The following is a 144179-nucleotide window of genomic DNA, read 5'->3' on the forward strand; positions in this document are numbered from 1 at the left end:
CTGTTCTTAACCTGAGGTACCACTTTAGCTAATGGGGCCTCCCACTGCCGCCATGCTGCCGCCATGCGATTCCTGTTCTCATCCTGAAGCAAAGTTCTTAACCCGAGGTACTATTTCTGGGTTAGTGGAGTCTGTAACCTGAAGCGTCTGTAACCTGAGGTACCACTGTAAATAACAACAACAACAACAACAACAACAACAACAACAACAACAACAACAACAACAACAACAACTTTTTGAAGCATAGGTTCTAGAAAGACTGGACAAGTTAAAGACCACATAAAGTGAGAGAAGGTAAAGCTCAGAGAAGAAGTGAAACTGAAGCCATGGATTTGTACCTATAGCATCCCTGCTTACAACTGAGGCACTCTCTCATTTTCTGAAGATGTCCTTTATGTTCCCAATATTCACCGCTGTCCTGTCCTCGATCCTTATGTATCCTTTTGCACAAAAATATGTTTGCTGCATACACAATGCACGCTAGCATTTGTGCCCAAACATATCCACAAATGTCAGGGCGGATTCTGAGGAGCAATGGACAGGAGAGGCAGAACAGGGACCGGAGAGCAATCAGGGAGAGCAGGGGCTCAGGGATGCTGAAGAGCCCTGCAACCACCCAAGGGCTCGGGAGTGACTCAGGAAGGGAGGGGGCTTTCACATCAGCACAGACAAGGAGGGAAATGAAACGTAAGGATCAAAAACATCTTGCATGATTCCCCACCTACTTCGTTGGTGTGGGAATTGTAGGAAGCCACTCCCTGAATCTGACTCGATGGGTTCGGGCGCGTAATGCTGAACTGTAGCTGTTCTTGTATATATGTAATAAAGAGTGTAAATATCATGCTGATTGTTCCGGAGTGTTACTGCGAAGGGGAAACATCACCTTTACAAGAAACAAGTTTGTTGTTGTTTTTGTTGTTGTTTTTAAAATAATATTTATTACTTTTCCAACAATTACAAAGAAGAGATAAAATAAAAAAGAAAGAAGAAGAAAAAACAAAAAAACAAAACAATACAATACAATACAAAAACACTACATACCACTGACACATTAAACTGACAAAACAAATCAAAAACAATTTAAAATACATCAAACACATAACAATTTCGATATCTTATCTTTCATTCACTTATTTCCACTACCTCCTCACACCTCACTTTTTGTATTCCGCTTCTATTAATTGTTTCAGCAATTCCTTTCCATCTTCCTCTGTTTTCTATCCTATAAGCATCTTAACACATTCTAACCTTATTCTTCCCTTTAATACTCTATTAATCTATTTACACTTATCCTTATAACATTTCTACTAAAGCCATATAACTTCATTCCAACATTTTTCTAACATTCATAATTTTACAATATTTCTATAGTCTTTAAACTTTTTCCAATCTTCTTCCACCGACTCCTCTCCCCGGTCTCGGACTCTGCCAGTCCTTTCCGCCAATTCCATATAGTCCATCAACCTTCTTCATATTTAAAGAAGAACTTTACTTTATCCTCTACTGATCTTATTTTTATTTTCCTTCTTTTAAAACTGAAAGATAGTCCTTGGGGAAACTTCCACCTGAAAGCAAGAAACAAGTTTGCAACCTGAGGCAGCTAAGGGCACCAAGATGGCCGCCACTGAGCCAAAGAATTTCATGCTAACTCACGCAAAATATTGTGTTAAGAGAAAGGTCCAAGGGCCTGTAAGCAAGGTTTAAATATGAAAATCCTGAAAGTAAAAGAAGCTTGCTTCTGACTTCAAGTGGTCAGCGGTAAAGAATGATACTTTAGAAATCAGGAGATAAGCAGTCAAATAAACTTACGGTAGTTCACAGGTGATGTACAATCTGTCATTTATGACACATTCCCATGCTTTAAACAAGGAGCTTGAAATGAGAATGTGTAGAAGCAGAAGGAGAAATGAATCAGTTTAGGAGGCAATGAATCCAGAATCTAGCCCTGCAGTAGTAAGCAGGCAGTGTGTTCCAATCCAGCCACAAATATTAATACTTCTTAGGTTGTTAAACTGAAAATAAGAAGGCACTTCCCACTGGTAGCTAGAGCACTGTTTAAAAAAAGAAAAGTACAGGCACACAGGAAAGACTTCTCTGATTCATTATAAAAAGTGATCATGTTACAGGCAAGACAATCACAGCATTGAATTTAACATAAAGTTTTCCAGCCTCCTCACCTCTCTGATACATCAAGCATGGAAAATCTCCTTCCAGTAAATGACATACCTGTTCCACATATAAGGGGAAAGTGTTCGTGTGTGTTTTATTCACCCCCAAACCACCTTGTCTTAATCATCGTACTTACTTATACCAAGGTAATAGAGATGTGCCACAAGAGATTTTCATCATGGGCTGTGAAACATAGGAAATTCTACTGCATAAGAACATAGTCAATTAAAAAAGCTTATCCACACTCTGTGTTTCATTTACAAAGTTTATTAAAAAGGGTTTGTTTGTTTGTTTGTTTGTTTGTTTGTTTTTGAATGAATTACTTTAATTTTCACTAGTTTGGAATAGCACACTCTACTTTACCAGCTTACTACCTGTTAAAGGGCGGGTGGCGCTGTGGGTAAAAGCCTCAGCACCTAGGGCTTGCTGATCGAAAGGTCAGCGGTTCGAATCCCCGTGGCGGGGTGCGCTCCCGTTGTTCGGTCCCAGCGCCTGCCAACCTAGCAGTTCGAAAGCACCCCCGGGTGCAAGTAGATAAATAGGGACCGCTTACTAGCGGGAAGGTAAACGGCGTTTCCGTGTGCGGCTCTGGCTCGCCAGAGCAGCAATGTCACGCTGGCCATGTGACCCGGAAGTGTCTCCGGACAGCGCTGGCCCCCGGCCTCTTGAGTGAGATGGGTGCACAACCCTAGAGTCTGTCAAGACTGGCCCGTATGGGCAGGGGTACCTTTACCTTTTACCTGTTAAAAACACATACACTGGGCTTTCTGTAGGGCTGGGCAAATCTTTAGTTCCACTCTGTTTCTCATTTTTTTTCCAATCTTAACATCAGCTTTTCATCATTCTACATCAGTTTATTTGTTTAAGTCCATATGCAAATTCATTAGCATTTTAGCACAAGTGTATCCTGATGTACATACTTTTCTATTTAATTTTGGTTTGCAATTTTGCCTAATACACATGGGAATTTTTTTGCAAAGAGTTTCCCCTGGTATAATGTATTTTTCTTTGTTTTCACAAACAGAGGCATTTCTATGCACCCTTTGCCCTCAAGGGTAAAGCAGAGCTTTCCAAACTGTGTGTTGTGGTGGTGGCTGTTGCAGGGAATCAGCAGGATGCTGAGCAGGACCTGGGGAATCAAAAAAAGGAAAAGAAAGTTGTGTGAGGAGAGGTAGCTGAGGCAGTTCTCAGCGGCAGCTGCCCTTGCCTTGGTTGCCAAGTAGTGCTATGATGTGGCCAAAATTTAAAAAGCTCAGCAACTTTGGTGTCCCGATTTTCACTTTTCAAAATATGGCAACCTTATAGTTAAATGCATGCTATTAAGATAAGTAGGATCTGGAAACATAAACTATGGTGGGGACCCCTGCTGCTGTTCTTTTTTTATGAAAAAAGAACAATAATTGGATTATATTATTTCATTATCTTTTTATTTTATTTTCCCTTTTATTATCTGCCTTGTGGTTCCCATGTTGTAGGGAAAGGAAAGGAAATGAGTTAAAAAGTATATTAATAAAGAAAGAAAAAATAAATGAGCTAAGTAATATTCTGCTCTGCATGCCATCAACCCCAATACAGTGGTACCTCGAGTTACAGACGCTTCAGGTTACAGACTCCGCTAACTCAGAAATAGTACCTTGGCTTCAGGATGAGAACAAAAATCGTGTGGCGGTGGTGCAGCAGCAGCGGGAGGCCCCATTAGCTAAAGTGGTACCTCAGGTTAAGAACAGTTTCAGGTTAAGAACAGACCTGCAGAACGAATTAAGTTCTTAACCCGAGGTACCATTGTACCCGATAAGCTACAGGACAGCAAAAGCACTAGGTTCCATGCTCCAAGGCCAATGAAAAAAGTTTAGGAAGCAGCTGCAAATGGCTCTTCAGGTGGAATCTTGCGAGCATTGCCTACAATTGGAGCTTATCTCGCCCTGATTTTCAGGCTGTGCATCACTACTCAGATCTGGCAAAGAAGCTTTGGTGAGAGTATCTATAGCTACAAACCAAATTGTTTGCAACAGTAGACTAGACCAGCTCAGGTGGGGGGTGGTCCATTTAAAGCAAACAGGGCACTGCCTCACCAACCTCTGCCTGCTCTTAGCAAGCCCCTTCCTGCTTTATTTGCAACTGGTCCATGTTTTGGCATGGCCTGTCAGCTTCCTCCACTTCCATCTCAGTAGGGAGTAGGATAGGAACAGTAATTTTGCTGGTTCTGGCTCCACCTACTCTGTCTTGCCTTCTAACCAAGTGCTCCTAATGGGCACCAGTCAACCATGGTGATAACAAACCTGGGGAACCTGTGGCCCTCCAGATACTGTTGAACTCCCATCAATCCCAGATTGCATGGCAAGTGGTATAAGCTGATGGGAGTTGGAGTCCAGCAGCAACTAGACCAGTGTTCTTCAACCTTGGGCCCCCAGATGGTATTGGATTCCATCTTCCATCATATCACTGGCTAAAATGGCTGGTGTGGATAGGGGTTGTAGGCCACCAACTTGTAGGACCCAAGCCTGCAGATCACAGATTAAGATGGCCACAGGCTGCTCCCCACTGTGAGAGAGGTCCCTATAATGTCTCTCAGGCCAGTCTCACTTATTTGTCTGACACCTGAGCACTTCAGAGATGCTGCTATTCTCCTGGATAGAAACAAAGTTGGACCTCCCCAACTTTGCTTACCTCGCAATCTGAATGAAGCCAGTTATGCCAACATTTTGTGAATAGGACAGCATCATATCTCTCATATGTTGTGAGTATATTAGGAAGAGCTTCTCTGGAGCAGCCAGATTTATTAGTGTATATCTCTATTCCTATAAACAGGCATTGCTTAATGCATCTTTTAAACATAGCAGTTGTTGAACTATCCATTTATCTGCCAACTGTGGAAATCTCAAGGTTAATATTAGGACTATTGTAAAAGACAGAAAGTAGCTACAAGTGCAACTAGCATCTTTCATTATCCTTGTTTGACAAATGCACCATGCGCTCCTTAATGACACCATGATAAATCAATGGCAAGCTTCCTAAAAGTATTTTTAAGGAAATCAGACGTGACAAATGTCACAATTCCACCCTCACCCCCCGAACTGTTAACTCACAGAACAATTTGCTTACTTGCTGCTTTTCTCCAAATGAAATTCTTGCAGATTCCCTTTGATTTACTAGTCTAATTTGCAGCTATAGCAACTGCCACTATCCGCCTTATTTATGCTGCTCTGCATTTGTCACCCAGGAATCTGTAATTGCCAATATTGTGCTTCTTTGCAAGACAAAAGGTTTTTATTTCTCCCGGCGGAAAACTACTGAGCTGTAGTACAGTTGAGCATGTAACATCTTATAGCTCAATCCTATTGCTTTAGGCCAAAATTCACCAGGAAATTCCCTGGCCACGTTTTAAAAAATAACATAAAATAGAGATTGCACAAGATCATTCAGTTCAATGGGGTAGGTTCAAGAGATGTTTGCAGCGGTTCGTGCTCTTGGCTGCAATGCTTTGTGCACTTAGCTGAGCATAAGCCCCAAACAGCAAGATTTACTTCTAAGTAAGTATAAAAAGAATTGTACTGATAGAGAAAAATAAAACCATTCTTGCTCAAAGCAATAGTATGTAATGGAATAGAGGTAGACCAATAAGGCAAGACATAAGAACATAAAAAGGACACAAGGCCAATAGCTTGTCTAGACAAGCATCTTGTTCTCACAGGGTATTACAGGGCTTTTTTCCTGCTGGAACTCATCGGAACTCAGTTCTGGCACCTCTCAGGCGGGCACCACTGTTATTCCAACAGAACAGGGATGCAGGTGGCTCTGTGATCTAAACCACTGAGCCTCTTGGGATTGCCGATCAGAAGGTCAATGGTTCGAATCCCCATGATGGAGTGAGCTCCCGTTGCTCTGTCCCTGCTCCTGCCAACCTAGCAGTTCGAAAGCATGTCAAGTGCAAATAGATAAATAGGTACCGCTCCGGCGGGAAGGTAAACGGTGTTTCTGTGCACTGCTCTGGCTCATCAAAAGCAGCTTAGTCATGCTGGCCACATGACCTGGAAACTGTCTTTGGGCAAACACTGGCTCCCTCAGCCTATAGAGCGAGATGAGCGCCACAACCTCAGATTCATCCACGACTGAACCTAATGGTCAGGGGTACCTTTACCTTTATCAAAGTTCCCAAAGTGGCTGGTCCCACCCCTGGAGGTGGTAAGGTTACCCAGGAGGAGCACCAAGAGACAAGAGGACAGCAGGGGCAAGTTGGAGATGTAAGTGGCTATTAGATTTTGAAAAGTTGGGCTCACTGGATTAAGTTCATTAATTTAGTTGCCTTAATCAAATTTACTAGATTTAATTGGATTTTGAATGTATGTGATGATGATGATGTTCGGTGTTTTATGGTGTTTTTATATTTGCTGGAAGCAAAATAATAAATAAAAATATTTATACCCTGCCCATCTGACTGGGTTGCCCCAGCCACTCTGGATGGCTGTTTCAAATTGTTACCACGTCAAATTTTATTGCATTATCAGCTTCCTTAGTGGGTTGTGCAAACTGCTATTCTGAATAATGCTTTTTATAGTGTAAGGTAGAGGGCACTGGGAATGGGCTTACTGAACTAAAGGGGTGGTGGCCCCAAAAAGTTTGGGAACCACTGGACTAATATTCCCAGCAAAGTACCAAAGCACAGTGGCTAATAACACTTGTCAAATATTCGCCAGACTCAGGTAGACTCTATAGGGAAGCAGGTCGTCACAGCAATAAGAACAGCCTGCCAGCTGCATAATTAGTATTAGCTTTGCCAAAAACCATCCACCTATTATGGATGGGAAATAATAGCTGAAATGCGCCAGATGAGCCAAAAGGATTCAGGAATAACCCATGTGTGATATTTGCGTCTCATTTTCATTATTTGCTCCAGCTGATGAAGGCCTTTGTTACTTTTTTCTATTAAAATCTGAGGGCTGACTGGAAGTCTTTAGCACACACAGGCCATTCCTTCAGAGGCAAGAACAAAGACATTAAATGTGATTTTTTATTTTTGTTTTCACAAAATCGTTTCACTGTTTATTCTATCTCGGTGTTTTCAATGGAGCCACTCAGTCTACTGAAAGAAGGCTGCCAATTTCTTAACCATGAACTGACATTTGAAATGGTTTATTAGACGGGAAGCAGAAAGGGGGGGGGGGCAAAATACTAAAAACATAGCGATTAATTTTCAGTATGTTTTAGTTAGTAGTACACCTCAGAGGATGTGCTAAAATGTTCAGCTCATAAATTTGGGAAAGGTTAATTAATATAAAGTGTCTAGGTTTGTGGACAATATAAACTTCATCAGCTAGCTGCCGGTTAGCTGAAGAAAAGCTTCAGCACTAAGCCAGCACTGTCCCTCGCTTGGTGTAAAGGATACATCTGGGGAGGTGGGGTAGAAATTAAGGCACAAAGCACACCTTTCTTTTTAATTCTGTTGTTTTTAGTTTCCCTTCTCTTCCAATTCCTTCACTTCCTTCCGGTTCCTCCACAGCAGAAATACAGTGCACCCTCTAAGCATGTAGAAAGACTCTCTGAATAGAATTCGGCTTACTTTTTGGTGAGTTCAAGATTGAACTCCTCAGTCTTTCCCCCCTCACAACTGTAAGCAACAGTGACGAGCCTCTAGATCAGGGTTTCTCAAACTTGGGTCTCCAGCTGTTTTTGGACTACAACTCCCATCATTCCTAGCTAGCAAGACCTGTGGTCAGAGATGATGGGAGTTGTAGTCCAAAAACAGCTGGAGACTCAAGTTTTGGGGGAAAATGCTCTAGATCCTGATGGCCAATGTGCTGCTCTCCAAATGTTGTTGGGCAATATCTCTCATCAGCCCTGGCCAATGGTTAGGGTCACCTTGAGGGTCCACCTTGTGCTATCCCTACCCTACTAGATACATGTTGCATTTCCTGGACAGGTTATTTTAGGACATCTAGAGCAGGGATGGGAAACTGGATCTAGCTAGCAGGCTAGATCCATTGGCTGGATCCCACCTGTCAACTACCTCATGTCACAATCATGTCAGGTGAGCCATTTTTTCCGACACAGCTTGAAATCAATCAGGCTGTGTTCACAACCTTCCGTTTTGGCCCAACCCCATGTTGCATCTTGCCTCAGGTCAGTGGTGGCAGGTGTCCACTGGGAAATGGGGGGGGGGGCGGAATGCATGAAGCCCAGCAGTAGGTGGAGTCAGAACCTACAGTGGGCAGAGCCAGCTCTTTATCATTTTGTCCCCATTCTCCTCTGGCGAGTTTTAGAAGAGCAACGCTGAGACTAAAAAGAAGGAAGCAGATAGCCAGAGCCTGTTAGTTTCTGTTTGCCACTGAGCAGTGCTTTGGAGTCACAAGACTCTGTTTATATTCCACACATTCCATACTGTTGGAAGTCTCACGGGAGACGGATGTGACATGACTGGTTTCCTGTTCCTTTGTTCCCTTGTTTTCAGGCCAAACATGCAAAAGGAAGGGAGATAGTAGTAATGGGGGACTTCAATTACCCGGATATTTGTTGGATGTCAAACTCAGCCAAGAGCATAAGGTCAAACAGATTCCTCACTGGCCTTGCAGCCAACTTCATTGTCCAGAAAGTGGGAGAAGCAACAAGAGGAACAGCCATTTTAGATCTGGTCCTAACCAATGCTGATGACCTGGTTAGTGGGGTAGAAGTGGAAGGATCATTAGGCGCGAGTGATCATGCTCTTCTGAAGTTTACTATACAGCAGAAAGGAGCAGCCAAGCATACTAGGACTCAATTTCTTGACTTTAAGAAAGCCGACTTCATAAAACTTAGGGAAGTGCTGGGTGAGATCCCATGGACAGTAATACTAAAAGGAAAGGGAGTTCATGATGGCTGGGAGTTTGTTAAGAGGGAGATAGTAAAAGCACAACTTCAGGCAATACCAATGAGACGGAAACATGGAAGGTGCCTAAAGAAGCCAGGGTGGCTATCTAAAGAACTTCTAACTGAGTTAAGATTAAAAAAGGATGTGTACAAAAAATGGAAAAGGGGGGAAACCACCAAAGAGGAATTCAAACAAATAGCCAGCACATGTAGACACAAAGTCAGAAAAGCTAAGGCACAGAATGAACTCAGGCTTGCTAGAGAGGTTAAAAGCAACAAAAAAGGCTTTTATGGGTATGTTCGTAGCAAAAGGAGGAACAAAGAAACAGTGGGGTCACTCAGAGGAGAAGATGGAGAAATGCAAACAGGGGACACAGAAAGGGCTGAACTCCTCAATGCCTTCTTTGCCTCAGTCTTCTCCGATAAAGAAAACAATGCCCGACCTGAAGAATTTGGAGGAAATGATTCAGCAGAGGAAACACAGCCCAGAATAACTAAGGAGATAGTACAAGAATACTTGGCTAGTTTAGATGTATTCAAGTCTCCAGGGCCAGATGAACTGCATCCAAGAGTATTAAAAGAACTGGCAGATGTGATCTCAGAACCACTGGCAGTCATCTTTGAGAATTCCTGGAGAACAGGCGAAGTCCCGGCAGACTGGAGGAGGGCAAATGTTGTCCCTATTTTCAAAAAGGGGAAAAGAGAGGACCCAAATAATTACCGCCCAGTCAGTCTGACATCAATACCAGGGAAGATTCTGGAGCAGATCATTAAGCAAACAGTCTGTGAGCACCTAGAAAGGAATGCTGTGATCACCAATAGTCAGCATGGATTTCTGAAAAATAAGTCATGTCAGACTAACCTGATCTCGTTTTATGACAGAATTACAAGCCTGGTAGATGAAGGGAACGCAGTGGATGTAGCCTACCTTGATTTCAGCAAGGCATTTGACAAGGTGCCCCATGATATTCTTGTAAAGAAGCTGGTAAAATGCGGTCTTGACTATGCTACCACTCAGTGGATTTGTAACTGGCTGACTGACCGGACCCAAAGGGTGCTCATCAATGGTTCCTCTTCATCCTGGAGAAGAGTGACTAGTGGGGTGCCACAGGGTTCTGTCTTGGGCCCGGTCTTATTCAACATCTTTATCAACGACTTGGATGATGGACTCAAGGGCATCCTGATCAAATTTGCAGATGACACCAAACTGGGAGGGGTGGCTAACACCCCAGAGGACAGGATCACACTTCAAAACGACCTTGACAGATTAGAGAACTGGGCCAAAACAAACAAGATGAATTTTAACAGGGAGAAATGTAAAGTATTGCACTTGGGCAAAAAAAATGAGAGGCACAAATACAAGATGGGTGACACCTGGCTTGAGAGCAGTACATGTGAAAAGGATCTAGGAGTCTTGGTTGACCACAAACTTGACATGAGCCAACAGTGTGACGCGGCAGCTAAAAAAGCCAATGCAATTCTGGGCTGCATCAATAGGAGTATAGCATCTAGATCAAGGGAAGTTATAGTGCCACTGTATTCTGCTCTGGTCAGACCTCACCTGGAGTACTGTGTCCAGTTCTGGGCACCACAGTTCAAGAAGGACACTGACAAACTGGAACGTGTCCAGAGGAGGGCAACCAAAATGGTCAAAGGCCTGGAAACGATGCCTTATGAGGAACGTCTAAGGGAGCTGGGCATGTTTAGCCTGGAGAAGAGGAGGTTAAGGGGTGATATGATAGCCATGTTCAAATATATGAAGGGATGTCACATGGAGGAGGGAGAAAGGTTGTTTTCTGCTGCTCCAGAGAAGCGGACACGGAGCAATGGATCCAAACTACAAGAAAGAAGATTCCACCTAAACATTAGGAAGAACTTCTTGACAGTAAGAGCTGTTCGACAGTGGAATTTGCTGCCAAGGAGTGTGGTGGAGTCTCCTTCTTTGGAGGTCTTTAAGCAGAGGCTTGACAACCATATGTCAGGAGTGCTCTGATGGTGTTTCCTGCTTGGCAGGGGGTTGGACTCGATGGCCCTTGTGGTCTCTTCCAACACTATGATTCTATGATTCTATGATTCTGCTCTCATAGAGAGAGGATGTATTTCTTTCTGTCTGCGTAGCTTAGTAATAAAGCATAGCATGTAGCCATAAATCTCATCACTTTCGTGTGCTGCTTTGATTCTCTGCTGAGTGGGATGTGCCTGGAGCCTTATCAGAGGCTCAGGTCGTTAATTATTATCGGAGGGCGATTCCGAAGGACTCGACTGGAAGATGAGCTTTATCAGCTCAGTCGTAACGGAGATTCTGACAGAGCCAACCTCTGGACTGGTTATAAGTAAGAAGGCAGGTAGGCTTGGATGAATTAAGATGGAGGTTGTTGCGGTGGTGCCCCATTTGTCCCATTGGACCAGATTGCCTCAGGTTAAAGGCAGGTGGGCGTGGCTTGATAGAAACAGACTTGCAGCTCGAACAGGGAGGTCTGGCCTATAGACTGGAGGGTCCTCACTGCTGAGGTCATTCTGCCACTATTCTTGGGCAGTAAGGGGATTGAATGAAGTGAGGTGGCAAGGCTGGCCTTTGCAGAAAACTCAATGGGAAGGCAGGGATTTCTTCATAGCCAGGCACACATTGTACCACAAAGCCAATGTTGTAATGTTCAATACGCCTGCTTTCTAGCAGCAGATCTCATAGGAGGATAATTACAGCAAGACAGTTTGTGACTGCCTAAGCCAATGGCTTCGAGCTGTTTCAAGATTCTTTGCCAAAAGGCATTTTCACACATGAGGCTTAAAGTGGTGGTTGCCTAAACCAGTCGGTAATGCAAATGCTTAATCCTCATGTCTTTAGCTTTTTGTGTTTTTTGAAACCTACCTAAGGTTCGTTCCAAGTCGACACCACCCAAACACTTTCCACTTCTCTCTTCCCCACCCCTTTTCTTTGTCCTGGATCGATGCTTTTTCGAAGCTCACTGTATTTGAGCAAGTTAGAGCCCAAAGATAATATAATGTCATGATCCTGGCTTTGTGTCATATCCAAATGTTTCTGAAAGAGATCAAAGAAGAGTGAAGCAACTCAGCTCATTTGATCTACAGGTGATGGTGCTCTTAGAAATTAGAGAGTTACTTATCTCCTTGGCTTGGGAGTCGTATAACTCCATACCCTCCAACATTTCTTCAGTGAAAATAGGGATGTCTGGATAAGGGGAAACAAGGAAACCATGGAGTGGGGAATGGGAAGCTTACATTTGTTAAAAATATTGGAGGAAAACAAATATGTAATTAACTTTTGAAAATTAAAGTAAAACTGGGAAAGGAAAGGAAAGGAAAGGAAAGGAAAGGCAAGGCAAGGCAAGGCAAGGCAAGGCAAGGCAAGGCAAGGCAAGGCAAGGCAAGGCAAAGCAAAGCAAAGCAAAGCAAAGCAAAGCAAAGCAGAACATTCTGGAATCAAATCAGAAACTGGGGCTGCTTCTGTAAATCTAGGACTGTTCTTGGAAAATAGGGACACCTAGAATCATAGAGTTGGAAGAGACCACAAGGGCCATCGAGTCCAACCCCCTGCCAAGCAGGAAACACCATCAGAGCACTCCTGACATATGGTTGTCAACCCTCTGCTTAAAGACCTCCAAAGAAGGAGACTCCACCACACTCCTTGGCAGCAAATTCCACTGTTGAACAGCTCTTACTGTCAGGAAGTTCTTCGTAATGTTTAGGTGGAATCTTCTTTCTTGTAGTTTGGATCCATTGCTCCGTGTCCGCTTCTCTGGAGCAGCAGAAAACAACCTTTCTCCCTCCTCTATGTGACCTCCTTTTATATATTTGAACATGGCTATCATATCACCCCTTAACCTCCTCTTCTCCAGGCTAAACATGCCCAGCTCCCTTAGCCGTTCCTCATAAGGCATCGTTTCCAGGCCTTTGACCATTTTGGTTGCCCTCCTCTGGACACGTTCCAGTTTGTCAGTGTTCTTCTTGAACTGTGGTGCCCAGAACTGGACACAGTACTCCAGGTGAGGTCTGACCAGAGCAGATTACAGTGGCACTATTACTTCCCTTGATCTATTACTTCCCAGTGGCACTATTACTTCCCTGTAGGGTCTGCCTCTGGTGGGGAGGGAGTTCCACAACTTAGGGGCTACCACAGAGAATGTCCTTGAGGAGGGCATGGCCCATGTGCAGTTTGGGATGTGCCCTGGGGAGCGGGCATTGACTATTGAGAATCTTGGGAGGCCATATAGGGAGGCCCAGAAAGCTGCATTCATCCCTTGAGCCTGCGGCTACCCTCCCTTGGCACAAACCCTATAGCTGCCATTGGCAAGGACACAGCGAATGCTGGTTTTGTCAAAGGATCTATATTTCTTCTTTGCTAATCATTCAGCACTGGCCCTGGAGGCACCCAGCTCCTGGCACACTTGATCTTTTACAAGGGGAGGGGGGAATTATTTTGATTCATCTCCAGGTGCTGAACAAGGTGTTTGAGTTGGTTTGCTTCATTGTCAGGCCTTCGTTTTAAAACTTCAGGTGTTTCCAGGTGAATGTAGAGGCAAACCAACCAAAGGCTGGAAAAAAGAGGCCTGGCCGGGGGGGGGGAGTGTCAATCAAATATATAAAATATTATGATGAGCTTAGCAGCCTTCTGAAGCTGAAGGCAATGAAATTTCACCACCAGAAAAATTGCATATATCTCGATTAAAAAAATAAAATGGCTTGCAAATGGATGTGAATAAAATTATTGATTTGCTTATTAATTTAGTAATAGTTTTGCATTTGTGCCCTGCTTTTGCCTTTACAGTGCTACCTCGGGTTAAGAACTTAATTCATTCTGGAGGACCGTTCTTAATCTGAAACCGTTCTTAACCTGAGGTACCACTTTAGCTAATGGGGCCTCCCGCTGCAATTTCTGTTCTCATCCTGAGGTAAAGTAGTTAACCCAAGGTACTATTTCCAGGTTAGCGGAGTCTGTAACCCAAAATGTAAGTAACCCAAGGTGTTTGTAACCCGAGGTTCCACTGTACTTCATCCTGCAAATGTGCTCCTCTTTCCATGTCCACTATTTCTTCAATTCTTTCATTTCTCTTCTGGCTGTGCTCGTAACTATTTCCAGTAGACTCTTGAACTAATGTTCTCTTCTTCTTCTGTCCCCTCAGAATCGCACTAATGCAAAAAACCTGCACATACAAACCAGTGGTGTAGCGCAGGTTGTTGGTGCCCGGGGCATACGTGTGTGCACTGCTCCAGCCTGAGTCTTTACCACCGACCAAGTCACAGCGGTCTGAGCCGGTGATGAGTGAGGCAAAGCAAGGGAAGGGAGAAAGAGGCTCAAAGCTGTCCCACGGGGAAACGTGGTGTGTGTGTCTTGTGTTTTCTCAATCTTCTTCAAACCTAATTAAAAGATGTTTGCTAATCCCCATTTAACTATGAGCAACGTTACCCCTCAACAACCCCAAAAAGTGCTTTCAGGCAGTCGCCCCCTTTTAGGATATATAAAATTATAAAGCAGGGTGGGCTGAACGCTGCAGCCGATTTTAGACAGGTTGCTGATGCAGTCTGCCATTTGTACAAAGAGGGAATATGCAATAGGGGTGTGCTTTTGTCTGGTAATGAGTTGGACAATGAAACAATTGGGAACCATTCATTTCATTTATTGCTAGTAAAGAATTGAATGTAAGACTTTCAATATTCCATTCATTAGGAAACAAATGCCATATATTCATTTGGAACTTATTTGGAGTCACTTTAATTTTAATTTTCTTCTAGTCGCTGGAATAGCTCACAGGAGAGACGGGGTGGTGGTGGAGTGGAGGGAGATCTTTAAACTGGGATGGCATAATTTGTGACCCAGTTGCTGGACAATAACTCTCCCCTTTCCCACTGGGAATGATGGAGAGAGTATGATCTAGCCCAGGGGTGTCTTGCCCATAGCGGCAAGTGGCGCGGGGCGCCAGGGTGCCAAGTTCTGGAGGGCACCAGGGAAGAGGCCTCTCAGCATCAGCTCACTGCCCTCGCCCGCCTCTGCCATGCCACGCCAAAGCAGTGCCGCACCCAGAACCTCCTCCTCTTCCCTGCCGGAGGAGCCGCCCTCCAGCTGCTGCCTGCCTCCTCCAGCCCCACAAAGCTGCCGGCAGCGCCGTAAAAAGGTCAGCAACTCTGGGAGATTGGGGGGGGGCGCTGGATTTGCACCATGGCCCTGGATATACTTAAGACAGCCCTGATCCAGCCCATTCTCCTTGACCTCTCAATAGTTTTCAGTACTGTTGGCCACGATATCCTACTGGAGTGGTTCAAGGAGAATGGGTTGTAGGCACTGTACTTCAGTGATTGAGGGACACAGGTGACACTGTGGTCTAAACCACAGAGACTAGGGCTTGACGATCGGAAGGTCAGCAGTTCGAATCCCCGTGACAGGGTGAGCTCCCATTGTTCGGTCCCAGCTCCTGCCAACCTAGCAGTTCGAATAGGTACTGCTCTGGTGGGAAGGTAAATGGCATTTACGTGCGCTGCTCTGGTTAGCCAGAAGTGGCCTAGTCATGCTGGCCACATGACCTGGAAGCTGTCTGCAAACAAACGCTGGCTCCCTCGGCCAATAAAGCGAGATGAGCACGCAACCCCAGAGTTGTCTGTGACTGGATCTAACAGTCAGGGGTACCTTTACCTTTTACCTTTACCTTTTACTTCAGTGATTCTTCTCCTGCCTCCAGGGCCATTGTTTGGCACCATAGAAGTTTTTTGGTGTCTCACAGGATCCCACTTTCAGAGCTTCCATCTCAATCTGGAAACATCTGGAGAGAAGCTGGTGTGTGGAACGATCTGGGGTGGGGTGGGGCTTGCATGTATGCCTCCACCCTGCTTCTAGTCCACATGCATTCAGGCAAACATTGGGTTTGTGAGTAACTTCAGAATAAATAGGATTAGGATTAGAGGCGCAATTCACAAAGACCTGGCTCTGAAAACAACGGCCACTGCCACTCATTTTCACAAGATTTGAACATTCAAAGACCCTCCCATGCATCCAACCCGTCCCCCCCCAAAAAAGCTTGTCGTCCTACCCTTTTCACACTGGAATAATAAAACATTTCAGTAGCCTTTTTTTTTCCAATGTAAGATTTCCAAACGCTGACTTTCCCTTCCAATCCAAGAAGAAAATGTGTGAGGCTAAAGGGTCAGACTTCCTCAGAGGACTGGAAATCCATTTCTTTGGCAGTCCTGCAAATGCTACAACCCTGTTTTCAAAAGGCTGCTTCTTCCCTTTTAGGTTAGTATTGGATTCCCCCCTTCTTTCTATTTTCTTTCTGTGCTTGCACACTCTGTTCTGTTTTTCATACTGCTAGAACCACTCGTCACTTCTCTGCACGATCTGTCTATTGGTCGTTAAGGGTAGGGCATCAATCAATCTTGAGGTCACTTCAAAAAACAACAACACACCACCCCAGCAGTCCTGTGTGGAGTTTGTATTTAATAAATCATTCACCGCATTTTTCACTCTATAAGACGCACCAGACCACAAGACGCACCTGGTTTTTGGAGGAGGAAAACAAGAAAAAAAAATATTCTGAATCTCAAAAGCCAGAACAGCAAGGGCGATCGCTGCGCAGTGAAAGCAGCAATCCCTCTTGCTGTTCTGGCTTCTGTGATAGCTGCACAGCCTGCATTCGCTCCATAAGACGCACACACATTTCCCCTTACTTTTTAGGAGGGAAAATTGTGTCTTATAGACAAAAAATACGGTAGCTGTGCCCTCAGCCATAGAGGTTCTATAGTTGGTTTACAAGCATTAAAAAAATAGTATAAAATAATCACAACATTTTTTTAATGGCTGTGTTAAAATAATTACAAATGTCTAAGGTCTCCTGCTTCTGAAAAGATGATGATGCAGATGTCATGTTCTTCTCCTGTTGAGGATATTTCAACATTTAGATGCTGCAACTAAAAAGGTGGTCTCTGGTTGATACCCAACTCACTTCCAATGGCAGAAGAGCCCCAGAAGATGCAGGGATGAGAAACTGTGGCCCTTCATCTGTTGTTAGATTCCAACCCCTATCAGCCCAACCTAGCAAGGTCAATGGCCAAAAATGATGCTCATCCAGCAGTGGTCCCCATAGTGAATGGACAAATCCACTAGTTCTGCACTTCTGCTGTAGATGCTGCAACTTTCTGGTGAGGAAGGAAGTAGCCTGGGCTCCATTTTAGGTGGAGTTCATCAGGACAAACAGAGGGAAAGTTCCCTTGAGGAGCCACTTCTCATGTAAATGTTTTGGGAGGAGAGCTAGCATTCTTCAGAGAGGGGTGTGGGTGTGGGTGTGGGTGTGTGGGTGTGGGTGTGGAAGAGAGAGAGAGAGAGAGAGAGAGAGAGAGAGAGAGAGAGAGAGAGAGAGAACTAAGCAAGCCCCCTGCCCGCAATTTCCTGGTACAGTGGGATAAAAAGTTGCATGAAAAATGCCCTTTTTATTGCATAAAGGAGCTCTGAGAATGCAACCGTAATTGCATGGTGAGTTCCCACCACCCCCTCGGAAATAACGACACATGACACCATCATTTTAGGTTAATGGGCGAAAACTAGCCACAACTTTATTGGTTACAGGAATTGAGAGGTATTGGCTTAGGCATTGGTCCTATCAACTAATTGGCTTCAGCATGATTGCTTGAAGACCGGGAAGGGTTAACCACCAGTAGGGGGAGTCCTGCTGATGCACATCAACTAGGAGCTTCCCCGGGGTCACTGCTCGGGGGCATGCCTTAGGCCCAAACCTCCATAGGCTTCAGACAGGGCAACGGCCCCCAGAATCCTTTACTGGACTACCCTTCCACATGGGGGAAGGTGATGGTGCTTCCTCCCCCCTTTCATCTGCATAACAATACCCCTTACCATTGCCTAACCGCCACTCAAGCAAGAGCTCGCCGCCAATATCCTTAGACCTGCAACCAATCCCTAATCCCTGAAGATATGTCATCCAACCAAACATCATTTCCAGCATCCGAAAGATGCACGCCATCATCCCGGTAGAGGGCCTCCTTGCTGAACTGGTCAATGACCCCCCCTCCGAGCCGCCACTCTACGCGCCACGGCACGTTCCAGAATCTTTCTGGCTCTATTCATTGCGATCGGGCACTGACAGTCCCTCCAAACCCCCCTCTCCAGCAGCGAAGACCACAGAATGGTAAGGCTGGGATAAGAGGCGATCAATTCATCAAAGTCCCCATAAATGCTCCGTAATTGTCTGCCTTAAAAAAAAAAACCTTATTCAAACATGGCTGCAGTATTTGTATTTGGAAGGAGAGGGAGAAAGAGAGAGAGAGAGAGTTCTCATTTTTATATTGCAATATATTTACAAGAAAGAGGACGCAGGTGGCTCTGTGGTTTAAACCACTGTGCCGCTTGGACTTGCCAATCGGAAGATCGGCGGTTCGAATCCCCGTGACGGGGTGAGCTCCTGTTGTTTGGTCCCAGCTCCTGCCAACCTAGCAGTTTGAAAGCACGCAGTGCAAGTAGATAAATATGTATCACTGCGTCAGGAAGCAAAATGGCGTTTCTGTGCGCTGCTCTGGTTTCTCCAGAAGCGGCTTAGTCATGCTGGCCACATGACCCAGAAAAACTGTCTGTGGACAAATGCCAGCTCTCTCGGCCTGTGAAGCGAGATGAATGCCGCAACCCCAGAGTCGTTCACAGCTGGACTTAACTGTCAGGGATCCCTTTACCTTTACTATATTTACAAGAGACTTGGTGGGGGAGTATTTAATTTTTAACAATAGAAGTGAAAGGAATGGTTCTGCTTTCCCCCTTAGTTATGACAATTGATTTGTATCAGTATCTGCAGCTCAGTAGAAACATTGAACCCTTTTTACTAAGCATGCAGGCCATTACACCTGCATAGCTGGGTAGCTGCTTAATGTGTAACAAATGGAAACCCTCAGTGGAAGTGAATGAAAGCAGGGCTTGGACTATCTACCCATTACATTAAACAAAACACTGTTGAGAGAATTACTGTAATGTAATGGAACCTAAATAAAGCTACTGACATAATTCAGCCACACTTTTCTCTTCCAGATTAAAAATAAACTAAAAAATAAACAACCCCTGTCCACACCTCGTATAAATGTCATTTAATTCTCACGAGGGGCACACGATGACATTGTTATTGTTTCTTTACTCTCAACAATATGCCTGGTGCTCGCATCACTCAACTGGAGACATGGGCTCAGGAGTGCTGTTCTTTCCATGGGTGCAGCGTTCTCTGAAATTAACACCTTGCACTTGTCACATCAGGTTGGTAATCTGTTATTCTGGTGTCGCCTGTATAGGCACCGTTAATCACTCCCCTCCCCCTTCTTGGCCTCCATTCTATTCGTGAGAGTGACACCAAGGGAAAAGTAAGTTGTTATGGCATGACAATTCTGGGCAAAGATAAGTTATAGTGCCGTAAACAGAGCCGAGAAACGAGATTATGTTCCACACAGTGATGGATATTCTGCTCCATGTTTCACGCAGCAGGAATATCTGAAGTGCAACAAGGGTGGATGGAAAAGGCCTTTCTGTTTTGCTGACTTTAAATAAGTCAGCTATAAAACGTTTTCAGTGTTCTTGCTGTAGTGTTTAATTGCGTGTTGAGGTCCCCCAAAACACCCTTCCCCAATAACTCACACATCACACATGAATTTTTGTTTAAGGTTTTTGGCATAATTTTGGCCACAACTTTATTAACATACAAATTATGAGTGGTTGCTTAGGCATTGGTTAAGACTATCTGTCCCCCCCCGCCTGGGGACAGCACTGACTCCCGGATTCCAGCGGAAGCCAGTGTGGAGGAACAAGATCAGGGATAACTGGAGCTGCGGCACAGACCCTCAGCTTCTCCCCGCATGCTCCTAGGGGCTTACACGGCCCAAACCCGATTCCAGGGGTTTGAACGAAAGGGTGGTAAGCCCCTGAATTCCTTTAACGGAATTCCCGTGTAGCAGCAGCATTGGAGGGGCAGGCACAGCCAATCCATACCCCTCCACCAACCAATTTAAACCAATGCCTAACCGCCAACCTTACAAGTTGTGACGATTTGCTATGCAGTAGGCAAAACCCAAAAGGCACGCACTAATCAGCCAATCGGGAAAATTCCTACCAGGCCCCCGCATCAATGCGAGCGACCCCTAGACAGGCAATAGCAAGGTCAAAGCGAAAGCCCAGACAAGGGAGGGCGGGCGGGTGATCCGATGTCCGCAGCGAAAGAGAAAGTGGCTAGCTGCGGACCCTGCTTAAATACCTTCTGATCCCACCCCTAAATTGGCAACATCAAATTTGCCCCAGCAACAGCATTCATCCACAGGCCCATTAATACCAACCTGCCTGTTTACCACAGGGTGTTTTGGCTGTCCCCATCCGCAACACGTGCTCTCTTTTATTGAGAACACGCTTTGCTCTCTCTTTGTTCCATTTAGGGCTTTAGAAAAAGGGATCCCCGTCTTCCTGTTTTGGGACAAGTCCAATTTGAATGGGAGACTGATGTCAAGAATTCCTCTGTGAAGCTGTATTCCACAGAGAAAATGAACGTTTTGCTGAAGCCATTAACATAGCCCAATAATCACAGTACTTCAGTTGAAATACTTTATGCATTTTCATCCTTTCCATGGCTGATATTCAACTAAGTTTTACTCAGCTGCTAAAATTAATGGTCCTAATTTATGGTATCTTCACATTAGAAGATTGGAACTCTGTGATGTCATTTCCTCCCACTGTGTTTCTAAGCTGCTTTCTTCTGTCGCAGTTCACACCAGATCGGGGACAGGGATATCTTCACCCAGTGATTTCTTTCCCCACATCAAGCTCCAGTTCAGTGAAGATTTCATCTGTGCATGTGCCAACATCTGCACGTGCGTAAAATCTTCCCAAACAGTTCACACCAAGATGGAAATGTGGCTTCCATATTGGAACGGAACGGAAGCTGCTTTGAGGGGGGAAAGCACATCATACAGGTGCATTTCTCTAAAAGCTACGGGATACAAACAGATTGCAACTACAGTGGTACCTCAGGTTAAGTACTTAATTCATTCTGGAGGTCCGTTCTTAACCTGAAACTGTTCTTAACCTGAAGCCCCACTTTAGCTAATGAGGCCTCCTGCTGCTGCCCTGCCGCCGGAGCACAATTTCTGTTCTCACCCTGAAGCAAAGTTCTTAACCCGAGGTACTATTTCTGGGTTAACAGAGTCTGTAACCTGAAGCGTATGTAACCTGAAGCATATGTAACCCGAGGTACCACTGTAACATTGTTTGAACCCAGCTTAAAATACTGTGGTGGCAGTACACTGGAGCCACAGTATGCAGTAATGTGAACAACACCCTTAGTTATGTTCATTAATTTCAGTAGGTCTACTGTTTGTAAAACTTATTGGAATACCACTCCATGCTTTTGCATAGATCTCATTAATTTCAAGGAGAGCTGCCCTGTGGATTGTACCCCTACTTTTGCGATCATGTTATTGCACATAGCTAGCTAATATTAAGAGGGAATGGGCTGGTTCTTGTTCAACTATCCTGCTGCTTCTAGACAATTTCATTCAACTGCAGCTGTGTGCTAGTAACTCAGATAACCAAGATGATTCTCTGCCACCTTTGTCAAAGCAGCTGCCACCCATCTTGCCCCTTCATGTGGCACAATGAAAACGCGTGTAAATTTACCCAGCTGGGGGGGGGGGGGTAAATGTGATTAAAAATCCTCTCAGAGACTTCAACCTCTTGAGGCAATTTGACTGCCCTTGAACAAACTGTCAGTAAGTTCTCGCTCAGAGATTACATTACACAGATAAATTACTTCACAACACATGCATCCTAGATTTTTTTTGTGTGTGCTTGAAATAGCTTGAAAAAGGGGGCAGGAAATCAATCCTTTTCTATCTGGTTTTTTGCAAATAGGACTGGCCCACCTGAGCTCTGGAGCTGTTGTGAAAGAAGGGAGAGGAAGTGGGGGAATCAGATAACGCTCAGGCCTGCAAGTGGTGTCATTTAATTACTATTGATAGGAAAGAAAGGAGAACACATTGCTGTGTCACACAATCAGATTTATTCCCTCTCTGAACTGTTCTGTGGGCACCTCCCCATCCATTGGTCATGTGGAAACTGCATCCATCTGTTGGTCGTGTGCCTGAATGTTGAAGAACAACTTCCAGAGAGTGGAAATCGGACAAAATTGGATTTGGTTCACATTGAAAGGCAAGCCTTCCTAATTCCCACTTCCCAAAACCGAAAAGCAGTGAAAACAGCGCTTTGAAATTTGCAGCCTAGTAATGTGTACAAAAATGCACACACTATGGTGACATGTACAGTGGTGCCTCGCAAGACGAAAAGAATCCGTTCCGCGCGTCTCTTCGTCTAGCGGTTTTTTCGTCTTGCGAAGCAACCCCATTAGCGGATTAGCGGATTAGCGTTATTAGCGGCTATTAAAGGCTTAAGGGATTAGCAGGTTAGCTGCTAAAAGGCTATTAGCAGCTTAGTGCCTTAGAAAAAGGGGGTGGGGAGCGGAAAAAAATCGCAGGAACTCGCAAGACATTTTCGTCTTGCGAAGCAAGCCCATAGCAAATTCGTTTTGCGAAGCACCTCCAAAACGGAAAACCCTTTCGTCTAGTGGGTTTTCCGTCTTGCGAGGCATTCCTCTTGTGGGGCACCACTGTACATATAAATTCACATATTAGTGAAAATAACATACAAAATGCATTATATGAGGGAAAATTGATTTGCAAAAATATATATTAGGGGAAATTGCACATAGAATTTTGCATTAAAATGCTGGTGAATTTCTATTTTAAAAAACAAAACAAAAAATGGAAACTGATATGGAGATGTGGAGAAATGAAGATGGGGAAAATGAGAAACAGAGAGAAACTGAAATTGACATATCCAATTGTCCCTCCTAAAGGGTAGTCTATGGCAGCAAGACTTTGTAGCACCATACAGAGTAACAGTGGAATGCTAAAATCTCAACTCAGAAGTCCAGTGGTACCTTGGCTTTCAAACAGAATACTTTCCTGGAATCCGTTCGACTCCCGGAACCTTTCAAAAACCAAAGGGCGGCTTCCAATTGGCTGCAGGAGTGTCCTGGACATCAGAAGCTGCGGAAGCCACGCCAGGCGTTTGGCTTCTGAAAATTGTTTGAAAACTGGAACATTCACTTTCGGGTTTCGATCGTTCAGGAGCTGACTTGTTCGGGAGCCAAGGCGTTCAGCTTCCAAGGTACGACTGTAAATCCCATTGGGTTCAGTGAGCTTTACTCCCAGCCAGCTGAGTGAGTATAAGAAGGCAACCTTAAACAACTGAAGCATAGAGTCCACCTCTCATTGGTAACTGACAGTATAATATTTACTGGCCCTAAAGGTTGTTCAGAAATCATTGCTGATATGAATAACATGAGCATTTGGCACTCATACAATAAGTTCCATACATAGATTTTTCAGAGTGTTTTATGAGTTCCTTTAATTAATTCAGTGCTCCCAGCAAATAAAATGTATAGAACGAACAAATCCTGGAAAGCCATCAAAGCCAACAGAGCCAGGATTCTTTAGAATTAATTGGAACCTGTTGAAATTTGCAATTAACCAGAAGGACTTGTAACAAAATGTTGCAGTATATTCTCATCCCTTGATAGTTCTTTCCAGGGTCCCAGTCATCTAGTCATGCCCATCTGCATGATACTCCATTTTGTTCACCCCAGTTTTCCATTTTTTTTCTTTTCCCAATCTCTCTCTCTCTCTCTCTCTCTGTGTGTGTGTGTGTGTGTGTTCAGCAAACTTTGTGTTGTCCTGAGAACATACCCTCCAGCATTTCTCCAAATGAAAATAGGGGTGTCCTACAATCATTCCATATCTTAGTTTGGATTTGAGAACCTCAAGCCAAATTCTCATGAATTTTCAACTCTGCAACTGACTGTCATTTGCGGTACTAAAATCATGTTAAGGTCAAATATAGTATGTCCAAAACACTAAAACGCTCCTCAGACCAACCATCTGCTCTTGTCTTTAATGTTCAGTCTTTTTTTCATTCATCCATACTTTTGAAATATACATTCCCAATCTGACCATGCAAAAACAAAGGGTTAGTTGTGCTCCAAGAGTCCTGAAGTGACCCTCATTCTGATGGGACTTTCCACGCAACTGGTTGAAGTGAGAACCAATTCCATGGATTTCCTACAGGAAATGCCACAGTACTTTGAGACTCAACTTACTCGGTTCAGGGTTCTCAAAAGAAAGAAATGGAGCAGATAAGATTTCAAACTTTGGAGCTCAAATCCAAACCACTTTGGTCTGGAACTTGAGACCAGAAATAACTCAAGGGGGATTTCTTGAAAGATTTCCAGGACTTTCTGGGGTTTGGCTTGTCCAGTAAATACTCCAGGAATAGCCTTTTGGAGGGATATTTTTCAGCAATGTTTGACTTCCTGTAGCATGCTGAACCAGGATATTCAATTTATTTTCTCTCCCTTTCTTTTCTTTTTCAAAGAAAGAACTTCCCATACTTATTTTAGAATTCTAGAAGGTTCATGCGCAGTTCAGCTAGAGGTTAGGCCACAGATTCCTCTTTGGTCAAAGGAACTGGTCTGCTTGTATGTGCTGCGTGACCTGAAAGCAATTGAGAACATTGCTGAATAGTAATATTTCCAAGATTCGAGACAGGAACAGAAGAATGAGAAGGCAGCTCGGTGCACTTTTTGAATACTTTAAATATTTGGATCCACCACACAGAGTCATTGAGGGGGAGGAACCACATATCCATTTATAGAGCTGTAAAATACAGCTATATAAATAACCAGTTCATATAAACAACAACAGCATGAATTTCCTGCCCCTTAACTGTAATGATGACTCAGTCTCTAAAGCTTGTGTTATTCTGATGCAATGGGACAACTCCCACATAGTTGTAGTCCTACACCTCAGGACTGATATCTGTAGGATCATCAAGGAACTTCTGCAGAAGCTTGAAGTGAAGCCCAGAACACCAATAAAGAGGACAGAAGCAGGGAATAACCAGAAGCATCCAAAATCTGAAACAGGACTACACAGCTTTGTGGCCCACTCAGGAAACTTCCTGGATCTCATGTGCACAAAGAAATTCCCAGGCTCAAAAGCTGGGCTCTCCAGGAAGGGTTAAGAATGTCCTTTGTCTGAAGGGTGTGATGGCCTGGGATTCAGACTCGGAGGCTGAACCTGAGGAATCCCAGCCTGCACAGGAGTCCCCATCTCCAGAACCAGCTGAGCAGGGCTAGGGCTTGAACCTGAAGGGTCCTCACCTGTGCTGGATCCTCAGGTGCAGGCACCAGCTGAGTCTGCTCTGGCTCCTGAGGTGATGGAGGACCCATTGCCTGCACCCTGTCAGGGGAAGCTGAGGTTGCCTCTGGGTCCAGTAACCCTCCAGCCTCTCCTGAGCTGCAGAGGCTCAGGGCAGAGAGGCAGAGGGAACTAAGTTCTCGCAGGAGGAGTGCTCACCTCTAGGCCAGGAGGGGCGAGTCACCTGTGGACCGGGGCCGCCCTATGCCTTGGGGCAGATAAAAGCCAGCCAGCCCAGTCCCAGGTTGTGGAAGCAACATTGTTGGTAGCCTGTTCCTGCCTGCATCCTGTCCTGCTCTTCTGCCAGAGTTCCTGACCTCACCCGACTCCCTGCCTTGGAGCCTGCTTCAGCTTTGACGGACAGCCTCCATACCGCACCCTTGACCTCGGACTGGACTCAGACCTCGCCACACGGTTAACCCTTGGGACCAGCACACAGTATCAACAATACTGAGCTGAATGGACCAATGTTCTGACTCAGAATAGAGCAGCTCTGTATTGAGCTCTGTTTCCATCACTGTCACCTTTCAGGAAAATACCTTTAGGCAGCTCCCGACTTGGCTTGTTGCTTCTTCACCTGGGTTAAGCTTGTCCTCAAAGTTTGAGCAGGCCCTAGCAAAATACCTTCTGGTGGACCTAGTGATTGAGCAGAAGCATCACTGTGATCTGCTGTGGGCTGCTCAGATTATCCACAAGGCTCCTGGCTTAGTGTTGCTACCAGGGCATTCTGGGAAATTTAACTTGCAGCCCCCTTTTGGAGGTTCTGTAGATGACTGAAATGGTGGGCAACTCACAGACTGAACTGTTTGGTGTAGATCAGAGATTGCCAATGTGTTACCCTCCAGATGTTGTGGACTCCCATCGTTTCTGACCGTTAGTTAGGATGGCTGGGGCTGATGGGTGTTGTAATCAAAAATATATGAAGGGCTATATTTGTAGCACAAGGACCAACCCCTGCCCAAAGCTGATAGTTTGCATGATTTCATCCATTTACATTCAAAGAGCACCATCTTCTGCCTCTTGGAAATGCCCGTTCTCACAGAGACTTTTATTTGCACCTTGAACAACTCTTTTCTCCCATAGACTGCTTCCTTCCTCCTTTTTTTAGTTTTGTACTAGAGAAGTGAAGTGGAAGCAGAAAAATTATTGCAGGTTGACATGCCTTTAGAACAGGAGGTCACCCTGCTTTTGAATATGTTCCACTGAAACCAACAGGTCTGCCTCTTGAAGGACATATATTTAAAATACCCCTAAGCAGGAAAAGCCACACACATGCATGTGAGGGCAGACTTTTTTCTTTTTCTTTTTTTCTTTTTTTAAAGCAACCCTTACCACATGAATTCTACAGCTGAGGTACAACCGAGTATTAGTCACAGGCTGACGCAATGTGTGGCATTACACACACACACACAATCACATATGTACAACCTTGGGGGTCACTGATAGTAACCATTCTAATTTCCAGGCCAGGAACAAGAGTGAGAGAGGATGGGCTGCGCAGGGTCTTCAGAATCAGAGCTGCTCTTTCTTGAAGTGAGCGAAGGATAATATTGGCACCAGGTTTCCTTTGACTTGAAGCTAATTAACACACCCACGGCCACACACAAAGCAAGCCTGGCAGCGGATGAGCTCATAAACCACACTCTGTAATCGACGTTGCTGGCAGCGCTTTGCTCTCGGGTTATGTTTGCAAACGGTTCTCTTGCTGACTCGGCTGAATCTTTCTGTGGCTGCCTTGGATAACATAGCGGGCCTAAACTGCTTTTATTAGCTATAGCTGCCAAAGGTCTATTCTAAGGCTTCATACAAAGTGCATGTATGTGTATGTATATATATATGTGTGTGTGTGTGTGTGTGTGTGCATATTTATTGTGTGTTTGTAATTAATTTGTGCATCACCTTCTGCATTAGTCTTAAGGCGATTCCACAAAACAACGGAGTCTAATTCTTAATACTATTTTAATTCTCTTTGTATTTAATTGCATTTTAATGATATCTTTTCTATGTTTTTAGCTTGCTCTGTTTTATATGTGCATACTGCCTTGCGTCCAGACTGGGGGAAAGGTGGGAAAGAAGAAGAAGAGGAAGAAGAGGAAGAAGAGGAAGAGGAAGAAGAGGAAGAAGAGGAAGAAGAAGAAGAAGAAGATCCTCCACCATAGGACAAGGAAAAATAAGTTTAAATACAATACAAAATGACCTTTCCAGCCCACTGGAAAATCATATTTATGTGCTTCTTGAGGGGATAAAGACATTGCATTAGAAAATAGGCATGCTTTTTTGAAGATAGAGGAATAATCCAGATGTTGCTAAACCACAACTCCCATCAGCCCCATGCAAGTCTGGTGGGAATTGTAGTTCAGTGGCCAGAGGTGCTCCACACCCAATCTGTGAGATGATGAAGGAAGCAACTTTCAGGAGGCAATTGGTGGCCTTAGAAATGTCAGTGCTATGGCACCAAAGTATGATTCCCCTCTGCCCCCAAAGCAAACTGAACAGGGATGTTCTCCAGGATCACAGCAGGGAAGGAAGGAGTAAGCCCGCGACCCATCCCTGCTGTTTATCAGTTTCCCCTCCGTGGATGCAGCTTACATTTAAAATAAACACACACCCTGAGCTTTAAATGCAAACCCCCCCACACATTTAGCACCACATCTTTCCCCTAAAATATGTTTTTAGAAGTCCATTTGCTTTTAATGCGGCGGCGGGAGGGAGCGGGGGGAGAGAGAAGCTTTCAGTTTTGCAGCCTTAGAAAGTAGATGAGGTGGAAAGATGAAATATTTGCTGCAGTAGCAACTTAGACTGGAGAAGGATTAAATCCAAGGTAAACCCTTTATCTAAACAGAACTGGTGTTTGATGCCATCTCCAGCAGTAGCTGGCCTAATCTGACATTGTGTGTGTGTGTGTGTGTGTGTGTGTGTGTGTGTTTCCTGAACTGTTTCCCTCACTATCAGCTTTTGCCTCCAGAAGATTTAGTCAGTGGGTAAGTTTGGCTTTTCCAATTGCCTTTAATGACATTTATCTTTATTTATACCCAAGAACAATCAATGGCCTCCATCCCCTCTGATTTTTTGTTACAGTTTTGGAGCACTTATTATATGAGCAGTTAATGACACTTTGAAAAAGCCCCACCTGGGCCATCAGTTCATACCAATGGTATTGCCCTAATAACAAAATATCAGCAGTGTCTGTCTAGATGCCAGGGCTAAATAGATGGCAGGCTGACTGGAGAGATAACAGGTTCAATGCTGAGGGAAGAGAGGCTTTGGAGATGACAACATAATTTGAAAAAAGTAAAACCCGTAATCCAGGATTTCTGCCCATTATTTTTCTTTCCCCTCCCAGAATGCAAGGACATTCAGCTGTCTCTCCCCTAGCTAACTTTGAAACACAGGATGACAAATAAGAATGGTGGCTGCAGAGATTTAGATCCATCTCCTTACCATGTCATAAGGACACCAATCTCAAAATATAAGGGTGTCTTCTCTACTGATCAATCTTTCCCCACCACATAGTGAGAATATGAACGTATGCCTTTACAGACATGTGTGTGAGCATGTCCAGGTCTGAGAAACACTAGCCAAAATATTGCTGTGACTTTGCATACAAAAGCATGGAAGTGATTGGATCCATGATTAAACTCTGTCATTCCTTCTTTTTTGTTCTTCTCTTTATCTTTGTTGTGTTGTGCCTCAGGTTCTTTTTATTTATTTTTAATTGTTTTTATTAGATTGGTCCAAGGTCTCATACACACCTTGTGTGTTGCTGTGGCAGTAGCTGCAAACATTGTTTCCCACGGAAAGGTCAGCACAAAGTGATACGCAAGTGAGCAGACCTGATGAATCTCTCGTATCATCGAACTGCAAATGAGAATTACAAATGGGGAAGTGGATGTAATATAAAGCTAGCTGGCCAACCTGAGCTTTGTAATCACATATGGTTCCAACATGTTGCTCTGCAAAAGACATTTTTAAAATATAACTCACGGAGGAAATGTAATTTCCAAAGCAGAGTCCATTTTATCTACAAATCAGTGTGGCGTCTCTCATGGAGGTACAGTGGTACCTCGGGTTACATACGCTTCAGGTTACATACGCTTCAGGTTACAGACTCTGCTAACCCAGAAATAGTACCTTGGGTTAAGGACTTTACCTCAGGATGAGAACAGAAATTGCGCGCTGGGGGCAGTGGGAGGCCCCATTATCTAAAGTGGTGCTTCAGGTTAAGAACAGTTTCAGGTTAAGAACGAACCTCTGGAATGAATGAAGTACTTAACCCGAGGTACCACTGTACTTAAGTGCTGGTTGACTTGAAAACATTCAGATTATGTATCACAATTTGGACCAGGGAAACAATATTAAAACCCATTTCTATTGTTCCAGCCCCCTTCAACGTTCATGAAAAAATGAGAACTAAGCTCCATTAAGTTCCAGATGAAGATAGCATGCAAAAATAAGAGACTCGGGGCCAATGCAAGACCTTTCACAGTCACTGCCTTCACCCTGCTCGTAGCCCCCTCTCCAGTGACTTCCTCCCACCTCCTTTTCCAGTCACTATCTGCAGGTGTCCTCTGGTACCTTCCATTCAGCAATGGAAGCAGAGGATGTTTTGACTAAGGGCTCATCCACACTTACATATTGCCCCACGCTTTCCAGGCACAGGTCTGTGCTTTAAAGCTCAACGCCCAAACCCCGGATCTTTCCCCGTGAAACTCCACTCTTTAAAGCTGCAGTGCAACAAATGCCCATTCAGGTTTTTTGCAGATTGCAAAATTCAGCAGTAAAGAGGGGTTCAGTTCAGACTGAAACCAGGGACAATGTGCCTAATGGCTAAACTCTCAATGCCCATATGCACATAGGTCAACCTACTGGATCCTTAAGGAAGACATCAAGACCTATTCCTTTGCAGGGCTCCCCACCACATTCCTTCTTCCTGCCCATGCCTCTCTGTGCTTCTCTGTGGCTCCAAAGCACAGGCCACATGCTTCTCAGATTCCATGCAGTCCCTGCCTGCTCCTCTCCTCTGGCCACCCTGGTCTATTTTTCTGCAAGCATTCAGGCTACTCGTTTTAGTTCGCGCTCTCGACCACACATCTAGGAGGACGCCAGTTCAGTGCACTAACTGCTCCTCGACCTGCTGGACTCCACTCTTCCTACAGTGCGCGTAGAAATGCTAACTATGAAAAACAAGAGTTGCCTTCAGAGTGACATCACCCCTGGAAATCTAAGCCTAGCAGGACGCACCATCTGCGATTATGGGTTGCCCAGGCTTCATGTGTATAATTATGTAACCCCGGGGTTTTCCACTGATTTGTTTTAGAATGAAAAATCAATTTTGTCACTTTTGTACCTCTAGCCAGTGTATAATTATGGGGCGGGGGAGAGATAGTAGTGGAATCCACAAGCCCTTCTCCTGACTTCCCTTATTACGTTTCTAAAAAGCCAGCAACAAAGGGGAGGGCAACCCCCTCTGCCCCCACCTGTAATTTGAGCACTGCCACCAAGCAACTTTCTCTTTAATCCAAAAATGTTGCATTAAAATAGGAAATCAAAGCACGCAGCCATCACTAGAAACAAATGCATGAATCTGATGGAATTGTCTTAGTTGTCATGTTCCTATACTACTGTTTTATTTTATTTTTGCTATAACTGCACATATAAATAACTAAGGGCAGTGCTTTTTTCTGGGGGGTACGCAGGGGTACGCATGCCCCTAAACATTTTGTGAATCTAATGGGAAAAGAAACTAATATATATATATATATATATATAATTCTTTAGTTTCTTCTTTAGCACAGTGAATCGTCAGTTCCATTGCTTCCCGCAATGGCGGCCTTATTTCCTGTCACAGTGTTTACTGAGACTCAGATGGAAGCGAGCGTTTAATGTGTCAGCTATGTAATATGAGGTAATGCATGTTCTTTGCACTTTTGTCCATTTACTGTATTTATTTTCCTCGATTTGAACTATAATCTTCAGTCAAAAAGAGAGTACCCCTAAACATTTTTTAAGAAAAAAAAGCACTGACTAAGGGTATGCCACAAAATTATTGCATTAATTTAGCTCTCTGCCTATAAGCTGCTGCTCATTACAAACTTATGGTATACCAAGGAGAAGGGGGATTATTTGAAAGCTACCTTCTCTCATCCTGCAGGCACATAGCATGGTTAAAAATCTAGAAGATTTATGGTCACAAAGAGACAATTGCTAGCTCAGAATGTATAATCTGGATGCCCTGTGGTATGCTTAGGGCCCATGCTTAATTTGTCGCAAGTTTATTGTAAGTAGCTTTTCCGCTACCCTGCCCAATTTATCACATCCAACTATGCAGTCAGATAATGGGGAAGGGAAAAGGAGAGAAGGGAGAACATAAAGGAGTTGCAGCCCAATGGTAGTTTGCTATAGCTATGACAGTATTTGACAGCAAGGCCAATTATGTGCATTTGGTCAATTGAAAACACTGGGGGAAATGTGAAAGATAATAGCAGATTTTAGTATTGTGCTAGACTCACACACACACCCCTTGCTCCACACACACTTTGTTAATTATGTACAAAATTAAAAATGGAAGACACTGTCAGAAAACAGAGAAAATACAAAAGATGACAGGATGGTGTGTTCTGAAAAATGAAACTACCTCTAACGACAAAGGATATAAAAATTTAAATAAAATACTATCTTATGGAATATGGTTGTGTCAGCATGAAATATTTTATAACCAAAGAGAGAGGGGGAAATTGCCACATAAGCCAAAAGGGAGGATATATATTTCAGCATTCAAGTCTCTTCATAAGTGATATGAAGTTGTACAAAAAGCTCTGTTAGCGACACGTGTTGACGACTTCCTCTTGGTTCCCATCATGCCCTGCTTTGCTGCCATGATGGGGTGAGAAAAATCACATGTGGGCTGGGATGGGTACAGTGGGATATTCTGCTGAGGCACTAGGTAATATTGCTTGAAACTAGTTTCGGCATTTGAAATCAGATCTAGGGGCTGCACTTCAATTCACATCAAGATATTGTTTCTAACAGCTTTGTGATGGTGTCAGAACTGCTTGAACCAATGTATCAGTTATTCCTGGTTGCTACTCAGCCTAGTCCGTCTGCTCGTGCAATAGGACCTTCCTTCCTTCCTTCCTTCCTTCCTTCCTTTTCCTCCCCACCTGCTGCAAGCCTCATGTCCCAATCTGCCCCAGAGGGTTATGGGAGCAGAAATTCATTCCATTTATGATGAACATGATTGGATGACACTGTCCTCATTTCCTTGAGAGGCATAATTAACTAACAGCTTTGTGACTGCTGTGTGTCAGAATTGCTTGAAGCAATGTATCAGTTGTTCCTGGTTGCTGATATCTAGGTCCTAACCCAAAGTCCTGCCACCCTCCTTGATAATCCAGCCCTGGCTAAAATGGCCTCAATCATGATTGAGTGAAAAATGAAACTAAGTGCAGAAACAAGTACAGTGGTACCTCGGGTTAAGTACTTAATTCGTTCTGGAGGTCCGTTCTGAAACTGTTCTTAACCTGAAGCACCACTTTAGCTAATGGGGCCTCCCACTGCCACCGCGCCGCCGGAGCACGATTTCTGTTCTCATCCTGAAGCAAAGTTCTTAACCCGAGGTACTATTTCTGGGTTAGCAGAGTCTGTAACCTGAAGCATATGTAACCTGAAGCGTATGTAACCCGAGGTACCACTGCACAGATAATCTCAACTGCTCCTCAGCCTTCCACCTGGACAGAGAACATGGACCACCAGTGGCCCATAACCATGTGAAAATCTCTGGTCCAGAGGCATCGTTGTCATCATTGGTTGAAATCACAAACAAACCATGTCAGTGGGGAGAAAAAGCAGTGCATAAACAATAAAAAAAAGAAGGCAGTATATGATGAAGTGCTAGCTTCAGAGAACAAAAAACAGGGATTGTTTCCTTCATGTCCTGCTTACAAGTTTCCCAGAAGCATCTGGCTTGCAAGTGTGGGAAGCAGAATTCTGGACGAGGCAAACCTTTTCCCTAGCGCTGAGCTGAACATTCTCGGCCAAGAATTTCAGTTCTAAAGGAGAAGTGGGGGAGAGAAGAGAAGTGAAATGGCTCCCCTTTCTTCACCATTTTCATTGCAGCTCGTTTCACAGCAGCGGTTGTGACAAAGAGAGCTTTTCTTAGCACAGTGACCAGCTGGCAGCTGACATTTTCCCCACCAGAAGGACCTGAGAAGCATGTTAGGATATGATGTAGCCTCATTGCCAGTGTACTTTGGGAAAGTGTGTCTGCATGTGGTGAAATGGGCACTTTCCACCCAGTGATAATAATAACTTTCTTTTCAACCACCACCAAATCTGATATTTTAGTTGCATTTTCACCACCCACTTTGATGCCCATGAAACAATTATTTTCATAATGATTAGATTTGAAGTTGGTGGTGGTTCTTCAAGGTTTTCTTTATAGATTTGGATGCCAAATATTTGCCAGAAATTCTATGATATATGTGTGTGTGTGTGCGCGCGCATGCGTGCGTGCGTGCACACACACACACACACATATACACACTGTTTTTTTGTGTGTGTTTCTGCTTATTTTATTTTTATTTTTTTTAAAAATAATATTTATTACTTTTCCAACAATTTAAACATTACAAAAAAGAAAAAAAAGAAAAAATGAACAATACAATACAATACAATACAGAAACACTACATAACACTAACACACACACATATACACACTGTTGTGTATATGGTGTATAATTTATAATTTAATAAGGTAATTTAATTTACCATTTAATGTTTTATTATGTTTTTATATATGTTGGAAGCTGCCCAGAGTGGCTGTGACAACCCAGTCAGACGCACAGGGTACAAATAACAACAATAACATTTTTTTATTATTAGCATTGAATATGTATTGTATATTGATTCCTGAAGTTCATATTGCAAATATTCATTTAGGGTGATACTCAATTCTATACTCAGAATAGACCCATTTGAAATAAGTGGGACTATGTTACAAATCATTTTAATCCAATGGGCCTACCCTGAGTATGGCTATCATTGGCTATCATCTATGAGCTATAAGAACTGTCATTTCACGAACATTCCTTTGCCAACGTTTAGCACAGTTCTAACTTATTTAGCACATATTTTTTTTAAGGGAAGGTGCATTGCTAAACTCTGAGAAAAATATGGATTGCACCTGGAGCTTCTTCTATGAGATCGGCACACCACATATACAACAGTTTAAAGCAATCATTAAAGATTTTGACTGGAGTCATAAATACAGAGAAGTCAATCAATAATTCTAAAATATAGCGTCTTTTTCTTTTATCAGCCAAGGGTGAAACACAGGCACATCCACTGAACATGGCTTTAATTGAATCACAGTTGCTTAAGTGTTCTCAGGAGGTGATAAATTAAAAAGTGTTATGCATGAAGGAAATAGGTTTCCACAAGCTGGAAAAAGCAATAAGGCCTGAACTTGGTAATAAATTGCTGGTTATCCACAAAAACCAAGTTGCTACCAATAAAAATTATCTGTGCACCTTTTTTCAAAAAAAAGAAAAAAGAAGGCAAGAAGAACATGTTTGCTTCTGTTCTCAAATTAACAAGGCTATCTATAAAAGAGGCAGAATTATTTCCTGCAAACGAATGTTGCCTTCTCTTATCCTTTGTGTTGTTTACAAGAACACCATTTAAATCAAGCACAACAACACCATTTAAATCAAGCCATAATTCGATTCAACTGCTGTTCTTTTTTTGAAGTAATTCTTTGTTTAATGTTTGATGATGGCATTGCTGGCTAAATTGACTGGCATTTGCTATCCAAATAATGAACTCGGTTACCAGAATCTTTTGACATAAAGCAGTAAAACAAATACTAAACTATGTGTTTTATGTTAAATTTCTGTTTGAGAAGGAAATCAGGACATACATTTCAAGATGAATCCATGTAATTACTAAAGAATCTTCCACACTTTAGTTTGCCCTTCCATTTCCCCAGGAAAACCCACAGTTTAATACTGAATTGGAACAAAGAGCAATGGGATTTTCCATTGATTGCTGTTTGTTCCGATTAACACTAAAGAACAGGTTTTCCAAGGTAATGTGGCAGGGCAAAGTCAAAACCACTTGAACCTGTGCCTAGAAAACCATTTGTACGCATGCTTTCTAGGTATGGGACAAGTGGAAGCGTGAATGAGCAAAATTATACTGAGCAAAATTGTGTACCAAAATAAACGAATTGGGGGAAATGTGCATGAAAATGCATATGAGATTTGGCTATCCTCAGGATAGAGGCAAGCTGCGCTTGACTGTTATGAATAGCATCAGATCTTTCCTCACTTTACATATGGAATCGATGTACTATTTACTTGTTAAATTCGTATCCTACCTTTGAACCCAGAAGCCTACTTTTCCTCCTGGTCAGTGCAGGAGTTGCCTGTATGCTGGTGATTTGGAGTGGAGTGAGCAGCTAAAAATTGCAGGAAAATGTCTCAAAACCGTTGCCTACTGTAGTGTGGCCCCTCTCCTTCTGGCTTAAAATAATAATAAGAAAAACCTGCCAGTTTGAGTCTTAGGGAAGTTGAACAGAAAAAGGATTTATTTCACAATAAGAATGGTAAACGGAAATATTTTGGGAGTTAGAGAGCTTCGAAGAATCAGCAAAATGTACACACCAAACTCAGCAGATATCGCAGACTTTTCAATAAGATGGAAAGTTAGATTTACTTTGGTTACTTAAACTTATCACAGAGATGTTCCAGCTTAGGTTTCAATAACTTGTGAGTTCAGAAACAGGCTGGTACTTTCTGTTAAAGGTAAAGGTAAAGGTACCCCTGCCCGTACGGGCCAGTCTTGCCAGACTCTAGGGTTGTGCGCTCATCTCACTCTAGAGGCCAGGAGCCAGCGCTGTCCGCAGACACTTCTGGGTCACGTGGCCAGCGTGACAAGCTGCATCTGGCGAGCCAGCGCAGCACACGGAACACCGTTTACCTTCCCGCTGGTAAGCGGTCCCTATTTATCTACTTGCACACGGGGGTGCTTTCGAACTGCTAGGTTGGCAGGCGCTGGGACCGAGCGACGGGAGCGCACCCCGCCGTGGGGATTCGAACCGCCGACCTTTCAATCGGCAAGTCCTAGGCACTGAGGCTTTTACCCACAGCGCCACCCGCGTCCCTAGTTAGGCTAGTATTAATCTGCCTATTGTCCTTCTGATTCCCCACCTTTAGAAATCTCACACCTGAGGCTCCTCTACAGTGGTACCTCTGATTAAGAACTTAATTCGTTCTGGAGGTCCGTTCTTAACCTGAAACTGTTCTTAACCTGAGGTACCACTTTAGCTAATGGGGCCTCCTGCTGCTGCCACGCCACCACTGCACAATTTCTGTTCTCATCCTGAAGTAAAGTTCTTAACCCAAGGTACTATTTCTGGGTTAGTGGTGTCTGTAACCTGAAGAGTCTGTAACCTGACGCGTCTGTAACCTGAGGTACCACAGTATTTGACTCAGCAAGGTTTCTTTCTTTTAGCTGGAACTCACCAGAACTCCGTTCCGACACTTCTCAGGTGGGTGCCATTGCCATTATAAGAACAAGAGTGGCATTCATGGTGAGTTCTAGCACCTCTTTTTTCTAGAAAAATAGCACTGTGCACACTCCCTTTCTAACTGGTTTGGGATTCTTCTTCTCTCATTAGGAAATCTATCCCCTTCCTATGGAAGTGGGATTTAAGTAGAGTGTTCCCTGAGAACTCCACTTCTCCCAGAATTCAGCTTTCTCGTGTCTGTATACCCTTTGAAAGACAATAACCACTGTCTTTCAATCCAGCCCCCAGCTCAGAGACTGCCTTCTCTGGCTGCAAATATCCCCTCAGGGTGGGTTTTCCACGGCTCAGAGGTTATACTGTTTTCCCAGCCCAATGCCATGAACAGAGTCCTGTCTCCACCCTCCTTCTGGCTAGCTGTACCTACCGCCAATCAAAGTGAAGCTGTAGCTCAGCATATTCCACTCTGGTGGAATTCCACCTGCACTGCTTTTTTCCTGGACTTTCCATCACACCTACGCATTTGGAAACTAATGCAAACAACACCATTACCCATATGTGTTAACATGTTCAGACGTAGGAGCAGAACAAACCATCTGCTTCTGTAAATGAAGAAACAGTAAAAAAAACCAAAAACCATAGAAATGCATGAAAGGGTAAGTAGAGCGAACATCCCAGCTCCTCAGTTACACAACATATGGGCAACCCAAGGAACAGTAACAGCAACTCGTGGCATACTACAACTCTGGAAAACCACAAGACCACCCACAGTCAGCAGCAGTGCTGAGCTTAGCACACATTTTTAAACTGGCAAGCCTCTCCTCATTTCTCAGATGGTAAGCTGGTAATTTGTATTCAGCCAATACACCTCCCAAAATATTCTTTAAAATGCACATGATCGTATGAGCCTAGAGGAGGAATGGAAGGTGAGGGACTTTAGTTGTTTAAAAAGCAAACAGAAATTATTAAGGTTGTTGTTGTTGTTTTGCAATTGCCTGACCCAACTGAGGACATCTCAGATGTTCGCTGATAGTGTGACTGACTGGTTCGTTTCATTTTTATGTTTCCAGGTAAAGTTCAGAGAGGTGTGCATTTCTCATGTAGGGAAAAATATCTAATGCATGCACCTTTGTGGAATTGACTGAATGCCAATAATGGGGGCAAATTCACTGTTGGAAGTCCTAGGTCCCATCCACATGGTACATTTGAAGCTGCATCTACCACTTGGCTTTTCCCAAAACATCTTGAGAACTGAGAATGCTGAGAGTTGTTATGAGACACCTATTCCCCTCATGGAGCTACAGTTTTGACAGGGTTTAACAATCAATCCTCTTTTCCCAGAGAACTCTTAGAATTGTAGCTGACAAATCTCTCCACCTTTAACGAACAACAGTTCCTGGGATTCTTTAGGGGAACCCATTACAGTGGTACCTTGGGTTACAGACGCTTCATGTTACAGACGCTTCAGGTTACAGACACCGCTAACCCAGAAATAGTACCTCGTGTTAAGAACTTTGCTTCAGGTTGAGAACAGAAATTGTGCTCTGGCAGCGCAGCAGCAGCGGGAGGCCCCATAGCTAGAGTGGTACCTCAGGTTAAGAACAGTTTCAGGTTAAGAACGGACCTCCAGAACGAATTAAGTTCTTAACCAGAGGTACCACTGTACTGTTTAAAGTGGTCTGTTACTGCTTTAAATGTCTATATCAGCAACGTGACATCAGCCAACATGACATTCTTGAGCTAAGTTCAATGTATTAGTGTTAGTGTACAAAGCCCTGAATGACCTAGGATCAGGTTACTAGAAGGAGCACCTTGCCTCCTTATACACCAGTCAGGTCATAGTCATCATGCAGAGAAGCTCTCCTGACTGTCCCACAGGGGTTTGTTTAGCAGTCAGTGGTGTAGCATGGGTTGCCTGTGTCCGGGGCATGCAGGGTGTGGATGGGAGAGAGAAAAATGGATGGAGTACGCATGCACATTCAACTGCCTAGCAGAGATTGCAGCCAGAGAGATACGAAGAATCGTTCTGTTGTCTGAAGAGGTCACTTCCTGATTTGCAAGGAGAAGCCATTTTTAATGGAGCCCGATGACGGAAGCGCGCAACTGTATTGAGGCGGCACCGAGTGTTGAATTTTTGCACCCCCTAACAATTTTGTGCCTGGGGCAACCACCCCCTGCCCCCCCATGTCACTATTAGCAGCTTCTGCTGGAACCTAAGCTTTCAGAACAGTAGCACTAACCCTTTGGGATATACTTCCTGTTGGAATTAAACAGGCACTTGCAAATCCTGATCTGTTCCATTGTTTGCTGAAAACATTTATGTTCTGTCAAGAGTGTTTAGAGAATGCACTTAATTGAATTCCTTGTTGGATCACTTGATCCTGTCCATTTGCAAAATGAAATGTGACTATAGATTTTGCTTTAATTTGGGGAAACACTTCCACAATATTTTATTATAATGAGCTGCTGGTTTAGAAATGCCTTTATAAGTAAAAGTGAATATTCACATGTAATGGCGTCAAGCTAGCAGTCACCTTTCCTGTATTTGTGCATTCGGTTCTTCCTATCAAATTTCAAGTCACGTTGACACCACTTTGGATTCATAACCAGTTCAATATAAGCTTCACCATTTCTCCTCTACCACTACCGCCACAAGTCTCAAAAGCTTGAAAAACCTCTGATATGACAGCATGGGCACTGCCAAAACACGTCTTGTTTTAGTTATTCCATACCAAGACCAGATGTAGGTTTGATGAGGCCCTAAGCTACTGAAGGTAATGGGGCCCTTTATATGCCCAGCTGTCCTTTGTCAACAACAAATTGTCACTGTTTTTTGTGTTGAATATATGCTATATGGTAATTTATGGACCTAACAGGTATCTAAAGCCATTTGCACATAACAAAATATGTATTTTCTCAAAGTAATTGTTGAACTGAAATACAATGAAGAAGTATATTAATAGTGAAATACAATGAATAAGTATATTAATTTTGAAATAACTATTAAGCTCTAACTTAAAATGATTTTTTATGCATAACAAACTTAATAATGCAAACACATTGGCATTACATCGTAGGAGCCTACACAGCACATAACACTGTTGCTGTACGTAGGTTTTATTTTATTTGTTTTTTATCTTATATTTTGGAAATGTACATCCAGTTATATTTCCCATAGAGTGGGACCCTATGCCAGGCTTCCTCATCCTCGGCCCTCCAGATGTTTTGAAACTACAATTCCCATCATCCCTGACCACTGGTCCTGCTAGCTAGGGATCATGGGAGTTGCAGTCCAACAACATCTGGGGACCCACAGGTTGAGAACCGCTGCAAGCTATAGCTTGTTTAGGTTATATGTAAATCCAGCACTGTTCCATACTACATAAACCAAATTCAAAACTTTACCCATTTCCTTCGTTCTGCAGAATATAATTCCATTAAAATGCTTGGCAGGTTAAACCAAGCTATTATTATCCTAGAATTATCAATGTCTCTTAGCATGTGAAAGCCACAGACAATTGCAGAGTTTTCCCCCTTCCTTATCTGTTGGATTCTCACCACCTCCCTGTCCCTCCTATCAAAATACACAAAGCTCTTGTTTATTTGTTATCATTAAGGTTTCTTGCTGGGACACCAGTCTCCCCCAGTCTCTTTCCCATGCATGTATGCTTCTAAGCAGGGCAGTATGGATGCTCATCAGACGCCCAATATACATTGTAGACCATTTCTAACACACACAAAAGGTAATTAAGATAATGCTAATGACTTTATCAGATTTTTTTCATTTTAAGTAGTTGAATGAAGTCATGGAATTTGGCTCACAGCAAGAGATCTCTCTACACACTTTTTATTTATGACTTGCTTTCCACCTACGCTGACACAGCTGGGAATTTACAACGGCACCAAAAGCATTACAAGTAGTAACCTCAGAAATTCCACATTTTTATCGGGCTGCATTATTATGGAACGTTTGTCATGCAGCCCAAACGCTGTCAGTTCTGTAAGTGATTTACGGCAACATCTGAAGGGAAAAAAAAAAAAAAAAACGAAACAAAGAACACGGGGAAGGGATAGGAACTCATCCCTGCATTGGACCCTACTGTTTTAGAAGATATTCCTGCCACATCACATTGAGGAACACACAGAACTAGAAAACGCAGCCTGCTTACAAGTGCATATCAGGAAAATGTGGCTGAAGAGGTCTAAAAGCAAAGCCCATCCTTTTCTAAGCCGTAGTCCTATGCCTGTCTACTCAACAAATTCACTGAGACTTACTACAGAATCACAAGTATAGGGTTGTGGCTTTAGAAATGTCACACACTAGTTGTATAAAGCATCTGTTGGGGAAAATATATTGATTTTAGGTCCTCCCTGAAAAATGCACACAAAAAAGATGCAGCCTAGGGTGAACATAATTATTTAACAGGTGGGGCTCAATGAGAACACTGCTTTAATTTTTGATAATATACAGATGCACACAAATCAAAGCAGCAACCCAAAAAAATGAAGCAGTGTCTAAGCAGTGTCCATTAAAGCTAGTGAAATTCTAGGTTGCATCCACCAAAGTATAATGTCCAGATCAAGGGAAGTAATAGTTCCACTCTTTGTTGCCCTAGTTAGACCCCACCTGAGTACTGTGTCCTGTTCTGGGTGCCACAATGTAAGAAGTGTTAAGTTGTGGGTGAACATATAAGACGACACAGCGATTCTTCAAACAGCTCTTGTTTATTCACAGGCCCGAACAGAACTCAACTGAAGGGTTCAGTCAGCCTGCTTATATAGAGCTCCAGTACAACGTAACTGTAAAAATTTTCTAAAACTATCCAATCACTGAACATCACTTTCGATCCCTTATTTGCATAACTATCTACAGTATCCCCCTGCTGGCCCAGGGTGAGAACTTCAGTTCATAACAAGAAGGATACTGACAACCTGGAAAGTGTGCAGAGGAGGGTGAAGAAGATAATAAAAGATCTGAAGACCAAGCCTTATGAGGAATGGTTGAGGAATGTTTAGCCGGGAGAAGACTGAGAGGTGATATTAAAGCCATCTTCAAGTATCCGAAGGGGATTCAAATGGTAAGAAAAGAGCTTCTGACGGAACATTCTGTCATTTCAAACTCATGTCCTATCACCTCCGCTACACCTGTATGAATATCAAGCCACAAACTTTATTTGATATCTGCGTCAGAAGGAAAAATAGCATAGCATAGCTCTGCGTTCCATGAGCGCAGAGTGTCAGGGTCAACCATTTAGCCTCTTTCTAACTAATAAAACTCAGATGCCAGAAATTGTGTGTGGAAGCAAACTAAAAATATATTTTTGCAATGTTTCTACCTCCAAAATTTAATGTGTGACAACATGTTCTCTGGAACTGGTTCCTCCATACAGGCACATATCAAAATGAAGGGTGCCTTGTGAAGAAATCATAGTTCTTCCTTTCAAAATGTGCACAAACAGTGTATTTGTCCAGAGGCAGCCTTCACAGCCAACACAAGCGGCAAATGTTTTTTTACTCAGGAATTCCATCTGTAAGACATCTTAAGAGGTCCTCAGTGTCCAGCAGTTGGGAGCTGACAATTGAAACTGGAGCTCCTCTATTAGCTGAAAAGTGTTGCAATATGCTTAACAGCATGATACACTTAAGAACCATTAAGGCCCATTGATGTTAATAGGAGATTTAAGTACAGTATATGCCTATTTGCTCTACTTAAAGTCAATGGAAATCAGAAGTGCCCAACTTTGGGTAGACTGGGCCTTCTGACAAGATGTAAAGCCATAATACGAAAAGCAGAATTTTACACTTGTTCGGGTCCCACCCTCCTCTATTTTGGCTTGGTGTCAATTCTTTCTCCTCTTTTCTGGAATTTCCAGGATTGGAAAGCCAACTTGTTGAAAGCCCTCGTCTAGGAAGAAGAGGAAAAGAATCCAAAAGTCTGCCTATCTATGCACATCTCACCATGCAGATCTTTAGCTCTTTAGTCTAACTTATGGGTAGGCAAACTAAGGCCCGGGGCCAGATCCGGCCCAATCACCTTCTCACCTTCTAAATCCGGCCCGCAGATGGTCCAGAATCAGCGTGTTTTTACATGAGTAGAATGTGTCCTTTTATTTAAAATGTGTCTCTGATGTTATTTGTGGGCCTGCCTGGTGTTTTTACATGAGTAGAATGTGTCCTTTTATTTGAAATGCATCTCTGGGTTATTTGTGGGGCATAGGAATGCATTCATCCCCCCCCCCCCCCAAAAAAATATAGCCTGGTCCCCCACAAGGTCTGAGGGATAGTGGACAGGCCCCCTGCTGAAAAAGTTTGCTGACTCCTGGTCTAACCGTCTGTAAAATTAAACTCTGCTCTGTCATTAGTGTAACTCTAGATAGAAGTATTGAAAATTGTTGAGTATGAGCATCCAATGAATAATGAGCTTACTCTTAGGAAAGTGAGTATAGGATCGCACCATGAGCAAGCAAATCTAATTTAGGGTTTCTTGCATTACTGTCTCGGAGCTGTGTGTCTAACCCTGGAAAAATTAATTTCTTTCAAAACACCGTTAATTATCCCCAAATGCTGATATCAGTGTCTGCCACCACATAACCACATCTGGCAACAATGAAGACAAATTAACAATAACAGTCAGAAAACCTGGCAATTTGATAAACAAAAGCATGAAAAATCCATTCTGTACAGTTAGACCACCGGTGACTGAAGATGGATTAGCTTCCTGTCTCCAATGCTAGGGCTGAAATTAAAGAGGGAAATTACACTGCAATCTGGATGCCAGGTTCCTGGATGGGGAGAAAAAGAGAGCGCTTTGACTTCACTGGGAGGGGCAATGGGGAGGGGAAAGGACCTTTTGCTCCAGACTTACTCTCTGAAAGATGCAGCCTACAGAGTTCTGTTCCAACAGCTGCTTTCAATTAAGCTTTAAAAAGTCTGACAACTATATAAATTTGCACCTTCAAAGTGAAGGGATTTTTTAATATATTTTTTAAAAAGAGACTCATAATATTAGCCTACAGGGAGCCACATGGGTCTAAGCAGATTGTTGAGATGAGGATTCACAACTTTCAGGAGCCCTCAAGTAATGAAAACAGATGGGGGAGGGTAAATTAGGCTTTCAATACCTTGAAATACATTTCTTACCACTCCCACCATTCTTGCTTAAAAATGGCGTGGTTGCAGGGTTCCCCCACTTTAAACCTGGTCTAGATGAATTGTACCATTTAACTGAAGAATACTTAAATGTGTATTTTTAAGACAATAGGGAATTATGTGCTTCCTCCATAAGTTGGCCTCCAATTCCTATCAACTGCAGCTACCATGGTCAATGGTCGAAAATTGTAGTTCAGCAGTATCTGGAGGCCACAGGTTAGCCACCCCTACTTTACTTTAGAGTAATACATGGATAAAAAGGTAAAGGGACCCCTGACCATTAGGTCCAGTCGTGGCCAACTCTGGGGTTGTGTGCTCATCTCGCTTTATTGGCCGAGGGAGCCGGCGTACAGCTTCCAGGTCATGTGGCCAGCATGACTAAACCGCTTCTGGCGAACCAGAGCAGCGCACGGAAATGCCGTTTACCTTCCCGCCGGAGCGGTACCTATTTATCTACTTGCACTTTGACGTGCTTTCGAACTGCTAGGTTGCCAGGAAATACAGGGATAACCTCGACTTAATATAGGGCTGCAAATACAATGGCTTCTCTGTAATATATAAACTTAGCACATGCAGGGAGAGTAGAGAACGTTTTCAAGTAAGCCCTCTACTGTGTGCATATTTGGAGGTGATGAAAATCATACCACACACCCTGAAAAATATTTGAGTCCCCCTTAACACATTATACACAGAGACGCGGGTGGCACTGTGGTATAAACCACTGATCCTAGGATATGCTGATCAGAAGTTCGGAGGTTCGAATCCCCGCAACAGGGTGAGCTCTCGTTGCTCTGTCCCTCGTCCTGCCAGCCTAGCAGTTCAAAAGCATGTCAAAGTGCAAGTAGATAAATAGGTACCGCTCTGGCGGGAAGGTAAACGGCGTTTCCGTACGCTGCTCTGGTTCGCCAGAAGCGGCTTAGTCATGCTGGTCACATGACCCAGAAAAACTGTCTGCAGACAAACATCGGCTCCCTCAGCCAGTAAAGCAAGATGAGCGCCGCAACCCTAGAGTAGTTTGCGACTGGACTTAATTGTTGGGGGTCCTTTACCTTTACAGCATTATACACATTTATTTTACCAATATACTGAGTGCGTGGAGGGGTGCGGGTGGTCAAATCCACAGGCATAGGATGTGGGATATCTGGCATGACAGTGCTATATGAGCAAAGAACCTTGAGCTTGTAGTCAGTCTCAGGATGATCATGCCAGCAGTGTTAATGCGGCTGCAAAACACAATTTTAGGCTGCATTAACAGAACCATCGTTTCCAAGACTCAAAAAGTAATCGTTCTAGCCAGACCTTGTCTGGAATACTGCGTAAGGTTCTGGTCACAGCATTTTAAGAAGGATATAGACAAATCGTAAAAGGTTCAGAGGAAGGCAACAATGCTAGTCAGTGGATGTAGGAAGTAGCTTAGTCTCTATAGTAGCACTGAGGAATCTCTGGCCTGCAGGCCAAATGAAGGCCTCGTTTGGTCCATGAGGTTGCTTAGGCCAAACCATGCTCACCTGTCCTGCATGATCTCAATGGGGGACAAGTAAAGACGCAGCTCCCTACCAAAAGGGACCAGCTGACCATCAAAACCCTGTGCTTTTGCCCTTTTGGTTTGTTGAAAGGTACTTTCCCCAAAGGTATTGGGACCTGTGATTTTTAACTTGTAACCTGGAATGCACTGTGGACATCAAAACTGTTCTGGGTCTTCCCAAACTGGGAAGCATTGAAATGGCAAATGCGATTCAACATAAGCAAGTGTTAAGGTAAGTACAACAGGGCAAAACAGTCTCACTTCCTATATACAGTGGTACCTTGTGTTGCGTAACCTCCAGGTTTGAGTTACGGGTATACTTCTGGGTTTTGCCCATCGCACATGTGCAGAAGCGCTCTATAGCACCATGTGCAGAAGTGGCGCCTCTAGTTATGGATTTTTAGGAGTGCACACGGCACCCCAAAACGAATTAAATCCGTAACCAGAGGTACCACTGTACAGCTTTGGAGTCTGAACTGACAGTGACTGATGGCAAAAGTGTTTGGATATGTGCAGTGTAGCCCCACCACAAGTAATTTGCCCATCAGAGTGTTTTGGCTCAAACAGAGCAGGGTGCCTTTTGCTGTTTTCGAGTGAGGATACATAAGAAGTAATGTTCCCAGTTACTTCTTTACAATTAGAAGACTTCATCAGCTGTAAGCTTTGTTCTGTTCCTAGGCAGGTAACCTTCTGAAAGTGTTATGAAAATACTTTATTGGGGTATGCTTTCATAAAGCAGGCTTAACAGACTGTTGAATGACTTGATAAACAGGGTTTAAAACTAGTTTTCGATCTTTGGCAAAAAAAATAATAATTGGACATTGCTACATTTTTAGAGATGATTTTGTTTGGGAAACTGAAATGGTAAAATAACAAGCATAAAATGATTAACTAATATTCATTGGGGAATGTTTTCCAGTGGCACGCAATCAAAGATTCATACAAATCAAACATGTCTGCCTTAAGGAACGCATCGCATGTGGATGGGCTGTTCCTTTCCATGTGCAAAGCTCTACATACAACTTGGAATTAGGCCAATGTATGGTGGGTTTGAATATGCTGTTGCTCATTTCGCTCTGCAGAACTGTGATGCACATTGGCGAAGCTGCCTAAATCACAAGTAGCCGCTCAAGTAAAATAATGAACGCTATCTGGAAAAGGAGACTTACAAGTGCCTTTGTTCAGATGCCAAATATTCTGCTATGGGCGCTTATGCACTGTAGTGCAGACAAATTGGTGAAAAGATGGTTGGAGGAGGGAAACGACTTTTTCATTTCTCTGGACATAAAAAGCCGGCTGTATATTTCTTTTTATTACAGTGCTTCAAGTGCACAAGGCAGCCCAATGTATTAAAAAGTGATATGGAAATATGACCGTTTTACCTGCTTATAACTTTGGAATGACCATTAAATGCACACACACACACACACACACACACACACACACAAACACCCTTGGAAACAAAACATGTACATATGTTGGTATTCCTTTAGAACACTTTAGCACCCATTTCAACAAAATGAAATCTGTCTTAGTAACAAATGCATAGTTATTATTCACACCGTTAATTTACAAAAAGGTACCATTCAGTTAAAACAAAGCTATAAAATTATTAGAAATATATTCTATAAGGAATGTATAATCTGCATAAAAATGTATAATGTTTTGGCAATAAAACTGCATCTGTATAAAAAAAATGTATTTCTTTCTTTCTTTTTGAATCATAGCCCTAATAAAAAACAAGTATGGAGTGTCTTCTTTCCTCTCCTTTTTTAAATAATGTCCACTTTGAGGTAGTATATTTCTTTGGTTCATAAATCAGCTTGCAGGGTAGAGGGGGAGCTATGTATCCAACTCAGAGAACCGAAAAGCAGGAGTCCTAAAATTTTCAGCAGCCTGTCCGTATATACAATTGCCACTGTCCCCTTCATGAAACGTCCGGTCTTTTCTGTTATCATCCTCAGACTCTGAGTCAAAATTCAATGATTCACGAGGATGATTTTGAGAAGCTCTTGGCTGCCAAATTGAAGGCTGCCTACAACTTGAGAAGGAATCAAGCTGGTGTCTCCATATAGGTTTCCCAAACGTTCCTGAAAGACACACAAGAGAGAAAATATGTTTGTCAAGTGCTCTCCATTAAGAAGGGACAAAAGGCCACCCCACAGACCAGTGAAATGTTCTTAAATCAGATTCACCTTTCTACCTCTGCCTTTTGACACAGTTAAATGTTGAAGTTAGTAACAAGATGCATTTTTAAAATAGTCAACTCCCTGAGTTTAGCCAGAGGCGGTATACATGTGGCTGCAGATTTTCACTCAACACTATTGCCAGCTGGTCGGGGAATTCTGTGTGCAAATGGGTGCTGAATGCTGAATTTCCCAACCCAATGTTGAAAAAATAATAATAATTTAATAATTTATTATTTGCACCCCGCCCATCTGGCTGGGTTTCCCCAGCCACTCTGGGCGGCTTCCACAAAGACCAAAAATACACTAATAATGGAGACTGCATGCCCATGGTTCACATTTACTTGCTTTTTCAAAGCTATTTTAACCACTGAAAGCATACCCATGAAAGTGCCGCTTGTAGTAAGAGGAGGCAGCTCTTGATTTCTGCTAAATTCACATGCATCCAAATTCAGATGCAAGCTTCTTGTTCCACTGTCTTCACGCTGAGTGTAAGCAGAGGGGAGCAATTTACTACTTGGAGGGTGTATTCCAGAAATGCTGATATACTGGTCAAAAGGATCTTCAGGCGGGTGGGGATAGGGGTAGCATTCCTTTTCCTTCAAGCAGCTTGAGTCATACAGGTCCGCACACACAGTCCTTTGCTCTGGATTGCAGCCTTAAACAAACACCATAAGCAAAAAAACAAGGTTGGGTTAGCTTCGCTAAGCAAAAGAGAACCTTCAAAAAGAGACAATGAAATGCAGCAAACTATTTTATATATACATATGGAATGAAGATTACCTGCATGGTATACATCAAACATATCTGGGCCACATATATTGCTTTTCATATATATACTTCCTGAAGTTCCCAGATAATGACATAAGAATGGATCTGTTACAGCTTCCAAGTCATTTTCACTGCAGTTATCTGTATGACAAATTCCTTCAAAAGAGAAATGGTGTATAGGTCAGGATCCCTTTATTTTCACTTTAACTGTCATATATGAACACATATTATCATTTTTTATTGATTTCAAAGTAATATTATTTTGAGGTACTCATTTATTTCTTTATTAGGTGTATTTAGAGTCCACCCTTCACCCAAAGGTCCCAGATATCATACTAATTTGAGAACTTAATAAGATTTTTTCAGAGTTAGTGGTTTCCAGTATTAAGAGTTGTGCACCCTTAACATCCAGTTCCACAGAGTCTATTTAGATCGTGTGGCACTGACCACGCTGTGGGACATCTCAGCTTTCTGTAAAAATGCCCCTAAATTCTAGAAGTAGCTTGTCAAAGGTGTGGAAAAGCTGCTGCTTGGGCAGGGTGGTGGCGGAGAGGATCTCCTAACAACATTCCTTACAAAGAACTGGCTGTTCAGCCCTCTAGATCACAGTCATTGCCAGGGTCACTGTGATAATGTCCCTTGTCAAGTTAGGTGCACTTATTCTGGCACAAGATTTCCTCAACAGCGAGAGCTAGAAGAAGGGTGGGGAATTTGTGGCCCACAAGCTGTTGTCACATAATCTCTGATCATGAGGCTGATGGGAGTTGCAAGATAATAATAATAATAATAATAATAATAATAATAATAATAATAATTATTATTATTATTATTATTTACAGTAATACCTCTGCAAACATCCACCTTGTCTAGCATCCATTCCAGTGAATGTCTGCAGCAAACCCGGACGTACCAGAATGGGTCACTTCCAGGTTTGCCACTCGCACATGTGCAGAAGCTCTAAATTGCGGTTTGCGCATGCGCAGAAGCGCAAACCACTCCATGCGTAAGCACAGATGTGGCGCTTTGCCCTGCATCGTTTTTGGCTAGCAGCCAGGGCTCCGGAACGGATCCCGGCTGCAAAACAAGGTACGACTGTATTGTTTATACCCTGCCCATCTGGCTGGGTTTCCCTGGCCACTCTGGGCAGCTCCCAACCGAATATTAAAAACATGATAAAGCATTAAACATTAAAAAACTTCCCTACACAGGGTTGCCTTCAGATGCCCCTGGGGGGCCCCAGTCTCCCCACCTCTGATCTAGAGCGTTAAGTAGGGCACAAAATATGGCTGCCACACCAAGTCCTTCTGTTGCATCTCACAGAAAGAACCAGTGGATACAGACTTTGCCTTCTGGATATGGAAGACTTGGGAAAGTACTTGGAACAAAATAACCTCTGCATGATGCTGGGGAATGGGGAAAAACTGAACTTATCCTGTCAAGACAGAAACGTCTCAGCTGACTCTCTTGCTGAAGACGCTTGGTAGCATTCGGATCACTACTGTATTGATGTCCTTGGCCAGTGATTGAAAAGCTTGGCTCCAGGTGGAAAATAAAATGAAAGAAAATGCACAAGAAAAATCTCCAAGCCATTTCCTCGAAGCACTCCCCAGCAGGATAAAAACGTATGAATTTGCATCTGTATACACCGATGATCTAAATGCTAAAAGATGGCAAGTGTTTTGATATCCCAATACCCTTTAAGGGACCATAGCCATTGTTGACAATTTTCTCATCAACAGAGTCTATCTGTCGAAGAAGCTACCCTCTATGAATTAAGGACAATAGTGATTGGATCTCTAGCTTTCGGATGATACACTTCAACATTTTGAATGCTTACCGCTGCTGTCTCTTTGTTGTAAGAAATATCCTCCCATGGATGAGGATGAAGATACAAAATGATGTTGACTTCCATTCTCCAATGACCCATATCCATCTTGCCTTTCAGCTAGAGTTCCCTGGGATGACAGATAGCTTGGAATATCAGCAGGCAGATTTGTCTCATCTGCGATTTAAGCAAACACACGGAGCTATCAGCATCAAGATTCTTTGCCGCATTTTAAGGCTAATGAGCAACAGAGGGATGTATTTGAAAAGCTATTCGCTCTTCTGAATCAGAGTCAAGAGACACAAATAAGCCTGGAAGAAAAACCTCTGTAGGTTAACCACAAACATATTTCAGCTCTGCTCTTCCGGTGCCAAGTTTCAGTTTACACACCTGTGTTTGTGATGCTGCAATCTTCATTTCTCCTTCTTGTGTGGTATATGATGACCACCCACACGAGGGAAGTGCCCACCACGCAGCACACCACAGCTATGATCACAACGCCCACAGTGGCCCATCCATCATCGTCCAAAGACGGGGCAGCGTTCTGAGGAGAGTCACAGGTTGGCGTGGGAATTACGCTGAGGCGGATGTTGCCTCTCTCTGTCCCAAGAGTATTAGACATTTCGCACGTGTACTTCCCAGCGTCTTCGAAGTCTGTGTCCACAATGATGAGCAACTGGTTTCCTGCTGCAAAGAAATGCCTCTCCGTCACCTTCAGAGTGCTGTCGTCTTTGGTCCAGTTAAGCCGAGGAGGGGGGCTACCACCGGCGATGCACTGCAAGACGGCCGTTTCCCCTTTCGTCACCGTCCGGTCCAGCAAAGGCCTCAAAAACGAGGGTGTTTCTGAAGGAAAGAGGGGGAGCAGCAAATATATGAATGTTACCAAGAATGAATCTTTATTTGCGTCAGCCATCAGCAAAAAATAACAGTATGATATACAAAGAATAGAAAGAAAAAGTCAATTGTATAAAATACATTTTAGGGTTTTGAATCAATAGTCAAATAGTGGATCTTATTCTGATTGCCCCAGCTAAAAACCTTGTAAGCTTTGCTGTCACCTGCTCATCTTCATCTGCCAAGAGAAAGGACACTGTGGCAGTGGTTGGGTGACCCAGAATGGACAATAAAAGAGGGGTGATAATCTCATTCCTCAAGTCTTTATAAAGAGTGCAAGCCAGAAGGGCATGCGCCACTGATTTGGTACTGCCATCTCTGCAAGGACATAAGCGTTTTTTGTGTGGAATCTGTTGAAATCGTCCCTCAAGTACAGCCAAGGGCAATACATTCAATCTTGAGAGAGTAAAAACGTGTCTATATTTTAGAATTGCTAGGTTATGCAGATGGGGTGCCAGAGAGTTGAAATGGGAAGGTGGAAAATAGTCATACAATGGGCAAAATTTCCTTACAGTGGCCAGGTTGTTCTGACGCTCGATATCATTTAGGCGCTGACAAATTAGACTGTTTGCTTTACTAAAACCCAAAGTGAGTAGCTGTTGTGATGATAAACCACAAGAGTGAAGTTTTTGATAAGACAATTTTAGTCCAGGCGCTCTTGTGACAATCTTGCAGCACTAGGGATATTTGAGTCCAAGTCCAAAAATATCTCTAAAGCTTTAATCATGTTATCAGCAAGCAAAGACAAAGGGGCACCCCCAGTGTTCAGTTGGCAATCACATTTTATCTTACCTAACACTGTTAATGTTGCATTAGCAGAGATGCTCCCAGCAGTGTTCTGAGCTGTGCAGCTGTAGACACCAGTATCTTCAATTTTGACATCCACTATAAAGAAGACATCGTCCTCAGGCATCACATGCATGCGTCTCTTACGTGCTGCGGGAAAGTCAGTGCCGCCATCTTTCTGCCAAGCGATCTGGGGCACCGGGTGGCCGACTGCAGCACATTCCAGCCGTGCCATCGCCCCTGCACGGATGGTGAGGTCCATGGGCATCTTGGTAAATGAAGGAAGCACTACAAAAAACACAAAAGATGCAAAAATATACACGTGAGTTTTCTTATTAGATAGTGTAGACCACAGTTTTCAGTATGGCCATACAATGTAAGTGGAATCGGTGTCACCATCGATTCATGGACAATTGTTTCCCCTGCTCTCTAACAGCTCAACTAGGTCTAGATTTTTTAATGCCCAACTCCGAAGGAAACATCTGCAAGCTGCTTTTGAAATAAGGACTGATTTCAGGGAAGCACATACAGGGCAATCATTTCCTCATCCCAGGCACTAGCAGCATAACATTACGAAGTGGCTGCTTGCTATGCTATCAATTCCGTTGCTGATTCTCTAGTTTATTTGGGGATAGATGAACCTGTCAATATCAGTTTCTCTCGGTGTGCCTTGTTTCTTCATCAGATTTTTTTTTTAATAAAAAAATTGTCTGCATGAAAATCTGTATGCAATTCCTGCTGATATGTACATTTTGCATTCATACTGTGATTTGAGAAAGGCACCACCAAATTTGTAGATGTGCATATTTTGAATGATTGGGGCCTCCTGGTTTACACATTAATTCTGGGAGTGTGAGTTGTGTGAATTTCTTTCCCATGATACTGTATTTCATTTTACTTGAATATTTGACTGAATGGTCTCTTTAACTGGGTGTATCTTGGATGGCAATTCTTTGAATCTTTGATGAACCAAATGCAGTCTACTTTATATAAATAATTTCTAAAGAATCAAATGAGGTTTAACAGGTTGTGACGTACACAGCTCGGGAAAACATATATATGAATTAATCTTATTTTAGACAGACCGTATTCACTCACATTTCAATCCAAGGTTAATTCTGGGACAACTTTGTTGGATATAACCTATTGAATCCCAGATATTTATATATATGGTTTTGGTACATTCAAATATAACGTGCTTTCACATTTGTTCCCCGTGTGTCCAGAGAAGGCAGCCAACAGTATCTCAACTTTCAGTATCCAAATATTTCGGGTGATGCCTTTTGGATTACATATCATATGATTTTTGTTTAATATATAGGTAATCTCAAGATGCTTACTGTTCACTGTGAGTTTAGCTTTGACAGAGTAGGATGAGCCAAAGTGATTTGAAATAACACACTGATATTTCCCCTCGTTGCTGAATTCCACATTGCGCAGCCTAAGAATGGTGGTATATTCCATCACTTCGCCGCCCTGTGCCCTGAGATGTGCGTAATTCTCCATTTCAGCATCATGCAGCAATTCATTGTCCTTCTTCCAAGCAAAAGTCATCGGGGAATCGCTGCTGCTGGCAGCTGAACATATAAAACTTAAATTGGAACCTTTGATTGCTGACTGAGTTTCAGGCTGTACAGTTATCTGTGGCTTCGGAAAATCATCTGTGAATATAAGAGCAAAGGGGGGTGGGGAACAAATTGCAATAAGCTCATGTGATTTCTTGTCGGAGACGAAAGTGAGAGACCAGACCAGACCTTTAATTATAGGTTTGGAAGAATCAAGTACTTAAAAGAGATATTATGCAGATTTTCAATCAGCAGTCTAAATCATGGATGGCGAACCTTTGACTCCAACTCCCATCATCCCTGACCATTTGCTACGGTGGCTGGGGCCTGATGGGAGTTGCAATCCAACATCATCTGCAGGGCCACAGGGTCCCCCATCCCTGTTCTAAATTGTACTCTTGAGGGAGGTTCTTTTGCCAATAGCTGGGGAAGCAGGTGTCACTAAACCACTGAGCCTCTTGGGCTTGCCAGTCGGAAGGTTGGCAGTCGAATCCCCGCAACAAGGTGAGCTCCCGTTGCTCTGTCCCAGCTTCTGCCAACCTAGCAGTTCGAAAGCACACCAGTGCAAGTAGATAAATAGGTACCACTGTGGTGAGAAGATAAATGGTGTTTCCGTGTGCTCTAGCTTCTGTCACGGTGTTCCGTTGCGCCAGAAGCAGTTTAGTCATGCTGGCCACATGACCCAGAAAGCTGTCTGCGGACAAACGCCGGCCAACAGCATCTGGTGGAACACTAGCTCTCCATCTCAGGTCTACAGAGTAACTTTGCATTTACTTGAGTTCATCTCAGAAACTGTGTCCATCAAAGGCACTATCCTTTCCCAAATAAGGAAGCATCACACATACACAAATGGATCCTCTCTTTCTTGTCTACAGAAAGAGGACGTTGCTGGATTGGCTGGGGCAAGCCAGCCCAGGCCTCCCATTCCCTCTGATGTTTGGCCATGCTGCTTTCGCATGTGGTTGGGGGTAGGTGGGGCTAAGAGAAGATAAACAGGGCTCTACTGAATCCCATTGGGAAATTGTTGTACTCTGAACACTATAACATTTTGACCAATCAACTAATGTTTAGCATTTCACTCATGAAGCAGAAGTACATTCCAACTGCAATTCTCTATGCATTTATCTGGCAGCTGAGTCCTACTGAACTCAACAGAGCTTGTTTCTAAATAGCCTAAGATTGTGCTGCCAGTTTCCACCGCTTGTCGGCTATTGGCTTTGCCACTCTGTCAAGGGAGTAAGAGGTGGCATGTTAAAGTCAGGTTCCTGGCCTGGTGTAAAATTTCATTGCTTATAATTGCAGCAACTTCCATATTGCCTTTTCAACTTTGGGTTGTGCAGCTTTGGCCCAGGGAATACCAGCTGACAATTTCTATTGCATAATCATATGATGATCATACACAACAATGGATCAGCAAGATTATTTTCTATTTTAAATCTCATTTTCACCTTCTTCTTTTTTTGAAAAATTGCCTTTAGGTCTAAAATTTATCATCTTTTGATAGCTGGGAGAAGTACAAATTACATCAATTTCGAATTATAAGGACAAAGGAACCGGTAAGCACACAATTTCATTTTGTTAAAATGCCCCGTTTCTGTTTCCTCGTCTTCTTTTCTTCCCAGAACTTTAACCTGGCATGTTGAATTAGCTTCTAAAACCACATACACACAGAGAGAGTTGTTTTCATTAAATTTAGAAAGGCATGTGGTATTTTTCTCCTGCTGAGCAATCATTTTAATAAATGCAAGGATGAATATTTAAATTACTGTCATTCAGCTGCAAGATCTGAGAATTAAGGAGCACAATTCTTCTTGACTGAAAATATATTTTTAAGCAACATTTCCCACTGAAACATTAACGTGATAACTAGGCTATGGAGATCAAAAAGTGTTTATTCAATTCAATTAATTTGTTTAGTCCATTAAAGAAACCAAATTTTTGTCCATTTCTTGGAGTTTAAAGAAAGTTTAATTCATACAGTAACTCTCTCAATTAGACATGAGGGATTTATTTTAAAAGTTATTAAGAAGCCGTATTGCAAAGATGCTATAGCATATATATTTGCAATGTACTGCATTTCGGTGCTTCCCAGCTGAATGCTTGTAACATTGGTTCAGCTGAAAGCATGTCTCTTTCTTGTAGAAGTGATTTTTTGTGGCTTAATTTCCCATCTCTAATAATGGGGTCAATTATGCTTTTGGACCTACAGTTTCATTAGTTATATTTTACAGCTCTTCAGAGCAAGCCATGGTAGGTTTTTCTTTTTACAAAAGCTGCATTTCTGCTGCCCGTTATGCATTCATCAATCATTTTCTTTTAATGCCAGTGTTAACTGTGTACAAAACTCCAGCCCAAGTTTGCTTAGGGCCACCAACTATGGCCATTAACTGTGGCTATGAAAGAACACTTTTGACAGTGGTTCAATGAGCAGCACATTCATGAGCAGCACAAAAATAACAGAAATTCTAGACCTGAACCTCCCTGCTATTCAGCACTGGTGTGTTTTTCACTGTAAGAAAGATAAACCAGAGTTAACCCCTCAAAAATCCACAATGCATGTCAGATTGTTTGCTCTTTCTGGTCAGTTCCCGTTAAGACTCTCCCCCCTGGAAGGGAGGGGAGTGGTTGTGGGCGGGAGCCCGGGCACCGCCTCCTTGCAGGGGGCAGCCGCCCCCTGCTCTCCAGTCTACTTGGCTGGGGCCCCGCCTCCACTGGCCGGCACCCAATCGGGAGCCGGCAGGGGGCGTGCCCCAGGTAACTTTAAGTTACCGCGCCAGCCCTCTTCCCGGCCTCACTTCGCTTCGTCCCGCCGAGAGTCACCCACCCTCCACTCCCTTTAGCTTAGGGTCTCGACCTTGCTATGGACCTTAGGTTGGTTGCCCTGGTTAGGCGGGGGGCCTGGTAGGAGTTTTTCCACATGGCATTAGGCCATTTGGTTTTTTCGCCTGCCTCGTAGCAATCGTCACAACTTTCGTGGTATTGGTGGGTAGGTTAGGCATTGGATTATGGTGTCATGGTGTGTTGGAAGGCTAGGTGTGGCCATCGCCTACGCCTTCAATTTTGGGTATTCCGTTAAAGGAATCCGGCGGTTGTGTATTCTGTCCGATGCCTGCTTGGCGAGAGGCCATGGCACGACCCCCGGTGGCATCAGGGGAGAGCCTATAGTTGAATTAGCATCAACAGGCTCCGCCTACTGGTGATTCAACCCCTGTGGTGGACATCCAATGCCTAAGCCAATACCTTTTCACTGCTGTAATCAATAAAGTTGTGGCCTTTTCATGCCCATAAAACATATATCACGTGTCCTGGTCTATTCATTTCTTTTCCACGGGGGTCGGGTCCTCGAACCACAACCACAGGCTCCCTGCTTCTTTAAAACATGCTCACATTTCATTGGCTGTCAGGGCTGGACAACCTCCCTCCCTTCCATTGTGAACCGAGAGATGCAAAAATATTCTCACTGTGAGTAAGGTGATGCAGCTGTCCTCCAATAGGGTCTAATGAGGAAAGTGCTCACATCATTAGGGCTGGGCGATATATCATCCGAAATCACTTTGAAGTCCATATTAGGATACCCGTTTCATAATTTTTGACCTGGCGATATATCGCGAATCATGATGCGTGTGCGATGCCAAAAACGTAACTTGAGAAAAACCATAAAGACAGCCAATGTCCCCAAATAAAGGTAAAGGGACCCCTGACCATTAGGTCCAGTCGTGACAGACTCTGGGGTTGCGGCGCTCAGCTCGCTTTATTGGCTGAGGGAGCCGGCGTACAGCTTCCAAGTCATGTGGCCAGCATGACTAAGCTGCTTCTGGCGAACCAGAGCAGTGCACGAAAACGCCGTTTACCTTCCCACCAGAGCGGTACCTATTTATCTACTTGCACTTTGACATGCTTTCGAACTGCTAGGTTGGCAGGAGCAGGGATCAAGCAACGGGAGCTCACCCCGTCGTGGGGATTCGAATCGCCGACCTTCTGATCGGCAAGTCCTAGGCTCTGTGGTTTAACCCACAGCGCCACCCGCATAATTCCATCCTTATTTCGGACACTGTGCTATATCAGTATATTGTGAAGTTTAGCTGGTGATATATCAACAATGCTGAAAACCAGATACTGCCCAGCCCTACACATTGTTTTGTGGTCCAATCTCTTTCTACTCTCTTAGAAATTAAACTATGCCCAAACAAAATTGATTGTGGAAAAGACATTGGAATTCCCTAATTTTGGGGGTGGAATAATGTTGCTGAGTTGCAAACACAGAAAAGTGAGTCTGTGAGAAAATATTTCCCTAAAGACCATGAGCTCAATAGAACTTCCTGGGCAGCTGCTAACATGCTGGTCAAAATAGAACGGATGCCTTTGTCCCACCTCTGACTCTTCTCTTAAGGAGGTGGGAGCCAGGAATGCTGGAGCCTTGCTAGAGCTCTCAAATGTTCTTAGATGTAGGAGTGCACAAAGGCCATAAAAATGAAATATTGTGCTTAAAGATGACTATGTGGATTTTGTATGTTAACAAAACTCCTGAAGAACGTCTTAACCTCTGCACAATGAAGGTGCTATTCATATTATACATATTCCTGCATTTTTGCGTTTAAGAACACTAAGCATGCATCTGTCTCAACATTTCACAGAATGCCAAAATATTTAGAACAATGCTTACCTAAGTGGCATTCACATTTTAAGCCTAGCAGCATATATGCATTTGCCACCACAAACCACTGAGCCTTCTTTTGTACACAATATGCAACTATGCAGTACACAAAACTTAATCCTAAACTGTCGTTCCCCATCTGAAATAAAACCACAAACTTGAAATATCTGCAGTGCAGAGCTCATGAACAGTGGAGGGGGTGGGGTGGGGAAGAGTATTTTAAACAAATAAACAAAACTATTAACCCTCACAGTTCAGGTAATAAACCTAAAGCTGTTTAAATCTGCCCTGAAACAACCATCTAGACGGCAATGAAAAAGGATTACAAAAAAACAACAACCTTACCACACACAAAATCTTCTAGGCTGACAGCAAGCACATTCCTCCCTTTTAGTATCTGAGGATGGGCACAAGTGGCATTGACGAAAGCCTGGAAATTGTTGTCCATCAGCCATTCCGGTAGCCATTTCAGCTGGCAGTCGCACAAAAGGCTAGACGTGTTTAGGTACCTATAAAACGAAACAGAAGCAGATTCCATTCATAGGAAGCAGAACTTCACAGCTTCCAGAGCAGGAAAGCAGTATTAAATCAAACCCGAAGATAAGTTAAGCACCAAAACTGATCACAAAAAAATCAACGGCGTTGCACTGATTTATTTACTTCGTTTGCAGCCTGGCCGGTCTCAACATCTCAGGGAAGGTTCATGGATAGGTGAGAATCATGGGCTATCAGGTGTACATGTGTTGGATAGAACATATTACAGGCTTCCTGCTCATTCTGGTCTAACACATACATAAGAACTGAGTGTGGCAGTGTGTACAAGCGTCCTGCCTCACTCCTAACCTACCCAGATGTACTACAAAGCCAGCACAGAAGGATTAACTTTTTATACAAATATAGGAAGCTGCCTTATACAGAATCAGACCATTGGTCCATCTACTTTGTATACACCTGTATACCTGAAGAAGCGTTTCCACCCCCATCGTTCAGCCCGGATACTGAGGTCCAACTCCGAGGGCCTTCTGGCAGTTCCCTCATTGCGAGAAGTGAAGTTACAGGGAACCAGACAGAGGGCATTCTCGGTAGTGGCACCCGCCCTGTGAAACGCCCTTCCATCAGATGTCAAGGAAGTAAGCAGCTATCTTATTTTTAAAAGACATCTGAAGGCAGCCCTGTTTAGGGAAGTTTTTAATATTTAATGTTGTATTGTTTTTAACACTCGATTGGGAGCTGCCCAGAGTGGCTGGGGAAACTCAGCCAGATGGGCGGGGTATAAATAATAAATTGTTGTTGTTGTTGTTGTTGATTGTCCACACTGAATAGCAGTAGCTCCCCAGGGTTTCAGATGCTAGGGGCTGAAACCGGAATCTTCTGCATGCAAGGCAGATATTTTATAGCCCTTTCCCTATACTTAGAGGAGAATGAGGGGGGCAGAAACAAAACCTTCCCCTACCTTACCTCACTGAGCTAAATCCTGTGCTGGCTCCCTGGTATCAGAACCAGGGTGGTGGAGGAGGAAATTACTTAAAGAAGCAGAGCCCAGCATGATTAAGGGTTTGGTTTTGTGTCACGTACATGCAGCTGAACAGGTAAGTGTCTAATATAGTCAGTGCCGGATCCAAAATATAAGATAAAAAACAAATAAAATAAAACCTACATATAGCAACAGTGTTTTTGTTGTGTAGGCTCCTATGATGTAAGTAATGGGCCCCGTCTGCTAGCCTGTTCCCTAAAATATCACTGGTTTGTTCCTTTCTATATACAGGGTGCCTATATTCTGCATGTGCAAATGGCTTTAGATACCTATTAGGTCCAGAAATTGGGACGCGGGTGGCGCTGTGGGTTAAACCACAGAGCCTAGGACTTGCCGATCAGAAGGCCGGCGGTTCGAATCCTCCCAACGGGGTGAGCTCCTGTTGCTCTGTCCTTGCTCCTGCCAACCTAGCAGTTCGAAAGCACGTCAAAGTGCAAGTAGATAAATAGGAACCGCTCCAGCGGGAAGGTAAATGGCATTTCCGTGCACTGCTCTGGTTCGGTTCACCAGAAGCGGCTTAGTCATGCTGGCCACGTGACCCGGAAGCTGTATGCCGGCTCCCTCAGCCACTAAAGCGAGATGAGTGCCGCAACCCCAGAGTCGGCCACGACTGGACCTAATGGTCAGGGGTCCTTTACCCTTTACCTAGGTCCATAAATTGCCATATAGCATATATTCAACACAAAAAACTGATGATTTGTTGTTGACAAAGGACAGCTGGACATATACAGGGCCCCATTACCTTCAGTAGCCTAGGGCCTCATCAAACCTAAATCCAGCCCTGGGTATAGTTCAGAGTGGCCCTTGCTACTAGGTGGGGAAAGAATTTCTGTCTTTTTATAAGACCAAAACAGAGTATTATTACTTGTTGAGCACGAACTTCTAGAATTATCCTTGCCTTAGCTGTATACCTCAAAATACGTACAGTGGTACCTTGGAAGGCAAACAGAACCTGTTCCGGAAGTCCGCTCAACTTCCAAAAAGTTTGGAAACCAAGGCACAGCTTCTGATTAGCCGCAGGAGCTTCCTGCAGCCAATCAGAAGCCACACTGGATGTTCGGGTTCCAAAAGAACGTTCGCAAACAGGAATACTCACTTCCGGGTTTGCGGAGTTTGTGAGCCAAAACTTTTGAGTCGCAAGGCATTCCAGAACCAAGGTACGACTGTTATTTCCTTTTTCAGATCCACAGCACCTTTTTTCTTAACTGTGCCCTATGTTGTTCAACAACGATGTGAGAAAGTTGCTAAAGGTACTGCTTTTCAAAATAAATGCATCGTCATTACTACCAATGTCCATTGCTATGATTATCTGATATATTCAAACATAACACACGTCTCATTGGGGCAAACTAGAGACACTTACAATTCTTTAAGTTTCTTCATTTGTGAAAACGTGTTTCCTTGAACTGACATGATGGCATTGTTACTTAGATCTCTGCGGGTGGAAACAAAAGGAAACGGCAAAATGTAGGATCAAAAGGCAAACAAAGTCAAAGCAAATTCTCACATTCTGCTAAAATAAAACATGAAAAAGAAGCAGCTTGTACCATATAAGTACCACTACACAGAGACTCATTTAAAAGATAATATATCATAGAATTGTAGAGTTCGAAGGGACCGTGGGGATCATCTCATTCAAGCCCTGCAGTATAGGAATCTTTCACCCAATGTGGGGCTCAAATCTATTGGGTCTCATGTTGTACCAGCTGAGCTACCCCAGTTGTATGGTTTGACTATATTTCCTAGATACAATGCAATTTGGCAGGGGAATGCCATCTGTAGACCCTATGCTGCAACACAGAAAGTCGTCTCATACTCAAACCATCTCTAACTAAGTCTACACTGATAGGCAGCTCCCCTGGGTTTCAGAGAAGGCTTTCTTCTCAGCCCTTATTGGAGATTGAAACTGGGATTGCAACTGGGAACTTGGGTGTGCAAAGCTGTTCCTTTGGAGGAAGAACTGTGAGGGGAGAGACTCCATCAGGCAATGCCTCTTTCCACCTGCCTTGCCCCACCCTCTGGTCCAAGGTCTCCTCATAAGGAAGCTGTTCCTGGAGGAAGAACTGTGAGGGGAGAGACACCATTAGGCAAGGCCTCTTTCCACCTGCCTTGCCCCACCCTCCGGTCCAGGGTCTCCTCATAAGGAAGCTGTTCCTGGAGGAAGAACTGTGAGGGGAGAGACTCCATTAGGCAAGGCCTCTTTCCACCTGCCTTGCTCTACCCTCTGCTTCTTAATGTGTATTGTATTTTTTGATGTACTGTGGCTTGCTGTTGTTTTATTGATTATAGTTTAGATATTATTGTAACTGTTGAGTGGATTTCTGTTTAACTTTTCTATGTTGATATTATTATTTTATACTATTCTAATGATTGTTGAATGTTACTGTTTTGACGGAGGTTGACTATTTTAAAGTTATGTTTTATTATCACATTTTTGTATTGCATTAGATTGTTATAAGATGTACATTTTTTGTTCTTCAGCTTGTAAACCGCCTTGAGTATTGTAAGATAGAAAGGCGGTATACAAATTAAAAATGATGATGATGATGATGATGATGATGATGAAAGCAGGAGCTCTACCACTGACCTATATGCCCCCTTTGAAGGTTATCATTGAGTTGGCATCATTGCATATTTTAAAAATTGTCTGGTTCAATGTGATTTTCAACTACTTACAGGTGTTCAAGTGCATCCAGACCAGAAAACGCTTTCTTAGTAATTGACCTAATCCGGTTTCCTTGGAGTAGCCTGGAAATATAAAACACTTAACATGTAACAGATGAAAATGAAATAGATGCATGATTTTTGGAACCGTTAGGAGAGACTCTTGATAATTGCTTTTAAGGCATGTTTTACTGCACTGTGTCTACTTACCTCTCAACACTTTCCTCTCCTAAATATATACATGTATTCTGCTTCAGTTACTGGAGAGATGAAGGCATGTTCAAAGTCTTTTAATGCATATAATTTGGTGAAGCTTTTTTTTTTTCAAGGGCTGTCAGCCAATTTATTTCTACATCTGTGCATTGTGAAGAAAATCTTTGCATTCTAACAGAGCCATTGCCTCTGAATGCTGGATTGCCCTGCCAAACATCTGCCCTAGTCTGCCTTATGTTGCTTTCCACTAACATGACTGCCTCTAATTTCTACTCTGAAGAATCTTGGTGAAAGCTATAAGGACTGATTGCATGACACCATGCATGGAGTTAAGATAATCCAAAGTCTTTTCAACTGAAGAGTATTTGGAAACTTTTTTTGTAATTAATGAAAAGAGAGATGTACTGAAAAGAGGGACACGGGTGGCACTGTGGGTTAAACCACAGAGCCGAGGACTTGCCGATCAGAAGGTCGGCGGTTTGAATCCTCGCGATGGGGTGAGCTCCTGTTGCTCGGTCCCTGCTCCTGCCAACCTAGCAGTTTGAAAGCACGTTAAAGTGCAAGTAGATAAACAGGTACTGCTCCGGTGGGAAGGTAAACGGCATTTCCGTGCACTGCTCTGGTTCACCAGAAGCGGCTTAGTCATGCTGGCCACGTGACCCGGAAGCTGTATGCCGGCTCCCTCAGCCACTAAAGCGAGATGAGCGCCGCAACCCCAGAGTCGGCCACGACCGGACCTAATGGTCAGGGGTCCCTTTACCTTACTGAAGAGAAGCACATCAAGGAAGGCCGGGTTAAATTAAGGTGACTCCAAAGAGCAAATCAAGAAAAAATCCTGGTATTTCTGGACTTTTGATCCAAAGTTTCATAGGATGTGTTAATTCCCACTCTGCCTGCCTCCACTTTAGCTAATTTCGTCTTTCCTGATTACCCCTCTCCCTCCAACTATAAGCTAAATAAAGCAGATTAATATGAGAATCAAGCTTCTGCTAGCTTTGCACTGCTGCAGCTCAGACCTCAGCAGAGAGGGCTGTGTCAGTGAAGTAGAGTGGTACCCCGGAAGTTGACCGGAATCTGTTCCGGAAGTCTGTTCAACTTCCAGAACCTTTGGAAACCAAGGCGTAGTTTCTGATTGGCTGAAGTAAGCTCCTGCAGCCAATCGGAAGCCATGGAAGTTGTGTCAGCTGTTTGGGTTCCAAAGAACATTTGCAAACCGGAATGCTCACTTCCGGGTTTGTGGCATTCATGAGCCAAAACCTTCAACTCGCAAGGTGTTTGAGATCCAAGGTATGACTGTAAATGTTAACGTACAGCCAAGCACCCTAGTGGCCAAATCCACCTTACAGGTGACTTCCAGCTTCCCTCAACCACTAGCAATACTAGCAATCTTTTCTTTCCCCTCCTTCCTGCCTAGTCCTTCTTTAATCTTTACTTTTGCCTCCATTGCCTCGCTCTAATGTGCGAAAGCGGAAAGAGATCTGGAAGGACAATAGCAGCTGGGGTGGGATGGGGAATACAGAATCTGCAATTGAAGATAAAGCAGTAAGTTGTACTTACAGCCACCTAAGTTTGTCAAGTCCAGAAAAGGCACCATTCATATCTTCAATTGTCCAGGAGATTTCATTGTTTTTAAGATCCCTGTTGAAGGAAATAGATAAGTCAGATCCAGGGTCTTCAAAGTGTACAAGTAAGTTTAAATCACAAAAGCAATTGATTCCTAGAAGGAAGCACATTGGGAACCCAGCGGCATGTTCACCCCTAGCCTAAATGTTTTACCCAACTGGAAACCTAGGAAATTGGTTACTCTTTCCACACACAGTGCTTAGAAGCACCCTCTTAAAAGTCGTTTTCAAAAGCAGCAGCTGCATGTCATAAAATCAGCAAAGTAAAGCAGCCCTGCTATGTCATGATTTTACTTTTTGTTCTACTGATCGTATGACGTTTTTATTTTTTCCACGCCTGTTGTGAGGAATTATTCTAAAATGTGAAGTATATATACAGTGGTACCTCGGGTTACATACGCTTCAGGTTACAGACTCCGCTAACCCAGAAATAGTGCTTCAGGATGAGAACAGAAATCGTGCTCCGGCAGCGCGGAGGCAGCAGGAGGCCCCATTAGCTAAAGTGGTGCTTCAGGTTAAGAATAGTTTCAGGTTAAGAACGGACCTCCGGAACGAATTAAGTTCTTAACCCAAGATACCACTGTGTGTGTGTGTGTGTATGAAATAAAATTGAAACAGTTAAAGTAGCTTCAACAGTTGTTGTCAATGCATATCAACAGCAGCAGAGACGAAACCTTCCTTGTATCAAGATGTATTCATTGTTTAGAATTCCTTCACATTCATCTACACTAAGATAGTCTTGGTATTGTAGAGAAAAACCCTACTATGAAACTTACAAAGTCTGCAAACTCGATAGTCCTCGGAAGGCGCAATCGGCAATGTAGCTCACTCTGTTGTTCCCAACATTCAGCCTCACAAGTAGGCTTAAACCAACAAAGCTTGAATCCTCTAGCCGGGTTAAATGATTATAAGTTAAGTCCCTGCAAGTTTGAGAGGGGGAGAAACGTTTGCTTTAATCAGAATTAATAAGGAACCCAAACCCAATTCACAATTCGTCCCCTGATTAAGTTCAGCCTGATTATTTTTGATCTAAGCTTGCACATTATTTTCCATTACACAGAAAATAGCAGAATGGGCTTCCTTGTTTAAAAAATTACAGTAACGAAAGACCAAACATAACTTTTACGAAGGGGGGGACGGGGACGCAGTTGGCTTCAGCTCCTCACAACAAAATATCATTGCATTAACTAACACACAAACAGCTGTTGCCACCTTTAGAAATCTTGTTACAAAAAAATTCACAGCTCACTGGTAAGCTGTTCATGCTTTGGCTTGTACCCTGCTCTTAAAAATGGAAGGGTTTAAACACAAAACTACTACTCACAGCTCACTGAGTTTTTGGCAAAACTCCCAGGCATCAGGGCTGATTCTGCTGATAGCATTTTGGCTAAGATGGAGCTGCTGCAACATCAGCAACCCATAAAGCCAGCCTTTGGTAATCTCTGTTAGGTTGTTATGATCCAGCTGCCTGTACACACACACATACATACATAGAAACAGAAAAAGGGGGGGAAAGACCTCAAGTTTCATATGAAAACTTAAAAATCAATACATAACAAGAAGAAATTAAGGCTCTTCCTACTGGAAACAGAAGCCAGAAAAGTTTTACAGGTTGGTGGGTTGTACATTTATATATTGTTAGCATCGCAGTTACTCAAAATAAGCAATGTACTAAGGGATTCAAAAATGGTTATTTTTTGAAGACTATGGAAGCGTATACTTACAGGATTTCCATGCTACTTAATCCCCAGAAAGCTCCATCCATGAGCCTAGCTAGCCCATTTCTTTGTATTCTTAACGATTTCAAAGAAGGAAGTCCTTGAAACGTAAGCCCATCTATTTTTTTAATTTTGTTACGGTTCATTTCTCTGAGGAGGGAAAAAAGAGATCCAAGTTAACTAAAATAAGCTCAGACTTCCCACCATATATATATATATATATATATATATATATATATATATATATACACACACACATACTGAGGTCCAGCACCGAGGGCCTTCTGCGAGAAGCAGTGAAGTTGGCTTCACTGCGAGAAGCCAAGTTACAGGGAACCAGGCAGAGGGCCTTCTCGGTAGTGGCGCCCTCCCTGTGCAACACCCTCCCACCAGATGTCAAAGAGAACAACAACTACCAGACTTTTAGAAGACATCTGAAGGCAGCCCTGTTTAGGGAAGCTTTTAATGTTTGATGTATCACAGTATTTTAATATTTTTTTGGAAGCCGCCCTGAGTGGCTGGGGAAGCCCAGCCAGATGGGCGGGGTATAAATAATAAATTATTATTATATATATATATATATATATATATATATATATATATATATATATTCTGGGCTGCTCCTCTCTTGGTACAATCAGAACGTCAAAGTGTGGCCCCACAAATTGTTGATTACATACGTTGCTTGTAGCGAGATGGAACAGTAACAAATAAAAGCCAGCTCTTCCTGATATACCAGGATAAAATTGTGAGCTGCAACAGTAGGGGCATTACTCAGGGCAAAGAAAGCAGATCATATGAATATGAAACCTTAGGACAGGGATGGTGGAAACTGTGATCTCCATTGTGTTGTTGGTCTACAGGTCTCAACACCCCTGACAACTGGCCACACTGACTGCAGCTGATGGGAACTGGTGTCTAGCAACATCTGGAGCGCAACCAGTTCCTCATCCTCGGTTTAAAACATGAATGCATCATGAGAACTATGCCTCTGTTCTATCTAAAGCTTTCGTGCCTTTATGTGGTTACTACTGAGGTTGATGCTCAACCGCTGCCAGAAGCCTGCAAGACTAATTTAAAACAGTTAGGCTGTACTTACAGATGCTGGAGATGAGGGAGTTTAAACATCTTCTGTGGGATGGCTGAAATTCGGTTCCTGTTCAGCTTTAATACTTGAAGTGTGCTAGACAGGTTGTCAAAAGTGCCTGGTTCCATGGAGATTATTCGATTATTATTAATGTGGCTGTGGAAACAATGACAGTTAGCAGCTATGGAAATTGTAGCAGATTTCGTACCAAGACCTCATTACCGACTATGTGGTAACTGCTAATCCTAATTTAAGAACTTAATAATCGCTTTAAAATCTCCCCCACCTCTGTCAACCTCCAATCGGTGGTTAAGGGGAACTTTGAATGGAAACATACGTTTTGCCTTCAGCCAAAGTCTATGGTACCTAGCAGACAGGAAATAACCAGCACTGATCCAATGGCAAATAGAATTTAAATTCTCAAAATAATATTTCAATGACTGAAATATATTCTGTCCTTCCACTCATAGAAGGGACCATTAGATTTAACCCAATGTCTTTATAGGACTATTATTATTATTTTTAAAATCACACATACTGAAAGGGCTGTTTTTACTTTAGTCTACTACTTTAACTATGCTAATCAGACAGTAAATTAATATACGATTTTAGAACTCAAGATGTAACGAAAGCCTTGTCTTAAATAAAGTTAAACTTACATGTACTTGAGCATCAGAGAAGGAAATGACTCCGCCTTAAGCACAGAAATATTGTTGTTGCTCAAGTCCAAAGTTTCTAGAGACTGGAATGGTTTCAGGTCTTCAGGCAAGATGTCTGTAATCTTGTTACTTGTCCTAAATTAAAATTTGCATGTCAAATTTAAGGCAGTTTCCAGACAAGTAATGAAATGATTGTACTTCCCAAGAACTTAAGGAAAAATAAAAAGTTTTGCCAGAATGAAAGTAGCAATCCTATATTCATGCACCTGGCCGTAAGTCCCACTGAACTCCACGGAGCTTATTTCTGACCAGACATGGAGAAAACTGCAATGTCAGAGCCACACATAAAAGCAAAACAACATAAAGATGCAGAAAGCTCTGAACACATGGAAAAGCCAGAGAAAAATGATAAAGACATGACAGAACAGAGCAGCTAGTCAGATGGATGAGATTGAGCAATGTGCAAAGAACAAAACATGGGGAGGAAATCAAGGAGAGGAGGACAAACAAAACATGAACGTCTTTGGAATTAAGAAATTTATAATTAATACCACCAGGAAAAGAACAAAAAAAGGAAGAGGTGATTATAATGTGAGACAGAAGAACAAGTTAAGAAGCAGAATTCAGGAGCCAAAGAAGGGGAACACTGTGAACTTGGGAGCCAAAGAAGAAAAACAACCAAAACCTGAACACAACAAGAATAAGGCCTTCCATGTACACATCTAATAACAGGGTATGTGATCATTGCAACTTTGCTGTTCTGCTACAGTGTTCATTGGCATCGTGTCTGAAATTAAAATTTAGTTCTTTTGCGGAAACAAATTATTCATAATGACTATTTCTTTATTTGCTTCCTTTGGGAGAGTCAGTTCAGCACAATAATTGTAGAGCTGACCCAGGAGGTATCAGGCACTAGGTCAGGCACAGTGTCAAGCATGCTGCTCTTATTCTGTCAAGAACACAATTTAAAATAACCACAAGCAAAGCTCTCTTCTCCTCAGCTATCAACCCAAGAAAAGGGCCACCAGTCGCCCACTCTGAACAAAATTATCACAATTTGATCTCATGTTTGTGTGTAGGATAGGGTGCCACCAGCAAAAGAGATACCATGTGCCATGCTTAGAGGAATAGAAGGTGCTTTGAAGTTTTCGTAAAGACTGCATCGTTTCATCCTTCCACATAATTTCAGGATGTTTTTCTGCATTCAGGATCCAACAACAACCCTCTGAAAATTCTTGCCCAAATAGGAGAAGGTCACATAACAGCAGCTACAGAACAGATGGGGGGAAATGGAAACACAGCTATTCCATTGCCTCTGGCCTACCCTCAACAACAGCCAGTTCCATCCTACTTACATTCCAACTGGTCCTCATAAGAACTGTGTCTTCAAAAACTGGTACCCGAGTTTGCTACCAACCCTTCCATACATACATACATACATACATACATTCCTTTGGATGTCAAGCCTGAAAGCAGCAGGGATGATCTTACTATTGATCTTGGAAGCTACTCTGGGAGCCTTTTCAGCTAAAAAATGAGGGTAAAAATGCTTGAGATCAATAAATAATTGGCAATCCTTGTTGAGATGCCTGCCAGAAGACACCTCCAGGTTTGAGGGAGGACTAGGCAAAGAGCTTTCTGCTGGGCCTTCTCCTATATCAGGCACAAGGAGTTCGTGGCCCTTTGAGTATTGTTGGGACTCCCAACTCCCATCAGCCTCAGTCAGCATCACCAACGCCCAGGCATGATGCGAGATGGAGTCCAACAAACATTTGGAAGGCCGCAGAGATTCCTCGCTCCTATCCTTCATAGATAAGATTGTTGGGCTTCTGAGGCAAGATGCCACGAGCTGCTCCAGTACTCTGGAGCAATGCAGGAGCCCTCTGGTAAATTCAAAATGGTGGTTCAGAGCCCTAGCTGCCTATAGCAAGAAACCCAAAGCAGGCATTGTTGCTGGCGACCCAGTTGCTGGGCACTGGGTTACTAGAAGTTGCTGGAAGCTGCCAAGTGCTGATGTCAGGCCCGTCAGGCTACTTTATGGGGCAGATTAGAAAATATGAAAGGGCAGAAACGTAATGTGGTTTATCATGTTTTAAATCTAAGCAGAGGGAGAAACTGGCTTGCCCACCTCAAGTCTGCTAAAATTATACCATTTGAGGGTACTCTGAGCACATCAATGGGACTGTTCCTTCAAAATAAGTTGTTTCTATTTAAAACAGGATGTCTGGCAACTGAGGTACCCATATAAGCACTTAAGGGAAGTTAGAGGCTGAGATTAATCACCACTCATTAAAACCAAGAAATTGGCTAAAAAGAGAAGCCAGAAGTTGTGGATTAACTAGCCCTCACACCAGATGTGTTAAAAAGAAGTGATATTTTGTTACACCTCAGACATTGTTCTCACTCAGCATCAAGTTTCAGCCCTTGGCCTGTCGAGTCTAGGCTCTTTAAATTTAACTCTTAGCTGCAAGGTCTTGTTTAAATCTTTTTTTTTAAAAAAAAAAAAAACCCAACGGATGAGCCATGCGGCAGATTTATGAGTGAGCAAGACAAAGTTAGATAACAAGTTTAAGAGGCTTTAGTTTAGACGTTAGTGTTCATAAGGTAATTACTAATAAGGTACTAAAAACTGCCAATTACTTGAGTGACAAATAAAATTTTCCTTGCAGTAAAACTGTGCTTCAGCCTAAGCCAGCAATTTCCTGAACTGCACGCCTCCTAAATTGCAGTGTGAAAGTATTCAGTTAGGGAGAGCGTACACACTGCAGTCTTTGTGTCACCATTGCTTCATAAAAGAGAAATTTCTTACAACTGGCTGGATAATAGCCCCCCCCCCCCATGAATTTCAGCTGTTCCTAATGGATCTGAATAATCTCACCTTCAGATCAGATGTTAACTAACTGGCAAATTACTCCAAGGCAGCCTCCTTTACAGATAAGGCTTGCTGGAGCTTTATTGTGGGAATACGGGAAGAGAAAGAACATTCGTTTGTTAACTAACAGCGGGCAAGACATTAGTAGTTTAATTACATCTCAATATAGTTCAAAGGCAGAGTAAGTAATTAAACCACACTAAATTTTTGGGGCTGGTTATCTGAAAGATGCACTTGAAGATAAAGCTCTCTCATCTCTGCACTGAGTGTTACACTGTCTTAAAGAACATCATACCTTCAGTCAGAGGTCCTCAAGCTTTCTAGGCCCACTGGCCCACATGGAGTTTTGAGAGCAGGTCACAGGCAAAAACCCCTTTGCTCCCTTCTGTTCTCCCTCCCCACATCAGGCAAACTATCTGCCCCCCCTTTTTTTCCATGGGGTCTGAACAAAAGTCAAATCCAGAAAAATGAAACTGGATTTTAGTAAATTCACGTAATTCTATATCCTCCCCTGCAAAAAAAGCCATAAAATTAAAACTTATACAGTGGTACCTCGGGTTACATATGCTTCAGGTTACATATGCTTCAGGTTACAGACTCCGCTAACCCAGAAATAGTACCTCGGGTTAAGAACTTTGCTTCAGGATGAGAACAGAAATTGTGCTCTGGCAGCGCAGCGGCAGTGGGAGGCCCCATTAGCTAAAGTGGTGCTTCAGGTTAAGAACAGTTTCAGGTTAAGAACGGACCTCCAGAACGAATTAAGTTCTTAACCCAAGGTACCACTGTACTGGTAGACTGCACCATTAAAAAATGTGAGTAAATCACAAATCTAAAGCTTGCCAGAACCACAAAAACACTGATCCAATGCAGAGATCCATATGTGTCATCATGATTTATTTATTTATTTATTTTGCAAACGATTACAACAAAACCTCCAATGAATTACAGAACACATCTGCAGACACAGAGGTAACCTATAATTTGATGACAGTTTTGAGGGGACCCCCTGAAAAAATGAGGAAAATTCAAGCTCTCACATAAACTAACCTTGAGTTAAATTAGATGTGAATGTTTATTAGCAGGAACACCAACAAAACTTTGAAGTTTCCTCAGACCTTGAATATTTCCTTACATATAACAAGTATGTAAGAGCGCTGTCATGCTGCAGTTTGCAAAAGTGTCGACAGGTGGCGCTACAAACTACAGGGGACAACAAACTGGGCTGTCAGCACTGTTGAGCCATCACAGCAGAATCAGAGAATGAAGAAGCAGCTTGAAGTACAAGGTCAAGACTATCAGGACAGGGCAGCTTCCCAGCAACCACTGTGCTCTGCTACTGTCCGTCTCACACTGATGATGCCTGTTAGTAGTCATCCTATGAAGGGACAGGGTGGTTTGGTTGAGCTGTAGGTAGGGGGTTGGAAATTGTGAATGGAACAAGCACAGATACAGCTCTTGGGGCTCCCAGTATCTACACCTGTCTTTCTCTGCCTTGAGTCCTCCAATGCTGTTGGGCTACAACTGCCATCACCTCTAAACTAGCAGAACTAATGGTCAGGGATGATGTGATCTGTGGTCCAACAACATTAAGGACCGAGGGCTGAGAAAGGCGGATCTATGCCGAATATAGCTGGGAAACCGGGGGCATCAACTGAAGTCAACTGGTGAGTGCAAAGGAAGAGGAACCTGAATGACAGACACAAACCCCCAGACACTCTGATTTGATTGTATACATTTTGTTTCAAAATTAGCATTATATCTGAAACACAAGAATGTGCCAATCATGGCTATAAATCACATCAAAGCTCAGAAAGATTATCAACAGTTGTGACCATTTACAGGATGTCTATCAATACATTGAGCTTGTAGAGAGGAAAATAATGATTTGCCTAACATACTATAAATAAAACAAATAAACAAATTAAAACATCTTTTAAATCAGGGTTGGGCAAGCTGAAGTCCAAGGTCATATGTGACCCTCTGTATTGTTTTATGAAGCAGAAAGGACAGAAAAAAACTTCATGAAAGATGGGTGGCAAAAAACAGAATATATACTTAAAAGCAAAACTAAAACCACACAACTATTATGAATGTGCTGGTGGTTACTGTATCCTTAATGTGAGCTGATAATTTATCAGTAGCAGTATTCAGATATTATTTCTTCTCCTTTATTTTTAATATTATTTTTCTTCATTAAATTTGCAAATAATATATATATATATATATATATATATATATATATATATATATATATATATAAATAAACTTTAAAAGAGTAGGGACAGAACAGGGTTTCATTCATTTCAAGCTGTACTAGTAAAATCTGCAGTTGTTGTAGTTGGTCCTAACAGGTTACTCACACTTTTTGATAAAGATCAACTCCCTTCTTATTGCATTACATTTTGCTTGGCAGGTGTGATGGGATGAAGAGCTGCTTGTGCGTAAACTGCAAGTCCCTCAGAGTTTGACCAAGTCCTCAAACCTCTGCCTGTGACGGAGCCCTTCCAGCATGGCTGCGTCAATCGCTAGCAGAATCCGAAAGTGGTCGCTTTCGGAATCGTTTCCAACATAAAAGCTCCTTAACGGAAACACGTCTTCTGGACTCTCGGCGTGACAGTTTCCGGCGAGGAATGGGTGTCCCTATAGGAGGTCCTGAGACCTCCCCGCTGTTTTCGCTGGAAGCGTCTCTGAGCCATCCCTCCGACTCACCTTCCCTTGAAGTTCCTGCTCTCCCCCTACTGGTTCCCTCTTCAGCTGCTGCGTCTCTCTCAACCTCAGTGAGCCTTTGCACCTCCTGTCCTTCCGATGGCAGTTCCCTGACATCCGGCATTCAGATTTGATGTCAGCCCACTTGTGGCTCTACCTATGCATCTTATTGAGAGAGGCAGCGTTGTATATTTTTAACTACTGATTTTATTTATACTTGGATTTTTGTTTAGGCCAACTTGTTTTTAACTTCTGACTTTTACTGATAATTTTAATGTATCCTTTTTTTGTTTCTAATGTATATTTTTGTTCTACTTTTTGTTTAATGTATATTATTTTTGCTCTAAAGCTTAGAGATTTCAACAATTAAACAGTGTGTATATATGTTTTTTTTTAAAAAAAAACCCTTAAAAGTAAAGTCATACCTTGGAAGTCAAACGGAATCCGTTCCAGAAGTCAGTTTGACTTCCAAAGCATTTGGAAACCAAATCGTGGCTTTTGATTGGCTGCAAAAAGCTCCTGCAGCCAATCAGAAGTCACGGAAGCCCCTTCGGAAGTTCGGATTCCAAAAACCTGAACAGTCACTTCCGGGTTTACTGCGTTTGGAAGCTAAAACATTCGAAAACTAAGCTGTTTGAAAACCAAGGTACAACTGTACAGTGATTAAAGAAATAGAAATTCCAAGGTCCAATAATCTATTTGGTTTAGGACAGCCTTTCTCAACCTGTGGGTCCCCAGATGTTGTGGAACTACAACTCCCATCACCCCTAGCTAGCAAGGCCAGAGCTCAGGGATGATGGGAGTTGTAGTCCAACAACATCTGGGGACCCACAGGTTGAAAACCACTGGTTTAGGCCATTGAACATCTTCTATTGGATTGTTCCTCTTGGCAGAGGACTCTCACTATTGTGCAAACAACTAATTTCACATCTTTCACCTCCACTTCTCTTAAACGCCAAAGGGCCCTAGCCCTTTGACAAGGAGGACTCCAAGCATGACTGGATCTCTTTGTGCCCGGAGAAGGGAAGCAGCAGCAGAAGCAAGAGAAAATGTCAGGAGAGACTGCTGCTGTCTCCTTTCTCATCCAAATCATAAGAGAATCATAGAATGAATTGTAGAGTTGGAAGGGACCCCAAGGGCCATCTAGTCCAACCACCTGCAATGCAGGAATATTCAGTGTCCTACACAGGGATTGAACCTGTAACCTTGGTGTTATCAGCACCACTCTCTAACCAACTGAGCCATCTCTCGGACTCTCTTCCAGGGCTTCTATGTTTCATCTGCCTAAGTCCAGAGAACTGCAGAAACTATAAAGTGGACCCCAGCTATATTTTTTGCCTCCACCAACTTCAGCACAAATGAGAGATGCTCAAATGATAAAAAGAGGAATCCTGGTGGACCAGATCAAAGGCCTGTCTGGCCCAGTATCCTTTTTCCCATGGTGGCCAACAAGCAGGACAGGAAGCCAAGAGTTGTTGCTCAGTAACTGGTCCTCAGAGGGACATGGGTGGCGCTGTGGGTTAAACCACAGAACCTAGGACTTGCCGATCAGAAGGTCAGTGGTTCGAATCCCCACAACAGGGTGAGCTCCCGTTGCTCGGTCCCTGCTCCTGCCAACCAAGCAGTTTGAAAGCACGTCAAAGTGCAAGTAGATAAATAGGTACCGCTCTGGCGGGAAGGTAAACAGTGTTTCCGTGCACTGCTCTGGCTTCACTAGAAGTGGCTTAGTCATGCTGGCCACATGACCCAGAAGCTGTACGCCGGCTCCCTCGGCCAATAAAGCGAGATGAGCGCCGCAACTCCAGAGTCGGTTACGACTGGACCTAATGGTCAGGGGTCCCTTTACCTTTACCTAACTGGTCCTCATGGCCATACTGCCACTGAAACCAGTAGGAAGCGTATAGTTGTCATTCCTTACTGATGAATCTTCACTTCCTTCACAATCCTTTACACTTCCGTGACCTCATCTATTTGGCATGTGTCATACACATTGGTACTCCCAGATCATCCTTTGCTTTCTGTTACCATTTCCCCTTCCAACTTGCTCTGCCACAGATCAACATTTAACACGCAGGCGTATTCTTCAGCTTTACCGTGAACCACATTTAAGAGCTTGCAGAACCTGCTCCTTCCTCCCTCTGTTTGCAGTCCTTTGTTTGCTGCCTCCCCCCACAAGTAACATTTTACCACAATTTTCATTCCTGGGCCTGACTCCAAGTGGATTCCAAGAACGAAACCTTGCCTGTAATTCAATAGTTCATGCCTCCACCTTCGTCTCAAGTTCACAACTTCTTTTTCAAGGCTCACGTACCCTTAAGCCCATCACAACAAGTTGCTAGTACATGAAAATTTAAACATCTGATAAAAACAGTTTTGCTAGTTTCAGATATAAAAGCTTATACTTTTAGGCTTGTGGTCTGAGATCCCACCTATTTCCCCCACCCCAGTTAGTCCAGAAGACCAAAGCACTGGTCATGTTCACAACACTTGTACAGCTGCAAGAAATGTGACTTCCATATGTCACAGCGAACATACAACTTTATACCTTCTCAAAACACACCGGTTGACAAGGAGTGCAGATTATATCTTATGGCTCAAAAAAACAACAACCCCAAAGGAATGAGAAACCAAGTTTATATATATGAAACAAGGGACAAGCTTGTATGTGCACCTTCATCACGCAAAAACCATGCCATCAAGGAACGACTAACATGTGAGCAACCATCAACAGATCAAGCAACACAGAACTTTTGTGCTAACATGATTTCACTGGGGGTAGTTCATATATTCATCTCCAACCCATCAGGTGGTGAATAATTAAATGCTGCATATTTTAGGGTGTGTTTTTAATTTGGGGGCTGGTGGAGAGGGATAGCAGCTAGGAGCAACCTGGAAATTGCTGAGATTTACCCAGTGCTCATAACCAATGATTGAACATAGTGATCAATATCCACACAACACAACACGTCATCTGGTCCCCTCCCAAAACAATTTATAAGCAAACACCAGAAGTAACCAAGGTGCCACATCAGATAAGCTCACATGATTAAATAAATTATTTGAGAAATAATTTAAACAGCCTAGATGGTTGAAGTGACTGTGCCAAACTTTGTATTGTAAGGGAAAGAAAAATATTCATTATTGGAGGGGGCATTCTTTTCAGCCTCAGATGTGAAGGTTATTTAAATATAAAGTAGTATGATGGAAGATTTATCAAGAAGCCCGAAATCGGGAGGGAGGGAGGTCAACATGCGTATATAATAGAGACATTAATAAGATGTTGTAGTTTTTTGAAAGATTGTAATGGAAATTTAGGCTAGTTTATGTCGTTTAATTTAGGTTAGTATCTGTTGTTTATTGCTGTTTGTATTATTGAAGAAAAACGAATAAAAAATAATTTAAAATAAATAAATAAATAAATAAATAAATATAAAGTAGTATGCATTCACACCACAACTCTGGCACAACTGCAGGTGAAGGAGTCACTGATCTTAAGTTGTGACTGGCTGCAGCACACAAAGGGAACCACAGTAGCAGTTACACACTTCCAGCAGTAGGGGATCTATGGTCTCTGAGATGGGGTGAGGTTGGGAAAGCTCTGGTTTCACAGCAATGGCACCATAGCCCCTCCACCCACGCTCTCATGTACTGTTGTTGGTTGTGACAATCTCCAATATCTCACTGGGGATAACAGGGAAACAAAGTTATGAGGATGAGAAAATGGTGGCTGAACTCTTCAGGTTCCAACTGAAATAGAAAGTCAAAGAATGCCATTCATTAACCAACTGGGCCAGTCAGCTCAACAGCCAAACTCTTGGGCACTTTCTTATTTCCAATGCAAGGGGTTCTTCCAGTTTTTTCTAGGACAAAATTTGTCAGACAAGAATAGTCTAACATCTTATTTTCCTACCTGGTGCCCTCCAGCTGTTTTGGACAACTTCCATCGGCCACAGTTGTAGTCCACAACAGCTGGTAGACACCATGCTCCCATTATTCAGCCCGGATACTGAGGTCCAGCTCTGAGGGCCTTCTGGCGGTTACCTCACTGCAAGAAGCGAAGTTACAGGGAACCAGGCAGAGGGCCTTCTTGGCAGTGGCGCCTGCCCTGTGGAATGCCCTCCCAGCAGATGTCAAAGAAATAAACAACTATCTGACTTTTAGAAGACATCTGAAGAAAACCCTGTTTAGGGAAGTTTTTAATGTCTGATGTTTTATTGTGTTTTTAATATTTTGTTGGAAGCCACCCAGAGTGGGGTATAAATAATAAATGTTGATGATGATGATGGTTTACTCTATACAGAAAGGTGTCCCAAGGCAGCTGCCTCCCATCATGCAAATCTTTTATCAAGAGCAAAGTTAGGATGGAATCATCACACAGCTATTTACAGCACAAAGTCCCCTTGAAAACTTTACATGTGGTGACTCTAATCGTGCAACAATCTGATCACTTCTAAACTTCTGTGATGTTCAGAGGAGACAATCTCATTTTGGATGAGGCACGTGGAAGTGCAGGAGACAAGGCAATACCCCAGCCCTCAAGGTGTGAGGATACAATGAACTAACTCTACGCAGTTATCACTACCATGCAGAGAGTTTCGGCAACCATCAAATTATAGCCATTATATGGTCTGCTTATCTTAACTCTACCACCACAAGATAACTACCAACCGTATTACATGCCTTTCTCAGACATTCATTACCAAGGCATACATTTCATCCCATTTATGACGGTTAGCAAACAGTAAACCTCACAGAAGCTGTACCTGCCCTCTGTGAGAGTATCACAAAAGTACCCAGGAGCAAGAAGACAGCCAGGAATGCATGAAGTGTTTTACGAAATACTTAAAACAACACAACAGATGGCCTCACAGGTGTTTTGTTTCACTCATCACCGTTCTTATTGCAAAACTCCCTTTGTTCATAGGCTTTGTTTGCCCACTATTAGGTGTCTAGTACACACTGTAAGACTCTGACAAACAATATCCTATTACCTCACAGTCCTCCCTCAGGCTTGTATAAGAAGTAGACCGGACACAAAAGCCAAGTGGGCTGAAATGCTGAGCCACTGCTACGTCATTTTCACAACGTAACCTTGTGCATGTTTATTCAGGAGCAAGTCCCACTACGTTCAATGGGGCTTACTGCCTAGGAAGTGTAGGACAGCAACATCAAGTTTAATGGGTCCTCTCATACAACACATATATTCGCGTCACATTCCCAGCTCTAGCAAGAAGTCAGGATGCAGATGCAAGTGCATTAGACAACCTAAACAGCCTGTGACAAACAGGTCTAATTTATGCAAGCACTTAAGAAGGAATCCCATCTAAAGCAATCCCACTGATGATGATAATAATTATATTTATATGCCACCCATCTGACTGGGTTGCCCCAGCCAGTTTGGGTGGCTTCCAACCAATTAAAACGTCAAATGCAGAACAACATCAAACATTAAAACTTCAAATGTCTTCTAAAAGTCATATAGTTGTCTATCTGTTTGACATCTGACGGGAGGGTGTTCCACACGGCAGGCACGGCTACCACGAAGGCCCCTCTGCCTGGTTCTTTGTAACCATTATTATTATTATTATTATTATTATTATTATTATTATTTTTTGCGAAGAGGGAACCTCCAGAAGGCCCTTGGAGCTGAAACTCAACATCTGGGCTGAACAGAAGATATGGTAAGATTTCATGATATGGCGATTTGAAAGTCATTCATTCACTAGGGAGCTTTTTTAAATTCAAAAATGGTTCTGTGCCTGAAAATGGAATGGCAAAGACACTACATGAGGACCTTAACAGAGCGAAAAATAAATGAGTGAATTGACCTTTAAATTGGTGATTAACTTGCACAACAGATTGTACTATGCTGCCTATTGAACCACTCGTTGACTCCATCTTATCTACAGCAATCGGAAGGTCAACACAAATGTTAAATGTAAGGCCCTGGAGCCTTATTAGAACCTGTGGGATTGCTAAAACAAGTGTCCACTCCTGTGCTGCCTGTAACACACAATTCAAGCATTTAAAAGGTTGTCACGTGACATGCTTGAGGTGCCCTTGCCACACATTGCTTTCCTTGTACTATGAACTAAGTCAACCAGACATCACAAATCAGATTTGATGGTGGACTTATTTCCAAAGCCTTGTTGCTTCCCTACCCTTGCAGGAGTATCTCTTCTCGAGTTATACTGTACTCCGGGAAGAGAAAAACTTTCCACAGTTAACAGCAAAAAGAGAATTTTGGGGAAATGCTTTCACCAAAAGCGCAATTGACTTTTTCCCCCCATAGCAAAAAAATACAGTGCCACTGAACATCTGTCAGGTACAGAATTCTGTTCTTATGAGCACCTGTGTTTTACACCCTACTCCAGGGTGTAAGTCATCAAAACACAGTGTCTTTGATTTTGAGAATATATTATGTATCTTGAGTTGTTAATTTACTGCTGGTTAATTGTTCTGAAGAAACGCCATGCGTTCAGATAGGCAGGCTACTCCTCTGGCAGGAAAAAATACTGTGCACACTAATTTGAATGAAGATCTTCTATACCAATAGCAAACACATACTCCATGTGTGGGTCATTATCAGCCTCCATCACAGGCTGAGCGGGTTCTAGCTGCTCAGTCCCACTCCCTTGCCTCAGAGGACCTCAGTGGGAACTGTTGCCTGCTATCCGCAGAACAAGTCTTGTCTCCATCACCAGCTAAGTGAGTGCCACTTATTTAGCATAACTCCCTTGTCTCAGATGTCATCAATGAGCTCTGTTGCCTAGTAGGAAAGACCAAGGAGGAGGACAGGGAATGCCACCTGCAACCAGGGCCAGATTCAGGTTTGATGAGGCCCTAAGCTACTGAAGTTAATTGGGCCTTTTATATGTCCAGCTGTCCTTTGTCAACAACAAATTGTTTCTGTTTTTTTGTGTTAAATATATGCTATATGGTAATTTATGGACCTAATAGGTCTCTAAAGCGATTTTATTGGTTTTTTATCTTATCTTATATTTTATATACATCCAGGTTTTTTTCCTTTAATTTTTTTGGGGGCCCCCAAGAGAGTGGGGCCCTAAGTTATAGCTTGTTTAGCTTATACGTAAATCCAGCACTGCCTGCAACACTCTGTTGGGAATCTCACTTGCCCTACTGATTTCAGCAGCACTAACCTCCAAGTTTAGCAGGCTTGAGCTGCAAACTCTCTGCAAAAGTTCCTAGGGAGTAAGCTGCATTGAACCAAGTTTAACTTAGGCATATTTCTGCACAACTCTAAAATCTGTTTTTATCTGTTTTACATTCTTTGTTAGCTACTCCAATAAGAGCCATACTGAAGGGCATGGTATATATATTTTTTCAAAATAAATAAAATAAGTACTCTCACTTCAAGGTAATCTACCATGTGAGGAAGATGACAGAGCAGTAATTACTTCAGACTTAATGAATGCTGACAGCTTGTATCAAATTCATTTGTTTCAGTATTTAACCCCAAATCTCTGGGTCATAGTGTTAAGATACACAAATAACAACAACAACAACAAAACCTAAATTGCTCTATTTCACTGGGTCATAAAGTGGAAGATGAGGGTGTTTTCTTTTTCATATTGCACCAGATTACAGTAGCCTTTTTATTCTATATATAGTTCTTCCAGTCATTTGCAGCCTAAAAGCAAAAAGAGCCCATTTCATTCTGAAATTCAGCAACCTTTGCCACCTCAGAATTGGTTGCAAGTTACACCCATATCTGGCAGAGAATTAAAAAAAAAAGTCACACAGACACTGCTTTTAAAGCTGTGCTGCACGAAAGCTCCTAGATCTATCTGCCTACAATCTGGCAAGCTTCATCCACTCTGGAGGGGAGGCTGTGCTTGCAAATTTTATCCACTCCTATGAAAAGTTTTTCAAAATGTTATAACCACTTTTAGATTCCCTGTCATAGTGTGTGTGTGTGTATTTATAGGGGCGGCGGGGGGCATGACTTTGTTTTCAACATATCTAATTCTGTTCTGCATGAGTCAAAATGGAAAGACACAGAGCAGCCCCAAAACAGATTGGGCTGCTTCCCAAAACTGCCGATATAGATACAAGTCAAATCTTGTTGCTGGTGCACACCCCTAGAGAATATTGTCAAAAGATAACAAACTTTCATCCTTATGATTCATGTGCAGTCAACAATAAAGAGATATAATTTAAAGTAGCCTAAGCCACTGAGAAGCATATTACCAGGAAATAAGTGTGCATGGGGATTTGTTCCTGCCTCCAACATTTCTATCAAACAGCCTTTTGCAAAAAAGCCTCCTTGGAGGGACAGGGCCACACATGGGGCTCCTCTAGCAGAAGCAAGTTCTATGAAATTACTTTAGCGGAAGAGAAAGCTCAATGCCTTGTGGGGCAACTCACAGAGAGTTGACATCTTCTTGCAGTGAATTGGAAAGCACACTCTGAAAGCACCTCTGGGTGTGAACATCAGAATGCACAGCAAGTTCCATGTCAAGTGTCCAGAAGCAGGAAAAAACTGGCCTCGCCATTAATATAACTGGTATGCGCATGGAAGAATGGAGTGTTTATTTTACCATTTAGTCAACAATGCCAATCACACATACCGTTGCAAGACAGAAGGCAACGACTCCCTCTTATGCAGTGAAATATAGCACGGATCTGAATGAAAGCCAATACAATCAAGAAGTCAAATGCTCCCAGAAAATGACAGCCTATTGGATGTATTGCAAGGCTTTCCATCATTCTTCACATATTGGTTGGCTGTGTCAAAGCTGAAGGGTGAAACTTATTCGCCGGTGCCCTCCAACTAAAGTTTGAGAAGTAGCAGCCAAACTGCATGGAGAAGGCAGAAGGCGGATCTTGCCAGTGCCGCAACAGGCTCTCAGCAAAGCACACTCCATCACCTTCTCTGTAGGACTGTATGAGATACAGCACTACTGAAAAAGTGCAAATTTTCATATAGAAATATAGAGGCAAGCCCCTATTTATGCAGAGGTTATGTTCCAAGGCACTGTGCGCACCAGTGAAATTGCGCATATTTGAAACACCACCGAAAAAGCCTGCAAGCGCCCTGCTCCACACTTGTCGAAATATACTCAGAGTCGAGAGTGGATTTCATGCTCTTTATTCAGCTCATAGTGGTGAGGAGGAATGAAAGTTCCCCCAGAATGTCTGCTTTATATATATTATTTACACAGTGGGCTTCATGTGATTGGCTAATTCCAGAATTCTCCTGTAGGCCAACCAGGTTGTGGATTCACTTCCATCTGGAGCTGGATTGGGTGGCTCCTGCAGACCAATTAGACTGCTGCATTCTGAATCCTATTGTTCTAGGACCAATCAGACTGCTGCATTTTGGATCCTATTCAACTCAGTACATAACACTTGTCCTGCCTCCACACCACTCTAATATTACAAGAGAAGGCAGGGAACATCTCCCGATCCACCTTTCTCCCCACCACGCATGATCTTATAACACCTCCACCAAAAAAGCGTTTCTCTTCTAAAACTCGCACCATTTGTAATCATGATTTCTTCAGTCATAATGCTGAGGAGTTGATTAATGGGTTGGGAGTTGCCAGAGTTCTTATCACAACACCGAGGCATATTGCATCCCATTCTCATAGAGGCTGTCTGTTATAAACCCTCCATGCATCTCTAATGGCGGATGGCTTTGAAAGCAGGTGGGGTAATGGAAAGAGAAACCCTCTCCTTCTACCAGTCTCAGAAATTTATTGTGTCCAGACAGGGAAACCTTTCCTGAAACTTTTATTTTAAAAAAAAAAATCAGAGCATAACTTAGGACTGAAACCACACTTACAAAGGGCCTTGTCATGGACCTTCACTTTTAATGAAACAAAGGAAGTGGCCCTCATATTGCCAAAGTATAACAGAAACCAGGTGAGCATCATTCATCTCACATCCACTTCTCAACTATAGGACGAAGGGAAGCCTACAGAGCTGGAGTCAAGCTTGTCCACATTCACAAAAAGTGCCTTTTCCCCAATTCAGAGATTTCCATTCAAGCACAAAAGTACAGAATGGAGAGAGTGAGAGCCTGCTTCTGTGCAGAGAAAAGAGTGTAATGTGCAGAATCTGTGGTCACGCTTCACAAGTGCAGAATTAAGTACCGGACACGGAATTTCTGCATGCTAGAAATCTGCGGATATGTTTGTTTACTGCAACATAGAATGGAATGCAGGTGGTGAGGGCAGGATGGGGTTTTACTGCCCAACACAGACCTGAGAGCGGCAGAAACAGAATTATGCAACAGATGCATGTGCAAATTAGCTTCATTTCCCTAACCGATGCAGGCCACAGACTGCAGCGCTTCTCAACACATTGGGGTATCCTGCTTCAGATTCTGGATTTTTCTTATTAGAACATATGTGACGCCGGTAATAGCAGTCTCGCCCCAGAGTCAAGCTGCAGAGGTGCCAGCTGCACTCCTATCCTGCTCCAACTCATCGGGGGGATTAGTAGTAGAGAAAGGAAGAAAGAGAGGCTGCCAGATATGGAGACAAAAAAGAAGTCCGTCTGCTTTCCAAAATAAGCCAAACGTGCTCTGGGAACGGGAAAATCTGACACAACGATGGCAGGCAGCCCAAAGCTACACCCATTTCGAGGAGCAGTTATAAAAGCTCACTCAGTTCAATTCCCAGCCCGTATTTACCTTCCTCCCAATTCCAAAGGCCACTAGTCGGACTGGGTTGATACAAGCCATGCAGTTTTGAGCAGAGCGGTCAATTTGCTTCCATGCCAATTGACAGGGCAGCACACACAAGAAAGGTCACACACAGGCATCTATCGGAGCAGCATTTATCTGGTTCAGTCAGAATTTGTGGAAAGGTGCTAATGGGCACACAGGGCCAGGGTGAGATTAGGAGCAGTTGTTGCAGTTTGGCCACATCACTAGTACAGGCTGATAACCTGCGCTACTTAAAATGAGAAAATGGTTACACAATACTGCTAGTTGCCCAATGCTTTGCACCTCTGCAACCTGAGAATCCTACTGCAGCAAGTTCTGCTCTTGAGCATATTTGCTATAGGGCTAATATTCTGCTCAAGGTAACACTGCCACAGAAAAGGTACACACACACACACACACACACACACACACACACATATATACACATACACACACTAGGCAAGAAGGAGGTCAAAGGACAATTCTACATATCTGTTCCAAGAATGGGACAACATTGAGTTCAAAATGTCATCTATTATGAAAAACTAGCCTGTTATTCCAGGCAACAGCCAAAGAAAATCCGCATGCAGCGGGTGCTTCTATAGTTTTCTTTAGGATGCCCTGATCTCTGGCGGCAAAGTGAATTAAACAGTTTAGTAGAAGCTCTCTTTTTCTCTGGAACAGATCCTCGTCTGGGAAAACACTGTGTGCATTCATCATCCGTAAGGTACTCATGTGAAAGTCAAGGTACAAGCAAGTCAAGCTAGGACACTGGTGCCATTGTTTAGACTATTACAATGCACTCTACATGGGTCTGCCCTTGAAGGTGGGTTGAAAGCTGCAGGTAGTGTAAAATGGTACCGCCCAAGTCTTACTGGGTCTGGCAGCTAGGGATCATATAACACCAGGCTTCAAAGATCCACATTGGCTGGCATCAACTATTGACCCCAATTCAGGGTTGGGGTCTTGACATATGAAACCCTAAATGACTTGAGGCCCAGTTATTCAAAGCGGTGACAACCCGTCCATTTTAACCTGTCCACCATGATTTGAGATCTACTGTTAGATCTCACAGCTTTAAGGGGAGTTGTGGGGATGTATGTGCGAGAGAGAGAGGTCTATTACTTGTTGAAAGGCCTTTATAGGAACAGCACCCAATTTGTGCAATGTGCTTGCCTTAGAGTTCCAACTGGCACCAACACTGTTCAACATTAGGACAACTGTATCAGTCTTGCGTAGATCTCAGACAAGAGACAGACTGTGTTTAACTGTGTTTCGGATAGTTATTTTGTTTCACTATTTTTTATTGTTTAGCCTATTTATTGCTGTAACCTGCCTTGGGAGGTCATAGGACAAAAGCGACCCTGGTTTTCGAACAGCTTAGTTCTCAAACGTTTTGGCTCCCAAACACCGCAAAAGTGAGCATTCCGGTGTGCGAACATTTTTCAGAAGCCAAACATCCAATCAAAAGCCACACTTTGGTTTTTGAATGTTTTTGAACGGATTCTGTTCGACTTCCAAGGTACGACTGTGTATATATACATTTAAAATAAATACATAAATCTCAATAATGTTGACTAGAATAGCAAGTTCTGGATGGAAGACCCAATTCTCTTTCATTGTGAGGTTTTTTTGGGGGGGACAGGTGACCAGACACCTGTGAAAGATGCTGTCAATCCAGGTCATTTATCCCAAACTCTCATCACTCAAGTCTCAAAGATTGCAATATTGTGTTGTATGCTAGTAACACATGCTTTAAGAGAACCCTGTGTTCACTGTATGTGGTCCTTCAAATATTTAAGGAATGCAAATAAGCAAATATTTTAAATATCTGTGTTTAGGGATACAGAATATGGCTATTGATAGTCAGCACAACCATTTATAGCAGTTTAAATCCAGAATCCCCAATTCTGGAGGGGGGGGGCTGCATTCATTCCGTGCTAATTTCTTCCAAAACAGTTTTTAATAAGGATGATAAAAATAAGTATTTAAATGCTCATTTGTCAATAGTTGAGTGCGTAAAAATGAATGGGACTGTGCTGAACCAAAATCGTTTATGGCTAAATTTTAAGTCAAGCAAGGCAACCCATTAGTATTTCCTTTAAAATTCTCCCATGAGGTCTAAGAGAGGACATATCCACAAGTACCAGTCAAATAGAAGATGTGGGTACTCTGCTTTGAAAGTCATGCTCACTTTTCAGCATTCCCCCCAAAAAACTCCCTAAAAGAGGGTACCCACACTGCCAAATAACTGCACTGATTATCTACCCCAGGGGTCGGCGACCTAAGATCCATGGGCCGGTAGTGGCCCACAGGGCTCGTCTATCTGGCCCATGACAACCGCTGTCACCCCCCGCTCTTACCGGCGCGGGGACCGACTTCTGGGTTGATGGCGCCTGTGTGCATGCACACGGGCACCCCTCCGACCCGGATGTGTGCTGGAAATAGCATGTGTGAACGCAACGCGTGTGGGACAGAGAAGAACCCATGTGCATGCACAATTTCCAGCACACATCCAGGTCGGAGGAGCACCAGAAATAGCGTGTGTGCACACGCTCCGGCCCATCCTCCAATGGATAGAGCGTCGACCGGCCCATCATCCAGTAAGCTTGCAGACCTCTGATCTAAACAAATGCCCAGCTCTAGGAACCAGAAGCTGGGGATATTTTTGCCTAGCAAAGGTCCCTTGTGAACTGGTGGTTGGGCAATTCAGAAGACAATTCACAGAAGAATTCAGTGTGGCCTCCCCTCAGCTACGTGGGGTACGGCTTTGTCATTTGATAAGCAGGAAAGCCATTTGACATTTTAATTTTTATTTGGAAAAATCACCAGCAATCTATTTTTGCAGAATCGTGGAGTTGGAAAAGAGACCATTTAGTCAAGCCCCCTTCCTCTATCTGCAATGCAGGATGTTTCTATAGCATCTCTGTCAGATGGCCACCCATCCTCTTCTTAAATATCCAGAGCAAAAGAGATCCCAGAAATTCCTGAGGCAGTCTGAGGAAGCCTCACCTAATATTTAGCCAAAATCTGTTCTCCTGCAATTGCCACTCGTTGGTTCTCTGAAGCAGGAAAGAACAAGTCTGTTCCATCTCCTACTATTCAAACACCACTGTCATATCTCTCTTAATCTTCCCTTCTCCTGACGAAATATACGCAGCTTTTTCAACAATTCTTCATAGGATTTAGTTTACATACCCCCATGCCACCCTAGTCCTCTGGACACACTCCTGTTTATGTAGTAGCCAAACAGAGCACAGATTGACCAATGCAGAATAAAAGAACCTGCAATTTCAATGATAATGCTTCTGTTAACATACCCTAAGATTGTCTTGGTTTTTTAAATAAATAAATAAATCTGGAGCATAAAACATTCGGTGAGTACACATATGTGCTAAGTACAATTCACTGCAGAAATTCCTAGGCACACAAGGTAAAAACTTAAAGCCTCAAACTTATACAAGGGTTACTCTTCGCTGATTCAAAGAGGGATGCTGGAACGTTTAAGAATCTGAATGGGCCGCAGAGGTATCAGTAGATGCCTTTAGATGACATACAGATAATATTTGCACACTTCCTATGTCATTTGTGCACACACAAATTTAAGCACACACACATCATCACCTAGAAACAGAACTGACCCCTATGCAGGAAAAAAAGGCTAGCAGTAACACACACACACACGATAATTTTTTTTTCATAAAAGCTCTCTATAGATCTTCCTTCAACAGAAGTCAGCCTTTGAAAGGGGGGGGGGGGGGACATTGCCATAATGCAGCCACACTGATTCATAAGATGTCTCTTCCAAAGTGCACAACCTCAAAATCACTTCCAACCTGCTAGATACCAACTTGGCACAACGTATGGAAAATTTAAGTTCTGCGGTGGCAGGAATTTCACAGTACAATCCCATACATGTCTACTCAATAGTAAGCACCGTCGATTACAACAGTTCTTACTCCCAGGTAAGCAGGTACAGGATCACAGCCTCAGCCATTCTTGCACATTCCAAGCTGCGAGCTCTGGGAGAATCAGCTTCATGCTGGCAGGCCACAGGGTCGATTCTGCTTTGCAGGGGGTTTTGTGTGCCTGTGTGTGGCGGGGAACAGTTAGCTTGCAGAATGTAGAGCGAACATCCCTGATTACATACTCAACTGCCACCTGATCCCTGTCCTTTGCCTTTATTTTATTTTGTGCTCATCCCAAAGTTGGGCCCATGCTGTGCTGACCTAAAGGTGGCTTTCATGTCAAAGCAGCCATAATAAATTGCTACTATTTCTAATTCCAGTCATTCTCTGCAGAGGTCAGGAGGTGGATGGTACATACACTTGTAACCTCAGCCGTGTTCTGCTGAGCATAATCAGAAGCCTTTGGAGGCCATTCAGAGGCACTGTGTGAGTTTCAAAGGACAATGGTAACAAGACACCTCTTCTCAAGCAGCCCAACTGTGCCGCATAACAATTCCACATCTTTTCAGGAAGCACCTTAAAAGAAATGTGTACTTTTATTTTATTTATAAGGAAAAGAAACACCACACACACAACCAAAATCAAATAAAGATCTTTATATTTGGCCGGCTGGCTAAACTAACATAAACTCACAAGTTCAAGATTGTGAGACTTGACTTTTGAAGTCTTTTCACAGCTGCAGAGGAATATTTTTAGGTTTTCCTGAGCTGCAGTTACACTTCTTTGGAATGTAAAAAGTAGAGGACACAACAGAAAGTCGTGGTGGCTTGTGCTGATTGAGACATGGTAGGGTGGAAAACAGGGAAACCAACAGTGGATGGAGCCAGCACCAAATGAAAGGCAGAGCCAAGCAATTCAAGTTTTGTCCCTCATCTTCCTCCTTGTGGTGTTCTGTTGCAAGGACAACTCTGGGAAGGAAGGCAATAGGCAATGCCCACTGGATTGGTCATATGACCACTGGATTGGTCATAAATAATGAGGCAAATATTTGAGGCCTTGCTAAGGGCAGATTGAGGTTGGTGGGGCAATGTCCCAGTTGCACTAATGGAGCAGCTTCCACTAGCAGAGATGAATAATAATACTAATACTACTACTAAAGGTAAAGGGACCCCTGACCATTAGGTCCAGTCGTGGCCGACTCTGGGGTTGCAGCTCTCATCTCGCTTTATTGGCCGAGGGAGCCGGCATACAGCTTCCAGGTCACGTGGCCAGGATGACTAAGCCACTTCTGACGAAACCAGAGCAGTGCATGGAAACGCCATTTACCTTCCCACTGGAGTGGTACCTATTTATCTACTTGCACTTTGACATGCTTTCGAACTGCTAGGTTGGCAGGAGCAGGGACCAAGCAACAGGAGCTCACCCCGTCGCAGAGATTCGAACCGCCGACCACGCATCTGACTGTGTTGCCCCAGCCACTCTGATGGCTTCCAACAAATCAAAACGTCAAACATTAAAAACTTCCATATACAGAGCTGTCTTCAGATGTCTTCTAAAAGTTGTATAGTCATTTATCTCCTTGACGTCTGATGGGAGGGCGTTCCACAGGGCAGGCGCCACTACTGAGAACGCTCTCTGCCTGGTTCCCTGTAACCTCACTTCTCACAATGAGGGGAACTGCCAGAAAGCCCTTGGACCTCAGTGTCCAGGCTGAACAATGGGGTTGGGAGACGCTCTTTCAGGAATATAGAAGATCTAGCCTTGTTCTTCAGAGCCCATGTGATAAGATTTCATGGTATGGCAATTTGTAAGTCGTTCATTCACAAGGGAGCTTTTTTAAAAATTAAAAAAAAAAGATTCTGTGCATGAAAATGGTAAGGTAAAGACACTACATGAGGACCTTAACATAGTAAAAAATAAACGAGTGAATTGATCTTAAAAATCTTGATTAACTTGCACAACAGCTCAGGCTGAACGGTAGGGGTGGAGACCTTAGAAACCAAACTTTTACGCCTCAAGTTGATATTTCACCTATGGAATTCTATAGTAATAGGCTGCTGTTAATTTTATGGACCAGCTCTCCACTTCTTCTTCTTTTCCCCCATAAACCATCTGCCTTTCCTTTTCAGTTCTCTCCCCCACCCAGCTTAATCTATAAGAAAGCCACACCAATATCAAATGTCATTCAGCTCTTTCTCAAATAGGAGCAGAGCAGACACAGCGGCTGCAACCAGCTGACTTAGCTGACCTAGGCTCAGAGTAAAAACAGCAGGATAATAAGTCACCAGATGTAAGCAATTGAATACTGATCACTTTCATTAACTGAACGGCTTCCCAAAATTTACCATATTATTTTAACCCTTTAGCGTCCTCTACCAACAGACACCGTGCAACTTGTACTTAAGTGCAGATTTTCACTGTCAGAAAAAACGAGACAACCGTGAAGCAATCGAATGGCACTTCCAAATCACACAAAGAACAACATTTTTTACTTACTAAGGATTGGACAACTTAAGATTGAGAAGTTCTTACAGACATTCCATTTCACAGGAGCAAAAGGTTATGAGTTAGAAAGTTGCCAAATTCTTGAGAAAAGGGAAATTATTGTGATCAATATTCAGAACGGGGTGTTCAATTCTGCTTTTCTTAATTTCTAACTAAACATACAGACCTAGAATTTTAAAAAACAAAAATATGGATCATTAGAAAAAGGTAAACGTCTTGACAAAGAGGTGCTCTGTTCAAACACTCAATTCAACTGGTGGGAGTTCGGCCTTTCATGTATGCAGATCCATATGTTCTGTTGGACTGAAGTCTGCATGTTTCCCATAATATCCATCTATGACATATTTTTGGAAGAAGCCGCTCTACGAAAGCCAGCAACCAACTCCAGGCAAGCAGCAGCAAAGGAAGCCACCTTACACAAAGTCAGAATGCTGATTCCCAGTCACATACTATACAAGTGCAGGCCTGGTTTGCACGCAATGCTAAACCATAGTTTAGCTCTACATGCACAAGTTAGAATGAGCCCAAGCACACCCAACCCTCTCCTCTCCTCCCACGCAACTAGAAGGACTTCTGCAGTATTTAGTTTCACTTGTTATGAATCCTAGAAAGTGAAATCAAGCTGTACTGAAGTGCTTCTCCTAGTGCTTCTCCTCATTCTATCTTGTCTGCATAGTGTTAAATCATGGTTAAACATTATGTGTCAATATGGCCACTGTTTTCAAATAAGAATAAAAATATTTTTAAAATCGACTTACAGAGTCAGGAGAGTGATGTTTGCTGAAACAGGTCCCAAATTTGGTATGGCTTCAAATTCATTACTGTTTAGTTTTCTGCCAACATTAAAAAAAACAAAAACACAAGTCAGCTGACACAGAAACAAGAGCCGATTGGTATTTTCTGATTTTCCCTTGACCATTTTAACCCATCGCACTAACTTAAAGTAGCCCCCCCCCAAGGGAAGTGGGGACAACCTATAGCAACACTGACTTACAGATACCCTCTGAAACACCTCCCCCAGGTAAGTTATAGCCTCACTTCACATTTTATAATTTTGTGCCCATGCATCACTATGAATACCACCACTCAAAATCATTTAAAGGAATGCATCTTACATCATGCATATTATAGTCAAACAGAAGAACATGCAGCCACTTACATTTCTCGTAGTTTGCCAAGGTGACTCAAGGAACTAGGCTTGATTGAAGACAATTTATTGTGGCTCAGATCTCTACAAGGATACAAGAAGAAGAAAAGCTCTTGTATCAACTTTTACCAATATCAGGTACATCTCAAAGAGAACAAGCAAGTAGCTTGCACAGAAGGAAACTGGATCATATACTGAAATATAACACATAAAGTGCACACTGGTTTTGTTGTGCCTCTCCCCTCCATCTACAGATAACCTTGTTATTGTTCTTCTAAGGCAGGTTTGGCTCTCCATATGCTGTTGGACTGCAACTCCCATCATCCAGTGCCTTTTCATTCTCCACCATCTGATCCAGGGGTGAGGAACTGGTGATTTGCCCAACGTTTCAGGACTACAAGTCCCATCATCCACAATCACTGGCCATCCTGGCTGGCTGGGGAGTGTTGAAGGCCCACAGGAAGATACTTTTGCATCCGCTTAAGTTGGTTCAATTAATTGCCAATAAAACACCGTCACAGTTCTACATCTCCAGTATATGAGCCAACCTTCCCCCCCCCCCCACCATAGAAGTCTAGGGGGCCAAAGACTGTTGTTATAGTCTTGCGACATCTGGCAAATCCAACATAAAGCTGTTGCTCAATTTATGGCTTTCACCTGGTAAGTCTAAATTTGCAAAGTCTAGGTATATTGACGGCTGGGTGGTACGGAAACCTCTCCTCTCCTGTGTTCACGTGTCTTTGCACCATTAATTCTCACACATAAAAATGTTAATGCAAGCCATATGTGAGTAGTGGAAAACAGGCCTGGATAAACACTCCGGCCTCAAGGCATCGGCATTTCGAATGCAAAGCTGAACGAAACAGCCCCATCTGCCACAGATGTGTCTATCCTGCAGCACCCTGAGCCCGCTTCCTCATGTGCATCAGCCATAATGGATGGAGGCATAAGTCTTTCCAGGGCACCCTTGACGGAACCGAAGAGATGTAGGCCAACTAATTCAACAGGACTGAAACGGTGATCTGAATTAAGCTCACTTTAGCACAGAGAGAGGCCTTTTCTGCTGCCTTGCGCCTCAGCTGGAATATTTGGCCTTGGCTCACAGGGATTAGAAGAACTATGCAAACCCACAGCCAAAATGCTATGAAGTCATGGCTGTTAAAAGTCTGATACATTAATGTTCATCCTGCATTAGACAAGAATCAGCAATTATTTCAACAAAGAGCTTTCAAAACCCTACTGCAAAAAAGTGCTGTTTCCAACAACCTGCCTTTCTTCAGTTCACCTAAAAAGTAAGAAAGCAGGATGGGGGGGGGGGGGAGAGAGACACCCTATGAAAATTTATTTAAAACATGCTTGTTTGCCTTAGGACCTACCAGACAGTATCAGACATGAGTGGGTTTGTTCTGCTGTAGTTATAACATTGGGGCGAGGAAGGGGGGGGGGGGGAGAGAAATCTGGCAGAGCCTTTAAACTATAAAAATCCTGCAATTACAACCACTGCTGTGCCTGATCACCAAACTGGAGCCAGGCACTTTCACTCAGAGCTCAAGCTCACCATCCATCTGGAGTCCATCAAGGCAACCATAAGCATAACAACTTGCATTATGTTTCAGACTAAATTTGTGTTTTCTGACACTGCCGATATCCACAGATTTTCCATGCACTGTGCTGCTTTATAAAGGGGGGTGGGGAGATGCAAATATCCCTCAAAAGCCCTTAAGGTTTTCTTAAACCTGATTCGGAAAATTATTACTCCCATCCAAAAAAAAATTACAACGTGCCTTTATTGCTCAACAGCTCAAATCAAACAATTACCAGCACTTTAATAGGTCTTCTTTTTATAGCAATTTTTTACACTATCTAGAATCACCAAGGAGAAGATGACTCTTTTGAAGAGATGAGCATTCCTGCAAAACTGCTAGAAACAGGACGGGAGCTAAAATAATGATATAATCCTTTCTGAAATCAGCTTCTCCCCTGATGTAATAGGTTTTTAAGTGTGCACATTTGTCTTTTTAAAAGGGCAGGAGCAGCAAATACAATTCCTTAAACCAGTAGAAAAAATAATGTGAACAGACCTCCTCCTTATAATTTAGGAGCAGAAGCTGGAATCACAAAAGTGGTGGAAACACATTTTCTACTCCCAATTGCCTCCTCCCTCTTTGCCCTTCCCTTAAACCACAGTACATGGAAAGAAAAATCTCTACAGTGGTTTAAGCTTACTAGTAGCACTTTGAAACTTATAAGGCGGCTGGATTCAGGCATTTCAAGTGCAAGCTTCACTTTTGAAAGCAGAGCACATTTTAAAATGCCATGGTGTTGTACAAACTCAAAAGTGCAGCTTCCACACTATTCTCACCTTAGAAGACACATAGTGGACTGCTGGCTTGGAAGCTTTTTCCTGCAAATGGAAAGCTCAGGAAGACCTTCATGAGGGGGAAGCTTCTGCACATGAAACTTCTGGTGCAGTTTTCCTTTCAAAACAGAATTCCCCAATGCACTCTCTGTGACGAATTATGAGAACCAAGTGTGTATAACATAAACTTAAAGGACATTTTAACAACCCTGTGCTAAAAGATAGCAATACTTGCTGCTTTAGTGTATAAATGCAGAAGTTAAACTCATCAGTCAACATTTTTTTTTCAGTTCACAAATGAACAGAAATAAATATTTATCTAGAGTCGACACTTGAGTCTGATTGACATTTTGGGGGGAGGTACATCAGATAAACAGAAGGGTGTTATATGTTTTCCATCTCCCTTCTCTACTGCATTAGCAAGGAGGAGAGCATTTGCTTCCAGTTTCAACTAACTATGGTTTGTTGGTATGTGGGGGTCTGGTTAGTCTTCAAACTATGGTTTAGTGTAGCAAGTCATGATCAGAAGAACCAAGGTTTGAACTCTGCTTATTTCCCAAAACTGTGGTTAAGGCAAACCACAGTTAACCTGGTTTCAGAAATATCGATAAACTTTGGTTAGTTAAAGCAAAGGCACTTTTAAGAGATAGCTTACAGGAGGAGGGAAAGTCAGAAAGCAGGACAATCAACATACGCATAAGGTATTCCACAATTTCAACTTTTAACAATCCTTGGTTTGCAGAATGCTACTAAGCTGTACTAAATAAGGTCTTCCAAGCCTGTGTTTCTGTGTTTGTCCAAGGAATTGCTCACCATGAAGGATGGTGTTATCAGCAATAAGATTCACAAATAACCTCAACAAAGTGAAGTGGTGAAGAAACAGCTCTTCGGACATTTTATAAATGTGTATGTTAGGGATCAGCGCCATGTGTGCCATTTAGGTGCAATCAATATGGTCTTTCTTGGAAATGCCTGAAACTTAATTCAAAATTTTAAAATGCAAATCCAGCAGCAGCTTCTTAATCAATTCCCATTGGGGCCTTTATAGCTGCTAATTCAGCAAAAAGAAGGAAAGCTAAAAAACAAAGAGGCAGGCTGTAGCTGTTTCAAGACACAGATCCAAAGTGACTCATAAATCAGCATGCTATGTTCAGATTTTAGTCTGGAAAATGCTGAAGAACAGCTGTGAAAACTATCCAAACTTTTTTTCCTCTGGCAATTCTGGTAAGAACTGGAAGGTTTAGAAAATGTAAATACCAAGATGTAATACAAACATTAGCAGAAACCATCCTTTAGATTTCCCCCTGTCTCAGTGACAGCTTCAACATTCCTAGACAAACCCTGGTAAAATAATCTAGAATTCCAAAGAGAACTGAAAAAACAGCAAAGATGTATGGCGACTGTTCAGAGTCTCTCTTCCTCTCCCCTCCTGGCTGCTAAACTTTAAACCTAACAAAAGCGAAGTTCTTAAACTGTAGAGTGTTTCTCTTGAGCGACTAGCCTCCTGCCCTGAAAGCAGAGGCAAACCGTAAAGAAAATTTGTTGATAAACTACTACAAACACTCACTAGCTCTGAACAGTCTTGGTTTTATTTAAGACTGTGAATACCTCTTCAGTGAAAGCCTGTAGTAAAAAACTGTGTTAAAATTGGCCACTTTCCCTCACTCGGAGACTTTTGCTATGTCAACTGCAATTACAAGAATAACCACAACTCAGACAACACGTACAGATAATACAATTTTGGTCCTCCATCAGCCAGAAAACAGGTCTGGGATTCGCAGTTGCATCATTTGTTCCAACCCACCACCCAAAATCACATCCAGCAAGAAATTTGAATGTAAGGGAGGGGTCTAAGTTTTTCACTCAGATGGCTACCAGAGTTTAAGATAACAAGAAGAGCCTGCTGGATAGCCCATCTAGTCCATAATCCTGTTCTCACAGCGGCCAACCAGATGCCTGCAAGCAGCATTTGTGAACAAGAGCTCTCTCTCCTCAGAAATGGGGTGGTTGCCTTGAGTGGGAAGAACTAAAGGGACACATGTGATAGGGGAAAGCTCTGGTCAAGTGAGAATTAATCAGCATCTCTCTACAGCACGGATTAAGCACTTCTAGGCCTCCAGATGTTGTTGGGGCTCCTATCAGCCCCAGCCAGCATAACCAATGGTCAAGGTCAATGAGAGGTTTACTCACAAAATCATGGAATGTAGTGTTGAAAGTGACCCTGAGGAACATCTAGTCCAACCCTCTGCAATGCAGCTGTCCCATACAGGGATCGAACCTGCAACCTCAGCATTCTCAGCTCCACGCTCTCACTAGTTGAGCTATAGTCAAGCAACATCTGGAGGATCCTCACCTCTGCTCTACAGAAGGACCTAAAATCCACTTCAAAAAATTGCACTGCTTAGGGCAGGCATCCCCAAACTCGGCCCTCCAGCTGTTTGGGGACTACAATTCCCATCATCCCTGACCACCGGTCCTGTTAGCTAGGGATGATGGGAGTTGTAGTCCCAAAACGGCTGAAGGGCCGAGTTTGGGGATGCCTGGCTTAGAGTAACTAAGTCTATGAAAAATCTTACTGGAGTTAGCCTGCCATCCCCCAACCCTTGTAGTAAATTCTAGTAGACTACACTAAGCTTACTTATGAGTAGACATGTATGGGATTGCACTCTTAGCATGCTATTTTGATCATTTTTACATATCACCTATTCCTTAATATGTTTGCTCAAAAGTAAGCCTGCATTCTGAGAAAGCAAGCATAGGATTGCTCTCTTGAAGTCCACACCCCAAGACTGCATTCCTTACACATTTGGGAGTAAACACTACTGAACTCTGTGTGGTTTTGCTCCCAAGTGTGAAAAGGAATGCAGTCTTGGGCTGAAATGCTAAGCACTCTGGAGAACACATTCCTCTGCACAGTTTACTCAGAAGCAACCCTACTGGAACTTACCTCCCAGTAGATGTGTTTAGAATTACAGACTTTCTGGAAAGTAAGATCCTCTGAAATCAGTAGGAACTTATCCCTGGGAAATATATTGGTGAGGTGCCAGAGATTTAAGATTTTTGAAGCAAGTAGTTTTGGTTATATAATCCACATGAACTCCCATCACGAATATTCCGGCAAACAAGCTTGCAGCCTCATATTATTCACAGACAAAACTATCTGGGACAACAGTGATCTATGCTAATAACAACAAACTATTTTGTTTCCTTATTGCCCCTTAACTGCCTAGAGTTCTTTAGCAGTCTCGGTTCTGCTGCATAAGAACAACAGGAGGCAGGAGAAGAAGGCCACATGTCTGCCTGCACGCTTTTTAAGGGGGGGTGGAAAAGCAAGTAATGAACAGGAACTTCTAAAGGCATTTAACTCAAACAAAAGAAACATTTGCACAAAACCTAGCAGACCACATGGTCTGGTGACACCTACAAAGATGGTAACCCTGTGAGTTTAAGAACAAGTGACACAGCTGCCCAATGAGTGATCACAGCAGGGTTCCTTACAAAAGGCCAAGTGCTTATTTATACAAGTGGAGCCCATTTTTCACACTTCTTTTAAAGGAATGCGAATGTACATATGGACAATTTACGTCTCCAGGGGAAATCCAATTAGAAAGCTTCCACTGTGCTAACTGAAACAACAAAAGATCTGTTTGTTTTAGTGGCCACTAAATTAACTGTCACAGAGATATCTTGCTATTATTTCTGTTGACCCAATATCCGTCTTAGAAAACAACCCTTTAAAATCAGTTTTAATTCCTAATTAGCATTTTTTCTATAAATTACATGCTAGGATTTCCTATCACTTGTTTGTTAGATTGTTACTATTGCACCTTTAACCAGGAAAACTACCATCATACTTGATAAACTTTTGTTGAAAAGTTTATGGGATTTTTTGTTTTGTTTAAAATCAAATCTACAAATAAAAATTGTGACAAACGTTTCTTGTCAAATAATAGCTTGGCCTTTAGATTCTTCAACTATTTGTGGCTCCGATCAAATGCACAACTTAAAGGTAAAGGTACCCCTGACCATTAGGTCCAGTCGCGGATGACTCTGGGATTGTGGTGCTCATCTCGCCCTATAGCCCGAGGGTGCCGGTGTTTGTCCGAGACAGCTTCCGGGTCATGTAGCCAGCATGACTATGCCACTTCTGGAGAACCAGAGCAGCGCACGGAAACACCGTTTACCTTCCCGCCAGAGCTGTACCTATTTATCTACTTGCACTTTGACGTGCTTTCGAACTGCTAGGTGGGCAGGAGCTGGGATCGAACAACGGGAGCTCACCCGATTGTGGGGATTCGAACCACCAACCTTCTGATTGGCAACCCCTAGGCTCTGTGGTTTCCAACTTACCTGGGAGTAAATGCCATTAAACTCAACGGAGCTTACTTTTGAGTAGGGACTGTTCTGTAAATGTTCCACAGAGTCAAACCCAGGTGTTATGAATACAACAGTCACTTTTTCTCAGTAAGGAAGACCTCCAGAGGAGGCAATTGAACAGAATTAGCCAGAACTAATTCAAAGACTTCCTGTTTACTTTAAAGTTCTTATCTGCACTTGCTTCCGAAGTGCAACAGAAAATTAATAAAGCAATTGATATGTGATTGAAATGACAAGAGGGTAAGCTCAATCACACTATTCCAAAGTTTTTCATCTACTTTCTCACTTTAGAAAATTTCCAAGTCTTTGTGGAGGAATCAGTGTGGATACTAGATACTAAAATACCAGCTCAATCATGTCCAGCTCTCATGCTTGTGTTGATGAGTTAATTTAACAGCCAGTGGAATCAGTAACTTAGCATAAGAGACTGAAACCCACAGCACAATGAATGAATGCTTGTCAAGTTACAACTACTTCACTGTGTCAATAAATCATCACGTGAACAAAAGCACAAGAGACCACAACTTTTCTAAAACTGCTCTCAGCTTGGAGGAATGTTGCTCAGGGACCATACTGGGTCCCATGTTTGCTTAAACAAGTATCAGCCAGAGCAGTTCTCAAAAATCCTCGTTTTTTATATAGCCAACATTTGGAGAAAAAACAAGTGGAGTTGGAATGTAGGATACCAGAAACCCTTGTTTTAAAGCAACATATTTAATATACATTTAGTGTGCCTATTAACTCAATGGCATTTTAATACATATTTTTATTGCTTTTAATTCTCTATGGAATCCTGTATTGTTTCCAAGCCATATTTCTGCATCTTTCTCCAAATAACAGAGACTCCCAGGGCAATGGTTTCTGCACATGAACTAAAGATGTTACCAACTGTAGATCAGCATCCTCCTTGTGTAAAAAGAAACTCTGTTTGGATGCTTCCTAGTGAACATAGCAATTTTCATTATGCATTAGGCTCATCATACATTAAGTTATATGTACATGATATAATAATGCAAATTTCCACATGAAAGTGCCACCCATTTCTTTGACTTTTTAATGTGTCATTATAGGATAACGGCATTGAGGAAATGGAAGGGGGAACAAAATTGCATCATTTTTCCAAGGAAAGGTACAGATCAGTGTTAGAAACTGAAATTGGAAAGCTAGGAGCTACATGGCACCTTAAACCTAGGTTATGGGTGCAAAAACGGAATGTCTAGGCACACTTTTTTATAACAGGAATATAAAGCTGAAAATGAGTGAACTGAGGCTAAAATATTATGTTCATTTTTCACAGCCTTCCCCTACCCACCCACATAATATTCTTAAGAGGGTCTCTTCTCCAGTCTTCAGGGAGTAGCTGGAAGCGGGGAGGCAGAAAAAGGTCCTCCTTTCCTCCCACTTCACAGTTTTAATCTGAAATCTTAGGCGCAATACTGCGACCAGAGCTCAGAAACCGCTCACACTGATGAAATTCCCTGTCGCAAAATGCACCTAGAACAATGGGAGTTTCAGACACAATAGGCCTGGGATATTAACCCTGCCCACTACACTCCTATATGATGTCCATTCTAGAGGGAAGAAATCCACTTTGCCCTACAGACACACAACTAACCACATTTACACATCCCGCTGCCTCAAACCCTACCCCACCCCCACTCAGAAGTTTCAAGTTGATTACTTGTGCCAGTCAAGACTGACATCTGGAGCTGGTACCCTTAAAAGGCTCCAGCATCTCAAGGCCCCGGCACCTGCCAACATGAGAGGTTTGGACCCCTCTCAAGAAGATGAGGTTCCACCCTCTTTGAAGCAATCGTTCCTCTTCACCTCCTCCTCCTCCTCCTCCTCACGGGAAGCAGAAACCAAAGCAAGTGGGAGGTGCAAGGGGCAGCCACTTTCCCCCTCTCTCTCCCTCACCCCACACATAATCTTTCCCTCTGCACAGCAGTGGGAACAGAACCCAGCCCTGCTTCCAGATGGAGCACCTAGGCGAGGGGGGCGGCCTGTTCAATGCCACCCTGGCTGCTCCTTCACCCATCCAAGCCCTCCCCTCAGGACCACAACCTTCAAAGGAGCATTAGGCAACTTTGTGAAGACAACCAGCAAATTACAAGTTACGGCAACCGTGAGCTACCTCCAGAAATAGAGGCGGCAGCAGCAACAGAAGAGAGCTATTGCTTTCCTGCCATGCTGAAGCGTCTCGATTGACTACCGAAGGGAACAGGATGCTGGAATACATAGGCCTTGGCTCTGAAGTTCTTACAGTGGGTTGGAGTTGCCCCCACCAGGGCCCAACTCCACATGCTGGCCCAAGAGAAGCAGTGGTATCTGTTTTGCTCACCTATGAGCTCCCCATGTGTAGTGCAGCAGCTTGGAGGCACTCCCTCTAGGAAGGCCCAGCAGATTCCACCCATACCTCCCTCTTGCATGAGAGAGAGGGTAGGGCCGGGCCTCTGCCTTATCTCTCACCAGCTCCATTTCTAGCTGGCCTCTGGGCAATGCAACAGGCTGAGATTGAGTGCAAGAGTCCCAGTTCCACGTCCCAGAGAGAAACAAAGCGAGGGGGTTGTGTTGAGGGGGTGGGATTCCTCCAAAGGAGAGGTGGCTCTCCATTATGTTGGCGGGACTCCCATTGGCTCCAGCCAGCGTGGTCTATGGTCGGGGTTGAAGCACTGGTTTTCCACCTCTGCTTTGAAGCCATCCCTGTCACCTGATAGCTCACCCACTGTGGTGCCAGGAACTTCGTTTGGACGCCCTGCCATTTGGGTGGGTTCATCTTTCCCCCCTCCCCTAGTGGCAAAGCACAGGCAGTGTGTGGAAGCCACTAACCTCTAGGAATCAGCCTGCTAAGAGGATGGGGAACACAAGGAGGGCCACTCAAAACATGCCACTGCCCCTATGTGGTGGGAGCATCTGCCTTGCCCACCACACAAGGTCCTGGGTTCAAACAACCAAGCTTTATTGGCAGACAGAGAAGACAGGAATATATGAATCGAGATGCTTCGAGATAAAACTATACAGGCCTAATAAGGTGAAAAAGCACCGCTCAAGTCTAAGTCCTGGGTTCTCCAAGAGGCCCAAAATCTTGGCGAGCCGCTGTCAGCCCGCGCAGACAACACCGAAGTAGCTGGGACTCTGCAAAAGGTTCATCCCTTCCACACTCCAGCCTATTTTAAACTTATTAAGCGGTGCAGAAATCAAATGCGAACAGGAATAAGAGCACGCGAAAGAATAAATCAAAGCCATTCGCTCCTGGGACGCGGGGAGCCCGGAGCGCCCCCTAGCGTCCCCAAGCCCGGCAGGAGCGAAGCCCGCTCGCCCGCTCTCGCTACTTACAGCTGCACGACCCAGTCCGGGAGAGGCTCGGGCACTCGGCTCAGCTTCAGGCGGCTGCAGTCCAGCAGTTCCCCCCGGCAGCGGCACGGCAGCGCCGGGCACCCTTCGGCCAGCGCCGAGGAGGGGGAGAAGAAGGCGACCAGGCAGCAGCAGCGCAGGAGCAGCGGCGGCAGCGCGGCGCCCATGGCCGGAGCTCCCTTGGCGCGCGTCGGCGCGGCGCGCTTTCCGACGGGGCGGCCGGGCGCGCTCGGGGCGCGCGGAGCGTGTCCCGTTTTGGGGGTGCTGGGCCGGAGGCTCCCTTTCATGGCCGCCTGCCCCCGCTAGACCCGCGGGCGAGGCTCCGCCGCTGCACAGCCAACTCCAGACGCCTCGCCAAACTTTCCGCCGCCGCCGCCGTTGCCTCCTCGTCGCGGCAGCGCCTGCCTGGGCCCGCCCCCTGCCATGTGATGACAACAAGGCGGAGGGCGGGCGCTGGGGAAGAGATGCTCGACGGCAGAGGCAAAGCAGGCGGCCTCGCCGACGGAGCTGCACCGCGCAGCCGAGGCCAGCGGCCCCGCTGTTGGAGGGACAGGGGGCCCAGACCTCCAGGAAGCGCTCCTGGCTTCCCTCTCTTTTCTACCCGCCTTCGAGGCTTTCTACCAAGACCCGTCTGCAGGAAAGAAACGCGCGCAATTTCAAGACGTCTCCCAGTCCGCAAACACCTCTCTCTCTCTCAGCACAGGAACCAACTAGCAATGCCCAAGCCGGTGCCAATCTGCTAGGAACTCACCACGAACGCCTCCCTTGTTCTCTTAACATGGCATTGGCAGCCATCCGGCTGGAAAAGAAGAAAAGCCCTGCAACAACGGGTGCCATCAGTGCCGGATTTACTTATAAGCTAAACAAGCTATAGCTTAGGGCCCCACTCCCTTGGCCCCCCCCCAAAAAAAAATTAAAGGGAAAAAACCCTGTACAGTGGTACCTCGGGTTACATACACTTCAGGTTACAGACTCCGCTAACCCAGAAATAGTACCTCGGGTTAAGAACTTTGCTTCAGGACGAGAACAGAAATTGTGCTCCGACGGCAGCGGGAGGCCCCATTAGCTAAAGTGGTGCTTCAGGTTAAGAACAGTTTCAGGTTAAGAACGGACCTCCGGAACAAATTAAGTACTTAACCCGAGGTACCACTGTAGGTACATTTCCAAAATATAAGATAAAAAACAAATAGAATAAAACCTACATACAGCAACAGTGTTTTGTGTTGTGTAGGCTCCTATGGTGTAAGCAATGTGCCCTGCCTGCTAGCCTGCTCCCTAAAATATCACTGCTTTGCTCCTTTCTATATATAGGGTGCCTACATTCTGCATGGACTGGTTGCATGGCAACATGGGCAAATGGCTTTAGATACCTATTAGGTCCATAAATTACCATATAGCATATATTCAGCACAAAAAACGGTGACAATTAGTTGTTGACAAAGGACAGCTGGACATATAAAGGGCCCCATTACCTTCAGTAGCTTAGGGCCTCATCAAACCTCTTTGAAGACTTAGGGACAAAGTTTCATGGACATCTACTGCAATTTTGGGGGGGAGGGGTTTGAAGTAAATTTTTCCAAACAAAATGATTCCTTTCACCAGCCCAATCCTGTTACACCCTTACGGCCTCCTTACCAGGTCACCCTTTTAGTTGTGAGCAGGCAGTGGTGCCACTATTGAGCAGGGGCTCCTGCCATTTTAATTTGCCCAAATTGCAATGCTCCAGCTCATAGATCTGTGAAATACGGTGTTTACTAGGCGTAAACCCTGCTGAACTCAATTTGGTTTACTTCTGAGTAAAATATAGATTAGGATTGTACTGTTAGGGGGACATATACACCCATTTTTTTGTCATGCATATGAACAGTAAACAGTCTATAGAATGCTCTGCCCGGCAAGGCCTGCCTGGCACCTACATTAACATCTTCTTGGTACCAGTTTAGACTTCCTTTATTCCCAGGTATTGATGGCACCTGTTGGGTTTTAGAAGTCTATTGGATATTAACTGGCTCCTCTCCTGAGAGATAGGTATTTGTAGTGTGGGATATTGTTCTGTTCCTGTTGCTCTGCTTGAAATTGAGTGTTACTTTTCTGTAAGTTGTCTTGAGTCAGTCTTGATATAAAGCATATAAAGCATCTAAGCAATGTAATAAATGATACTATTCAGCAATGAAATGAAATCATGAAATGCAATAATTATTATTTGTTTACATTATAAAGTGATGCAAAAGCATGCAGTTCATGTTCTCTTTATATCTTAATTGGATGAAAATAGCATACATCAATGAAGAAAGGCTAGCCTACTGACTGCATAATGCTCCAATTCCTGGAGTTCATAGGAAACTGCTTTAAAAAAAACAAAAAAAACCCACCATTTTTTTCCTTCTTATCTAGAGTGTTGGCAAGGGCAGTGACTCATATGCAAGTGTTAATAGAGGCATTAGGCTTTCAGCTTTCACTTTCAAGAAAAAGAACAGAAACAGAAAAGCTTGTCTGAACTTATCATGCCGATTGAAACATTTTGCATAAGTGTAAACTATAAACGGGTGGGAAGGTTTCAGAAATAAAGAATAAGCATAAACAAACTCTGATCTTTAAGGATCATTTTATAATAACAGGGGCTTAATAAAGTGATATATGCATTACAGATATACTATTAACAAGGCATAGAACTCTTTTAACGTGCTTAAGAACGAGTGGGAGGCAGCATTGGTAGTTATTATACACCCAAATTAGTGGCTTCAATAATGTACAATGAAACCCTTGTGCTAATTCAGTTCATGCCCCCCTGATGGAATGACAGTACCATAATCTACAAAAAGATGCAGGGTGGGGTTCCTGTTTAGCAACCATGAACCATCTCCATCACCAGATAATACAATAATTGTTTCATGCAAAAACTGTGTGGCCCAGAACTGGCAAATACTGGATGTGTTTGGAACTTGTAACCATTTGTGTTATGACAAAATACGGCATATTCTCATGTTAATTCGTATCGAAAGCTGTGTTTTGGTGTATGGGGGCAACATCTTCATTAGGCCTACCAAAATGTCCACAGAGTAATGTGCAGGTTTTCAAGCGCACCAGAATTCTTCATCAGGCTAGATGTAATAAATGTAGTCGGGTAAGGGAGGAGAGAGAAAGGCTGTTCTAACCATCTGGAGTGAGTCTTTAAGATTGGGCGTGGGAGGAGGTAGCAAGCATTAAAGGATGCTTTGCAGTTCAGGTGGCACCCAGGCCTCCCAGGAAGGATAAAAGATAATGGCAGGTCCTCTCTGTAAATACAGCAGCCGTATGTTAGTTCTGTATCCATTTAGGCAAAACAGAAACATCCTTTTGTAGGTGACAAGCAGGAATAAAGAGAAACTGGACTGTAAAGGTAGCCATATTCACCCATAAGGAATTATGGCACACAACATTTTTGTTATTCTGTCACAGGTATTGGCCTGATGATGCATTTTGGAAGTTTTCTCGTGTCTCAACATAGCTACTTTTACCTTTTTTTGTAGCATGTAAACTGTAGGTGGTGGGAGCAGGGGCAGAGGAAGGGGAGTGCGGTGGGGGCAGGCGCCCCGGGTGTCACCACTGAGGGGGGTGACAAAATACCGGGTGGCACTCACCATGGGGCCTGCAGCACACCCGAGCCATGCGTCTCTCTTGGGAGTGACACGGTGGCTTGGGCGCCAGCAGGCTCTGCGCTGCCCCAAACGGGCAGCTATAGGGCAGCTGAGTGGGAGGAGGCAGGCAGACTCCTCGAAGGCCCCACGGAGGGTCCTGCCCTGGCTGGCCCTGCCTTGCAGGTGGCTGGCTGGCCCCGCCCCCACAAGTGGCTGGCTTTGCTCCTGAGCGAAGTACGCACGCGCCACCCCAGGCACCTGATCGGCTTGCTCTGCCGCTGGGTGGGAGGTTAGTGGGACGTGATTTAGAGAAGCAAATTGCCTGTTCGGGGGATCACAATTTCACAAACACAAATCCATGAAATCAATATAAGCAAAGGCTATTTCCTAATCGTTTCTTTCCTGGTTGTTTCACAAGAAACAAATCAAATTTAAGCTGCTTAGGTCACCCAGTGTGCTATGAGGCATCGAATGTTAACTTATGTTCTGCAAATCTGAGTTCAAATCATTGGAAGATCATGGGCTAGTTGATCTCTCTCAATCTATCCAGGGTAGGGCACCTCAGATCTAGCTGCCAAGTGTGGCCCTCCAGGCCTCTCTACCTGGCCCTCAGAACTTTCCCCAGAGCACCTAAATATCCTCCTTAAATGATTTTGCTTGGGTGCAACGGCCCTTGATAATGTCTTCCTTGCCTGGATGCAAGTTAAGAGGGGCATGTGTATAAACTAACCTAGTGTACAGAGGCAATGCCCCTCCCAGCATGCAGCCCCTGAAATGTTGCCTGGAAGGAAATGTGGCCCTCAGGCTGAAAAAAGGATCCCCACTCTGGACTAGCCTATCTCACAGGATTTTGGTGATGATAAAAAAATAGAACAGCCTCCATGCATATCCATTCTGAAGTCCTTGAACTAACAAGAGCAAAAACACAGAGCAAATTATGTACCAATTTTGTTTGGAGAGGATTTAGTTCCTGATTCTACTCTTGAGAAAATAAGTCATTTCTATTTGAGTTCAACAGGAAGCTTGAATGCTATGAGAGACAGGCATGGAATATAGCACATTCCTAGAGCAATCTACAGAGATGAAAGCTAACTACAAGCTAAGGATGAAACAGCCTCTCCCAATCATCTTCAGAAGTGCCTTCTACAGGCAGTAGATGGACTAACTTTAATCTTATACGATGGACTTCTTTTAAACTAGAACCCCTGTCCTAGCTCCCACCCAAAACATGACAACAGAGGCTCTTACTTGCGAGTAAGAAAGATAACTTTATTCAGATAAGTAATGGTCCAGGCTCAGCAGCAGGCTTAGGAGTCAAGAGTCCAGGAGAAGGGCAATAAGTTCAGAACTGAATGAAAGCAATAGAGATGTCCCAACAAGTTTCCGTGATCCTCCCACCAAACTTTGAAAAATGTGGGAATGGTGAGGATGTAGATACACATTGCATCTGGGCAGGTGACTCATGTCCCACCTATGAAGGCAGTGCCTGGATCTTGGCAACAAAGCTGAACCTTTGCCTTCTGCTGCTGTCTGCTGCACAGCCCTGCCCCCACAGTGGTTGGTTGAGGCCCTCCCCAGGCCCCCATGATGCTCTGCACTCTGAAGGAGTGGTGGAGGGGAGGGCCAGGGTTCCTGCTCTCCCTTCCATGGTAGTTGGAGTCAAAAGGAAAGAGCCTCCATTTTCCAATCCCAGTTTCCACAATTCAGCCCCTTTCTCCCTCACTCATCTGCATCTGAGACTGCCAGCTCATGCCCAGTCCCAAAGAGGCCACAGGGATCATGAGAGTCCCCTTGGTCCATTAATGTGCTTGAAATTTTAAAAGAAACATTAACAATCTAACAACTATTTTATTTAAAGCCTTAGGCATCTATTGCTTTTTCCAGGAAAACAATATTCTCTGTTACTTTCTATATCCTTATCTATGACTTTCTCCAAGAAGGACCCACAGCTGTTCCCATGGTGGTTCTCCATTTAAGTTCTGTACGATCCAGAACCAGATCCCATTAGCATCAGAAGTTCAACTATATCATGTGCTTTCAGAATATTCCCAGGGACGCATTTAAATTAATAAGTGACCCTGAGTATATACTTCTATGTAAGAACACCCCAAGTTCCAGATCCCACAATGGCGTCACTTAATTTGCCAGGATGTAGATGAGGCATGGCAGGGTGGCAATGAGATCAGAGCTGTGCGGACACTGGTGGAGTCAATCCACCATTCCCACAGGTGCACCAAAATAGACCTGTCACCCTTTGCCACAACCCTGACCCAAGCCAGCCCTATAAGCTGTAGCAATAGCAATGCTAGGAGGTTAGCTCCATGTCTTCATCATCCCCCGCCCATCTTCTTCTTCTTCTTCTTTGGCGATCACTCGTAGCCAAGTAAGATGGTCTTCAATAAACACGGTTTTAACAATGAGTCCGTAAGTGGCTGTGGAGGCCAATTCTGGATCCACACGTCCTTCCACAGTGGGGACATTTGTTTCCAGGTGGGAGCTGATCGCGGTGTGGATGTGCCAAGCGTGCCTTCCTCCTAGTACGTTTCTCCTTTGCGTCCTGAGTCTGAGCATCTTCAAAGTCCACGACACCTTTGGCAAAGGCTGTTTTCCAACTGGAGCACTTGCAGGCCAGTGTTCCCCAATTGTCAGTGTTTATTTGCCTTGAGGGAGTCTTTCAACCTCTTTTGTTGAAGGCATTATGCTTTCCATTTTCAAATTTGGAATAGATTAGCTGCTTTGGAAGACGATCATCAGGCATCCACACAACATGACAAGTCCAACGAAGTTGATGTTGAAGAAGAATGTTGATGTTGTCTCGGGAAGACAGGCGAACTAATATCAGTGTATTGGAAGAAGCAGAGATCACCCCCCCCACACAGGATGCTACTGGCTGGTTCACTATAAACTGGATAGCAACTCACAGGTCAATTGTTGTCTACCACCAATAGATACTCTCTATGCAATCTCCCTCCATTTCCCAGAAAAAGCGCCATTGTCTTCACAAAGCCTGAGGTACTCAGACACAGAAAGTTGTAAGGGGACCATAAACTCTACAGAACCTTGCTATCTCAGTTAGATGAAGAGTGCCACCACAATCTGAGGAAGTGCCTTTCACAATTTATTTACCCTTGCATCTACAGTCTCCTGAAAGAGATAGCGATAGCGATAGACACTTGAAACAAAATGAGACTGGTGCACTGAGCCAACTTCAACAGCAGTTTTTTTCTACAACATATGTGGTATATAATCATTTGTCAGAACCATTGCTGTTGTTCATTTCCCCCCCATCTATAGTTCAAGAAATCTTGCCTTAGAAACTGGAATATCTATGAAACTATCCTTTTACTCATATATACTCATATATTCTCTAGACAGAGCAAGGTATACTTTGCTCCTCCTGTTATTCCTGTCCCCTCTTTCCTTACCCTTCCCAACATCTTTTTTTATATAATCAAAATAATGCTTTTGCCCCTGCCAGGCATAAAAATATCAATTGATAATCCTTTTTATTTTATAATAACACTAAAACCTGATGACCATTTACCACAGTTCCTGTGATTACTCATTGCAATTTCACATGCCTTTGAGGAAAAACAATAAAACGTATTTAAATAATTTCCCAGTAATTGCAGTTCCTTTTCGGAGTGTGTCATAGGTCCACAGTGAATGCCCTGAAATGCGTGTAGAATTCTCCTTTGTGGTAGTAATTATACTTGACTTTATGTGATCCAAGACCCAACCGTGAAAACCAAATTATGCATAATTTGAGCTGGGCTGATTACAACTAGCAAAACCATATGAACTCTCTCTGAAAGATTTGCCTAGGGCACCAAATATTCAGCCATTTGTAGCGTTCGCCCAAATGTGGAGTGTTTGTCTCCATTACAAATAAACTCAAGTATCCTTCTGGCAATTCACATTTCATAATGATTGCTAATGTCTTCAAGATATGTCCTGCATATGGTAAATGGCAAGCTAAATGTAAGCTTGTGAGGGTGCTGCAGAGGGAGGGGCAGTCAATTAAACATTCATCATTTAAGATTATGTAACCATATACATTTTTTAATATAGGTCACAGTCCTAAAACCAGGCCCTTTCAACAAGATGCACTGAATTTGTGTCTGTTTACTTTCTGATCCTATAAAGATTTCTTGGAAGCGAGACCCATTAAAATTGGCAGGTTTATGAAAAACAGCAAGATGCCATGTTTTTCGAGACACATAATTTAAATGCAATAAACTTTATAATGCTCCATGGCAAGAAGACACAAATAAGCCCCCATTAATAACAAACATTGTATTATAATTATATCATGTCCTAGCTCTGGTTTTTGTGATAGGAAGGTTGACTTCTGGGTCCCTAAATTTTACCCCTGCTGATCTCCAGGCTGACAATTTCTCCTCCAAAGTCTCAGATCATTGCAATACACTGAGCAATTTGGAAAGAGCAGGGACCTTCTCCAGGAAGCCGCAAATGCAGCCATGGTAGAGACATTGAAGCAAATTTTGGGCTGGATGGAAAATGAAGGTCAACGAGATTTGCAGATTCATGCATATGGTGGGCACCTCAGCAATGACCAGTTCATACCCTGCAAATGTCCTGGAAAAACCATGCCATCCTGTTTTGTTGTATCAAGAGAACAAAAGCCATTTTGATTGCTGTGATCCTGCATGATTTTTGCAGCGTAATTCCCCCTCCCCGAAAAGCACTTTTTCCAGGGCTGTGATCTCACATGGCACCCCAAAACACATGCTGGGAACCGCTGGGCAAAATTGTGCGAGATTACAGCTACCAATATGGCTGCAGTGCGCTTGCAATTTAAAAAATGGGAAGATGGCGGCAGGAAGATGGCGTCCTGAATTTGGACTTCAAAGGGTTGTAGGGTATGTCAGTTAGGTCAGGTTCACATTGGTGGCTGGTGGCCATTGAGGATGGTGGAGCAAAGTCTGGGAGGAACCAACAGCTGGTGCAGCCAGAGCCAATGAGAGGGAATGCCAACTGATTCTAATATTATCCTCATCCTCCTTTGTGCTGAGTTTTACAAGTGCAACACTGAGACTAAGGAAGAGAAGGAGGCTGACAGCCAGTGGCATCCCTGGGCTTCTAGAAGTAGGAAGGGAGAGCAGGTACGGCCTGGCTGTGGACAGACTGAGGTTGATGGGGTGGTGCCTCATTAGCCCCAATGGACCAGAGAGAAAGTTGCTTTCGGAATTACCTCTCTCATAACCCAAAGCAGAATTATACTTTGCAAGCAAGGTGGTACCTTGGTTCTCAAACTGAATCCATTCCAGAAGTCCGTTCCAAAACCAAAGCATTCCAAAACCAAGGCGCGCTTTGCCATAAAAAGTAATGCAAAATGGATTAATCCGTTCCAGACTTTTAAAAACAGCAATTTAACGTGAATTTTACTATCTAACGAGACCATTGATTCATAAAATGAAAGCAATAATCAATGTATTGTACTATAAAATAAATAAGAAAGTATTGTAGATGATAAAAATTAAAATTATTGTTTTTTTACCTGCACTGATGATAGTTATCGTTTGGCTGGGGGGCTTTTATCCATTTCCACAGTCATCCAATCAATCAATCACTCAGTAGCTGAACTGGGTTCCACACAGTCACAAAAACAAATTAACCGAAAAAGCCTCAAAAACAAAAAGGCTAAATAAATAGCGAAAACAAAATCGTGATACTTTATCCGTTCCGGAAGTCCGTTTGACTTCCGAAATGTTCAAAACCAAGGCACACCTTCTGATTGGTGCAGGTGCCCCGGAAACAATAGCTGACAACTGCATCATATGTTCGGCTTCTGAAAAACGTTCAAAAACCAGAACACTTATTTCCGGATTTTCGGCGTTTGAGAACCAAGGCGTTTGAGTACTAGGGCGTTTGAGAATCAAGGTACCACTGTACTGTGCCTTCCTGTATTAACATCAAGAGGTGGGGAGGAGGGAGAGACTGGTCCATTGACTTTCATGAAGCAGTACAAGACATTACAAAAATCTATTTTGGAAAAAAATATGAATTCCAATTGATCTGGCATACAGAACAGAAGCAGAGTGAAGAACTGCAGATAAAAGGTAATGGGTCACAGGTGGGGGGAACAGAGCTTCAGAGAGGTACAGTAGTAATTAGTGCAATAAAGGATTATTTGCTTTAATTGTTTTCTTCATTATAAAAAAGGATAAGCCACAAATTGCATATCTAGTAATGGAACATTTTATAAATGTGAAACAGCAGCTTTAGTAATACTAATACAGGAAATAATAAGGGGCATGCATCCTGCCTGGAAAATTAATTAATATTATTACTATTACATTAATTACCCAACACTTCAGTAGCAGGTCCCAGGACAGGTTACAACAATTTAATTTTCAGAAGTCAAAACAGATTACAGTTGTAGGGATACGACTGGTTCTGAAAAAACACAGGCTAGGGTATGTATCTGCTTCACATACATGTTGCTTTGACCTACGGTCAGCAGATTGCAATGGCAACAGTAATCCTCTGGTTTTGATAGTTGTTTCAACAATAATTTCAACCAGAGCTTTCCTCACAACATAGCACCATGACAGACAAGCTACACTGGCCAAAATACTGTAAGCATGTTATTGCAGTTACTAGAAGACAGGAAAGTTTCCCTCATGGTTCTTCTTTGTCCTTACACGTCAACTGAGCATATTTGTACTGCCATGGCTTCCTTCAAGTAACCTTGATAGTTTTGTCAGGGTATTCCGATCTCTGTGTTATGGTTTGCTAACACAGAACCCTCAGAATAATCCTGTAAGGTAGGCCAGTCTGAGAGGTAGTGAAATGTCTACTATTATCCCTGGATTTTCAGTCCAACGCTTCACCAGGCCCTTTGCAGAGAAGCCCCAGAGACAGATCAGGTGGGGAAAGGCCTGCAAGGTTTTGAGGATGTCAGCACTGAAGGTAAAAAAAAAAGTATATTAAATGATCCAGCAAGATTGGCAACAATTTGCAAGTGTTCCATGGAGCGAGGGAGTGGTGACTAAGTTTGAGAATTGCTGTCTGGAGGTAGAGTGTGGCCCTTAAAAAAATTCAACCCAGAGACTCTTTTCTCATTCTGTGGTGCTGTCGTGAAATATAACTTGAGCGTATAACTTCTTACATATTAGCTTAAGTGCTCACTTTAAGTCTAATTTCAGAACAAAGAGTGAAGTAGGAGTAGGGTGCTGCTACTGAGAGTTGACTGGGAAGCAGAAAGCCCTTACACCAGGGGTGGCTAAACTGCAGCCTCCCAGATGTGGTCGCAACTCCCATCAGCCTCAGCTAGTGTGCCCTATGGTCGGGAATGACAGGCGTTGTCATTCAATGACATCAGGAGGTCCACAGCTTAGCCAACCTTGCTGCAAGAAGCAAAGATCACCACTGTTGAAGCAATGATTCTTCAACATCAACTTTGTTGGACTGGTCATGTTGTTCGGATGCCTGATCATTGTCCGCCAAAGCAACTACTCTATTCCAAACTTAAAAATGGAAAGCATAATGCCGATGGTTAACAAAAGAGGTTTAAAGACTCTCTCAAGGCAAATAAACACCGACAATTGGGGAACACTGGCCTGCAAGTGGTCCAATTGGAGAACAGCCTTTGCCAAAGATGTTGTGGACTTTGAAGATGCTCAAACTCAGGACGAAAGGGAGAAACGTGCTAAGAGGAAGGCACGCTTGGCAAACCCTCACCATGATCAACTCCTGCCCAGAAACCTATGTCCCCACTGTGGAAGGACATGTGGATCCAGACAGTCACTTATGGACTCAATGTTAAGACCGTGTTTATGGAAGACAATCTTACTCGGCTACAAGGGATCAGCAAAGAAGGAAAGACACCCTTCCTGTGGGAAAATGTGAGGTGACATTGGAGCACCTGCCTGGGTCTGAGCTTCTCTATGCCCTGTGTCCACTATCACCTTGCATCTCCAGCCTATGAGAGCGTGAGGGCTCCCATCCCCTTTGGTCACCACTCAGAGGCAGAGAGGTACCTCTTCTGACCCCGAACCTCAACTTACCATCAGTCGCTACACTTCTAGATACTTCCATCTTTCAGTAGCTAGTCATTAACCACACACTTCTCCATTTCTATTAACTTGGAGAGGCTCACACAAGCATAGTTCCCAGTTAAAAGCTGATTAATCAGCATATTACAGGGGGATAATATTTCTTTTAAAGTGTCCCTTTGTAATTACTGTCTCATGCTGTCTTCTGGCAACGTTTGCGTCTGTTTACTCCTGCAGTTTGACACATTGGAAAGAGCTTTGCGGAGCGAGGGCATTTGGCGCTCTTTTGGCCTCTGCATATTTTCATGAAAGTAGCAATAAAGGATGTGTTATGACTAGATAAATGAGAAATTGGTTAACGAGTTTCAAATTGCTTATTGCCTCAGGAAAGCTTTAAATAAACCTTCCTTAGATGTTACTTCATTTGTTAGGATTCCAAAATCAAGTTTAATACAAACAGTGGAGGGGAGCGAAGAAAGTACAGCCGAAAAATATTTCCTTTGAAGCTTAAAGAACATATGAAAGCACATATTAAGACAAATATTTTTCTTTGATTTGCGCATTCTTTCATTTTTAAGATGGGGGAAACAATCCTATAAAATAAGAACAAGGCCAGATAGCAAAATGTGAACCCCCCGTTTCCCTATATGTTCTTAGTTTAAAGTTTCCTAAACAAGTAAAATGTACAGTTTAATTCTCTCTGTCTTTACTCAGGAGTAAAACCCCATTGTGCTCAATGGGTTTGCTCCCTGGTAACTATTGTCAGCTTGCTGAAAGTCGCTAGAGTGTGGTCTTCTTTAAAACATTATACTGCATAGCAGGGGCTGCGGGACCTCAGACCTGGTGAATGAATGTGGCCCTCCACAACCCTCTACCTGGCCCTTGAGACTTTCTTTGGGCCATACCCACTCACCAGTCTACTTTGCACCCTCACTGAAAGATTCTGCCTGACTGGAATGTGCCCTTAAACTTTGATAATGATTCCTGTCTGCCTTGATGGAGGTAGAGGGGTGTGTGCATGTGCATAAACCAGTGAGCTTCTTGGGCTTGCCGGTCAGAAGGTCAGCGGTTCGAATCCCCATGACGGGGTGAGCTCCCATTGCTCGGTCCCAGCTCCTGCCAACCTAACAGTTCTAAAGTGCAAGTGCAAGTAGATAAATAGGTACCGCTGCAGTGGGAAGGTAAATGACATTTCCGTGCACTGTGGTTTCCTTCACGGTGTTCCACTGCACCAGAAGCGGTTAAGGCATGCTGGCCACCCAGAAAGCTGTCTGTGGACAAACGCCGGCTCCCTCGGCCTGAAAACGAATGAGCGCCGCAACCCCATAGTTGCCTTTGACTGGACTTTACTGTCCAGGGGTCCTTTACCTTTACTGTAGTGGCCCCAAAAAGGTTGCTCAGAATGCAATGTGGCCACAGGTCGAAAAAGGCTCTCCACCTATAGGATATATACTCATACTCACATGAAAGTGAGGAGGAATTAAAGAACCTCTTAATGAGGGTGAAAGAGGAGAATGCAAAATATAGTCTGAAGCTCAACATCAGAAAAACTAAGATCATGGCCACTGGTCCCATCACCTCCTGGCAAATAGAAGGGGAAGAAATGGAGGCAGTGAGAGATTTTACCTTCTTGGGCTCCATGATCACTGCAGATGGTGACAGCAGCCACGAAATTAAGAGACGCCTGCTTCTTGGGAGGAAAGCAATGACAAACCTAGACAGCATCTTAAAAAACAGAGACATCACCTTGCCAACAAAAATCCATATAGTTAAAGCTATGGTTTTCTCAGTAGTGATGTAAGGAAGTGAGAGCTGGACCATAAAGAAAGCTGATTGCCAAAGAATTGATGCTTTTGAATCATGGTGTTGGAGGAGACTCTTGAGAGTCCCATGGCCTGCAAGAAGATCAAACCTATCCATTCTTAAGGAAATCAGCCCCGAGCACTCACTGGAAGGACAGATCTTGAAGCTGAGGCTCCAATACTTTGGCCACCTCATGAGAAGAGAAGTCTCCCTGGAAAAGACCCTGATGTTGGGAAAGATGGAGGGCACAAGGAGAAGGGGACGACAGAGGACGAGATGGTTGGACAGTGTTCTCGAAGCTACCAACATGTGTTTGACTAAACTGCGGGAGGCAGTGGAAGACAGGAGTGCCTGGCGTGCTCTGGTCCATGGGGTCACGAAGAGTCAGACACGACTAAATGACTAAACAACTACAAACTATAGTCTCATGGACTCTTGCTGTAGCATGACAGGAAGGAAAAGAGATTCCAATTGCATGAGGGCCAATTCCAGGATTTTGTAGGTCGTGTGAGGCAATGCCAGGGGACCCCCTTAACCTCCAATGTACTTAGAACTGCCTTCAGCTTTGTCAAGTCAGACACCAAGCCAGTTATGTGGTTGTTTGGGAGGGGCTAGTGGGCTTCTTGCCAGATTTGTAGTCCCAGCCAATGACCAACCATGCTGCCTTCTGTACCCAGCCATGGCCAGAGACTATGCCATATCTACATTGCTAGGTTTGCAGTCAGTCTTAAAGAAACACAATCCCCGCACCCCCTCCAGGAAACACTTGCAAAAATGTGGATCATTTAATATATTCTTTTTTACCTTCAGTGCTGACACTCAGCAACCCCCTCTGTAGCGACAACCAAGCAGTCAGGTACCAGATTCAGAGCCAAACTTTACCATAATAAGCCAAACCAGGCAATAAATGCAAGACCTTACAAAACTAAGCAGAACTCTTTAACCTAAAAATTGCAGGAGATACAAAGATGCCTTTGGGAATTGAAGTACAGACCAAAAATAGCAAGAGGTAGTTTGCCTCACCCTAATACCAACCATGCGGGTGGCGCTGTGGGTAAAAGCCTCAGTGCCTAGGACTTGCCGATCGAAAGGTCGGCGGTTCAAATCCCCATGGCAGGGTGCGCTCCCATTGCTCGGTCCCAGCGCCTGCCAACCTAGCAGTTCGAAAGCACCCCCGGGTGCAAGTAGATAAATAGGGACCGCTTACTGGCGGGAAGGTAAACAGTGTTTCCGTGTGCTGCACTGGCTGGCCAGATGCAGCTTGTCACGCTGGCCACATGACCCGGAAGTGTCTCCGGACAGCACTGGCCCCTGGCCTCTTAAGTGAGATGGGCGCACAACCCTAGAGTCGGACACGACTGGCCCGTATGGGCAGGGGTACCTTTACCTTTACCTTTAATACCAACCACAGACCCCACCAGCAAACTGCATCCAAGCATTGTGGTTGTTGCAAAATCTAAATGGGGGTTATTAGACCGAGGTCAAAGACCAGTTTTTATAAAGAAAGCCCTTGATACAGGAGGGTAGATTTTCCTTTAGCCAATCTGGGTTTAGGGCCTGTCTCCCAGCTCTAGTGAGTGTTCTTGCTGGAAGATCATGCAGCTACTAAGTGGATTTCTGCACTGTCTCTGCGACCTTGACACAATATTGCATCAAACACGCCACACGTTGGTAAGTTGGACTAATTAAATGGAACTTTTAATTAAACGGAAGACCATAGCCAGAACCCTAAGTAAAATGAACCATAGAAATTGGAATTTCTTTACAAAAGCAATGTGGTTTATTTACAATTTTTGCTATTCTTTTTTTTTTTTACTTGTGTTGAAATAAGTTACTCAACAAAATCAAAAATCTCTCCCACCTCTTGCATGGTAAAGGAGCACTACAGAAAACTTGGTTAAATTTAGGGCCCACTGTGGGGTAATTTGAACTTGTCTCATAATAAAGCAGCAATTTCCATAGCAGGGACTGAATCTGTGGAAATACTTTAAGGATTTAAGCTGTCCAAAATGTCTGGTATTTTGAAATGTCTGCTAATCATTTTGCTTTCCATAGTCCTACTGTCACCTTCTTTCATGAAAATGCTTTTTTATAGCATTTTTCTCCTGCAGCTTTTTATATCAATTTTGTTCTCAGTGTGGAATAAAAGTGAATGTCAGAATGCCATGCACTTTGGAAATTTCTTCCTTTCTATCTGAAGCACACCTTTCAGCAATGTACGATATTTTCCAAAGACCAAAATTGCCCATGAATCAGCTAAACATGCAGCTACTTGAAGAAAACTTCCTTTCCGGTATATTCAGTAAACATATTGCAAGATTGTACAGGGTTTGTTCTAAGATGTTTGGCAGTAGAGGGGATGTGTTGAAAATATTAGTTCAGAAAAAAAAACAACCTCACAAACTTCTCCATTTCCCCTCAGGAGAAAATTTGATGCAAAAGTGATCCCATGCAGAAATGGGATTCTATTCATTATTTTAACCTGTTGTTAGGAGGGTGAAGAAAACTTGAGGAACAGCTACAGGGCAGTGTGATAGTGACTTTCTAGAATTGTAAAAAGGCCTTATGTTCTTGTTGTTGTTGTTTAGTCGTTCAGTCATGTCCGACTCTTTGTGACCCCATGGACCAGAGCACGCCAGGCACTCCTGTCTTCCACTGCCACCCGCAGTTTGGTCAGACTCATGTTTGTAGCTTCGAGAACACTGTCTAACCATCTCGTCCTCTGTCGTCCCCTTCCCCTTGTGCCCTCCATCTTTCCCAGCATCAGGGTCTTTTCCAGGGAGTCTTCTCTTCTCATGAGGTGGCCAAAGTATTGGAGCCTCAGCTTCAGGATCTGTTCTTCCAGTGAGCACTCAGGGCTCATTTCCTTAAGAATGGATGCGTTTGATCTTCTTGCAGTCCATGGGACTCTCAAGAGTCTCCTCCAGCACCATAATTCAAAAGCGTCAATTCTTTGGCGATCAGCCTTCTTTATGGTCCAGCTCTCACTTCCATACATCACTACTGGGAAAACCATAGCTTTTACTATACGGACCTTTGTTGGCAGGGTGATGTCTCTACTTTTTAAAATGCTGTCTAGGTTTGTCATTGCTTTCCTCCCAAGAAGCAGGCGTCTCTTAATTTCGTGGCTGCTGTCACCATCTGCAGTGATCATGGAGCCCAAGAAAGTACAATCTCTCACTGCCTCCATTTCTTCCCCTTCTATTTGCCAGGAGGTGATGGGACCAGTGGCCATGATCTTCGTTTTTTTTAAACCTGTTGTTAGGAGGCCTTATGTTCTTAGTGGAGGCCTTTTGCAACCATTGAGGCTTCTTGGATGCAAGACCTGGACCCATCTGTGCTACACAGTTAAAGCAGTATTAAACATCTGCAGCTTCCCCCAAAGCATCCTGGGAAATGTAGTTTGTTAAGGGTGCTGAGAGTTCTTAGGAGACGCTATTCTCCTTGCAGAGTACAATTCTTAGGGTGGTTTAATCACCAATCCCTCTTCCCCAGGAACTCCAGGAAATGTCACTTTGTGAGGGGAATAGTGGGTGTCCTAACAACTCTTAGCACGCTTAACAAACTACAATTCCCAGGGTGCTTTGGGGGAAGCCATGATTGTTTAAAGTGATATGACGCGGCTTTAAATGTATAGTCCAGATGGGGCCTTAAGATCTGAGATAGTGGCAAGACCTGACATTTACTTTGCAAAGACTTTAAGACTGAGTATTTGTTATTTATTGTTATTCATTACATTGATATCCTGCCTTTCCTCCAAAGAGACGAAGGCTGCGTATGTGGCCCCCTTTGCCAGTTCCCAAACACAACACAAGAAGTATGGCTGCTGCTGGGATGCTGTCTCTAAAATGCCTTGCTGCTCAAAGGAATGACACCCTCCTGGTCCTTTCTCAGAGAGAGCTGAGGCAAAATATTACTGTTATTTATTAAATTTCTATACAGCCCTTCATCCAAAGATCAATATACAGTGGTACCTAGGGTTAAGAACTTAATTCGTTCTGGAGGTCCGTTCTTAACCTGAAACTGTTCTTAACCTGAGGTACCACTTCAGCTAATGGGGCCTCCTGCTGCCGCTGTGCCGCCGCTACACAAGTTCTGTTCTCATCCTGAAGCAAAGTTCTTAACCCGAGGTACTATTTCTGGGTTAGCGGAGTCTGTAACCTGAAGCGTCTGTAACCTGAGGTACCACTGTAAAAACAAAAAACCCACCAAAACAAACAGAAATAAAACCCTCACCACAGTTTACAAGGCCATACATTAATTAGCCGAAGGCTTTGGAGAAGAGGAATGTTTTCTCCTGGTGCCTAAATAGAGGAGGAAGAGAGCTTGTTGGGTGTTTCCACCACACCAGCTGAACCAAAAGTAAGCAGGCTCTGATAACAGGTCAAGAGGGAGCTGTAGCAAAGATGAAAGAAGCCATGGGGCAGGTGGAAGGCGGAGGCAATGTGGGGGGGAGAGATAGTGGTGGCACTTACAATGCACACAAGTGAGGATGGAACCCACTGCTTACAACCCATAGTATAGAACATATATTTTCATGGATCAACTAGAGGAAACGTGATATGACTTATAGTCTGACAAACCATCACCTTAAAATCTGCCTAGGATACGAAGAACTGCTGTATGGTCTCCTTTTGTGGGAGCCAGTGTGGTGTGTGGGAGCCAGTGTGGTGTAGTGGTTAAGAGTGGTAGTCTCCTAATCTGGGGAACCGGGTTCGTGTCTCCGCTCCTCCACATGCAGCTGCTGGGTGACCTTGGGCCAGTCACACTCCCTTGAAGTCTCTCAGCCTCGCTCACCTCACAGAGTGTTTGTTGTCGGGGAGGAAGGGAAAGGAGAATGTTAGCCACTTTGAGACTCCTTAAAGGGAGTGAAAGGTGGGATATCAAATCCAAACTCTTCTTCTTCTTCTTTTCTTTGTGCAGCAGTGCAGATCCCTGAGCCAAATCACAAGCTGCTTTTCAGTTTCAAAAAAAGTTGTTTGCATGAAGCATGGGCAGCTGCTGTTTGAGGAAGACACCCTCAGAGCTTCCTTGCTGCCATGGAACTAGATGTTTTGGATCCCGGCCTAAATCTTTTAACTTGGACAGTATGGCGATGGGCAGCCATTGAGAGACTTGCCATCCACCCGAGCTGTTTTTAAATACTTGCCAATTTAAATGTTAAGCATTTTGCTTTCTCTCTCTGAAGCAGTGGAAGACATCCAGATGATATCCAGATGATTAAATGTCTTTATCCTATTAAAATCAGTCTGAAGCTCAGCTATAATTTTCTAGATATCCTTTCAGCTTTTCCTGTTTATAAGCCTTTTATGTCCATTCTGGGGAAATGCAGAACACCTGGGATTGTTCATTATTAAAATACTTAATAAAATACATTTCTAAAGTTCAGCAGCATTAATCTTCCAAATGACTAAATTCAATAATTTCCTTGACAGGGCAATCAGCTACTTTGTTCCCAGTGGGTGAGTGTTAATGATTAAAATAAAGACATTTGCAATAATATATAGTTTGTCAAATAAATTACCCCAAATAATTTCATGTAGAGACAAGGTATTCAGCCCAGCAATGACCAGCTGGGTGCAAGAAGAAACCTTCCTCTTAGGGTGAAAATAGAAAGGATGACAAACATGGCGTTGGCTTCAAAACCAACAAACCTGCGTCAGGTTTGATGAACTTAGCACAGTGATATGCTTTACTTGCAGAGGGTTCCAGGTTCAGTCCCTAGAGAGAGTAGGGAAAGCCTACTTTGAAATATTGGAGAGTGTAGACCAGGCATGGCCAAACTTGGCCTTCCAGCAGTTTTGGGACTACAACTCCCACCGTACCTGACCACTGGTCCTGTTAGCTAGGGATGATGGGAGTTGTAGTCCCAAAACAGCTGGAGGGCCAAGTTTGGCCATGCTTGGTGTAGACCATCGGTGGCCAACGTGATCTTCCTCAGATGTTCTTGGATTCCAACTCCCATCAGTTCTAGCCAATATGGCAAATGATCAGAAATGGTGGGAGCTATCATCATCATCATCATTTATTAAATCTCTATACCACCCTTCAGCCAAAGATCACAGGATGGTTTACAATAAACACAAAACACATAACATTATAATTACAAACTAAATCAACACGACCACCCCAAGTTTAAAAGGCCATTGATTGTTTAATTAGCCAAAGGCTTAGGTAAAGAGGGATGTTTTTGCCTGGCACCTAAAGATATCCAACAAAGGCGCCAGATGAGTATCTTTGGGTAGAGCATCCCACAAGTGGGGAGCCACCGAAGAAAAGGTCCGTTCTTGTGTTGCCGGCCTCTGGACCTCTTGCAGAGAAATGAGTGTAAACAATTATGTATTTCAGCTTGTGATTTTTCAAAAAACCCACACCCTAATAAATATGAAACAGTATCCAACTATACCATCCCATCAGTATCCAACTATATCATCCCATCCAACTATATCATCAGCACAAGGATTGTTATTAGAAGGACACAACTTCCCCCTGTGACGTTACCATGTATGAGAGAGTGCTGGAGGGGAAATAGTTAAATAGGTTGCACAGACAGGACCCAGGGGGGTGTAGTCAGTGGGTCTATAAAGGAGTTCTGGGGGGTAGTTCGTTGGGAGTTCTGGGTGGGTAGTTGGTTGGTTTGAGTGGGTTGGCTGGTTGGGAAAGGTAGTTGGTAATAGAGAGACAGTTAGGGCAGTTGGTCCTTGAGTGTGGGGTGGTAGCAGAGATAGAGAGAGGAACATAAGACTAAGAAAGTAAAGAGGAACACTGTTTGGAATGCTGTAATAGTTTTGGTTTAATTCTGAAATAAAATACACTCTTCTTTATGAATTGAAAAGCTGACTGAGACTGAAGTGATTTTACCAGGGAGGACCTGGTTGGTGGCAGCGGATTAGTGGTGTACGGGTCAATAGTCCATGAGACGACTGGGGGCTCCGTATGAACGCCACACCCCCTCCCCCTGCTCACCCTTAATCTGTTCAGGGCTCCCCACCCTCCACAACACTCCATACCAGATTTGGGGAGCACATGAGATCTGTATGGAGAGAGGAGAGTGGAAGTGTAGATCCTTGTTTTGATGTAACCACCTGGAAGCACTAACACCATTCCAAATTTATTAGAAGCCAGTTGGGAAATCACGAGCATCCAAACATTATTGCTTATATTCATTCATACATTTATTTCCAGCTTGTCAGTTCACCATAGCTGGAGAATCAGATACTTTCCCTTCTGTATTGCACACCAAAAAGTTTGGAGCCCTTAACAGATGCTTGAAGCATTTTTTTTAAAAAACGGCCTTTAATCTTTCTTATTTCCAATGTAGTGAATTGAGTTTTAAACCAAACTTTAAAACCGTCCATTTTACGTAGGGGAAATTATGTTTGCCATTAACATAAATAATAACATGCATTTAGGAACGCTTAACTTTTAATGATGGTTAATTTGCTCTATCCTTTATTCTGACACATTTCAGTGTCTCTATCATTGTTATTGATAGCGCCATTGTTCTGAGACATTCAGCAGTCAATCAAGGCAGGAAACAAAGACTTGAATATGTTTTTTTAAAAAAATGAAACATTCTTCTCATTAACTGAGAGACTTTCACACATGAAAATGCATTGGATGAAGCTCACTGGTTCATTTCAGACCTGGGAGAGCAAAGGTGATAACTAGATTGCAGTCAGAAATGAGAGTTGGGTTTCACAATGAGCTTCGACTAATTTGTAAACAAACACAAACACAAATCTTTTGGCAGCCTGCCGGAGGATGGGGGAGAAACTGTTCCCCAGCCAACCATCTCATGAGAAATATAGCTTAGCTGATCTTGAGATAAAAAGATTTTTCCAAATATATTCAGCACTGATTGCCACCTCTCTCTTGGAACAGAACCAGGCAGTGATCCTTGAGGAACTTGCAACACGGTAACTCAAGACTGTCTAACGTTTATGAGTGTAGCGGTTCTCCAAAGACCTTCCTAAAGGAGCTTAGCAAGAAAAAGCTGCCTTTGCTCTAAGCGTCAATCCAAAGACTTGACCTGCAAGTCACTTCTCCTATGCAGCACAATCTGTGGCCTGGTGAAACTGGAGCCGTTCGATTTATTATACCAGTGTAGTCAATACAGTTGTTGTTGTTTAGTCGTTTAGTCGTGTCCGACTCTTCGTGACCCCATGGACCAGAGCACGCCAGGCACTCCTATCTTCCACTGTCTCCTGCAGTTTGGTCAAACTCATGCTGGTAGCTTCGAAGACACTATCCAATTATCTCGTCCTCTGTCATCCCCTTCTCCTTGTGCCCTCCATCTTTCCCAACATCAGGGTCTTTTCCAGGGAGTCTTCTCTTCTCATGAGGTGGCCAAAGTATTGGAGCCTCAGCTTCAGGATCTGTCCTTCTAGTGAGCACTCAGGGCTGATTTCCTTAAGAATGGATAGGTTCGATCTTCTAGTCAATACAGTGGTCGATAATAATTCCTATTTTATTGTTGGCTCATATTTCTTCATTGGTTTGGTAAACTCTTGTCTGTTCACGTATCTGCCACTCTGTGAAACCGGGAAGCAAATTTATTGACTTCTTATTCGTTTAGAGCTATATTTAGAACTATGTTTGAGCTATCTATGCACATCTGAAAGAACAAGTTGGACAACTCCCTACCCCAAGGAGCATACCATCTGAAATAGATACAATGGAAGAAAAGCAAGCAGGGATAGGCAGAGGAGGAATATGTGATTATTGCATCATTTCAGCATGCATGTGCTATAACTAATGCTATAACACCAATGAGCAGCAGCATCTCTCTCACTCTCTCTCTCTCTCTGTGTGTGTGTGTGTGTGTTGGGTGGGATGGAGGCATAGCAGTGCCAGCCTGCGACAAAGTTTAGGAACCTCTGGTTTGTATCATGGCAAAGCCAGCACCATCACTGGGAGCTGGGCTTTTTTTTCAGGGAGCAATCACAGGAGCTCAGTTATGGCACCTCTCAGGTGGGCGCCATTGCCATTCTAAGAGAATGAGGGAGGTATTCATGGTGAGTTCTGGCACCTCTTTTTCTTGAAAAATAGCACTTACTGGGAGGTTGCCATCGCCCCGGTGCTCTGCCCTCTGCTGCCGCTGCTGGTAAATGATAGGTGTTTTGTGTGAGTGCGTGACAATTCCAGAGGGAACAGGAGAAGTAAAGTAGTGGTGATAGGGGGAAGAGAAGAAAGAGAAATAATAATAATAATAATAATAATAATAATAATAATAATAATAATAAAATTTATTATTTGTACCCCGTGCATCTGGCTGGGCTTTCCCAGCCACTCTGGGCGGCTTCCAACAAAGATTAAAAATACATTAAAATGTCACACATTTAAAACTTCCCTGAACAGGGCTGCCATCAGATGTCTTCTAAATGTCAGGTAGTTGTTTATGTCTTTGACATCTGATGGGAGGGCATTCCACAGGGCGGGTGCCACTACCGAGAAAGCCCTCTGCCGGGTTCCTTGTAACTTCGCTTCTCGCAGTGAGGGAAGCGCCAGAAGAACCTTGGAGCTGGACCTCAGTGTCTGGGCTGAACAATGAGGTGGAGAAGCTCCTTCAGGTATACTGGGCCAAGGCCATTTAGGGCTTTAAAGGTCAACACCAACACTTTGAATTGTGCTCGGAAACGTACTGGGAGCCAATGTGGGGGGGGGGGGGAGAGAGAGACAGAGAGAGGGAGGGAGAAATGAATAGGAATGAGATTAGGAGAAAGGAGCACATAAAAACTAATCAAAAGGCTGGTTCATAAACGAGCAGTAAAGCCTTGAGACAAATTGGTACATAATGTGTGGAGGAGAATGGGGAAAGAGACCTTCTTGGAGGCTTAATTTGGTCCCTGAACCTGAATTTGCTTCTCCTCAGAGTACAGCTGCCACCCCAAACACAATTCCCGTCCCAAAGAATTTACTGAATAATCCTCAAGGCATGTTTCTCTTGATTACAGCTCCTATGGTTTTATAGAGGGGGCCACTTTCCGTTGTCATCAAGCAACAGAAAGAGCTAACATGATTATTGTGCCATTAAGTGTTTAGAGAAAGTCCTAGAACAATCAAAACGTGCTTAGCGAGACAATTTGCACTTACGCAATGTGTCTGCCTCAAGAATGTGTCCTTAATTTGGCTCCTCTGTGATGATCGGTTCACACAACGTGTTTGGCATGGTGAAATGAGGGATGTTTACCCGTTGCCTGCTCTGTTAATCTAAGTTACCTCCCACAAGAAAGGCTGTGTGGCGTAGTTAATGGTGTCACAAAACACTTTTGGAAGAGTTTTCAGAGTCACAAATCCATCAATTAATCTGCAGTGCGTCACCATGGCATCACAAACAGTTCACTGGTTTTTAAAAATATTGTTACACAGCACCCCAACCTCCACAGCAGTGCGAGATTCCAGTGGTCCAGGCACTTACCCAGGGTGTTTCCTTTGTCTCGCACACTTATGAGTGTGCCCCACCTGAGGGAGGTGCAGAGAGTGGCCAGGGGACATGCCTAGTGCCATTATTGTCAGTCTTTTGCCACCAGTCTCATATCTTTTTGTTCACTCAGTTGCTTATTTTTTAATGGGGTCAGTTGTCCTTATTAATAAGTTTTTGGATGAGCATTTTATGTATTTTGCATTGTTCATGGTTTTTTAAAAAATTCTGGTCTTAAATTGCATTTATTTATTGTATTCTGCCTTGTTAAGTTGCTATGAGAATTCTTTTCTTTGGCATAAAAGCTAATGACAAGCATAATAAATACAAATTGAATGTGTGCGTGAAAGGGACCAAAATAACTCCCAGGTCCCATTTTATCATGTAACCTTTTCTTTTTGAATGGGATTCTGGCACCAGAAGTTCCATGTTGCCCCCAAGATTGAGGGACAACGGTGTGCATTGCACATGTGTGACCTCACACGCCTCACATGTGTGATGTCACGTGTGTGATGCACACACAACATCACGTCATCTGAAGGAGGCCAAGCACTCCGGACGAGTCAGCCAACAAAGCTGTGCCATGCTTGGCTCCCTACTCAGTCTCCTCTGCCCTCTCAACAATGAAGAGCCACAACCCCCTTCCAACAAATTTTGAGGGGGCTGAAGACTCTTTGGCTCCCAAGAGTTGGCACACCTGTCTGGCACCATTTGCCTCCTGCAACCAATGGGAAGGCCATAAGGTGTTTGTTTCCTTTGCTAATTTATGAATGGATCTGTTGACAAATTTTGACTTGCTTGATGGCTTCTTCCCATGTCTAAGCAACCTTAAAATCTCTTGAATTTCCAAACCTGCTCATTTAAGAGGAAGAAGTGACTCTCCTCTGAGTCTAGGCCAGTTCCTGGAGAGCCAGTGTGGTGTAGTGGTTAAGAGCGGTAGTCTCGTAATCTGGGGAACCGGGTTCGCATCTCCACTCCTCCACATGCAGCTGCTGGGTGACCTTGGGCTAGTCACACTTCTCTCAAGTCTCTCAGCCCCACTCACCTCACAGAGTGTTTGTTGTGAGGGAGGAAGGGAAAGGAGAATGTTAGCTGCTTTGAGACTCCTGAAGAGGAGTGAAAGACGGGTTATCAAATCCAAACTCTTCTTCTTCTTCTTCTTCTTCTTCTTCTTCTTCTTCTTCCTTGGTGCCTGTAATGTCTTCTCTTCCAGTCAGCCTGTTACTCTCCATCTGATTTTAATAGGAAAGACATCTCTATCCTCCCCTCAAAAAAAAGGAAATACTTCTTTAATGTTCCTCAGCAAAGTCAACATTTATATTTCCAGACTTCATTGCACACAATCCAATGCAACCCCCCTTGCCACCGCCCCACCATGCATGCTTTAAAGAAACACCCAAACGGTTTTGAGTATCCTACTTCAAACAAGATACAAAGCTGCATAAATGGGTCACCGCCAAAATTGTTCTTACAAAATAAAAACCCAAGAATGCCTTGGAAAATAGTGTGGTTATTGCCTCATTGTTCCAAGCAAACAAGGCATGAAAACATGGATCAGGCCAAACCGGGTGGCAAGGACCCACGACTTCCTGCTGGTGCTGCTGCTGCTGCCCTGGGCTCCCTTTGGCGGTGCTCACTTGTAATTGACCACAATGCCCCGTAGTAATGCAACATCGATTGGTGCCAATAGAAGCTTCTCTCCTGTGGCTAATAGTAGTATTGGAGTGGGTGCATGATTTTCATTAAGACTCTTCAGCAGGAGGGAAAAGGATTTAACATTCCTCCTGAGATCTTACTGTCCCAATGTTGATTGCTGACTCACCCAATTGTCCCAGAGAAATATCTTATATGCATCCATACATTTAAAGTCATATATAGTTCCTTCCCCCCCAAAAAACCCCTGTCTTAGATGCAGAACAGCTAATGATAACAACAACAACAACAACAACAACAACAACAACATCCCTGCCATCTGACTGAGTTTCCTCAGCCACTCTAGCTGGCTTCCAGCAAAATATAAAAACATATTAAACCATCAAACATTAAAAACTTCCCTGAACAGGCCTGCCTTCAGATGTCTTCTAAAATTCAGAATGTTGTTTATTTTCTTGACATCTGATGGGAGGGCATTCCACAGGGCGGGCACCACTACCAAGAAGGCCCTCTGCCTGGTTCCCTGTAACTTTGCTTCTCGCAGTAAGGGAAACTGCTGGAAGACCCTTGGAGCTGGACATCAGTGTCTGGGCTAAACAATGGGGGTGAAGGCACTCCTTTGGGTATACAGTGGAACCTCAGGTTACATACGCTTCAGGTTACATACACTTCAGGTTACAGACTGTGCTAACCCAGAAATAGTGCTTTAGGTTATGAACTTTGCTTCAGGATGAGAACAGAAATCGTGCTCCGGCGGCACGGCAGCAGCAGGAGGCCCCATTAGCTAAAGTGGTGCTTCAGGTTAAGAACAGTTTCAGATTAAGAACAGACATTCGGAATGAATTAAGTACTTAACCCGAGGTACCACTGTACAGGGCCGAGGCCATTTAGGGCTTTAAAGGTCGGCACCAACACTTTGAATTATGCTTGGAAATGTACTGGGAGCAAGTGTAGATCCTTTCAGACCGGTGTTATATGGTCCCGGCGTCCATTCCCAGTCACTAATCTAGCTGCCGCATTCTGGATTAGTTGTTGTTTCTGAGTCGCCTTCAAAGGTAGCCCCAAGTCAATCCCTGACATCTCCAGTTAGGACTGGGAATGTCGCCAGGCAGCAACCCTGTAGAGTTGATGCCAATCAGTGCGGACAATACTGAGTTAGACAAGTTTCACTCAGCATAAGGTAGCTTCCTGTGTTCCTACAGTTAAAGCAGTTTTATTTGTGGGTGGCTATTTTTGAGTCCATGATCAAAAGATAAGGCCCAACCACCCACTTCCTCCTATTCCCACCACCACAGGTATTGAGTTCCATGTATCTAAACTTTGGGAAGTACCTGTATACTGCAGAACCACTTTCTCCTGCTTCCTCCATCTGTTGCATTTACTTTTAGACTACGGGAGAATGGATGATGAAAAGACCATGCCAACACTCCCTGCTGCCTGACCGAATTTCTGTATAGAAATCTCACCATGAGCTATGTTAACACCCACTGTTGCCGTGTCATGTCTATCACTGAGCGCCAGGAAATGGACTTCAGTGGCAAACCATATTAAAGCAGTCGTTCAATTTATTCTGAACTAAAAAGGAAGGGGGGGGGAATCCCTCCATTTCAAATGAATTGCAGCGCAACCCGGGAGTCGATCAACATTTGTCACTGCGGGAAGCGTGCCACCAAATCAAAGTGCAGTCCCTGTTCTTCTGAACAACGTCCTGCTCCTTTAGCAGCAAATCCAGCAACTCTACCTCTGAGCTAGACTCCTAGTTAGAAGCATGTCTTTCATTTGTGGGAACTAAGTCTGTTATTACACAATTTAGCCCCAGAAACAGAAAATAGGTGATGCAAGCTGTAGCTCGTTTGAACATGAAAGAAGAAATCACCTATTGCTAACCAAGAAGATTGATAGCATTTTTATTTTTTTTTACCCCTGCAGAAGTCTGTATTTGCATAAAAATAGTTTCTCCTTTCCTACTGGAGGAAATAATGAAGACTCTAGTAGTCCCAAAGAGATCTGTAAAAGAATCTAAATTACAGCCAGCTGATGGCATGGAAGCCTATTTTTCTGAACTTTCAGGATTGCACAGCTTGCAATTCCACTCTGGGTTCATCTGTCCTGATGAACGACACTGCCAACAAGTGATTTTTATAAGAAAGGAGGGAGCAATTCAGAGTATATCCCACTGGCAGCCTCTCCCAGTCTGGTGCCTTCGAAATATTGTTGGACTCCGACTCCCATCAGCCCCAGCCAGCGTGACAAAAGAGTCAAGGATGGTGGGAGTCATAGCCCAACAACATTTGGAGGACTCAAGCTTGGGGAAGGCTTTTCTAGACCACTGAGCAAAAAACAAACAAACGTAAAGCATGGGAACCTGTGGAAAGACCGCTTGTTAAATAATCCTTTCCCCTGATACCTTTAGTTTTAAAATCTTGAAGTTCAATTAGGGTAGACAAATCCATCAATAGACAAATCCGTCAATTTCAGTTTCCCTCAGTTTCTCATTTTCCCAATCTTCAGTTCTCCACATTGCTACATCAATCTGGATTAAAGGGAAAAAAAGTCTTCATGAAAATCAACCAGTGTTTTATTGCAAATTTCTTCAGATATGCACATTGCTTAAAACGTATCAGCTGTTTTTTGTGCTTTTATTTGTTTTCTGCAGGTTTTATTGTGCATTGCCTCGAAACAAACAATTCTCAGATTCTCAAACCTTTATTGGCATATCTACAAAATTCCAGTAGGGTTCAATTAAAAAAACAACACCTCAACAAACAAACAAACCCCTGCATTTAACACTTAAGTTGTATAGCATCCATGAATCTCCACTGCATGTTGCAGAAACCTGGCTACTATCTCCATCATATCCACATCCTGAGTAAACATAAGGAAGGATTAATAAACTTAGATCAAATTGTCTGATACCGGGGCAGTGCAAAAGAACATGGATGACTGATGCCTTGAAACAACCATGTAGGTGATGGTGATGATGATTTGAATGCAATTTTGCCTAATATAAACATTTTTTAAAGCACTTCCCATTATATAATGCACTTTTATATATCATTTTCCCTAATAACATTTCTAGGCACACTTTACCTCCACATTCGCGTTTTTATACACATTACTTGGGCTTGAAAGCTGCTTTGCAAAATTCAGAGGTGTGCGAATTTTGAAGGATGGCTGCATTTTGGGTATAATTTCAGAAAGTGAACAAGAAGTAGATTCCCCTTTCAATGTGAACCAAATTCCTCTCCAGTCCCTAGCTTTAGTGCAGGATGGTTTGATACCTGTTGTTGTGGTTTATACCCCACCCATCTGGCTGGGTTTCCCCAGCCACTCTGGGTGGCTGACAACAGAATATTGATAATAATAAAAATAATAAAGTGATAAAATATCAAATATTGAAAACTTCCCTAAACAGGGCGGCCTTCAGATGTCTTCTAAAAGTCAGATAGTTGTTTATTTCCTTGGCATCTGATGGGAGGGCGTTCCACAGGGCGGGCGCCACTACCGCACATAGCACACAGAACCAGCAGTACAGTGGTACCTTTACTTACATTCACCTCTGGTTGCGTATCCTTTGGGATTTTTCCGGGTTTTGCCCCACGCACATGCGCAGAAGCTCTCTACCATACCGCACGCTTGCGCAGAAGTGGTCCCTCCAGTTGCGGAAACCTTGGGATCTGACCGGAGCTCCGGAACAGATCCCATCCACAACCAGAGGTACCACTGTAGTTCCAGCCTTCAACTGTGCTATGGAAGTTATTAGAACAAAAAGGCAGAAAATGCAGACATGTATGTTTAACCATTTATTTATATATTATATTTTTTGCAGGATATTTACAGAGTTGAGTGTGCATGAGGGTGAAGACACATTTCTGCATCAATGTATAATTTTCAACTACTGGACTTTTTTAAAAAAATGTACTTTAGTGGGGTCTTGAGCTCTGCCCATGTGAAAGTGTGAAGGAGGATACACATGTACAATTTGTAGACTGTTTCACAATGTCACCTACCATGCCTATGTGCAGGTGGAGAGGGATCTACATTCATAAATGGGCATAATCCTGCTGTATGCACATTCACTTGGACATGTGAAAAGGCTCATAGTTTTTGAGAAGTGTGTGTGTGGTATTCTGCTAAGTTATAGCCAGAGTGGACCCCACTGAAATGAATATACAGTGGTACCTTGGGTTAAGTACTTAATTCATTCTGGAGGTCCGTACTTAACCTGAAACTGTTCTTAATCTGAAGCACCACTTTAGCTAATGGGGCCTCCCGCTGCTGCCGCGCTGCCGGAACACGATTTCTGTTCTCATCCTGAAGCAAAATTCTTAACCTGAGGTACTATTTCTAGGTTAGCGGAGTCTGTAACCTGAAGCGTCCGTAACCTAAAGCGTCTGTAACCCGAGGTACCACTGTAACTAAGTTAGGTCCATTAATTTCAACGAGTAAAACTTGGCTGAATACTATTCTATGTAGCACCAAATTATGGCACACATTCTGTTTTTTACACAGTTTTGCCTGCATGATTACAGCAAAATATGTACTGAAAAGGCCTCTCCCGTCTTATCACGGTTATTAATAAACCACAACAGAAGCCTTAACCTTTCTGTAACCCAGAATATCCAATCCACACATTTCCTTTCTTAAGTGTTTTAATGAGGGAAATTAAGTTGTTGCGAGCTTTCAGTAAATAATGGCACATTTTAATTTCATAATTGCGGAGCTTAATTATATCATTACTGTTTGTACCTGCAGTTCAGCAAGGAGCACATTTGATGTTTTGTTGTTTCTGTGCAATTACAGGTGGCATAACCGTCGGAAATAATAATGGGCAGAGGAGCAAAGGACTCTGGCAGGCAAGTTGCTTCTTCAGAAGTCGGAGAAGCCATGGAAGAAAAGTATGTAGAAGTCCCAGCATTTCCGGTTCTTCCCAGAATAAACCACTCACTTTATAGTTCCTCTATCATTTCTTTGGAATTCCTCTGTCAGTTGTATCATACACCCTCGACTTGTTCTGTGCAAGAGCTTTTAAAATAATGATTCATCATACATTTTGTCTATGATTCTGTTGGTTCTCAGGCCTGCAAGTAGTCCAAAATCCCAGTGGACACCAGCTGTCACTGCCTTACAAACATTTTTCTGTATCCTCAGGCATTTCAGACTGTTGCATATGCTAGTCTGTTTTAAGGATTTTATCTTCTTTTTGTTGTTATTATTATTATTGCCTCCCACAGCTCTCTAATTGATCACTAATGACAGGAAGTATCCTTCCAGGAACAAAATGAATATTTGCTAGGATGTGTACCGATAACAGAAAACAGACCACGATAACAGAAAACATCGAAAACAAAGGCTTGACAACTATAGATTCCAGTTCTGACTAATGACTCTATTTGCATTTAATTATGATTAAGAAAATCAAACTTGCTGTGTGAAAGAATGACTTGTGGGACCAAGCCACAGAGTAATACTTTTCCAAAGACGCAACGAAGCCTTATGCAGGTGTAAATGAGAACAATCCTTAAAGCCTGTGAGAATTTGGTTCATAAAATAGATGAATATTTATTTGGCAACACAGAGCCACAGATTTAATTTTATTTCAACCATCTACCTGAAACACTGATTTACAAGACAATTCTGCAGTCTAACAGTGCTGGAAGCTGTCTCACCAGGACTAATACCCATGTAGATATAAGTCCATGCTAGCTTTCCCAACCTGGTGCCTTTCAGATATTTTGGACTACAGTTCCCATCCCCTCCCCAAGTAAGCATGACTGGGGCTTCTGGGGCTGATGGGGGGGTTGCACTTCAAAACATGTGGAGGGCACCAGGTGGGAGAAGTCACATCTACGCACTTAAGGCTCAAAGAAAGCACAACAGCCAGAGAAATATAAAACATGACAATACCAAAAGACAGGTTCTTCGGTAACTGCCATCAACCAACTGTCAGAGGATCAGTTAGTCCTCTGCAGATACCTGTCCACACCTGATATCACATAAATTGTCAACCGTGGGGCAGGTGGACATGGAATAGGGAAAATGGTGCAATGGGCAAATTAGGACCCCTACTGGGTGTAATTAGGCTGGTGGACCAGAGATTTGTGTACTTTAAAGGCACACAATTCCTGTCAGAAGAAAGGTGATTAAACATATAGTATGTGCCACTTGGGCTTGTCGATTGAAAAGTCGGCGGTTCAAATCCCTTCGACGGGGTGAGCTCCCATTGTTCGGTCCCTGCTCCTGCCAACCTAGCAGTTCGAAAGCACACAGTGCAAGTAGATAAATAGGTTCCACTTCGGCGGGAAGCTAAACAGCGTTTCCATGCACTGCTCTGGCTTCGCCAGAAGTGGCTTACTCATGCTGGCCACATGACCCGGAAAAACTGTCTGCGGAAGTGGACAGACGCTGGCTCCCTCGGCCTTTAAAGTAAGATGAGCGCTGAAACCCCAGAGTTGTTCACGACTGGACCTAATAGGGCCTCCCGCTGCCGCCCCGCTGCCGGAACACGATTTCTGTTCTCACCCTGAAGCAAAGTTCTTAACCCAAGGTACTATTTCTGTCTGTAACCTGAAGCGTATGGAACCCGAGATACCACTGTACATATACTAGGCATGCCAGGCAGGCAGAATGACACCATAGCACTCTTCCCAGTAGTCTTTAATTCCTAGGACCCCAGTAGACACAGAATTGAAAACAACAACCAACAACAACAACAACTACAAAGCCACCAGGATCCTTCCCAGAGGGCAGCTGGTGGTGGCAGGAAGGGGATAGTGAACCTGTGGCAGACTTTGGGGCGGTCTTTCTCTCTCCTGCAATCCTTGCTGTAGAACAGTTGATGGTCGATTGCCCTGTAGGGGTGGAGAGACAGAGATATAAGAACATAAGAAGAGCCTGCTGGATGAGGCCAATGACCTATCTAGTCCAGCATCCTCACAGTCGCCAACCAGTTGCCTATGGGAAACCGGCAAGTAGAACATGAGGACTCTCCCCTCCCACGGTTTCCAGCATTGTAACCTATTTCACACTGGAGAACTGGTAGCAGTGATTCTGAGATGCAGCAGAATATGGTAACTGGTTCTAGATAGTACTGAGGCTTGCGATGCTGTCTTCAGAGCCCTGAGAGGCCTGTGTGCCATTGCTGCAGCTATGGCACTTCAGTAACATCAGAAAGTTTAAGTCCCATGGATACACAATGCAACATCTTTCCATACCAGTGATACCTCAAATTCCAGAACGTAGGGTGTTACTATGAGAAAAGAGCCACAGCATTATCTCTTCCCATGTGACCTAGATATCCTAATGATGCCAGGGTGGCATGGAAGGATGATACTGCCTCTTTTCACACCCAACGCCAAGAGGCACAAATGTTGGCATGGGAAAGAGCCTTGGTGTGGGCTCCTCCACCACGAACTACATCTTCTGACAGCACCAGACATCAAAAGAGGTCCAACGAAGCAATTTCAAGTAGTCATCAAAGAGAAGGTCATCAAAGAACATGCCCTAGCTCAGTGGTAGGGCATGTTCCATGCACGTAGAAGTCCCAGGTTCAATCCCTGACATTGCTAGTAGGAAAAAGTAAATGGTGATGTAAAAGACCTCTGCTCAAAATCCAGAAGAGCAATTGTGAAGGCTTCTCTGCTCCTAGATCAGTTATAGATGAATGAGCCTGAAATACTGGTACATTTTCAAATACTTAGAAGAGGAATATCTTGGCATCCACAATTGCCTTCATCTGTTTCCTGCGAAACCTCGACTCTTGTCATGTCATTTTGTATACAAAATTAAAATATGTGAATGGTGTGCATTTCAATTGCAATCAGTGGACTTAAACTGCATAGTAACATGCTTAGGAGCACAACCCTTTATGTATTTATAAAATAATTTATTTAGCTGTCCATCTGTAAATATTCCCCGGACAGCTTGCAAACAAGGCAATATTAGAAAATACAATATTTATTAATTAAAATCAACAAAAAGGAATAAATGTCAGTCCTTGTCTAAATCATTTCCTTGCAACAGACAGCATAAACAGAAATGGCTAGCACCCTGGATTTGAAATGAAATTTAAAAGCCTGGATGAACAAAATAGTCTTCTCCTATACCTGTCTATTCAGAAGTAAAGTTGTGTACACACTATACTTTTAAAGAACATTTATCTGAAGCACATTCTTTCCCTCAAAGAATTCTGGGAACTGCAGTTTCCTCCTCACAGAGTTACCGTTCCCAGCAACCCTTAACAAACTACAGTGCCCAGCATTCTATGAGGAGGGAATGTGCTTTGAATGTGCTTTCAAGGTATAAGTGTGTATGCAGTGCAAGTCTCGCTAAGCTCTATTGGACTTAAGTGTTCAAAAGGCTGCAGCCTAAGTCCCACTGATTTCAGTGGGATTTAAGCATGCCTGCCTTTTGCAGAGCAAAGAAAGTAGGTTAGCTGACTTTGAAGATTTATGCAGATCTCTAAAGATTGTTTACATGGAGCTGGTTTTGTAAGGCAGTTGTTTGTTGATCAAGATCTTCCTGCCCTTATGGAAGAACTGCCAGCAGCAGGCGTGACCTGCAATCCAGATAGCAAAGGAAATGGGTGTTTTCCTTATGGGATAGGAGTTGATATAACCTGGCACTTGCTGAGAACAGCAAATTCCTTTTGCAGATATTTTGACCTTAGGCATGCAGGTTTTGTGGATGAACCTTATGTTTTCACTTCTACAGCTTTGAGCTATATTATTATTATTATTATTATTATTATTATTATTATTATGCCACCCATTTTACTGTGTTGCCCCAGCCACTCTGGGTGGCTCCCAGCAGAATAGTAAAAACACAATAAAACATCAAACATAAAAAAACTTTCCTAAACACGACTGCCTTCAGATGTCTTCTAAAAGTCAGATAGTTGTTTATATCCTTGACATCTGACTGGTGGGCACCACTACCAATAAGGCCTTCTGCCTGGTTCCCTCACTTCTCGCAGGGAGGGAACCAACAGAAGACCCTTGGAGCTGGATCTCAGTGTCTGGGCTGAACGATGGGGGTGGAAACGCTCCTTCAGGTATACAGGGCCAAAGCCGTTTAGGGCTTTAAAGGTCAGCACCAACACTTTGAATTGTGCTCGGAAACATACTGGGAGCCAATGAACAGTAGTTCCTTTACGGCAGGTGTTATACGGTCCTGGTGGCTGCTCCCAGTCACCAGTCTAGCAGGCTTTAGAATTGGGATGGGGAACCCTTGGACCTCAGTACATTGCTAGACTCCATCTTCCGCTTTCTTGGATCATTGTCCATGGGATCGATGGGAGTTGACATCCAAAACCACTGGAGAGTCACAGGTCCCCCAAACCTGTTTTAAAAAGTAATTCAGGCATCTATTCTTGAGTGCTAACATTCAAGTCTATGATGGAAACTCACTATGAAATATCTGCTCTTGTCCACCTTTCCGCCTGATCTTTTTCGATACCCCATCCACTCTTCTCTGCATGTTCACTGCATACTCAACACATGCTTTCGAACTCCAGCACACCTGTTTACCCCAGCCTGAGAAACAACAAAAATGAACATACTGAAACGAAACAGGATGGGGAAAGATAAGTTTCCTACACCTGCTGCCGCCACTACTGTTGTACACAGCCAAGGGCAGTGCCAAACTGCTTTGTTAGATGTAGTATACTATGCCCTTAGCCAAACATTTGGTAGCCAGTGATAAGAAATACGCTGTGTCAACTGAAGCTAAAAGCCAACAATATGTAGACCTGAACCAAGAGATAAAAAGGTAAAGGGACCCCGACCATTAGGTCCAGTCGTGGCCGACTATGGGGTTGTGGCACTCATCTTGCTTTATTGGCTGAGGGAGCCGGTGTACAGCTTCTGGGTCATGTGGCCAGCATGACTAAGCCGCTTCTGGCGAACCACAGCAGAATACGGAAATGCCGTTTACCTTCCTGCTGGAGCGGTACCTATTTATCTACTTGCACTTTGATATACTTTCGAACTGCTAGGTTGGCAGGAGAAGGGACCAAGCTCACACCGTCACGGGGATTCAAACCGCCGACCTTCTGATCGGCAAGTCCTAGGTTCAGTGGTTTAACCCACAGCATCACCCGCGTCCCTGAACCAAGAGATAAAGGTAAAGGTACCCCTGCCCGTACAGGCCAGTCTTGACAGACTCTAGGGTTGTGCGCCCATCTCACTTAAGAGGCCGGGGGCCAGCGCTGTCCAGAGACACTTCCGGGTCACGTGGCCAGCGTGACATCGCTGCTCTAGCAAGCCAGAGCCGCACACGGAAACGCCGTTTACCTTCCCTATTCCCGCTAGTAAGCGGTCCCTATTTATCTACTTGCACCCGGGAGTGCTTTCGAACTGCTAGGTTGGCAGGCGCTGGGACCGAACAACAGGAGCGCACCCTGCCGCGGGGATTCGAACCGCCGACCTTTCGATCGGCAAGCCCTAGGCACTGAGGCTTTTACCCACAGCGCCACCCGCGTCCCAGCGCCACCCGCGTCCCAAGAGATACCGGGGAATTAATGAACCAAGAGATACCGGGGAATTAATGGTATTACTTGCTGATACTTTGAATTTAAAACATTTTGCACCATGTTTGTTAGATTACAACATACGCAACCCACTTACTCTGGACTAGCAAACAGGTTAACAATCTCCTTGTATCTGCAGACCCAGACAGGAAGGAAAAAACAGAAGATTTCTCAAACACCTTAACAGGCCACTGTAGACAGCTGGTGTGCTGCATTGGGCTTGGCGGGTTACAGTTTTTCTAAGCTTGTAGTTGTGTGCGTGTGTTTTAAATAATAATCCCTTCTGCATGTTTTTCTGCAAAAGAGGTTTTCCCTCCCTGCTATATTCAGCATATTAGCGAAAGTTAACTTCTGCAAGTGCCTGATTAAAGAAGTGCTTCCACTTAATGTTTGCTTGTTCTCCCGACAAGATCAAACATGTCTGTGAGAACTAATAACAGCAGTTACATTCCAAAAAACACAGATCTAAATTTTTCAGGCGCTTGCAATGTGTTTGCCTTGGCTCGGCCAATGTGGCATTATAGTCTATGCCGTGATGGAATGATAATTGGGTTTTGATGAAAAACATCAATCGCCATTGCATTGTGATTCGTGTTATATTTGCTTTAAAGTGAAGCTCAAAGTTGTTGTGAAATAAAACCGTTTGGTTTTGGTGATTGCATTTAAAAAGCTTCATCTTTTTTGCTTACAGGGGCTGTATGTGAGTCATGGCTCGAAATCAATAGAGTTGTGGGGATTTTTTTTTGTTTTGAAAACACATACACATACAGAGTGGGATTACCTGGGGAAAAAACTATCAAAGGGCTTGTCATTAAAAGAAATATAAAAAAACCCTGTTCTTTGTCATTCCCACCCCCAATTTCATTTCACTCTTAATCCTAGTTACAGCCATTGCTTTGCCAGGACGGCTGCCAGGACCAGGCACCTGATTTTGATGAACGTTTTAACAAAATGGTTTACCAGAGTCGTTCTCCTATCTGCATGAGGAATGATTCAGCTGCGGTTTGTGGCGAAATGAAATTCAAGTAGAACTTGCCCAGAGTGGTAGAGCTGCCTTTGGAATATATCTACATACATTATCCCAGCCAGGTGCAGAGACACCCATCTTTCTCCCATGGTGGAAAACAAATGTTCAATTATAAACAAACAAAGGGTGTGTGTGAGAGAGAAGGAAGGCGAGCTGGATACTGTTTGAGCATTTAATCTCACTGCTAGCTATGGCAAATGACTTTGAGCAAGAAGCAATTTGGAATTAAGAAGGCTAATGTTCCTACACTACTACTAATACCAGTCTTAATAAAGGACGTGTCAGTTGTGTCGTACAATAAGCCCTATCCATGCATTCGAAGGAAGGTGTGGGCATAAAATGTGGATGGGGGGCAGACTCCACTCCTAAGGTCCCTGTTCCCACCTGCTCCATCACCCACACCCTTCCTGTGTTGAAAAAGGAAGTTTCTAAATGGATAGAGAAAAGTTTCTCTCCTCTCTCTTTCTCTCATAACACTAGAATTTGTGGACATCCAATGAAGTTGAATGTTGGAAGATTCGGGACAGATAAAAGGCATTTCTTAGTTAGTTAAACTATGGAACTCATTGCCACAGGAGGCAGTGATGGCTACTAATAATAATAATAATAATAATAAATTTTATTTATACCCCGCCCTCCCCAGCCAAAGCCGGGCTCAGGGCGGCTAACAACAATAAAAACAATCCGACATTCTAAAAACTTTTCACCATAAAATCAATCAGAAACAAATTGATGGCAACCAGCAAGCAGGACCCTGTGCAGATTGCCAGAGGAGGGGGTCAGGCTGCGCCCTGACCAAAGGCCTGGTGGAACAGCTCTGTCTTACAGGCCCTGCGGAAAGATGTCAAGTCCCGCAGGGCCCTAGTCTCTTGTGACAGAGCGTTCCACCAGATTGGTGCCACAGCCGAGAAAGCTCTGGCTCTAGTTGAGGCCAGCCTAACCTCTCTGAGGCCTGGGACCTTCAGGATGTTTTTATTTGCAGACCGTAGGTTTCTCTGTGGGGCATACCAGGAGAGGCGGTCCCGCAGGTACTAACATGGATTGGACCCATAGGAACCAACTCCTGGGGACCGAGGTCCCTTCGCCCTGCCAATAAAATATTTGAGGGGGCTGGGGCATTGATGGGCATTGCCCTTCAAATGGTGTGTGTGTGTGCCATATCGTGGGATTGATTATGCAGGGCAAGGCTTTGCATTGTCAGGGGTTGGACAAGATAGCCCTTACAGTCCCTTCCAACTCTACAATTCTATGATTCTGTGATAAACATCTACAAGATTCCTGTGTGTAACAGTACATTGGTAACCTTAAAATGGCAATCAGAGCAAAAGCTGCAGAAAATGGATGCAACGTTTTTGCATTTAGGCATCAGGATCGGAGGAGGCTGAGTCAGACCCTTGTTCCTTCTAGTTCAGCAATGTCAATATCAGGCATGGCCAAACTTGGCCCTCCAGATGTTTGGGGACTACAACTCCCATCGTCCCTAGCTAAGAGGACCAGTGGTCAGGGATGATGGGAATTGTAGTCCCAAAACATCTGGAGGGCCAAGTGCAGCCATGCCTGGTCTATATTGACAGGCAGAGCATGTCCTGGGTTTCAAAAAGGGGTGCTTTCCAGCTCTACCTGGAAATGCAAGGGATTGACTTTAAGACCTTTTGCATGCAAAACATCTGCTCTCCCAAGAAGGTAAATTCCAGCACTTTACTCAAGAAGTTTGTATGATCAGACTGGCCTTTCCCCCAAAAAACCTTTAGCTTCTCACTCTAACTGTTGTAACATTCCTGCTTGGCTGTATTGTTAGTTTTGCCCAAGAAGGTGTGAGACGGCATCACCCTTCCCTCAGTGACTGTGTCATGGAATATTTTTACTCTTCTGCAAACAACTCATATTCAAAAGAAAAATATTTCTCCAAAGGCTTTATAACTTCTTCTAGCGGTATAGAAATCCCTCACAGAAAATAAAAAATGGGTTGCTCCTACCCGGAGGCACAAAGAGTCTTCGTTATTAAAAAATGCTTGCCTAATTAGTTTTTCTTTCAAGTCGAACCACTTTCTTAAGCAACAACTTGGCAAAGCGGCCCACATGAAAATGAACAGAGATCATTGTTTTCACACCACCTTTGTAACTAAGCGAGCAGCAAGTAACTCTTAATTATTTAAAGGTTGCTCCCTTTTTTTAAAAAAGGAATCTCTCTTCAAAATGGAAGTAAGAATGACAAAAAGCTCTGCAAATCACACTTTTCAATGCAAAGCACTAGCCTAACTTAGCATTGGTGCTGCCTGTTTTACCTGTAATAGTTAACTTCCTTTTCAGCAAGACATTACACACACACACACACAAACCCCTATCTGTGATATTCTGGGCTACAAACTACTGACTTTATTGCAGAGTCAACCCCTAAAACTTGCTGTTTCAGCTGTCAAATGATAAAATTATACATCCTTTGTTTTAGATTTATTCTCTCACATTATGCCTTTACTGCAAAAAAGGAGAAAAAGGAATGAAAACCAGCTCCATGCTGTATTAATGATGCATCTTTAAGAAAGAAAGGAACTAAACAAACTTTAAAAGAAACCCTGAAGTATACTTTCTAGCACTTTTTCCCAGGGATGGCTCCTGGCTTGAGAAGGTGCTGGACAAAGCCCACAGTTATGATGATGATAGTGATTTAAACTTGTCAGTTGCTTGTTTGTCTCTGAGTGACTTAGAACACATTGCTATGGGTTTGTGGAGGAGCAGGGATCCCCCAGATCCCTAGATGCTAGATTCTTGGATGCTGGGCAGTGCTGGATTTATGTATAGGCTAAGTAGGCTGAAGCCTAGGGCCTCTAAATCTAGGGGGCCTCACCAGCCTGCCTGCTCCCCCGTGCCGCAGTGTCCCCTCTCCCAAAATTGCAAACCCAAGACTTCATGTGAGGGCAGGGCAACTCAGGCCTCTAAATCTAGGGGGCCTCACCAGCAAAAATCTTATAGATACAAATAAAATCCATCTAGATTGCCCTGGTGCAAGGGCCCCCTTAGGAGCGGCCCAGGGAGCCCAATTGGCCCAGTTGCTCCAATTGCCTTAAGGCCAGCCCTGATGAGACTGTGCAGGGGTTGGACTGACAAGCCCGCCCCTTCTAGATCCCTGGTGTCACTATTCAAAGTATAGACTCAAGGACTTGTTATGGAAATAAAGGGGGGGCACTTATTAGAAATCAGTTTTGTCACTACTCCCTCTCCCAAACCCCGGGACGATGAGTCCAGCCACCTTTTATTCACAGTCGCATAAGCAGTACACTACAGCATGGCCATAAACCTGTACGTATACACCCAATATGTACCAACGGAGATTTATGTTACTGCTTTATGAATGAACACTATATTTTATGAATGGACTCTGTATTTTGTGAATTACTTAAGAGCCACCAATAGGGAGCTTTAGAATCTGACAGCTAACCAATTGGGTACAGTGGTGCCTCGCAAGACGAAAAGAATCCGTTCCGTGGGTCTCTTCGTCTAGCGGTTTTTTCGTCTTGCGAAGCAAGCCCATTAGCAGATTAGCGGATTAGCGCTATTAGCGGTTTAGCGGCTATTAGCGGCTATTAAAGGTTTAAGGGATTGGCGGATTAGCTGCTAAAAGGCTATTAGCAGCTTAGTGCCTTAGAAAAAGGGGGTGGGGAGCGAAACCCCCCCCCCAGGAATCGCAAGACATTTTCGTCTTGCGAAGCAAGCCCATAGAGAAATTTGTCCTGCGAAGCACCTCCAAAACGGAAAACCCTTTCGTCTAGCGGGTTTTCCGTCTTGCGAGGCATTCGTCTTGCGGGGCACCACTGTACTACCAAAGAGCAACCCCTATTGCTGAAAGCAGGGAACGCTTCAGCTCAGCCTTTGCACTGTTGACTGAACACCTCCTGCCGTGCAGATAATGGAGAAAGCTCATAAATTGTATCCCTTCTGGTTTTGATTGGCAAAACTTGTTGCATTGTTGCAAGAAAGTGTCAAAATTGTATCCCCTTGTAATTGACAGTGCTGATGGACTACTAACCTTTGAAAAATCACATAAAATCAATGCCATACTACAACTCCCGAGTAAGCAGCAAGCAAGTGTGTGCACTCATAGACTCTAGAGAATCTACAGTTGTTGATTGGTGCCTTCCCTGCTCCAAAATACAGGCCAAAAGAGAGCAGGTCAAAAGAGAGCCATACAATGGGCACCATCAGTGAAAAGGCCCTGCTCCATGCAGCTCCTGCCCTGTCATTTGATAGGGTGCCCACTTGCCTTCCTTCTTGACATGGAATGCTCTCTAATGGAGTCTCCAGTATAAAGACCATAAGAGGGGAGAGCAGGGACCTTGAAGTTCCCAACAGCTGTTAATCAAGCAAGAAAGCACACAGGTCACCTTTGTCACAGTCAGGACACCTATGTCCTGGCCAGGCCTGCCCCCAATCTTGTTTTTGTACAATCTTGTTTGTCCTCAGTAACCAAAATCATCTTATCAACATATACAAGCAGAAAAGTTGTTTTCCTTCATTTCCAAGGAATTGTACAAAACAAAGTGGCACTAATAAAGAAAAGTTCCAGGGTAGCAACAGAAAGCAAACTAAAAATGCTTTTGTAGTTCATCCAAACTATCCAGCAATATCAAGTTATAGGAAAACAGATGCTATTAACAGTAATCCTTCTAGTTGGATAATTGGTTCGGCAACTTCCATGCACATGACATATGATGCTAATTATTTCCCCCAAGAGTTAAATGATAACTAATCAGAGCCAGCTACAGTTGCAAATGGCAACAAAATATCTGTGAAAGGAAGAGGAGCAGGTTTGCTCAAGTGTTTTGCAGGTAGAAATACTGTTTGTAATGAAGTGAGAGCCGTAGTTTACTTATCGAATTAACAAATAAGAAAGTTTTGAGAATTTAAATTCTAGATTAAAAATGATTACTTCATTGAGAGGGGATTGTAAGAAAAACACTGGGGCCTAATTTGAATAGTAGAGTGCCTGGTATCTGGTGGGCCATCTCATCCTTTATTTCCACACTGTGGCTGCAGACCAAATCACCTGTCAGGAGAGTTATGAGATTCAGGTGAGGATCAGATGCCTTGTCAATCCCAGTAGGTATATAAGAGGATGACCGCCCTGGCCAAGCCTTCGCCTCCTCCTCAAAAGAGATTCAGAGGGTGGCAACACGAGAACAAGCCTCCTCTGCAGTGGCTCCCCATCTGTGGAATGCTCTCCCCAAGGAAGTTTGCCTGGCACCTTCATTATATACCTTTAGGTGCCAAGCAAAAAGGTTCCTTTTTAACCAGGCCTTTGGTTGACCTGATTGACATCCTATACCCTTTTAAAATGCGGCTCTTTTTTCGGGGGGGGGGGTGTTATTAGGTTATTGTTCTTATTTTGACTTAATTTATTGTGATCTTTTCTGTGAACCCCCCTGAGACCTCCGAGTATAGGGCGGTATATAAATTCAATAAATAAAATAAATAAAATGGCCGTCAGGAGTCTCCACAGTGACTTGCCACTATTTCTTTATTTCAAGGGATGGT

General features: G+C 43.4%; 1 protein-coding gene and 1 long non-coding RNA gene across 3 annotated transcripts in view; one reads left to right on the plus strand and one right to left on the minus strand.

Moving 5' to 3' along the window:
* LOC310658322 overlaps positions 1–20888 on the plus strand; it is a 22557-nt gene extending 1669 nt beyond the window's left edge. For both annotated transcript variants that reach the window (XR_014502229.1, XR_014502230.1), the window contains exon 3: positions 20436–20888. This is a non-coding gene — a long non-coding RNA (uncharacterized lncRNA). The remainder of the gene's footprint in view (positions 1–20435) is intronic.
* Positions 20889–46194: 25306 nt separating this feature from the next.
* LRIG3 (leucine rich repeats and immunoglobulin like domains 3) lies at positions 46195–102011 on the minus strand. Its single transcript, XM_083399434.1, has 19 exons — positions 101561–102011; positions 91501–91572; positions 91100–91174; positions 67676–67810; positions 67029–67172; positions 65936–66079; positions 65536–65679; positions 64988–65131; positions 64147–64227; positions 62389–62460; positions 61076–61147; positions 58524–58687; positions 53300–53620; positions 51966–52247; positions 50670–51122; positions 50292–50456; positions 48467–48610; positions 48066–48341; positions 46195–47587 (listed from the first exon to the last, which is right to left on the minus strand). Exons 1-19 carry the CDS (start codon positions 101863–101865, stop codon positions 47340–47342), a joined length of 3441 nt encoding a protein of 1146 aa, XP_083255560.1. The 5' UTR covers positions 101866–102011; the 3' UTR covers positions 46195–47339.
* Positions 102012–144179: the final 42168 nt, after the last annotated feature.

The sequence above is a fragment of the Podarcis tiliguerta genome, assembly GCF_965153285.1.
Source record: "Podarcis tiliguerta genome assembly, chromosome: 10".
NCBI classification, from domain to species: domain Eukaryota; kingdom Metazoa; phylum Chordata; class Lepidosauria; order Squamata; family Lacertidae; genus Podarcis; species Podarcis tiliguerta.

What these genes read in the sequence shown, in the direction of transcription:
- LRIG3 (XM_083399434.1), bottom strand. Translation starts at nt 101,865, where the DNA reads ATGAAAGGGAGCCTCCGGCCCAGCACCCCCAAAACGGGACACGCTCCG. An exon ending in CTGGATGCACTTGAACACCT is followed by an intron (nt 61,148 to 62,388) that starts GTAAGTAGTTGA and finishes TTCCACCCGCAG; the next exon opens with AGATCTAAGTAACAATGCCA. An exon ending in TTGCAGCATCACAAACACAG is followed by an intron (nt 50,457 to 50,669) that starts GTGTGTAAACTG and finishes CTTAAATCGCAG; the next exon opens with ATGAGACAAATCTGCCTGCT.